We start from the raw sequence: 144,179 nt of genomic DNA on the forward strand, positions 1-144,179 counted from the left end.
CTGATATGCAAAGCCCTTTTGTAAAATGTGCATTGGATTCTGTTTAGTACATCGCCCCCCTTTGCTCCTCATCTCCCTCCAGTACACTATTGACCCTATTAATAATGTACGATATAGTTTTTTCACAAAATGTATATCGTATTTCTCCAATTTCCATAATGTCCTCATTATTTCATTTGTTATTGCCCCATTCCTTGTACCGTTTGCATATGTCTTGTCCATGTCCCTGCCATAGTGAGAACTAATCCCAAGTATTTTAATCTTTTTACCCTTTCCAATTCTTGCCCTCTGAAAGTCCACCTTTCGTCTTTTCCATATACATATCCGTTTTTGAACACCATATTTTTTGTTTTTGTGACATTTACTTGCAGTTTGGATTCTCTGCTGTATTTTTCCAACCCGTCCAGAGCCCTTTGTAGGCCGGCATTTGTCTCTGAGATCAGAACCATATCATCTGCGAACAGGAGCGCCGGTACCCTTGTCGTCCCCACCTTGGAGGTGTCGGCTTGTTCACTCTCTATATACGCCACTATATAATACATATATATATATATAGAGTGAAGAGCAGGATTGACAGAACACATCCTTGCTTTACCCCCGCTTCCGATTTTCGTTTCTCTGTCACGGTATCCACTTGACACCGTACACAGAATTCCACCTTCGAGTATTGTAGGAAACGTGGCAGTACAAATTGATCATGAGTTGTTGGGAAAGTTATTAGGGAATCCAAGATACAGCAAGACTAAGAGAAGGAGATCATTAGGGACAAATAATCTTGCATTATCCCACTCCGACCAGCTGAGAGCTAAAGAGGAGGAGAAAATACGGGAAATTTGGAAAGAACTAATTTGGTGATTTTTGTGTTTACAGGGAACCATGACAAGATTTTAACACATGATTATTTGCATGGGTTGCAAAATTATTAGAATGTTATGGAAATTTCGGAAATGTTGTTGAGAAAATTCTTGTTCTTTCCCTCAGGCATTCCACAGGTGGTTCGATTCGATTTTTTTACGTCCGTTTAAAGATAATCTCCAATGCTTTTATTTTTATTTAAGGAGAATACTATTCCTTGGATTGTAATAACGAAATACTGAGGCTGAAATAGAATAGATTTCAAGTGAAGTAAGGTAACTAAGTTCTGTATAATCGTCGTAGGAGGAAACTTTGTTCCATGATGGGACTCCCCGATGGTACAATGGTATCGTCGTCACCTTGTAATCAAGGGGTCCCGGGTATGATACCCGGTGAAGGCACATAGTGATTTGGATCCCACTTTAAACTGTGGGTCCAGTCCTGATTAGCCTTTCTGTAAATCAGATGAACGAATGTTGTATCTGTTCTTTTTATTTTGTAAATTTAGCGAAGGTTTTGAGCAAAATACATGTAGTATCTACTGTCTACATTTTCACTCGTTACCAAACAAATTGCACAAAGTAGTCCCATCAAACTTTAGAGGGAAGCTGACAGCAATACCAGGGGGGGGGGGGGCAGCTCAGCGCACTCCTGCCTGGTTACGGCCAGGGTGTATTCCGAGACTATTTTTCGCCGCTCATCACTGACAGAGGTTTCGTTTTGAACAATGAACACCGTTGCTTCAGGGGCGAGATTGACCTGCAGTAGCGGGTAAGTGCCATAAATCCAAACCTAGGAATGAAGGATGATGCAAGGGAGGGGCAATAAAAATTCCGTAATTTGCTTTGCTGCCGACAGGAAGTTTTGCAGCAACAATAATACGAGGGATTCTATTCAGCTGCTAGGAAAAGCTGAGAGAAATGGAAAAAGGCAGACTTTGAATGAAAGAAGGACAGTGAACCCCTTGTAAGATAAACAAGTCCTTTGTATTATTCGCCGACACGCAAGCTTCCATTTCGAAGCTGAGGCTATAAACAGGGAAGTTATTAGAGGGTTGGAAGCAGTGACGACGCCAGAAGGGGGGCAGGGGGCGGACGCCCCAAGTCGGACACTTCGCCCCTCCCCGTGACCCCCAACTGAAGTTAATTAAATATCGAATAATAAGAGAGTTCATTTATAAGAGTATGACGATTTTCACCTTTTATGACGATTTTCACCTTTTCAAAGTGGTGTATTCTGCACGATATCACTTTCTTGCTTATAATACCAGCTGGACTAAATTTGTTTTAGTATACGTATATACGAATGTGTGTGTGTGACTTTCGTTTAAGATTCCAGAGCTGACCTGGGCATAGGTGATTTCTCATTCATTTACGTCCTGTAATCGTCGCGATTAACCTAAGTTTTAACCAGTTTTAAGAACTGGGAGAAAGCGTTGAATGCGGATCGTTTTAAAACATCACGAAAATTCTGAGGACCACAAAACATCATCTGTAGTACGAGCACATTATTCTAATCGTGGGTCGTTAGTGACAATGCTAATTAGTAAAAGACATTCAAAGTTGATTCAAGATTTGGCTGGTTGGTTGATTTGGTATTGTAAGTCCACTTTATGCACAGTATGGCTAATCGGGACTGGACTTACAGTTTAAAGTGCCTCCACTGGGTATCGAATCCGGGACCAAAGGTGATCGGAGGAAAACCGACACTACATTTCAGTTGTGGATTCATCGCGGTTTCTTACTATTCAGGGACTTGAATTTCGACATGATGAGCCTGAGGCAAACCTTAACAAAGGGAATTTCTTCGATACTCTTGAAGTTAATTTGAAAATGAGGGAATATTATTAGGATATATATTGAACTTGAACCTTAAAATGCAAATTACACTTAAAATTCGATTCAAAACACATCGCGGGCAGGTTCGTTCTTTCTCGTACATATCAAAGTCGAAGAACTTCTTCCCACGAACTCCATAGGTGCCTGCAATTGTGTAGCACAGACATACGTTGGAGTGGTAGAGCAAGAGTAAGTAATGCCAGGGTCAGAATGTTTCTTTTTCAGATTTTTTATCCTGTGATAACATTTCCCTGAAATGTGAAACACAAATTTTGCCCAAAACTCTTCTGCGTTACGAAGATGGCACTGAAGTACTCCACTTAATGGATTTCTTTGAAATCCTAGGAAAATATAAATTGGCATTTCACAACGTTCACACTCTAGTTGTATTCTCTGTAACAATTTCAGTTTCCAATGCAGCGTGTGAATGTGAAAGAAAATTTTCGTCCTTAAAATCTTTGAAAGGGCTTGCTCGAAACGGGATGCTGGATGCAAACTGCCTCATATGGCTGTCCTTGATATTGAGAAGAAATGTCAAGTCCTGGACGTACCAAAGGTGGGCAATGTGTTCTACAAAACACATAGAGCAGAATTCTCCTACAGGAGAATTGCACTTCATTTTCATTGTTTCTAATAGTTAAGAAGATTAATTTCTTCCAACGTCACGTCTATTTTGCAAGAAAATTAAACTCTTCGAAGCACATTTTTTCGTCATTTATATTATTATCTTCTAACTTGAATATTTATATCATGAAAGACGATGAATTATAAAATTATGAATGTCTTCCAATACTGAAATAGGCCACTAGAGACAACGCAACTTACGAATAAAAAAGAATTAATGCCTTTATTAAATAGAATCATATGGAGATAAACTCGTAATCAAGAAGTAAATTTAGGCAGTAAACGTCCACTCTAAACAAGGGACAAACACAAAACATCATACATGAATATAATAATAATAATTATTATTTCATTCATTCATTCATTGTTTTCTGCCTAATTGGCAGGTTTTTCACTGCAATCTCCAGCTTTCCCTATTCTCTGCCTTACGCTTCGTAATAGCATACGACCCAGTTAATTTAATATCATCCATAAGCTGATATCTCTTTCTTCCACGGACTTTTCTTCCTTCAACCATTCCCTCCAAGGCATCTCTTAGCAGGCAGTTCCTTCTTAGACAGTGTCCTAACCAGTTTCTTTTCCTCTTCTTGATGGTCTCCAGTATAGATCTTTTTTCACCAACTCTTTTCAGTACGGCTTCGTTTCTTACCTTGTCCGTCCATTTTACACGCTCCATTTTTCGCCATGTCCACATTTCAAAAGCTTCGAGTCGTTTCTCTTCATTTCTTCTCAACGTCCAGGTTTCTGCACCATATAGTGCTACACTCCACACAAAACATTTCACTAATCTCTTCCTTAGACCTATGTCCATGGGTCCACAAAAAACATTTTTTCTTCTATTGAAAGCTTCTTTTGCTATTGCGATTCTCATTTTCACTTCTTGGTTGCAGCTCATGTCACTGCTTATAGTGCATCCGAGGTACTTGAAGCTATCCACTTGCTGGATTCTTTCACTGTTTGCTCTCACATTAATATTCCTTGGTTTCCGTCCTATAACCATTGCCTTTGTCTTATTTACATTAATCTTCATCCCATACTGCTCACAGCTGCTGTTTAACTCTTCTAACATACTATTTATGGTTATTTCATCCTCAGCGAATAATGCCATGTCATCAGCAAATCTTATGCAGTTTATTCTTCTTCCTCCCAATTTGACACCTCCTGTGCCCTGGAAACAAGTTTTCACTATATCTTCTAAATAGATATTAAACAAAGTAGGCGTGTATACATATATGTTATATAGGCTATGTAGTGTTTTTGGGAGTTTTAATGTGACTGCCCACCAACAATATTTTGTTGCCCCCTTCCGCCCCCCCCCCGTCATATTTCCCGGGCGCCGTCACTGGTTGGAAGTAAATTTATTAGGACGAGTAAAGTAACATTAGCTGTTGACAGTGTTGCACCAAAGGACGTGATATGTGCTACTGTTTGTATAAATGATAGGAAATTTAAACATAAATTTATAATTGTTGAGACTTGAGAGTCGTTTCCGCCATTTGATCGTAGGAAGAGGTTTTCTGAGACAGAGTGGGGTTATTTTACACATGCATGCGAAAGGGTGGTTGTTTAAAGTTAGAGAAGTATTTTGCACGTTTTTTAAAAGTTCAAATAAAACGAGAATTTAGCCTTACTCTTATGAAAAGAAAGAACGCAGTACAGGGAAAGAATAACTCTTCACATTTCTCGCACCTGGTGGGATGTAACACACATGCAAAAGAATATTGCAGGAAGTCTATGAACGAGGATGAAGAGGGATATCTGAAATTTGATTTACCTGCAGGTGAATTAGTGGATTCTAATATTCTTAACGTTGATATTGTACGTACTTTCTTTAAGTCCACTTGATTTACAAATAGGCTAAATTGCGAACGGACTTTCAGTTTAAAGTGCGATCCGGTCCACTTTGTGTCTCCATTGGGTATCGAACGCGAGGACCCTTAATTACAAGACCTCGGCGTTATTACTACGCCATCGGGGAGGCACCCAATTTACACAAATAGGTTGATTCCAATAACACGTTATATGCATAATCTGATAATGATGCACTTTTGGTAAATCTAAACATTTTTTTTTCAACTGTAGCATGTCTAAAAAAGTCATTGAAGTTTGGATTTTTATAACTTCAGGAGACACGGGTCTGAAAATGTGCGATATAAAATAAATGCAGGTTTGCTTTCCATACGTGGTGGTTTTGTCACGTTTCTTCGTTTCGTGAAACATACACTTTTGCAGGAACGGCTTCTTGCATCCGCCCGGGGTGTTGCTCTAGCTAAACAAAAAATATATTTGTTTAGCATAATCGAGGGTTACTTATTCCTGCCGAACAAAGATTCTATTGCGACCATACGGCTTTGCATGACAGTATCAATGAAGATTTATGTACAGAAATATTAATTAGGAACTTTTTCGTCAACTGCTTCGCAAATATTCAATTCATTACATTTTTTGACATTAATTTCCTTGCCAGGCCAGCTGTTTTTATGCAAATTTTGGCGATCTTAATTACACGTAAGCTAGATATTAGCTAATATTCGTGTGTTATATTACTATTCTTGTAACGTCTTTGTAACATTTCATGTAATAATAATAATAGAATTAATTAATTTGCATATTTAAGTGAATAGATCTATGAATTATATTAATGTATTAATTTAAACATTTTCTTGATTGTTGTCGTTAATGTTATTTTATTTTTTTCTGAAACACTTGGCTCGGACACCCTCCCCCGACATATATTTCTAGATGCGTGCCTGCCGAAGGATGCAAGCGGTGGTGGTGGTGGTGGTACCGGACTTAGAGGCTAAAGGGAAAACAAACAAGTATGTGCGTCAAAAGCTGAACATAAGAAACAGCTCAATATCACAAAGAAACACTTTATGAAACTTATGTCATAGAAGGAGATGTTTAACAATATTAAGAACAATAAATGCTTTCTATTTGTAATATACTAAGTAACTTATTGCAATTTTGAATAGTCTTTTGTGTTCGTACTACACATTTAAAATATTTTTTGTTGCTCCCAGCTACAAGCGTAGAATTTAAAGAAAAAATGTAGTGCACGGAAGTTCGACATGTAGGAAGAAAGAAGGTCCAGGGGAAAACATTTCAAAAGGATAGACAGTTGTATGAAAGCGAGAAAAAACACAAGGTAGATTTCATAAGATACCTAGCAATCAGTAACCAACAAACTGCATTTTTAATATTAATGTCCTCATGATTAACGAACCTTATTTATTCTCACCACGCAATGGGTAAAATATTTGGAGCTTTATCCCACTTTCCGGAAAAATATTTCGTGTTTCTGCTACTTTTGACTTTTGTTGGCATGATATCCCGGATCACTTTTACGAGACGAGACGAGACAAAACGAGACGGGACGAGACGAGACGGGACGAGACGAGACGGGACAGAACCCTTCGAGACGGGACACGAGACGGGACAAACTAATATTTTCGAGACGATACACGAGACGAGACATCATTTTCACGAGACGGGACGAGACAGACCAAAGTCCCGTCTCGTCTCGTCTCGTGGGCAACACTAGTCACAGAGGAGCAATTACCCCCTTCGATTTCAAATTTTATGCAAATAAAAATACATTTTGTAAAATTTTCTTGCTTGCTTTGCTCGCATTATCTGCATTTCTCGTTTTCGTCAAGTTCAGAGCTGTAGCTAGGGGCGGCGGGAGTCGGCCATGGGCGCCGAATGATCTAAAGAAAAAAGTTGTAAAAGAGAAAATGACATGACGTCCAGTGAAATTATTTGCGCCCTATTAAATCAATATTGTTTTCAATTGCAAAAATTGTATCTAAAAATTTTCTTGCTCACTTCGCTCACAATTTGCATGCGTGTTTTCTCTATTGGGATGTATTTAAATAATATGTGTTGTATTATGTATATTTGTATTGAATAAGCTTTGAATACGTACACACTTTAGTGTTAGCTTGTTGGATATGTAGTATTTTCTTATTTTATGTCGCTCCATGTTGCATACGTGTAAAACATATGTTTTACACATATAAAATTTTAAATAGTGTTTTCATGGATGCCAGGAATGCAGGACATGGAAGAAAAATCACTACAAATAGGGTAGCCAGACGTCCTCTTTTATCCGGACATGTCCTCCTTTTTAGGTGTCTGTCCGGCGCCCGGCCGGATTTTTTTAGAAATCGGTAAATGTCCTCCCTTTTTGGAAAACGTATGGCATCGACCATATCAAATGTGCTGCATAGAGAATGCTTCCACATATAACGATCATCATATCACTTGGGGTGCGTTAAGTATTCGAGCAATGCTCACCTAGCATCTGGCAGCAAAACACGATCACTTTCCCGACTGAGTCATTGGTAGGGTGCGGATTTATAGGCAATAAAAATCTCTCAAATAGGCACAAAAATGATGAAAATAGGCACTTAAAAATACACGAAAATAGATACCCTAAAATTTAAAAAAGTAATTAAAATGGGTAATGAATGTGAACTTATTCAATTTTCTTTTTACAATATACAGTTATACTGTATTGGCGCTTCAGTTTATACATAAAAGTGCGCTAACGATTAACAAACTATCAATACTCTTTTGATCAAAATTCACATTTGTGGGGAATCGTCAGTTAAAGTAATTATCACAAAAGAGCTTGTGCTAACGACTGTGCGGATTTGAACAAACGATGAAGGAAACAATTTGCATCATTGTGACAAAAAAATGTAAACAGTGTTCCAATTGAGAGCCTCAAATCTGGCGAATACCAGATAACTACAACAAAGCCTTCTTCAATGTAGGGAAAGCCAAAGGCACGTAATAAAAACCTGAAGTATGCAAAAATTGCAGAATAGCAATTTTTTCGAAATAGGCATTTATAGGCACTATAAAAATGCGTTTTCGGACTAGAAACACCATGAAACGAACTTTAAACATTAAAGCCTATGTTTTACTACAAATAAATAAAATAGGCAAAATTCCATACCCTAGTCATTAGTATTATTCTAGCTCGTTGCTTTGCCCTTTGAGACTGCAGGAATGCACGTAGTCTGTAAAAGTGCTTTGCACCACGCCATGAAGACGTATAGCGGTATGGAGTTATGGCCCCACACTTCCTTGATCGCGGCTGAAGGTGGGGGTGATGTGATCAGCACCAAGCCCCTGGCCGCCTTTACCCCCCAGAGTTTCCTCCAGGTATCCACTTTATACGACGCTGGGTGAGCGTCGGAGCCGCTTGAACAGGTAGAAAAAATCCCGGATCTCCCCCGCCGGAGATCGAACCTCTCTCTCGCATGGTAGTCAGACGCCCTAACGACTGAGTCTGTGCAGTTCCTTTTTGATTGATTGATTTGATTAATTTTACTTCGCTTTTCTGCCACTTTTGGCTAATCGCGAAGATGGGTATGAGCGATGATATGACGATTTTGATGATATGACGATTCTCACTACAAACGCGTAGTGAGAATTTTGATTATTAAGTAATATTTACTCTCATGAAATAACGGAGCGAAAGTGTAAATTCAACAATGTTCGTGCAAGAAAATATCCGGCTTTTAAAAGGATGGAAGAAACGAATATGAGGTGTAAGGTGGCTGTTACTTTCTCCTGCTGTTGAAAGAGTGCTAGAAATGTTCCTGGCATTAAAATCATATTTCTTGAAACAATCTAAACTACCTAAAATTTTTATTCGGTTTTTGGAAATAAGTTAAAATAAATCTTACTTGTTACATTTGCATTCACTTCATTTTAATATCCAAGAATTAGAAAAGGAGTAAAATTATGTGCTTCAAATTGTAGATATTCTTTGTCATTTGTTAAATTACAGATTAGGAGATTGCTTTCTTTGCTTAAAGGTAAGAGGAAGTTGCGTTGGCAAGATTTTTTTAATATTGCTTAAATTGTAAGTAATGGCAAATGTGTTGCCATTTTTTGCGGTGTCCTCTTTTTTATGGCTTTGTCATCCTTTTTCGCCATGCTCTGTCCTCTTTTTTGAATGTACGTGTCTGGTCACCCTAACTACAAAGCCAAACTGGTGTCTTACTACTGGACCACCAGAGCCACTTGGCAATTAGACAATATCTTCACTACCTGAGAAGCGTTTCGGAAGACTTTGAAGTGCTTTTTCTTGAAAATGGCTGGCTAGTGCATGTAAGTACCTTGGTTTATCAGTAGCTATAGTGTGCTCAAACACTACACAAAGTCTCATCCCAAACCAAGTGATCAAATCTACAAATTGTAATACAAGTTACATTCCTCGTTTTATTTTCATTTCATGTATTAAAAAGTTAGAGTAGTATTCAACTACATTTTAAGATGTGTCTTTGTTATAGTAAATGTAAATAAACTAATATTAGTACTTATAAAGGTAAGAACAAAACATTCATGGTTAACCACAGGATGTTTTCAGGTAGGGCCAAGCATTACACTTTTTAAAAAGAGAGGAGGGGAAAGGCATATTCTCTCCATAATAGTGTCACTCCCTGAAAGAAACACTGTCAATTCAAAGTTACCATGTTTCTGCAATATCCTTTTAGTCCAGGAAATTTACACTTTGACCTGGGCAAAATTGCTTCAGAAGGTTTCTAAAGATTTGCTAGCTCAAAAATCATTGCTGAATAACATATCCAAAATCAGAAAAAATCTGACCAAGGGAAAACCCTCAAAAACGGATTTCAAAATGGTGGACTGGCTGTTTTCTACTAAGGGCAAAAATAAAGTAATTTACGCTTTATAGAAAGAAATAATGCCTTTATTTACATTTAATACTACCTAAACTGAAACTATCTTTCAACAACATACCATTTCTTATATACTCGTAATTTTGATATTTAAAGTTATTTATAGAAGTTAGAAATAGAGAAAATAACAATTACTTCAAATAAAATTCTTTATATGTTCTCCTAATATTAAAGTCAATTTATAAGGATGGACAAAGTTTAATTAATCGTATTCATCACTGTAAACACTGGCGTATACATGGGGAGGGGTGCTGATGGGGAGGGCTACAGTCCCTCCAGGAATTTTGAAAAAATCAATTTTTTTAAATGAAAGCATCAAAGAACTTGGGAAATACCAAAGTTCTAGATGCAAATCCCTCTTAAATTAATCTTGAGATTACAATTTTGAGTGAAGGTTCCAAATATACAAAATATTTTATTGTGTATCCATAATCTTTACATACCAACCCCACCCTTCTTCCTCTATCGTTTCTTCTGTATACTTCCAGATTCTTCTTTGAAATCTATGGTACTTTGTGGATGAGTTGGTGGGTGACAAACACTCAGGTGTAACAAACGATGTACCTGCAGATATCTTTTCTATTAACATTCGACGACATAGTTCGTTTGTGGATTCGAACGACTCGCAGTCACACAACAGAAGCATTTCTTTTCTTCCAATATCTGAATGTAGGCAGGAATGTAAACAAAATGGATTTGCAGCTGAACGGAGTTCAGTTATCTGCATCAGTTTGTCTAATGCTGATGATTTCCCAATCGAACACATTCTGAATGTGGTTTTGAGTTTTTGTTTTAGGTCCACTTTATTCACAGATATGATAATCAGGACTGGACATGCAGTTTAAAGTGGGATCCTAGTCACTATGTGCCTCCATCAGGTATCGAACCCTGAGCTCACTTTATGCAAGGTGACTAACGTTACCACTACGCCATCGAGGAGGTCAGAAAAATTCTGAGTGTGGTATTACAGCTCATGAAAACATACAGAAACAGGAACATCTTGCGGATATCAAGACCCAAAAATGATTAAATTCCGAGGATATACAATGCAGTATTGAAAGATGCCTCCCGCCTTATTTCACTGTGATAGTACAACTTGAAACCACTGTCCTTGCCTTGGTACGGAAGCAAGTCTCTATTACTGTTGTACAAATATTTGCATTTTGTGACGAGACTGCAGCATAAACGATGACCACATGAGCATCCTCACCTGCATTTACACAACACACGGGCTTCTTCAACATTTCACCTCTAAGGGAAATAATTACTTGGTTATTGTTTTCATTAGACAGGAAGTGTTCTTTCTTGCCGGCCATAAAATAACATTCCTACTGGTCTTGATGCAGAATCTTCTGAGGGCTATGCCCTTGAAGGCCACTGTAACCATCAGAAATAACACAAGAGATTACAATGTTTTTGTGCGTTTCTGCAACTCAATGTTGTAGAGATTTAACATTGAAAACGCACTGCCTTGTACACTGAACTTCTTCCATTCATAACTTGTTGGAGTATTTGAGTAATGCATGACCTAAGTGAGTCTTGTCGGCTCTCCTCAAAACTTTGTCATTCGAATAATGCATGAGGGCACAAAGTTTGTAACACATGACATCTTCCAGTGTCACCGCCAGTGGCAAAAGTCATCATTCTCTGAAAGAGGAGTGCTGCATCTACTTGTATATCGTATCCGACAGGGTTTCACAACAGGAGTAACAACAGCAAATCCTAGAGTTTTCACTTTGTCAACTTTTTTTTTCTGATTAGTTCAATACTTCCTTCTCAATCATATTGAAGACGACGTTCATGCCGATGTAATGCAATTCATCAACGGGATCTCTTGTAATTATGTTGCAGAAACTTGGACCAAAATGGAATGCAGTTGTGGATTCCAATCCATAGATTCCTTTTTTAAGATCATTACTGTCCCTCGTTTGGCTACGTTCCCACATTTCATTATGTTGTTCACTACTTTTCAACAGGGACGTAGCTAGGTTGTTCAGTTTGGGGGGGCCCAAACGTAAGATTTTTTCTATCAAACTATTATAAATTAACAACCTATTTATACACCATATAGGCCTATGCTGTATACATATATTATATATGTATGTGTGTGTTTATATATATATATATATAGTCTTGGAAAGAAAAGGAGCAATAGCCTTGGTGGCGCGTGGTAGCATCGTCGCCTTGTAATCAAAGGGTTCCGGGTTCGATACCCGGTGGATGCTCATAGCGGTTCGGATCCCACTTTACATTGTAGAACCCGTCCCGATTAGCCTTACTGTGTATAAAATGGACTTAAAAACACCAACTCAATCAATCAATAAATTGTAAAGGAACATCATTTTCTTCTGTAGCCCCCAACAGTCTATGGATATACTCTCGCGAAATTCATAGCCATTATTCGGGAAACTAAATGCAGAATGAACTCATTAGCTTAATGACTGATACACCAAGAACAATGTTATTAGTCTTTAGATTTGTAAATTTGCTGTAAGAAAATTGAGAAGTAGATAAAACCCTTTTCCGTGGTTTTAGATATAAAGTGCTGGAACCAGGTTTACAAGTATTGGCAACAGTGCAAATATGAAATGTGTGCGTAATGAGTTCAAGCTAGGCATCTCATATATACAGTTCATAACGGAATCGAATCCTGTATCTCTTAGTTCAAGGCGACCGCGTTAAGTACTATTCTATAAGGCGGGCCCGAGTCTTCTATGGCATCTGATTGTTCACTTGGTAAATGATGACGATAAGAAATTATAATCACACGTCTAATTTCTTAAAATTAATCTTTATTTGTGTGTGGAAAACTGAATATATGATGGCACTGGATAAAGCAAAGTTCCCACACGCTCAAATGATTACGCTCTCGTCTTTGGTTCGGCAGGTTCAACAAGGGATCCCGGGTTCGATTCCCGATGGAGGCACATAGTTGTTCGGATCTCAGTTTAAGCTGTAGGTTCACTCCCGATTAGCCTTACTGTGCATACAATGGACTTAAAACACCAGTTCAATTAATCAATCAATCGAAAGGTTCAAGGTTCGATCCCTGGTGGTCAGGCAGGTAGACAGAATTTGATTTCGGAAGGGGCTTATCCCTTATCGGCAGCCGCCATCTAAAGACGAAAAGGTTGACGGGAGGAGTAAATGCGCTGAAGATAAATTTCTTGGTATATTGCAACTTACCATATACAAGATGTTTAATCCTGTTAATGAAGAAGATTTAATTACTACTACATATTATTAAAATCAGATATTTGTAGGATTTCGGGAAAGGACTGCAGCCCCCGAGCCCCTTCCCTGGGTAAGTGCCAGCTTGTATTAGTTCCAAAATTTCTGTGCTGTTTCAACATAGTGAGAACAATTTGGGAAGTACTTGAAAGCGATATGGAAGCAAATTCTGCTCTCGAAACTATGGGACTTGATGTGATGACCACGTGCAACCGAATGAAAGAACTCACATACCTTGTCCCTCAATTTTATTGACTAATTGTAAGTTTTTCTCGGCCTCCTCGATGACGCAGTGGTAGCGTCGCCGCCTTGCAATCAAGGGGTTCCGGGTTCGATACCCGGTGGAGGCACATAGTGGTTCGGATCCCCGATTAGCCTTACTTTGCATACAGTGGACTTAAAACACGAACTCTATAATTGGAAGGTTTTAGAAGAAATAAACATGGCTTTTTATGCATAGTACAACTTTGCTTCTTTTCACCCTACTTTTACAGTTTTTCTTCCTAAGAATTCCACTGACGTGAGTATAACACGCTACGAAACCAGAGGTCCAAGGTTCGGACATTGGACAGGTATGGTTATATCATGTCTGTCCCATCGCCATTCCTTCGGCTCATCATTCATCCTCATCGTCGCATTTAACCCAAGAGGTAGAAAAGCGGCGTAATATAGAAATATATAAATTATTAATTTGGTTTATTTTACTTCGCTTTTCTGACACTTTTTGGCTAATCGTGAAGATGAAGATGAAAATGAGTGATGTGAAATTGATGAGAGGACCATCATAAAGAACACACATGCCCAGTCCGGGATTCTTATCCAGGACCCCTGGCATCGTAATGCACCTTCTTAACCACTGCACAACAAATAGAAACAGAAAATGCTTGATAAGTTATTTGCTTCTCCATAACTCATGATTATATTACAATGTATAAGTATAAGTATTATTCGCTGTATGACTAGGGATTAATTATATTTGTATGTCTAGCCAACCTAGTCACCTAAGCAGCAGCAGCTTCCGCATTTGCAGGTGGAGGCTCAGGCCCGTAGACAGAATTGATCTCCAGGGGGGGAGGGGGGGCTCACGGGTTATCAGGGGGGGCTTTGTAAATCAATTCCGTTTTTCAAAAGGTTAACAATGTTAAATGAAGGTAAGTTATGTGTGTGATGGGGGGAGTGGTCATTACGTCACATAAAGTTTAAAAATATCACACAAATGCTACATTTTTCTATATCTTTTAAAATATCACTTCAAGTGTTAATTGGCTGCTATTGAAATCATCCCTTACTACACACTTCATACTACGTTTGATGATACAGATATTTATATAACACAAGAAAAGATGGACAATATTCAATCATAGTGCCTACCGCACATTCCACTTCCCGGCCGAAACAATAAAATTCCCGTTCGTTTCCAAAACTTGGAAGCTGTTAACCTTTGACGCAGATGTGGAGGGAATTTGCATAATGACATCTAAGTCATAGATTTATGTATAAATGGGAGGTCGCAACAGGGGCAACGAAGGTACAGATAAAGAAGCTCCCCAGTCCCCTATAAAAAAACATTTCTGAAGTCTAGAGAAGATACTTGCCGCTACTTACACTTCTTAAAAATAAGATGAACGAATGTAATAGCTGCGGTTCATGCTCCCTGAATTTATCCTCACCAAAGTTCTGAGCAAAATAATATCTGCTGTCTACATTTTCACTTTTCACTGCAAACAAATTTCACAAAATAGTTTTACCTAATGTCAAGGGGGCTGACCTCAGTGCCAGGGGGGCTGACGGTAGTTCCAGGGGGGCTCAGCCCCCCCTGGCCTCTGTCTGGCTACGGGCCTGTGGAGGCTAAATGAAGAATATCACAGAAAGTCAGAAATATATACAAATTTTGTAACATAATACTTATAGAGCATGCAGACGGCTGTAAAAACAATTGCTACATACCTAGTTTCCTTCCTTAATTGAAACGTGGTTTATTCTTCATTATACATGAGATCAACCACCCTGAGATTCGAACCCAGGATCTTGTGTGGTAGTCAGACTCTCTTTTAGAATGCCAATATGTTGGATATTTGGTCGATCAGTCGATCCTGATCCATTGTTTCCAGAATAAGACAATCTGGCAGCTTCTCATTCGACATTTTACTCGCGATGTAGGAAAATGAGATCACAAACACTTCGTGATGCTATCTTCTCGCGTTTACAGAAGTTTACACCCCCCGGACCACAAATCCTACTTCAAAGTATCTGACAGATATCATCTGTCCACCAAATCAACAGATGAACCGACCGCTTCGATGTTTCTCCGAATTTTCAGAAAGTGGCCTTTCCTCTCCTTTGCAGGGCAGGTCATTAGCAGGAGGGTTGAGTGCATGTGAGAAGAACCGCTATGTCATTCATTCCCGCGCCGAAAAAGGGACAAGCAATAGAATTCTGTTCTTGGAATTTGAAACGCATGGGGATATCTTTTCTGAACCATAAAATAATTAACCCAGAAAGTTCTAGCCACCCGTAGGTAAATCTTCCTGTTTGTGTCGTCTTTTCGGCACCCATGGTGCCAGTGCAGGGCCAGATGAAGAGAAAGTGCGGGTTTTGGGGGAATCCTGGATCTGGTGTGCAGCAGGGAGGAAAAGTGCATTTTCAATAGGCCTCAGACTTCCCTGACCGGGGCGGACCACAAAACCATTAACTGCATCCCCTCCCAATACATCTGTTTGTGTTCAAGAAGCAAGAAACAGGGAAGTAGGAAAGAAATACCTTGCTTGGGTTTGTGCTACTGAAAATTGAAGAAGTGTTTCAAACTGCAAGCAAAATTTACTGAAGAATTATTTTGCACTATTTGTCATCGAAGTAAAATTTCCAGCAAATACAGAACAGTTTCCCGGGGCCACGTGGACGTTTGCCGGGGCCAGTGCCCCCGCGTGCCCCCCCCTAACGACGTCCCTGCTTTTCAACAAAACTCTAGTACATACTTGCATTGCTAAGTTGTAAGTGGAGCACAGGTGCATGGAAAACAGCCATGTTGCCTTCTGGATTTCTGTAAATGTGCTTCCTCGTGTCCATCTTCCCATGCTTTGCAGTGAATGCATTAGTACTTGTTCTATTACGAGGTCTGACCATATTCCGATCCAGGGTCCCTGATTCAATACCAGGTAGAGGAACATAGTGTTTCGGATCCCACTTTAAACTGTAGGTCTAGCCTCAATTAGCCTTTCTGTGCATAAAGTGGACTTTAAAAAAAGAAATCAAAACTCAATCCGAGTCTGGCCCATAATCTGTCACTTGTCACAAATTTACCTCCCAGGAACATTTTCTGTACGGTTGGATTTTCAGATGACAAACAACTTTTTCTGTAAGTACAGGTATAGGAGCTCGAAGTAATTGTGATGTCTGGCTGCTGCAATGATGGGGAAAATATTTGCCATAGCCTGTAACTGCATATCGTCCACGAATAGGTTGTATCAAAATTTATCAAGTTACATGTAATGCTGGTCATTCGTACTGATCATATTTTAACTACCTCTTGTTCATTGTCCAATTTTTTCTCACAAATCACGCAGAATTTAGAGATTTCCACTCTTAAAAGGAAAATATAATTTGACACAATGAGAAAACACAAATTATAAGTAATATTAAACAAGATATTAAAAATTATTCACGAATAAACATAGCATGTTAGGAAATTCACAATAGCCAGTCCGCCATTTTGAAATTAATTTCTTGGGGTGTTTCCCATGGTCTGATTTTGGATATGGTATTCAGCAATGGTTCCTGAGCTAGAAATTGTTTAAAAATCTTCTGAAGCAATTTTGCCCCGGTTTGAGGGAAAATTGCTTTAGATTGCCTGGACTATTTTAATAATTAACTCAAATGACTGTGTCTGAATAAAATTATATGGGTGAAGTATGAACTTTTAAGGTGACACCTTTTACATGGGGAAGGCAAGGTCCTCCTTTCCTAAGTTCCTGGCATCCATGAAAACATTATTTAATCATTAACCGGGCAATCAGTGTCTATCAGACACTGTTGCTTATTTCTTTTGTCACATACTTCAAACAATAGTTCCTGCGAACATGATATTTTTTGACTTTGTTTGTCTCTCTCCCTTTTTTCTTATTTCACAATATTTGAATCTGTTTGATAAAGAAGGTCTGGTGTCAAAAAATATTTTCCAGTGTCTGTCGGACACACTGTACAATTGATATGTAAAGAAGTCTACTTGAATATGTATTAACAAATGTTCAATAAAGAATAAAGTATTTAATAAGACCACATAAAATATTATTAACGCTAAAATAGAGAAAATGAAAAATACATGAGCAAATAAACCATTTCCTTACACTACCTTCTGGCCTAACATGTTTCATATACTATGCTGCAAAAATTACAACATGCAATTATGATGATGATGATGAATACGAGCATTATGGACATATCAATGATGATTAGGTTAAATATCATGTTACTCGCTTGTTTCCACAGCAATGAAATATAAAAATCTCGCATTAGAAGGGCAAGATCCATTTAAAACAATGCAGTGTACCACAGACAGTGCTTGCCTGGACACATTACAAACATAGCTTGCCCAGATAATGGTTAAATTTTTATATTCCAAAAATTGCTTCTGTGATATCTAGACTCTTAGAGTTAATTTGAAAACTATAAAATGTGGTAGGCATTTTTAAAAACAAATCAGAGAAGGAATGAAAACACCATCAATTTTATTTCTGTTTAAGTTAGATTATATATATATATATCTAACTTTATTTTAAAAATATTTGAGTTGGTGTTGGAACTTTCCCTTTAAAAAAATCGAAATTCTAGTAAACCTTGTTTTTGGCCCAAAACCAGGTAATATTTTACTAATATACTGGAATATGAATGTCATAAATCTGTCATATTTTTCTCTGAAATCCATATTGTTCGGTTAACGTTGTGAAATCTCAAAACACATTAAAAAATTGAAGAGGGACAGAATTTTTTCTTGTAGGGCAGTGCAGCTCACACTGGAAGCTTTGGTAATGGAATAAAAAAAGGAATAACTAAAAGTTGAAGGGGTTATAATTCAAGGTAGAGACCAAAAAAATCATGTGGTTTCACACCACAATGAAAGATGAAATGTGCTGAGTTTCATTAAAATCGAGGATCATATTTTCTAAAACCCTTTTGTTGGTAGAAACCCTCCAATGGTGGTTGTATGACCATTTTAGAAAAAAAATCATTTCTAGTACATTCAAGAAGCTTTAATTGCTATAATTGAGGAAGAACTTAATGGTGTTTTGGAAGTAACAGTGGGAAGAATATAGCAAAGAGGTACAAGTACAATTTGACAATTTACATTCTGAAAATTTGGTAGTGAATGATCCTTAGTTCAAACACTTTGGGTGCTTCAAAATTTCTCTGTTGACCCAATCATGGGAACAATTGGGGAGCAACTTGAAGTAAATACAGCTCCAGTGTTGAAAGTCCAATAACAATAGTGATGGTGCAGTGTTCATTGATCACATATCATCCAATGAAAAAGCACCTGCCAGGCCTTTGTCCCTCAAAGGGTGACATGGATTTTAGTAAGTAAAATGTAAGCAAACTAGAACAGGGATCTGGTTAAAGCAAAAGCATGGTGATGATTTGTGTGCTGGGCCATGACAGTTATTACACAAATTAAATTAGGTGTCATGGCACAACAGTCCTTTAAGGGCATTATCCTGTGAGTGTTTTTTCCTGGTGCATTCCTAGGGCATTAGGTCTCATTGCTGTTCTTAACTGACTTTCTTGATTGAAAACTAGTGGCCTATTTTCCTATGTTACATGATTTACTGCTGGTAAACCAACTTTTTTCATATCGCAACACAGCTACATCACGTAACGCAATGTTACTTCTGCATTTGGGATCGAACCAAGAACTTTTAGATTGTATTGGGTGATGTAGTTATTCCCCATTCATCTTTCAGATGGTTATCTCTCGCTTGGCCTAAATGTGATAAATGCGAGAGGTTACCTTTAAAGGAATGGTGATAAAAATTAACTTAAGTTAGATTTGGGTTTTTGTACTCTCCATGACTGAACCGATATGGATTGGTTTAGAAGAGGATATTACTTGCCTTACAAATAGATGAAGATTATTCCCGCACTTGTCCTCTCAAATGTCACTTGTCTGACCTCCCTGTCAGACATCAATCTCATCACACACCATTGTCCTAATCGTTCTCCACTTCGCTTCTCTCTTGCAATATGCCGTCCTTACTCTCTCTCATATTCTCGCCAACTGATCTCACTCCCAACACTACAAGCCTCTTCGTCTCCCAAGTCAATCACCTAACGTTTGCCTAATTACTTATTCCGCATTCATTTCTCTGCTTCCTGCTTTATAATTCTTACCCAATACCTTGGGTACAATACATTACACTACCCTCCTAAAGAAAATCTTATGATTTTCACTTAAAGATGAACGATTTAAATTTGTATTCCATATCGATTCCTTCAATGGAGATATTTTTTTTTATTACAAAATATAGTCCAAAATTATTGAATTAACATACCATAAGCAAAAATATGTAATTTGATTAATATAATCCCTGAAAAATGAAAGAGGAAAGGAAAAAATAAAAATAAATAAACAATGCTTGTAAGCGTATGAAAGGTAAACACTGACACGTGAGTTTGTTATGCTGACTCATGCATGCAATGATTGAGAGTCTTTCGCCACACACCTAAGTTTTAGTATGATGTTATGATCGTCCATGCATAAAATATACACCATGTGACACAATTATAAGGTCATTGTTCCATCAATAGTGACCTAGTAAAAAGTTTGTCACAATCACACACTACCAAAGTAGTATCTAATCAATCCTGTAAACACTGACACTGCACAACACTATTAAATATTTTGAAGTTAATATTTAAATCAGCAATGTTTGTAGTACTCATCCAAGTTACACGTGCACATATCATATTTTCGATATAAATTTTACCGTCTCTTACTTTACCGTATCATGTAAATATTGCTATCATTTTTATTTATAATATATGTCATCTATCACTGTAAATATTTAATTAGAAAACTTGAAGCTACTCAAATATATACACTGTATCAGTAACTGTCCTTGAGTAATAATATATGTGCATGAATTGAAAATAAGAATATAATAGCGTTCGATATATGAAATCACAGCACTAACATTTGTCCATAAAATTATCCTTGAGTGATCCTGATTCTCACAAAGAGTTCAAGTAAAATCCCATTATTTTACTCTCGTTAGCATTACATGATAGTTTCTTCCTATATCAATGAATTCCGATCTTCTTGAAACAGATAACGTATATATACATGTTGTATATTAGTTCCTTGTCTGTGTGAAACAGTTGTCACACTTTGATGCATTAACTTTGCAGCTACAAATATTGTCATTGATGAAAAACGTACAATAGAGAACTGCATATCATCGAATTATGAATGGGAAGTATTTAGTTATATATAAATATTTCTTCAAATCGATGCTTGTATATATGTATCAGCATTGAATATTAGGTCTCGCTACCACTTGACTTTAGTAGGAGTTAATTATAACATAATGAATGAGATCCATGTTGGACGATTTGGTGCTTATCAACTGATTTCGCTGTATTGCGTAATTGATACTGATGAAAGAACTAATTGTAATTCTGTTCCCATGTGTCGAAAAGTTAAGAAGAAAAATCTCACAAATAAAATCTTGAGAAATTCTTAAAAGAGTTCATAGGTCCACTAATTCTTCTACGTCCTCCAGGTGTAAATTGTAATGATTTGTTAATTCTCCAAGGTTTTATCTGCTGACCATATGTGAATGTTGACATCTGTGAAAAAGCTGAACTGAGAACTTTCAACATGGTTTCATAATATTGTTAAAATGTTCATTTCACCGTTAAAATTAGAATTATCTGTGAGGCAATTCAGGTAGGTTTTGGAAAGAAAATTTGCATTATATACCGAACAGCCATTTCCTCCTGATCGTTAGTGTAATGTGAGAGAACTTTATATATGTCTGTGTGTAGAGATTTTGTTGAGACAAGGGCGCCTCTAAGTCACCCTTATTTTAAGAAAGTAGTACTTGTAAATATTACAAGTATGAAAAAAATCTTGTAGTTGAGGAAAATGGAATTTGGAAAAGAATACCAATTCAGTCAGGACATTTACTCTTACTATAAATTAACCAAATTTCTAATTGATGCCATCCTTTACACACCAAATATAATTATAATCTCGAGATGAAGAAAAAAATAACTAATAATAATTACTAAAAACAAATTGAACCACCTTGTAGTTGGTGGTGAGGCTTGCCTGCTCTGATGATCCCCTAGGCTATACCGGCGGTAGCATAGCTACTGGCAGGGTCTCCCATGCCGGGCAGGCTAGCGGGTAAAGAGCCAGACTAAGAAGCAACCTAACGGTCAATGGTTCCAAAGGCGGAAGACGATGGATGGTCATCTCAACGGCTGAGGAGGCGGAGGAACCTAGAGGAGTAATACCTCTATAAAAAAACCTTAGTCCATCTTTCTCCGGATGGTAGCACCTTGTAAGGGCCCCTTGCCAGGGTTACGGTGAAGACCTCAACGACATCTGTGGCGGAGAAGGAGACCTTCAGAATGGCAGAGATGGTGGAAGAGGCAACCCACCCTCTTGGGAGAAGAGGGAAACCACTGCCTTGTGGAGAAGGGAACTTCAAAGAATAAGGGAGTAAACCCCGAAAGAAAATCCTGGTCCCCCAGGTTGGGGGTTGGAGTGAGAGACATTAACTCTACCCATAAAACATAGAGCAGAACAGCTAAGCTATGCTCACTGCAAGCCCAGAGGTAGAAAGGAGGCAGCCCGTCCACTGGCTAAAATGCTGTAGGCCAATCACTTGCATTTGAACCTACAATGATTAAAAGAAGAACTAGAGAGCAAGCTGGACAGATAACGATGACAACGAATTGGCAAGGATATGGCTCAGTGAATGTTGGAACATGGAATGTAAGGGGTCTAAATGGGAAAGAATGTGAATTAGTAAGAGAGATGAAGGAAAGAAAAGTGAAATATCTTGCAGTTACAGAAACAAAGAAGAAAGGTTATGGAATTGAAGAACTTGATGAAAACTTTCTTCTATTCTACAGTGGAGTACCAAAACAAGAAAGAGCAAGATCAGGAGTGGCATGTATGATACATAAAGATAGAAAGGAAAATATCAAGGGATGGAAATTTATAAATGAGAGAATAATGACAGTAGACATTTTAGAGCAGAAAGAATTAACTCTAGTGATTGTATATGCCCCTAACGAGAATGAAACTTCAAACAACAAAGATCAGTTTTATGAAATACTACAAAGAACTATTGAAGACATAGATAAAGAAGTTATTATCCTAGGAGATATGAATGCCAGAGTGGGAAATAGAACTGATTGATGGGGAAAAGTAATAGGAAAGTATGGAGAAGAAGTGATAAATAACAATGGAAAAAGACTATTGGAACTCTGTATAATAAATGATCTGATTATCACCAACACTATGTATATACATAAAGACATACACAAATATACTAGAGAAGAACCATGTAGAAATGAAAAATCTATAATAGATTACATCATTGTGTGGAGAGAGATGAAAAAGTTCATAAGAGATGCAAGAGTTGAGAGAGGGCTAGAAGTAAACACTGATCATAAACTTCTCATATTAGATATGCCCATAGGGGTTAAAAGTAAGACATCAAGGATTAATAGAAGGAAGAAAACGATAAATTACAACATAAGAGAGAAGATAAAGGTATACAAGTTGAAAGAGAAAAATGTTCAAGAAGAATTTAGAAACAAAGTGAAAGAAGAACTAGCGAATGAGCAAGTAAAAGAAGCAGAAGAGGACTTAGAAAAACTCTGGAGTAAATGGAAACGGGCAATAATATCTGCAGCTGAACAAGTGTGTGGAACATATAGAGTAGGAAGCAAGAAGAAGATAACAAATTGGTGGAATCCAGAAATAGAATCAGAGGAAAAAGAAAAGAAAGAAAAATGGAAGAAATGCCTGTCAGTGGGTACTCTGGAGGCATTTGAAGAATATAGAAAGCAGAGAGATAAAGTGAAGAAAGTGGTTCAAGAGGCAAAAGAAAGAAATGTGGGAGCAATTTGGAAGAAATATGGAGCAAAATCGTAAAGAAAATAAAAAACTTTTTTACAAAGTTTTGAAGAACATGAGGAAACAAAAAGATTGCCCTTTAAAATTTATATATGATGAAAATAAGAAAATATTAACAAATTCTGAAGAAATAATGAAAAGATGGAAAAACTACTTCCAAAAATGATTAAGTGAAAATGAAAGAAGAAACGTACCAAATGAAGAGGAGGAGGAGGAGGAGGAGGAGGAGGAGAGAAGGCCTGAAGAACCAGATATCCTAGATGTAGAACAAGAAGTAATTACACGGGAAGATTTAAAGAAAGCTATTAGTAGAATGAAACTAGGAAAGGCAGCTGGTCAGTATGGCATTGCACCAGAAATGATCAAGTATATGGGAAAGGAAGGAGAAGATCTGTTGCTCAGAATAATAAATGTGGCATGGAAGGAAAAGAAGATAGTGAAGGATTGGAAAATATCAATACTAATACCAATATATAAGAAAGGAGATAACAGGGAATGCGGAAATCACAGAGGTATTTCACTACTCAGTGTGCCTGGCAAAGTCTGTTCAAGAATTTTGGAAACTAGACTAATGTAGTGTTAGCCGTGCTAGCCGGAGCATGAGATAAGTGAGGTATACAGGTGTGGGTCAGAGGACGTACTGCCCAAGGCACTGGCATAGTGCAGCTTTGATTGCCTAGGTGGCAGCACCTTACACAACATCCTCCTTCTTTATTGAAGCTATATATTTTGTTTGCATATGCCACATAAATTTTACATCTTATTACAAAACATTTTAAACAAAGTTCCTGACTCTTAATTCAAATTGAAGAACAGTAATCTTTTAACCAAAACATGAAAATTGTACATTTAACAACTTTATCCATAACCAGGATACCCATTAACAAAAGAACAAACAATATCTTAACCTACGTAATCCTTTATCCATCCTGGAGGGTTTCTTTCCCTTTGAGGATGAATATACACCAAACTCTCAGCTTCTAACTTATTTTTTTTATTATTATCTCATCCTGGTGAATTTGGAGTTACTCTGGGCTGAGCCCTTTCAAGAAATGTACCTGTTCATTACCTGAGGAGCAGGGATGAGGAGCCATCTGTTTTGACGATAAGTACCTGTATTAGTTTGTATTAAGTATGATCTAATATATTTTGATTTAGTTTTAACTGTACCATATTGTTTTAAATCCTTGACCCAGATCCTCTCATCTACCTTTAGGTCTCTTAAATGTCTAACTCTGTGCTTTTTGTTGTAATTGTCAGCTTGCTTGTTCTTTAAATTCTTATTCTTGTACAAAATTTGGCTACGATTCAACACTTTAGGTAGTAATTTTACAGGTAACATAGGTAAATCTGATCTTAATTTCCTGCTCAGAAATAATTCTGCAGGAGAATACCCATTCGCTAATGGAGTATTTGTATAGGCAAGCAAACTTTTATATCAATCTTCATTAACAAATGTTTAGCAATTTTAACAGTAGCTTCTACTTGTCCTTGAGACTGACTATGATATGGCAAACCTGTCTGGTGAATAAAGTTATACTCCTTAGCAAAACAGCGAAATTTGTACTGAAATTGCGGTCCATTATCAGATCTCATTACATTACAAACACCATATCTAGCAAACATTTGCTTCATTTTTGTGATTATCACATCTTCAGTCATTTGTTTCAATGCAAATATCTCAAAAAAACTTTGAATAGTAATCTGTGGCAATAAGGTACTGTTTAATTTTGTCTAAGTAATAACCTTTCACAGGACAGTGTTGAATAACAAAATTTACAAAAGCATGAACTTCTTCACCTAATTCCTCTATCTCCCAGCTATCAATAGGATTTCTGGACAAAAAATCTGCTAATATAAGTTCACGGCCTGGTACATAATTAACTGTATAGTCATACCTCATTAACCTTATTCTAAATCTATGCAATCTAGGAGTTAATTCATCAATGTTCTTAGAACCCAAAATCTGAATTAATGGTTTACGAGTTTCCAAATTCACTTTTAGACCTGAAACATATTCTGAAAATTTTTACATAGCCCACGTTAAAGCTAAAGCTTCCTTTTCAATCTGTGCATACCTTTGTTCTGTAGGTGTTAATTTTCTAGAATCATAAGCAATGATTTCTCTTTTTGCATCTTTCATTTGAAATAACACAGCACCTATGCCATGTGAAGATGAATCTGCACTAGCAATGCACTGTTTACTAGGATCAAAGTATGCTAATGTTGGGGTTGTAGTTAGAGCTTGCTGTTTCATTTTGTAAATACATTCTTGTTAAGCACCACAAGTAAATTCTACACCATCTTTAAGCAAACCAGTTAAAGGTGCTAAAATATCTGATTTATTTGGAATAAATTTTCCTGCATAGTTAACCATGGTCAAGTATGTTTGAAGCTCTGATTTGCAAGTAGGCCTTTCCATGTTTACAATAGATTTCACCCTATCTGGGTCTATCAAAATATTTTTCTCAGACAGGATATGACCCAAATACTTAACTTTAGTTACACCAAAAATACTTTTGCTTTTGTTAATAGTAATATCTTCTGCTTTCAGTTAATTTAAGACTCTTTTAAGAGCTTCGTCATGTTCTTCTATAGTAGTCCCAAAGCACAATATGTCATCTACATGAAAAATTACATTTTTTTCACCTTGCAATAACATGAAAATTTGTGTTGTGAAACACTCCGAAGAACAAGAAATCCTAAATGGCATGCGCAAAAATTTGAATCTTCCAAATGGACAAATGAAGGTAGTTAACAGTTGACTGTTTTCATCTAATTTTACTTGATAAAATGAAGTATTTATATCAATTTTACAGAAATACCTTGCTTCCTTTAATTGTGCAAGAGTTGATTCTACTTTTGGCATAGGGAAATGTGGCCTTAACACCCACTCATTTAACTTTGTATAATCACAACATAGCCTAACCTCATTACCTTTACGCACACACACACACAATAGGACTCACCCAGTCTGTTACTACTTCTACTGGTTCAATTATTTTCAGTTTTTCAAACGGTTAATCTCTACTTCTAGTTTTTTGAACATTGGTATGGGTACTAGTCTTGGTACAACCTGTACATATGGTTTTGCATTAGGTTTCATAGCAATAGAAACTGTTTTCTTAAATTCTCCAATGTTTTGAAACAATTAAAAATATTCTGGTGAATTAATATCAACTTTTGTGAAAGATCGTAAGTCTTTTTGTAGATTATGTACATTTAGCATTTCTAAAGCAGTGACTGCATTTCGACCAAGCAATGGTTTTTGCAACCCCTCTACTACATATACCCTTGTACAAAATTCCTTGCCTTTAAACCATAATGTAAAATTAGTAGCACCTAACACCTTTAATTGTGTATCATCGGGTCATTTCAGGCCCGATTGCTTTGCATTTAAATTACTCAACCTGTTTGAAAATAACACTCTATCAGGTACACATACACAATCAGCACCTGTATTGATCAAAAAATTAACATTAGCGCCAAGTTCCTTAATGAAAATTGAACGATACCAACTGAATTCTGAATTAGAATTAGATCCTTCAATATTTTCTACAAAATTATCTTCCACACTCGATTTTTCATTAGTGTTTTGTTCATTCACATTACCAAATTCAAAATGATTGATTGTTTTCGTGTTTTTCTTCCTACAATCTCGAATAAATGTCCTACTTTTTTACAGTACCTGCACACCACTGTTCTAGCTGGGCAATCCTTCAAATTCAGGTGAAATGGTCCTCCACAGAAGGGACAATACTTCGGTTTCTCTAAGTTTGTGTTGTACTTACTCCGAGCTGGTGGTCGAGAATTACCTCCTCTGTTCGTTGCACTTCCAGTCCCAGTTCTACTAGCGTAGTTCTTCCCCTTCATCTGTTTGCATCGTCTGGTCACTTGTTGTACCTGTCCTTGGTCAGGTGAATTCTTCTGTTGTTGTTCGTACGGCTTAACCAAATTAACTGCCTCCGCAAGCATCAATTCTTGCTACATCTGTAGTTTGTCGGACACACATTTATCAGCTACGCCAACGAAGATCCGTTCCCGAATCATGTCGTCCTTGAGATTACCAAATTCTCAATGTTCATCCTGTCTATGCAGATCTATGATAAACACATCAGCTGGTATCCACACATTTTGCACTCTGGTATTAAACTTATAACATTCAAAACTTACATTACGATGTGGCAGAAACACAGAATCGAACTTGTTCATCAAGTCACTTACTGAACGTGGTTCCGGGAAACGCAACAAATATTACTCACTTTTTGAACCCATTACGTATAGAAGTAGGTTGATTTTTTTGACCTCAGTTTAGTTAATCAAGCCCGAAACACTTAGATAACGTTCAAACCACTGCCACCACTGCCACCATGTAGTGTTAGCCGTGCTAGCTGAGCAGGAGATAAGCGAGGTATACAGGTGTAGGTCAGAGGACGTACTGCCCCAGGCACCTTACACAACAACTAACACAATAAATAGAGGATAAATTAGAGGAGACACAAAGTTGATTCAGACCAGGTAGAGGTGTCCAAGATCACATATTTACAATAAGGCAAATAATAGAGAAAGTTATAGAATACAATAGAGAATTATACCTATGCTTTATAGACTTGGAAAAGGCTTTCGATAGGGTGCCATGGCAAGACCTATGGAAAGCCCTGAAGAAAAACAATGTAAACAAAAAATTAGTAGAAGCACTACAAAGTTTCTACAAAACAAATAGATGCTATGTCAGAACTAGCAACAACAGATCAGAGGAATTCATAACAACAACAGGAGTAAGACAAGGTGATATTTTATCCCCATACTTGTTTATCATTATGATGGATGATGTTCTGAAAGAAATAAAACCAAAGATAAGAAAATTCAAAGTAGGAAATTGGAAACTGGAAACTGTAACCACATCTGAACTTTTATATGCAGATGATATTGTATTGTTTGCAAATTCTCAAGCAAACCTACAAAGAAATTTAGAAATAATAAATGGTAATATGTCAAAGAAATATATGAAAATAAACAAAGAAAAAACAACTGTGTTAAGGATAGGGAGAATAGAAAAACCCTGCATAATAAGCCTTGAAGATTCAGAGCTAAAACAAGTACAAAATTATATGTACCCAGATGAAGTTGGATCTGGTATTAATGCATCCGTTTCAGAAAAAAAAGGTGTCCTGGGACTTAAATCACCCTGTATATAAGTTACAAAAATAGCTTGCCCGGACAAGAGTTAATTCAACAGATGACGTTAGTATGTCATTTAGACTCTGTATGATATGATTGAACCTGTTAGCTGTACTTATAGTGCAGTAACTTGAGGGCAAAGAAGCAAAATAACTGGACCTCATGCCTGTATTCTGTGTGATTTAATATTGCATATGAAAGTTATTACATACTGTATCTACATGTTATGATATCTCATAATTTGTACTTTACAACAATGTACTTAGTTTAGGATTCAATCAAAAGTCCTGTTTATAATGAAGGAAAGAGAACAACACTGTGTAAGGGGTGAAAACAGTTCATGAGGGAAAATATTTTTTGTTTACTTGTCAGATTTAATTGAAATTTAAAGGCAAAAGTAAATAGAAGAGAAGTTAATGTACATATTTTGATTTGATCCACACTTTTTAAATTATTAGTATTAATTGTAACAATAAGTGCATCACTAAATCAGATTTTCAAGAACCATCTGCAAAATTTTGCCCAGAGGGCCACTCTTCATGTAACAGGTGGGGTATAGCATGGTAGCGTGAGTTGCCTGTGCACCACAAGGCTCACAAGGTAAAGAGACCTGTGAGGCTTCAAGAGGCTTCAGACATACAAATAGCATGACACAAATACAACTCATATGGCAGTTAACGTGTTAAACTACATATAACATTATATTATCAAAATTATCTGCACAAAAATGGAGTACAAAAAATGTGTAGGTAAGCCAATATTAATTTTCAAAATGTTGCCAAAAACTTAATTTTCAGTATGCTGGACCAATGTCAAAACCATGTGTTGGCCATATGTTGGCATCACGGAAAAAAATTCCCTTGTCCAAGGGTAAGAATTTACATTTAGCCAACCACTAGTAGTAGGTTTGGGCTAATCCCATACAGCACACATTTACCAATACATAAGTAATGAAATATTGTAACATTGAAAAACGTTACAGAAAAATAAAAGGAATTCTTGAACAAGGGTTTTTTATAGCATGGTATGTTTCAAGAATTGCTAAAAATTTGATTCACATAAAACATTTTAAAACAAATTATGGCAAATCTTACCCTGTTTGTGTTCCCAAGTGAAGCATCATTTGAGGGAAGTGAGCCAAAAAACCCTTTTGGCACTATTGGATAATTTTTTGCAGAAAACCCGGGAGGTGGTCTTGCAGGGAACCCTGGAGGTGGTCGTGCAGGCCCTTGCCACAGTGTTGCCTTTTTCTGCTCACTCATTGCCTATCGACAAAAGGATTAAGTTTACTATAATTCAAGTACTGGCAATAATCATCTGTGTTAAGTAAGATATTAAATTTAGTAAATTAAACTGAATAATTGGAAAAATTATTCAGCAAAGAGAATCATGTCACAGGTTTTTATATTGAGCAGGGGAGAGTTCAAATTGAACCTCAAATCTTTTGTGCCAAAGAAAATTGAAAGCTTAAAAGGATGGTCACTCTAGTTGCAATAGAAAAGATCATATGTAGAGCTCACGTTCTGTGTACTAGATGATTAAGTAACTCTACTTTAAGCTAGATAGGCTAATCAGAACTGAACCTAGTTTAAACTGGGTTCTCGACCATTGTCTAATGTGCTTCCACCAGGGATCAAGGTAATAGCATTATCACTTCATCATTACAACACAGAAACTTAACATAAATAATCTTTGAAACTTGTATCTACAAACAGTAAATTTACTTTTGAGGGAAAATCTCCACAAAGTAAGTTTTAAAAATTTTATGGCTTGCAAGTTTCAATTCTAGTCACCTTATCTCTGTTAGATAATTGTGCTGTAGTATTTTGAATGTAAATCTTAACATTATGCAAAGGCCACAACAAATATTAGTGCATGGCACACAGGCATCTCATTTTAGACAATTAGTGAAATTCTCAACTTTAACACATTGACTGCCACAATAGAAAAAAATTCTTGTGGATGTAAAAAAAAAAGGTGAAGTGCTCCCCTGTGCATAGCACCATGCCATGAAGGCGTATAGGGGGTGTGGGGGTAACCTCCCCACACTTTCTTGATCCGGTCGTGAGTGGGGGTGATGTGATCAGCATCACGCCCCTGACCGCCTTTACCCCCCAGGGTTTCCCCCAGGTACCCATGTTATTCGACGCTGGGTGGGAACCGGGGCCGCTTCCATCGTTAGAAAAGTTCCCAGATTTGAACCGGCTGGGGATCGAACCCGGGACCTTTAGCATGGTAGTCAGACGCGTTACCGACTGAGCCATTGAAAGAATTACATTTCAGATGATTAGATGAAAACTTGTTATTTTTAATTATTTTATGTGTAACTTGCGCAGTGCTAGAATCAATTATTATGCTGCATGCCATGTGAGATATATTTGGCTCACTGCATATTAATTTATTTATATGTTTTCTTCTGAGCATTGTTATTGAATTTTTTGAGCATTTTATTGTTTTATTTCTGAGCATTGTTATTCATTTTACTGAGCATTGTGTCTTTTATTATTTGCAACAGGACTCTGCCATATACTATCATAATGACATCATTTGAGGAGCTGGCCAGCAAAAATTCTCAAGGGCACACACACACACACAATCGAAAAAAAAACAACAACTTGAAAACAGTTCATGAGGGAAAATATTTTTTGTTTACTTGTCAGATTTAATTGAAATTTAAAGGAAAAAATAAATAGAAAAGAAGTTAATGTACATATTTTGATTTGATCCACACTTCTTAAATTGTTAGTATTAATTGTAACAATAAGTGCATCACTAAATCAGATTTTCAAGAACCATCTGTAAAATTTTGCCCACAGGGCCACTCTTCATGTAACAGGTGGGGTATAGCATGGTAGCGTGAGTTCCCTGTGCACCACAAGGCTCCCAAGGTAAAGAGACCTGTGAGGCTTCAAGAGGCTTCAGACATACAAATAGCATGACACAAATACAACTCATATGGCACTTATCATGTTAAACTACACATAACATTGTATTATCAAAATTATCTGCACAAAAATGAAGTACAAAAAATGTGTAGGTAAGCCAATATTAATTTTCAAAATGTTGCCAAAAACTTAATTTTCAGAATCCTGGACCAATGTCAAAACCATGTGTTGGCCATATGTTGGCAACACAGAAAAATTTTCCCTTGTCCAAGGGTAAGATTTTACATTTAGCCAACCACTAGTAGTAGGTTTGGCCTAATCCCATACAGCACACAACATGGTTTGAGATGCGTTAACAATACATAAGTAATGAAATATTGTAACATTCAAAAACGTCACAGAAAAATAAAAGGAATTCTTGAACAAGGGTTTTTTATAGCATGGTATGTTTCAAGAATTGTTAAAACATTTGATTCACATAAAACATTTTAAAACAAATTATGGCAAATCTTACTCTGTTTGTGTTCCCAAGAGAAGCATCATTTGAGGGAAGTGAGCCAAAAAATCCTGGTGGCACTATTGGATAATTTTTTACAGAAAACCCGGGAGGTGGTCTTGCAGGGAACCCAGGAGGTGGTCGTGCAGGCCCTTGCCACAGTGTTGCCTTTTTCTGCTCACTCATTGCCTATCGACAAAAGAAGTAAGTTTACTATAATTCAAGTACTGGCAATAATCATCTGTGTTAAGTAAGATATTAAATTTAGTAAATTAAACTGAATAATTGGAAAAATTATTCAGCAAAGAGAATCATGTCACAGGTTTTTATATTGAGCAGGGGAGGGTTCAAATTGAACCTCAAATCTTTTGTGCCAAAGAAAATTGAAAGCTTAAAAGGATGGTCACTCTAGTTGCAATAGAAAAGATCACATGTAGAGCTCACGTTCTGTGTACTAGATGATTAAGTAACTCTACTTTAAGCTAGATAGGCTAATCAGAACTGAACCTAGTTTAAACTGGGTTCTCGACCATTGTCTAATGTGCTTCCACCAGGGATCAAGGTAATAGCATTATCACTTCATCATTACAACACAGAAACTTAACATAAATAATCTTTGAAACTTGTATCTACAAACAGTAAATTTACTTTTGAGGGAAAATCTCCACAAAGTAAGTTTTAAAAATTTTATGGCTTGCAAGTTTCAATTCTAGTCACCTTATCTCTGTTAGATAATTGTGCTGTAGTATTTTGAATGTAAATCTTAACATTATGCAAAGGCCACAACAAATATTAGTGCATGGCACACAGGCATCTCATTTTAGACAATTAGTGAAATTCTCAACTTTAACACATTGACTGCCACAATAGAAAAAAATTCTTGTGGATGTAAAAAAAAAAGGTAAAGTGCTCCCCTGTGCATAGCACCATGCCATGAAGGCGTATAGGGGGTGTGGGGGTAACCTCCCCACACTTTCTTGATCCGGTCGTGAGTGGGGGTGATGTGATCAGCATCACGCCCCTGACCGCCTTTACCCCCCAGGGTTTCCCCCAGGTACCCATGTTATTCGACGCTGGGTGGGAACCGGGGCCGCTTCCATCGTTAGAAAAGTTCCCAGATTTGAACCGGCTGGGGATCGAACCCGGGACCTTTAGCATGGTAGTCAGACGCGTTACCGACTGAGCCATTGAAAGAATTACATTTCAGATGATTAGATGAAAACTTGTTATTTTTAATTATTTTATGTGTAACTTGCGCAGTGCTAGAATCAATTATTATGCTGCATGCCATGTGAGATATATTTGGCTCACTGCATATTAATTTATTTATATGTTTTCTTCTGAGCATTGTTATTGAATTTTTTTGAGCATTTTATTGTTTTATTTCTGAGCATTGTTATTCATTTTACTGAGCATTGTGTCTTTTATTATTTGCAACAGGACTCTGCCATATACTATCATAATGACATCATTTGAGGAGCTGGCCAGCAAAAATTCTCAAGGGCACACACACACACACAATCGAAAAAAAAACAACAACTTGAAAACAGTTCATGAGGGAAAATATTTTTTGTTTACTTGTCAGATTTAATTGAAATTTAAAGGAAAAAATAAATAGAAAAGAAGTTAATGTACATATTTTGATTTGATCCACACTTCTTAAATTGTTAGTATTAATTGTAACAATAAGTGCATCACTAAATCAGATTTTCAAGAACCATCTGTAAAATTTTGCCCACAGGGCCACTCTTCATGTAACAGGTGGGGTATAGCATGGTAGCGTGAGTTCCCTGTGCACCACAAGGCTCCCAAGGTAAAGAGACCTGTGAGGCTTCAAGAGGCTTCAGACATACAAATAGCATGACACAAATACAACTCATATGGCACTTATCATGTTAAACTACACATAACATTGTATTATCAAAATTATCTGCACAAAAATGAAGTACAAAAAATGTGTAGGTAAGCCAATATTAATTTTCAAAATGTTGCCAAAAACTTAATTTTCAGAATCCTGGACCAATGTCAAAACCATGTGTTGGCCATATGTTGGCAACACAGAAAAATTTTCCCTTGTCCAAGGGTAAGATTTTACATTTAGCCAACCACTAGTAGTAGGTTTGGCCTAATCCCATACAGCACACAACATGGTTTGAGATGCGTTAACAATACATAAGTAATGAAATATTGTAACATTCAAAAACGTCACAGAAAAATAAAAGGAATTCTTGAACAAGGGTTTTTTATAGCATGGTATGTTTCAAGAATTGTTAAAACATTTGATTCACATAAAACATTTTAAAACAAATTATGGCAAATCTTACTCTGTTTGTGTTCCCAAGAGAAGCATCATTTGAGGGAAGTGAGCCAAAAAATCCTGGTGGCACTATTGGATAATTTTTTACAGAAAACCCGGGAGGTGGTCTTGCAGGGAACCCAGGAGGTGGTCGTGCAGGCCCTTGCCACAGTGTTGCCTTTTTCTGCTCACTCATTGCCTATCGACAAAAGAAGTAAGTTTACTATAATTCAAGTACTGGCAATAATCATCTGTGTTAAGTAAGATATTAAATTTAGTAAATTAAACTGAATAATTGGAAAAATTATTCAGCAAAGAGAATCATGTCACAGGTTTTTATATTGAGCAGGGGAGGGTTCAAATTGAACCTCAAATCTTTTGTGCCAAAGAAAATTGAAAGCTTAAAAGGATGGTCACTCTAGTTGCAATAGAAAAGATCACATGTAGAGCTCACGTTCTGTGTACTAGATGATTAAGTAACTCTACTTTAAGCTAGATAGGCTAATCAGAACTGAACCTAGTTTAAACTGGGTTCTCGACCATTGTCTAATGTGCTTCCACCAGGGATCAAGGTAATAGCATTATCACTTCATCATTACAACACAGAAACTTAACATAAATAATCTTTGAAACTTGTATCTACAAACAGTAAATTTACTTTTGAGGGAAAATCTCCACAAAGTAAGTTTTAAAAATTTTATGGCTTGCAAGTTTCAATTCTAGTCACCTTATCTCTGTTAGATAATTGTGCTGTAGTATTTTGAATGTAAATCTTAACATTATGCAAAGGCCACAACAAATATTAGTGCATGGCACACAGGCATCTCATTTTAGACAATTAGTGAAATTCTCAACTTTAACACATTGACTGCCACAATAGAAAAAAATTCTTGTGGATGTAAAAAAAAAAGGTAAAGTGCTCCCCTGTGCATAGCACCATGCCATGAAGGCGTATAGGGGGTGTGGGGGTAACCTCCCCACACTTTCTTGATCCGGTCGTGAGTGGGGGTGATGTGATCAGCATCACGCCCCTGACCGCCTTTACCCCCCAGGGTTTCCCCCAGGTACCCATGTTATTCGACGCTGGGTGGGAACCGGGGCCGCTTCCATCGTTAGAAAAGTTCCCAGATTTGAACCGGCTGGGGATCGAACCCGGGACCTTTAGCATGGTAGTCAGACGCGTTACCGACTGAGCCATTGAAAGAATTACATTTCAGATGATTAGATGAAAACTTGTTATTTTTAATTATTTTATGTGTAACTTGCGCAGTGCTAGAATCAATTATTATGCTGCATGCCATGTGAGATATATTTGGCTCACTGCATATTAATTTATTTATATGTTTTCTTCTGAGCATTGTTATTGAATTTTTTTGAGCATTTTATTGTTTTATTTCTGAGCATTGTTATTCATTTTACTGAGCATTGTGTCTTTTATTATTTGCAACAGGACTCTGCCATATACTATCATAATGACATCATTTGAGGAGCTGGCCAGCAAAAATTCTCAAGGGCACACACACACACAATCGAAAAAAAAACAACAACTTGAAAACAGTTCATGAGGGAAAATATTTTTTGTTTACTTGTCAGATTTAATTGAAATTTAAAGGAAAAAATAAATAGAAAAGAAGTTAATGTACATATTTTGATTTGATCCACACTTCTTAAATTGTTAGTATTAATTGTAACAATAAGTGCATCACTAAATCAGATTTTCAAGAACCATCTGTAAAATTTTGCCCACAGGGCCACTCTTCATGTAACAGGTGGGGTATAGCATGGTAGCGTGAGTTCCCTGTGCACCACAAGGCTCCCAAGGTAAAGAGACCTGTGAGGCTTCAAGAGGCTTCAGACATACAAATAGCATGACACAAATACAACTCATATGGCACTTAACATGTTAAACTACACATAACATTGTATTATCAAAATTATCTGCACAAAAATGAAGTACAAAAAATGTGTAGGTAAGCCAATATTAATTTTCAAAATGTTGCCAAAAACTTAATTTTCAGAATCCTGGACCAATGTCAAAACCATGTGTTGGCCATATGTTGGCAACACAGAAAAATTTTCCCTTGTCCAAGGGTAAGATTTTACATTTAGCCAACCACTAGTAGTAGGTTTGGCCTAATCCCATACAGCACACAACATGGTTTGAGATGCGTTAACAATACATAAGTAATGAAATATTGTAACATTCAAAAACGTCACAGAAAAATAAAAGGAATTCTTGAACAAGGGTTTTTTATAGCATGGTATGTTTCAAGAATTGTTAAAACATTTGATTCACATAAAACATTTTAAAACAAATTATGGCAAATCTTACTCTGTTTGTGTTCCCAAGAGAAGCATCATTTGAGGGAAGTGAGCCAAAAAATCCTGGTGGCACTATTGGATAATTTTTTACAGAAAACCCGGGAGGTGGTCTTGCAGGGAACCCAGGAGGTGGTCGTGCAGGCCCTTGCCACAGTGTTGCCTTTTTCTGCTCACTCATTGCCTATCGACAAAAGAAGTAAGTTTACCATAATTTAAGTACTGGCAATGATCATCTGAGTTAAGTATAATATTAAATATAGTAAATTAAACTGAATAATTGGAAAAATGGTAACAGTATCATACATCGGAGACACATTTCTTCAATTTTACACAAGAAACTACTTACGGAAATCAGTTTCTCCAAGATTTACAACATTCGTTGAGGTATTTTCTTTCATCGTGAAATATATTTGACCAGGAAATCATGTATTTTTCAAGAGAAATATCTCACCAACGCACAATTGCCATTGCTATCATTTGCTTGCCCTACGACAACCGGATGCTACGTACGTTTGATGACGTAAGCCCCTGTCAGTGTTTTAAACCCCCCTTTTTTTTTACTGAGATTGCCTAACGTAACCAAACCTAACCTAACCTTATCGAAAATGGTTCGTGGGGCTATCCATGAATGCTTGATGAGGCTAATGGTCAGCTACCATGCATAATGGTTCGTGGGGCTATCCGTCAGCTACCCATGCATAATGTATAATTTTCACCGGTAACGAACACGATAGTAGGTATTTTTTGGAAAAGAAGGTTGAAACTCTGCAAACCCACAACGTGAGTCAAGATGTGCCCGCCATATTGTGTGTTCCGGAAGCAAAGAAAGGAGGGGAAAAAAATAGCACTCAGAGTGTGAAAAATTACGTTAGTTTTCATGTAAAAAGCATAACGGCACCTTGAACTATGTTTCGCAATACACAATTGGTAAAGATGAACTATGCGAAACACAAAATATGCGATTTTAATGTGTCTCATATCTATGACACTGGTACCGGAAAAATTATTCAGCACAGATCATCTTGTCACAGGTTTTTATATTGAGCAGGGGAGGGTTTAAAATTGAACCTCAAATATTTTGTGCCAAAGAAAATTGAAAGCTTAAAAGGATGGTCACTCTAGTTGCAATAGAAAAGATCACATGTAGAGCCCAAGTTCTGTGTGTTACATGATTAATTAAATCTTCTTTAAGCTCAGATATGCTAATCAGAACTGAACATACAGTTTAAAGTGGGTTCTCAACCATTGTCTAATGTGCTTTCACCAGGGATCAAGGTAATAGCTTTATCACTTCATCACTATAACACAGAAACTTAACATAAATAATCTTTGAAATTTGTATCTACAAACAGTAAATTTACTTTTGAGGGAATATCTCCACAAAGTAGGTTTTTAGAAATTTTATTGCTTGATTTTAATTAAGCCTACCCGATGGCTTGGTGGTAGCGTCGTTGCCTTGTTATCAAGGGGTCCTGGGTTTGATACCTGGTGGAGCACACAGTGGTTCGGATAACACTTTAAACATTAGGTCCAGTCCCGATTAGCCTATCTGTTCATAAAGTGGGCTTAAAACATCAATTCAAAATCAATTCAAACAAAGAAAACATGTTTTAAGTAGTGTTACTATGAATGTGACTACATGGATAATCTACAATCACCAGCAAACTTTAAACATTGCATAATGAAAACCAAACTTGATTTTTGATTCCTGCCATTTCTCTCGATTTCTGTGTGTTGTATAAATCTGTGTGAATGAAAACCATGTCCTTCATCTGTATGAATGAAGTTGTTGTGTTCTGACATCAGGCGAGGAAAGCCTACGTTGTTAGATTAGGTCTGTTAGGTTTGGTTCTATTAGCATAAATACACTACAAATTTATTATTTACGCTAAGCTAGCCTAACCTAACAACTTAACCTTGTATTAATACGAACAGCAGTCTAACACTCATAGCACTAGCTCCATCATATGTTTGTGAATTACGTGCATCTATATAATTCTTGGAGAGAAGTTCTTTGATATATGCAAAGAGGAAACTCGCTTCTAATGAATGAAGAGTGGCGAATCCTAAAAAGAGTTTATACCTGTCCGCCATACAAATATAGGACAACTGACACCTGTTCCTTCCTCACAATTTCTTTAGTTTCATCTGCCATTTGTGTGAATACTTTTGCCTCTTCCACTTCGTTGCTTATTTTGTTGAGAATAAGTGTGGATATTAGGCACATTAATTTGTTTTTAATGGAATTGTGAGTATAATTTGCTTTTAAAGGTCCAAGTTCAATACATTTCCAAATAATATCGACACATTGTAAAATTAGCATTATGAGTTGCAAGAAGTTTCGTCTGTAAAGACTTACCACAAACTCATCTCGAAAATTATCTTCCTAAATAGTAAGATACCGTGATGCATCATGTTTAAAGCTAAGTGCCAATTGTTGTGAGAAAGAGAAACAAGAACATCATTGAGATTTTACCATGGGGTCTACTCGATACTTAGAAATCGCAAGTTATGTTAAGTCAAGATTCTACATTGGTTTTGATAATGAAAAGCAGATTTCATGTCACTCAATATGTGTTTATCCTCTTAGAAACAAGAGGGCCTCCCCCATGGCGCAGTGGTAGCGTCATTGCCTTGTAATCAAGGGGTCCCGGGTTCGATACCCGGTGGAGGCACAAGTGGTTCGGATCCCACTTTAAACTGTAGGTCCAGTCCCGATTAGCCTTACTGTGCATAAAGTGGACTTAAAACACCAAATCAAACCAATCTTAGAAACAAGAGCTTTGCATGCTTTACAATGCTGGATAGGAAATAGCAGACACTCGGAAGAAGTTCAATCTTGATGGCGTCAGAGAAACCTGCAATGGTTGTAAACATGGGGGTTGGAAAAAAAGGCCTTGGGGAGGGGGAAGTAGCAGTCGACAGACCTTGGTGTAGGGGTGTCTTCTGAGATCAGTCGAATGTTACCAAACAATAGAGATTCGCACAATTATGTGATGAGCTGGCCCACCTGACACCATTGCACCAAACAGGAAATGTAGCAGGGTGGTTGGGCACTTGGAGAAGAACTGGGCTCTTATTTCGATGTGCTAAACTTACCGAATCTCTTGCATATTTCTAGCTGTTTCATGTGTCACTTGACTCATTTTGCATAAATATGCAAATATTCTGACTAATTTTTTACTTCTTCTCTAAAATATTATTATTATTTTGCTTTCGTCATCGCCACATCTCCCAATGACTGGACTCTGGTTCTAGTGTTGTTCCTCTTGTGATGTCTTCTATGTATTGTGAATGTGTTCAACAATAGATTAGTGGCAAATTAACAAGAAAAAGAAAAATATAAGTCTACTGTTTTCAGTTCTTTCAGTGCCCCATTCTTTCACCCCTCTCCCACATCTTTCAGCCCCTTTGGCATGAACCTATACACCTGCTGCTCCAGCATTAACTAGTGTGTTTTAAATTGTATTTTAAGTCCAGTTTATGCACAGTAAGGCTAATCGGGACTGACCTACAGATTAAAGTGGGATCCGAAACACTATGTGCCTCTACCAGCAATAGAACCTGGGACCCCTTGATCACAAGGAGACAACATTACCACTACACCATTGGGGAGGCCCGGAGTCTGTTGTAAAATGTCACAATATATTTCACTCCAATTGCACATATCATTTATCAGTATCTGAGAAAATAAAATAAGGTTATTGCGGATGGAATAGTCTGACCATACAATCCTCATGTGAAAGTGGTCTCTCGTACAGGATATGAATCTGCCCTTGCAACATGGCTCTTCACCACAAGTTATTCACAAAACTTCTTGGGGAATTATTATAATAACAACTTTTGTAAGATGATCAACAGTGCTGAAAGTGAGGGGGATATAGGGGGGTATCCCCAGCTATCAAAATTTTCACAAAGCATCCCCCCAGTTTTCTCATTGTCACCATGTTAGGCCATATGAGTATCTCTCTAGCTAACTTTAAGACTATACCAAAAAAAACAAAAAAACATCTAATATTTTCCATTCTAAACATTGATGATGAATAAAATATTAACAATGTCAGAAATTCACACTTTCCTTACAGTTGCACCAAATTATCATGAACTTTTGCAAAGGATCTCAGGGCTGTGTAGTGAATTTATTGAAATACTACTGTTCAACTCTCTTACATACATTGTTGTGTACTTTGAGGAAATATCACTCCCCTAGGTATTGCTTTCAGTCATATCTAGAAAATTATACAACTTTTGTGTAGAGTTGAACAATATACTATGATTAGTATGTTAATATGCTGCTTAATATGTGCTACCATGCTACACCATGTTACTTAATTTGCTAAACTGAAAAGAAAGAAAAGAACAAATTTCGTATATTTAAAAAGTTCAATAAAGTACTGAAGTGAAATGAAACTTCTCACTTTAAGAGATTTAAAAATTTTGCAGCACGCTATGAATTTTCTGCATTCTGTTAAGCTACAGTGAATATCGGGCTTGGCTTCATAAAATGTTTTCGCCACCTTGCAGCATGTAATAATACACCCACATCATGACCCTCAGTTCTTATGGAGGAGGTAGGGTCTCAACTCAGAAATACTGGAAGCGTGCTATACACAACCACAGCACAATAAGATATGTCATCTCCATATAAGAGGAAAGTCTGCATCAACCTTCTCGTCTCTGTCAGAATAACATCTTAAAATGTCATTCCCATGCTTTTCGTGGATTATTGTTGAACATTTGTGTAATGTTTGTAATGTGTAATATATATTAGCACCAGCTTTAAAGAGTTGGAACATGAATTGACAATTCTGCTCAGCCTGTAATCTATTTTGGTGATAAGTTGTATAGATTGCAACTATAAACTCCAAGCATTTCTGGCTTCCAAAAGTGCAATCTGCTACATAAAATGCATGTTTGAATATTTTAATTTGATATTTGAACTAAATCACCCCTTTTAAATGCTAGAAACTTATTCTCTAATGGTTTTGCAGCACTTCAGTGGCTAGGATGAAACAAAACGTTGGGGTCTCACTAATCGCATGATTCTCAAACACCGTTTTGGTCAATCCCTGCCCTTCATATTATGACATAAGCAGAAGACATGCATTGTTCCAACTGGCTTCAGATTCAGATGCAAGGGTGTCTGAAGAGGGGAGCCGAGGGGGGAGGGGTACTTTCCCCTCCCGAGATATCTGGAAAGATTTCATGTAATTCGAATGAAGAAATTGTAGAGTGAAAATGTGGATGAAGAGTGCAATGAAATACAGCAGATTAAGTATTTATGCAAATTATCCTAGAGGTGGGGTTACTTTATAAGAATTTTCTTAACTGAGGTAAGCATCATTTTAAGTTTTATGTTACCCCCACACCCCCTATACACTTTCATGGCATTGTCCTAAGCACAGAGGAGCACTTTTTTTTTTTTTTCACTTTACCAGTTTGAGCACTGCTGCACCCCCTGATAAAAAATCCTGCAGGCGGTCTTGCCTAGATCTGAATATTTTTCGCATGGTTCATAGGCAGACGTGTGGCATATGAAACAGTCATTGTGAAGGATCAGTTGAGTTTCGTTGATCCATGCACTGGTGTCTAAAAAAAATCCTGTGTACGGTTCCAAGTGAGTGTTTATGTGTGTGTGTTGTAAATGCATGGGAGAATATCACCTGTAGCAAGCATCTTTGAAAAGTCATGAACTGCTGCTGCCTATGTAGTATCATATGATTTTATGTCACCCTGAATGATCAGCCATTTCTTCAAAATGGAAGACTAGGTCCATTAAGTTTGACCACCATAGCAAAATCTGTTATGCATAAGCTAGTCTAGAGATTGATTGATGTTTGCATTAGTATTTCCACATTATTTTTGGTCACAATTTCAGGTTATGTAACCATTCTCCCAAGTTGAACAGGAGAATAAGCAATGCTGAAAAATAGTGGGAAAATAAGTTTAAAAGAGAAGTTAAGTAATGCATTTGAAAGTCACAGTGAGTCCTAACTAGGATAAATTAAATACACTGAGTGTAAAAAGAATTTGATTGCCTGGAATTTTCTATCCAAAGTAGTTTTTGTACAGAAATTTCAGTCATCATGTTAAAGGACACCATAAAATACAATAAATGCACAAACAATTGAGCTATTATGTCATTTATATGCACTTCTGAAAATTACGTACATGCGAAACATAAATCCCCGATGGCACAGTGGTAGCATCATCGCCTTGTAATCAAGGGGTCTCAGGTTCAGTACCTGGTGGAGGCACATGGTCATTCATTTTCCACTTTAAACTGTATCTCCAGTCCCGATTAGCCTTACTTAGCATAAAGTGGACTTAAAACACCAACTCAATCAATCAATCAATGAGAAACATAAACAATTTACAAAAATAGAGCTTAAACAAAGCTATTTTTACACTCTATATTTACCTATGGTAAGGAGCCACCTTGGTAACATAGTTCCTGGGTTTTGATTGATTGAATTGCTTTATATTACTTCACTTCTTGTGCCACTTTTGGCTATTTTGCGAAGATTAGGATGAGTGATGAAATGATGAAATTGATGAATGGACACTCACAAACATCGATGCCCAGGCCAGAATTCAAACCTGGGAGCCCTGGCATTATAGCGTAATGTGCCAACCACTCTGCCACGGAGGCTGGCGAGTTCCTGCATTTGAGTCTGGATCTGGGCACAGGTCTTCTTTCTGAGAATCCCTTCCCTAATTTCATCTAATCATCATTCATAATAATAATAAAAATAATCATAATTCCTTTATTTAGCGGGCGAGGTTCAGCCATAGGCTGCTCTACCACCTAACCCTTGTCATGAGCTACATAAGAATATATAAGTATATAGTATAATATGATAATATATGAAAACAGATGAAAAGCTTGATTACACTGAAGAGAAATAAAGAATTTCACATTACCTACAATCATGAATATACTCATTACAGTAATATTAGTCATCCATAAGATAATATATATGTGAAAGAACAAAATGAAATAAAAATAATAATAATTAAAAAATAAAAGAATACAAATGTAAAAATAAAAAAAATATATAAATGTGAATGTTAACATAAGGTAGCCTTTAAGTAAATAATAATGATAATAATAATAATAATAATTTGAAGATAGTAATAAAATTCCAATAGTTACAGTTATATTAGGTTAGTCAAAAAGTAAATGCAATGTTTTTCTTTTCTTCCATAGGTTGGTTGTACAGCTTTCTGCACTCGCAAGCCGATAGATACCACTGTGAAGTGTTTACCAGTGGATTGAAAAGTTCAAAGAGGTCAAACAAGTGTGAAGGACGAGGAAAGAGCAGTACGACATTGAGCAAGTCCGAGAGCTGGTTCTGAATAACCGACGAGTGACTATTGATGAAGTGGCAAACCATATGCATGTTAGTCATGATTCTGCATACGAAATTATCCATAACAGGCTCAACTTTCATAAAGTCTGTGTGAGATGGGTCCCTAAAGAACTCACTGACGAGAACAAGCGAAATCGTGTGAGAATCTGTCAGCAATTATTGGACAGACATGCTAACGAAGGTGAAGCCTTTTTGAAACGAATCATCCCTGGAGATGAAACATGGATCCATCACTTCGAACCTGAGAGGAAGCACCAGAGCATGAAATGGAAACACCATGAATCTCCAGTGAAAGAAAAAGTCAAGCGTCAACACTCTGCAGGAAAAGTGATGCTCACACTTCTTTGAGACTCAGAAGGGGTAATTATGGAACATTATGTGGAAATGGGGACAACAATAAATAGTGAACGATACAGTGATATGCTTTGAACAAGTTGAAGCCTGCAATTGGAAGCAAACGACGAGGTCGATTGTCAGAAGGCATTCTTTTGTTGCATGACAACACGCATCCCCATACCGCCGCCAACACCGCTCAAACTCTTCAGAATCTGGGCTTCGAGGTGCTAGAGCATCCTGCATACAGTCCCGATCTCTCCCCGTCAGATTACCATCTGTTCGGTTAAATTAAAGGTGCTTTAAGAGGCCGTCAATTCGACACAGATCATCAGGTGAAGGAAGCGGTGCATACGTGGCTTGCTGCTCAACCGAAAACCTTCATTTCTCAGGGTATTGGAAAGCTTGTGGAACGTTGGACCAAGTGTATTGAAGTGCAGGGGGACTATGTTGGAAAATGATATCATTGTAAGTTTTCTATTGTTAATGTGCAAAATAAAAAAAAAATGATTGCATTTACTTTTTGACTGACCTAGTAGAATATGAGTGTTTTGTTGCTTTTTGAGTGCCAGTTTAATTCTAGTATGTGCTACTACTCTGCTGCTGTTCCTGTAGAAGCATTTCTTTCAATTTAATTTTGAATCTCTTATTGAGTCGTGATTAGCCAAAAATGGTAGAAAAGTGATGTTGAATGATAAACATTCAAATTCATTAATGGAGAAATCTGGTCAAGTTTGTCTTGAAATGTCTCAAAATACATGCATCAAAGTTGCACTTATTGTAAAATTTATTTTCAAAATGATGACAGACATGGTAAAATTTAAATTTTATTCAATTAGTGCATCATATTATTCACTTAGGCCAATTGCGTGAAGAGGCACAGTCGTTTTCGAGTGTTAAGCAGCAAAGTCTGACATGTAGTGTCTATCTTTGAAATTATAGATCTGTCGAAATTTAAATTTTGCACACTTCCAGTTCTTTAGAAATTATCAGTGTTTTTTTTTTAACATCAAAGTAGAATACAAATAACATTTAGATTTCCAATAGAAGTATTAGTATTGCAACCTTATAGACTATCCTGGTAAGTAAAGATGAAACACAGTAGTTGATTGTAAAAATAATGGTCTTGCATTGGTTCTTAATTCATGTTTGCAGCGTAAAAATTAATTTTTGTCTTAATTCAAGATGTTACCTTAGACCTCATCAACGAAAATTACCCAATTCTGGAAGACAATATATACTTTTTAAATAATAAATACCTGGCTCATCCTGGTACTCATTCTAATAAGCCAATTATATGGTAGTCATAAAATTTCTTAGTGTACATTAGTCGATTTTGTTTATCAATTCTTAAGCTTTTCCCCTATCACTCGAACGCAGGTCACTGATATCATTTTACTATGGAGTAGGGATAGTGTTTCCCTTGTTTCAGTGAGAGGGGTGACATGTCCAGTACGTGGACTGCATTTTGTAGTAGTAGTTGTGCAAAACGACAAATTCAGAATTGTAATTTGCAACATGAACTTCATAAAAGTTTTGTCTTAGTGTAGATAGAGCAATAATTTTCCTCAAATCATACTCAAAATTAGCACCAACCCCAGCTATAAATATTGTTAGCCCAGATAATAATAAGAGCACCCTACCATGAACAGTAAATATTAATATATCCCCAAAACGAATTAATAGCAGTAACTAAAGTAGAAGAGTGAACTAATGCAGAAACTGGGGTTGGTGCAGCCATAGTTGCTGGTAATCATGCAGAAAATGGGATTTGTGCACATTGGTTAGCACATCGTGCTATGATCCCAGGGTTCCCAGGTTCGAATCCTGGCCTGGGCATAAATGCTTGTGAGTGTCCATTTATAAATTTTATCATATCATCACTCATCCCTATCTTCACTGATGAGCCAAAATATGGCACAAAAAAGGAAGGAAATAAAAAAAGCAAATCAATCAAACGATCAATCAATGAAAGTTTTGATACTATGACAATTCACATTGCAAGTGGGGTACAAGGATGTGAGTTTGGAATGTAGTAATGTATTCAAGTGGTTTACTGAGTTTTGAGGAGGTTGGGTAAGCATGGCAGATCTTGCATGACCTAGGCAGGTGCCTGTAATCACTCGGTAAACAACTGAAGCTGTGGACATGTTGGTAAAAGAAAAAATCTCCACATAAACATACATGAGCTTGCAAAAGCTGTCAACATCAGCATCGTTCACAAAGAGCTGGAAAGTGTGTGTCCAAAGGGTACCCTGGCACCTCATAGACTAACAGAAACTCTTAGGTATGCAACATCTCACCCAATACAAAGAGCAGGAACAACATTTCTTTGAGCTGGTGATGAAACCTGGTGCCACTATTTAGAGTCGGCAATGAAGGGGATGCGTCAGGAATGGAGACATCCAGTCATCCAGGCCATAGAAGATGCACTCATCCATATTGGTTGGCAAGATCATGTTGATAGTATTATTTGATGTGAATGGGCCTCTGCTGTTGGAGTGACTGCTGGACAGTGCCATGATCAATGCTGCACGTTATTGTGACACCCTACAGAAAATCCACACCGCCATGGAAAACAGACAGTTAGGAAAACTGTGATGCAGTATGCTAATGCTCCATGTCATTGTATGATGGCATGTGGCACACACAACAATGAACATACTGCACCAGAGATTATGGACCTCCTGCCTTACAGCCCAGATATCTCTCCTTGTGACAAACATGTCTTCAGTCTGTTTAAGAAGGCCCTGAAGGGTAGACCTTTGAGCTCCAATCGAAAGATATGTGATGCTGTGGAAGAGTATTTCCTCCAGCAACTGGCATCTTTCTTTGCAGAGGGCATACAGAAACTTGTCAGGAATTGTAACCACTGCATAAACAGTGGAAGTGCCTATGTTTAGGCTCGTGGGAACTGTTCTCAGTATGCTGCCACTAGAATATACTGTATGCATATTTCTGTACAAGAAAAAAATGTGTGATGAAATGTCATTCAAGTTCAGCATGCTGTGATGTGGTACACTATATTGGACACCTGTAGGAATGTGCTTAACTGGAGCTGGTCGGGGTGTCATATGGGGTAGGTCCGCCATACTCTGAAATCACAGGTTCAAGGAAGACTTTCCACCAGGTTGAAGTAAAGGTCTGCTGGCAGCCATTTCCATTGCTCTTGCAAAATAGCAAAGAGCTTGTGGTGGTGTTTGAGCAGTTTGGCCTGGATCACAACCACCACTTTAACTTATCCAGTGGCCAGTCGAGTTCATTCACTCACATGTCATCAAACCACTTGTTTATGCTACCACCTCTCACCAAATGCTATGAGTACAGGCGTCACATTCCAATGACATTCAAAAGTCTGTGGCCACAGTTTCCAATGAAGCCTGCTGGTTATACTTCAGCACACATCAGAGCACTTGCGGATGGATCCCTATGGGTTACTTTTTTTTTTTTTTTTTTTTTTTTTTTTAAGCTTCTTGGGTAGCAGTTTAGGTTTTATCACACCCTCACATTTCCATTTCAGTGGCCTTGTTGTCACTCTGGAAATGAAAAGGCCACTTCCAAACCCTTGCCACGAGGTAGAGAGCATGGATCTTCTAATATTGCACAATAGACATCAGCATTCATGGTTCCAGGCACCATATCAAGAAAAACAGCCCCATACCATGATTCCAACTCTGCCGAATTTCAAGGTGGGGACAATATACACTGGTAAGAACTGCTCCCTGCACATTCATTATTCCATGCATGTCCATCGGATCCCCAAAACATGTTACAATTCGTCTCTACAGGATGTTTTCCCATTCTTGTAGGGACCACTGGTGACACTCCTTGCACCACCATAATCGATGTGCCGCATTCCAGGTAGTAACCATTGTCTTATGTGCTGCAGCTCTCTCATGCAATCCCAGTGCTACCACCTCTCACCAAATGCTATGAGTACAGGCGTCACATTCCAATGACATTCAAAAGTCTGTGGCCACAGTTTCCAATGAAGCCTGCTGGTTATACTTCAGCACATGTCAGAGCACTTGCGGATCCCTATGGGTTACTTTTTTTTTTTTTTTTTTTAAGCTTCTTGGGTAGCAGTTTAGGTTTTATCACACCCTCACATTTCCATTTCACCACTACATCACTGATTCTTGCAGGTGGTATCTGGAATCTGTCCAATATCTCAGAGATGGAATGCACGAATCAGTAGGCATGCAGATCATTATGGGTTACTTTTCTTTTTTTAAGCTTCCAAGGTAGCAGTTTATGTTTTATCACACCCTCACATTTCCATTTCACCACTACATCACTGATTCTTGCGGGTGGTATCTGAAATCTGTCGAAAATCTCACAGATGGAATGCACGAATCAGTAGGCGCTAAACCTGTTGAGCCTCACTCAGCTCAGGTCATCCATTCATTTTGACTGCTGGAAGCGGTATATACATCTACAGGGACTCACTGTTTTTCATGAGTCATTCTAGTGGCTCATGATGTGTACTAATGATGTATGTGTGACCCTTCTTTCAGTTCAGGGGGTGTCCAGTTATTATTGACAATATACAATGTACATCGGCTTCTTTTAAGTTTCAGTAAACTGGTATATAACACTATATTTCCTTGAACTAAAGATGCAAATTTTTTGTGAGTGCTTTGGATGTTGAAAATTTAGGTGCACCTTGGATTTGACAGTATAATTGATCTGAGAACATATGTATAAATATACCACGTGTTAGTGCAATATGAAATAGAGTATTTTCCCATTTCAATAATAAAGATTGCCCACATGGCACGATCCAGCACCGTTTACAGATAGACTTGAATTTGCAGTGTCGTACTGTTGCTAAGAAGCCACTACTCACCACCCGCATGAAGAAAGACTGTCTTGCTTTTTCAAAGAAATATGCACACTGGAGGAAAGTCATGTTTTCTGATGAATGTTCTGAATGGGAGCTGCTAAGGTTCGAGGTCCATCATCTTCAGATTGATACGACACAAAGTATACGGTTCCGACCATTAAACACTCCCAGTCTGTAATGGTGTGGGGGCGTTTTTCAGGTGAAAAGGGTAGGGCAGTTTTATGTTTCTTACCCCAAAATGTGACAATGAACGCAGACCAATATATCAAAATTCTTAAGGACCATTTGGTGGATATGCTTCAGTTCCACGAGTGTGATCTATCCATGCATGATAAGCTCCTTGTCACACGGTTAAGAAGGTAAAGAAATGGCTTGAGGAACAACAGAATAGCCCCGATCTCAACCCAATTGAAAATTGTTTGCATCCTATGAAGCAATTCCTGGGAAAGAAGAAGATTCAGAACCTACAGACCCTCCAAACAGAACTGAAAAAAAAAGTGGTGCATTGACATGGACTTAAAATTACTTCCGAAATCTTGGTGATTCCATGCCCAAGCGCATCCAAATGGTTCTCAAAAGTAATGGCAACATGACTCTGTATTAATGTATGCATGTTTTGCTGTATCTAATAGCTTAATAACAGCTTTTCACATGAATTTTCTGTATTTTTTGTGCTTTTGTTATGAGGTCCGAAGTCATTTTGCGGCGGGTGTAGGTTAAATCTTATGATAACATTTACACAGAATTTAGAAACACATTCGAAGGAAACCAAACTCATACACAAAGAGAGCTATCAAACTAGTAACACTGAAAACTTGACAAAATTTGTATTGCCAAGTTCAAACTTAATGCCTAACCTACAAAGAAGTTTCTAGTAAACACTTAAATACATGTATAATATCAGCACAATGCCATGACTGCCTAGTGTGCCACCCTCGGGGGACATCAAACTGGGGGTGCCCAAATTGAATAGTGCCAAAACATAATTTCTGATTACATAATCATGGCCATTTCTTCATTAAATGAATACATGCCTACAATAAAAGTGTTCTTTAACAGCAAAATTTGAAGCATTTTAGAAATAAAGCAAATTTTTTTGGCATTAAAATAGGAGGACCAGGGTAGAAAGTAGGGTGTGCCAAAAAGCCACATATGAGCATGGGTGCCTGTGCAATCTATTTATTAACACATAATTTATCACATAATAGTAATTTGTGTAACTTTGATCTGCACTATTTACTCCCTCTAAGTTTCTATCTTACTTCGACAATTGTTTCTAGTATTATGAAAAACTTCCTAGTGCTCCTATAAAACTTGTGAAATTCATTACACAATCAGAACTATTGCCCACATGGTTACGTTTCCCACATTACATAATGATGTCAAATTTCGAAATTATATGCATTACTCATTCCTAACTAAAATAACTTGCACAACACCATAACATTTTTGGTTAATGGTCATTAATTAGAGTAAGTAAACCTCACTGTCTAATCTACTCACCACAGCAATTTGCCATAACATGTTTTTAGAGAGAGAATTAATGTAACTAACTGCCTAACCTAACAACTAGTTAAAAAAAACAAGAAAAGTGTATTTTAAGAGTTAGCGTTGTACAAAAATAACAGTACACAGTCAGAAAGTCATAAAATGAGGAAGAAAAGCTAACATAGCCACTGCTACAGAACGCTTAATACAAAATGCTATGACCATGGAGCTGTATCCAAAGTGGAATTTTGCAGGTAGGCACTTACATATGTTCCGGAATTTTTGTGTAACATAGTTTTAAGAGCACATAAATCAGTTATTCTGTAATGCTCTTTTCCGATTAAAATTTCTAATTTCAGAATGTATGCCCTTGGTCACCATATGCACAGTTTTTAATTAGTGGCTGTGGCTAACTTCCAAATCGTGGTCTCACATGGCAACAGTTTCTGTAATCTGCAAGAACGCTTTCTACATCTATTCCTTGTTAACACCAGCAATTCATTGCCCTTGTAATAATGCATAAAAGGCTTGATCACTAATAAAATAATGCATTTTTATTAACAATATCAACAGGATGACATTACCAAAAAAGTGAGTTCTCAGGATAATCAAACGTTCTTTAACTCAACGACATTCGATATGAAGGTTATGTCATTAGTCACTCATTACACAGAAATATTTGTAGTACACCTGTTAACGTTTTGGTTTGCTTATGTCACTTACTGTATGTGTAATAAACTGACGAATCTCGGGTTGACTTTTAAATTTAATTTTGTTCCCGTTCTTCCTCGCACAGCAGACACGAGTGACGTTTCACCTGTCAGAGCTGCCAACCTCTTTATGCGGGTCGGGTCTCCCTTATCGCACAACGCTAGAGACACCTTGCGTTGTGACGTCACCGGCTAACGCTTTTATTGTTAGGCTAAATTCCTAAGTTGTTAGGTTAGGCTAGCTAGGTTTAGTTCTCTTAGCATAAATAATAAATTTGCACTGTGTTTATGATAATAGAACCAAACCTAACAGACCAAATCTTACAACTAAGCCAGGCACGTGTCCAGGAATTCCTTTCGGGGGGGGGGGGGGGGGGCTGAACACCATTTTTTAAGGGGTATATAAATTGTTTGTATGTTTAAGGCCAGTGGTGGAAATTTGGTTTCAAAATGGTAGGGGGCGGTGCAAGATAGTTTACTTTCTCTTTGTAGACAAGGCTTATCATTAAGAGGTCGTAGTGTGATAATGTGAAGGCAAAAAAATGGGGAGCAACTCTCCCCTAAATCGTCGCCATTGTTTAAGGCAGTCATTTTAATCAGAACGTGAAATCGGAACATTTTTTACCACTCGACTCTTCTGTTTATATTAACTTTGTCTGCCGGAACCATCTTAGTATGTATGTTCGTCCATTTCTTCTCATCAGGCATCAAAACATCTGTGTACCCAGTGGCGCAGCCACAGGTGGACATTGCCCCCCCCCCAACCTTGGACGGAAATGAGTTCAAGGGGGCAAACAATGACGGCCAAGTGTACCTGCAGAAGGTAATTACTGCCCACACCTTCAAATTTTATGAAAATAAAAATAATTTTCCTAAAATTTTCTTGATCGCTTCGCTCGCAATGCCTCTTGTTTTTCTTAGTCTTATTAACTTCAGAACCATACCTAGGTGCAGCGGAAGTCGGCCCTGAGCGCCGAACGTTCTAGAAGAAAATAAGTTGTAAAATTAATTGATTGGTGTGTGCTTTTAAGTCCCCTTTACGCACAGAAAGGCTAATCGGGACTGGACCTAACAGTTTAGAGTGGGATCGGAACCACTGTGCCTCCATCGGGTATCGAACCGGGAACCCTTGATCACAAGGTGACGATGTTACCACCACACCATCGGGCAGGCCCAAAAGTTGTAAATGAGAGAATGCATTTGCGTCCCGTGAAACTATTTGAGCCCTATTAAATCAATATTGATTTCAACGTGCAAAAAAACTGGATCAAAAAATGTTCTTGCTCGCTTCGCTCGCTATTTTTCATTCTTCTCTGTAGTGCATTGTAAATTACCAGACAGAGAAATAAGAGTTGTCTTAATTGATTTTGTTTTAAATGCATGAATAATTGTTTTGAGGAAAGCAAGCTTGCACATTTGAGAGACAATTTATGTAATTTTTGCTGTTGGTTTATTGTTAGATCGATGAATTGGTTGTGTAATGTACTTAAATAATATACGTTGTATATAATATATATTAAAGAAACATTGAATACTTACGCAATTTAGTGTCCACTTCGCTCCATGTTGCATATATGCGAAACATATATGTGCATGAAATTGATTGATTGATTGATTTGTTGTTTTAAGTCCACTTTATGCACAGTAAGGCTAATCGGGACTGGACCTACAGTTTAAAGTGGGATCCGAACCACTTGTGCCTCCACCGGGTATCGAACCCGGGACCCCTTGATTACAAGGCAACGACGCTACCACTGCACCATCGGGGAGGCTTATGTGCATGAAAGTTATACATGTTAATGTAAAAATAATTATATTTGAAATGCATTTATCAAGCGTTTTCTGTCTTTCATAAACAGTTTGTGTGCTAGTTTTCCATTATTAATGTGAAATTGAACGTGTTGAAAAAATAATTCAAATTGTTTGTCCGAACACAAATGCTTTAGCACCAACTTCTACCCACTTTTTGCATAATTTACGAGGGTAATAACGTTTTTGATACTACTACCAACTACTACTACTAATAATAATGTGGGTTCCGGGTTTGAATCCCGTGTGTGTGTGTGTGTGTGCGTGTGTGTATGTGTGTGTGTGTGTGTGTGTGTGTGTGTGTGTGTGTGTGTGCGTGTGTGTATGTGTGTGTGTGTGTGTGTGTGTGTATATATATATATATATATACATATATATATATATATATATATATATATATATATATATATATATATATATATATATGGTCTTACATTTATACCTGCCCTCGCGCTGCGACGCCAAGGGTCCCGGGTTCGAATCCCGCTCGGGCTTGGTTTTTTGTGAATGTCCATTCATCAATTTCATCATTTCATCACTCATCCTCATTTTCGCAAATTAGCCAAGAGGCACAAAATGCGAAGTAAAATAAACTAAATCAATAAATAAATAAATTTATACCTGCCCACCCTAATCTATCAATATACAGCTTCTGCCCACCCGGTCGAAAATTTCTGGCGCTGTCCCCGGAAAACCGAAAACTTTCGGGGGGCTCGAGCCCCCTAAGCCACCCCTTGGGGTACGTGCCAGCATCCATACCTTGATTTAATTACTTTACTTGCGTGTGAATACTACATTGCGTTTAACAGAATGATACTAATTTTGTTTTCTTTAAGTGATACCTAATTTTCTCCGTCGCATTGATATTTGATGCCTTGTAGAACCAAATAGTTCTACACAGATTGTGTTCAGGCACTTTATGTTTTCTAGCCACGTGACCAAGTGTCAAGATGAAAGGTTAGGGTCAAGAACTTGATTCACTTGGAATGTTTACTTTTATATATGTATGCCTATGCCAAATTTGACATTCGAACAAAAACTGCTGGCTGCTAGTGCATTACACAATGACTCTGCCATGGTGGTTGCAATTACATTCGCAGGAAAACATGCCTTTACTGCAGAAATGAACTTTTCTTGTCAGTATATTCGTTCTTGATTTTTCTAACTATTGTTCAAAGAGCCAAAATAATTCGTTAAGAGCAGAGAACTAACAGACTTCATAAATTCAGTTTTCTTACATTGTTCTACTTACGTTAAGTTCAATGCACCAATAGGTGTAGTGGTGCAGTACCTGCTCCCATTTCAGAAAAATCTGAACTACGAAGACGAATGATCCAGTGACATATTTCTCCAGGCCGGAGCTCTTATCAGGAAAGTTCGATAGAGAGATCATGTGTCGATCACTAAACGTACTCGATCACCAAGGCGGCTCAATGGACTTGTGCTGTTCTCAAAATTGTTTTTTCATCATTGTGCAATACGAGTGCCCTTTACAGTTCAGCGCTTGATATAAGTATGCATTTCTTGGCTTTGGTTTTAATAAGCACTAGTTTTAATGTGTGAATTTATTCATGTCTAAACGACGTTTTTCATTAAATTAAAATCCGGCCCCCGTGGGTAAGTGGTTAGAACATCGCGCTACTATGCCAGGGGACTTGGGTTCGAATCCAGGCTTGGGCATGGATGTTTGTGAGTGTCCATTCATCAGATTACGTGCGTGCGTGTACCAAGCAGACCTCGTCATGCATAAAAGTGCTCCTTAAAAATCGACAAAATGTGTGGTAATTAGTGAGTGTTAGTGTAAGTGAGGGCACTGCGGTAGTGTAAGGTGTGCCTTAGGTCGCAGGACACCCCCACAATCTGTTCCGGTAAGTACTTTCTCAAACACTGCCAAAATAGTGATCGTGTGCAATCTCCATATATTTCTTGTGGAGAATACTGTTTCCCGCAGATGAACACAAAAGACACCCCCTGCAGCTCACCCAAGGAGTAATTTGCTTTGCTCACCCCCAAACGCTCACGTAAGAAGGACCAATCTTTATCTGAAAATAAAATAAAAGCGAATTCACCCCTAAGCAAAATAACTGTTGTGAAACAAACATCCCCATGCTATCCTTACGGAGCCACGTCAGTTAAGCCTAATGGATGTCAGTGGTATAAATAACAACCAGACACAGACAACCCGAACTGAGTTAGCTTTGTTAATAAACATGGTAGTTTTATGAGAAGTCTGATTGACATTCTGAGACCCCCAGAACCGAATTCAATACAGTAGTTCCAGTTTTATTTGACAAATACAACTCCCACGACACGGCGTAATTCTCGGCTAGAGGGGTCTGTGCATTGCCGGGGCGCGACGTCATTCTCAGTCACTAAGCTGTTACAAAGGACATTCACATAGCGTGACGTCACTCGAGAGTATGAAGTCCATTCCAATACTATACAATACGCGTCAGCAACCTGTGTTTGCGACCGTGCTATTGCAGTTAACGGCCGCTCTCCGTCAATTGGTTTCTTTAATCCAGAATTCATCAGTACGTACAACTTGGACTACTGTTGGTGTTCCTCATGGCTCCCACCGGTGGCGCCACATCCAAAAACAAAACTTCTACCCCAAAGCAAAACACCCACTTTGGTTTCGGACAGGGAGGCCCTGTCCGTCATTCCCCCCCTCACCTTCACCTCTGACAAAAAGGAAGCCAGATTCGCCCCTACAACAGCCCCAGGACCACTGGAAAAAGTCATTCAACCCGTCATCTGCAAACCCCTTCAGCCCCTCAGCCACCCTTCCTCCCAGACACCAGGCACCAACGTTCAGACATCAAACTCCAATACGACTGGCGTATCTTCAATAGACAGTGTTCCCGTTTCTCAGACTATCAAGTTAGAGATGCACAGAAAACTGGTATTAGAAATTACTACCCTCGTCGCTAAAGATAAAAACATATCAGAAGAATGAAAATCCATCCTCCTAGAACTGATGAGCAAATTAGAACAAGTACAAGAAGAAACAATGTCGGAGAACAAATCACTCAACGCCGTAAATAAAATCCTTCAAGAAAGAAATCACCATGTCCAATCTGCAACCCCTAGAGAAGACGTATTATACTCCCAGGTTTTATCAACAAAAAAACCTGACAAACAACAACAAATACAGAAAGCCACATCTACCGTAAAGCACACTGTCTTTATGTCCGACAAAGATAGGAAAATGAGTGCTAAGAAGATACAGGAAATTTTGACCACCACAGTAAATCTAGTGAGGGAAAATATCAAAATCAAAAGCATAAGAACCACAAATAAAATGGTGATAGTGGAAACAGCTTCCAGAGAAGAAGCCGAGAAATTAAATAATAATCAAGATCTTCCTAAACATAACATCCAAGTAGAAAACTCTCGAAAAAAGGATCCACTTCTGATCATATATGACGTTCCGGCCAATAAAGACCCAGAGGAATTTTACACAGAATTTTACAGCCTTAATCTCCAAGAATCTATTCCATATGAAGAATACACAAATTATTTCAATGTGAGATTTAAAACAGGACCCCGTAACAGGAACACAGTACATCTAGTGGTACAAACCACAAGTAAAATTAGAAAAATCCTTCTTCGCACAGAAAATGTATATTTACCGTTCCTATCTCTTTTTATCAAAGATTATATCGTAGTTGCACGTTGCCTGAAATGTGGAGATCTGGGCCACGTAGCAAAATACTGCAAAAACAAACCCTTGTGCACCCATTGTGGGAATGAGAATCATGAACGCCAAAACTGTGATAAAAAAGCCAACCGAAATCATGCATTCCATGTAAAAACAGGAACAAAACATGCAATAGCAAGGACAACAAAGACTGCCCAACATACACCTTCATGTGGCAAATACTAGTGGACAAGACAGACTATGGAGAACACCCCTCAAACAAAAAGGAAAAGAAATCCACCAATTAGAAGAAAAAGAAACGCCAAAAGAGCGGCAGCATACCGACTAAAAAAACAATCGATTTAGTAAACTCTTCCACGCTAAACCCAGAAGCTCCCCCTTCATGTACCCATATAGCACATACTTCAATCCGCCAATCCTTCTCGACCTCTCTGCTGAACCGTCCAACCCATCGGAGAATATAAAATCCACTTCAAACACCCATTCCATCCTCAACGACCCTTTTCCAACTCCTTCTGCTCACATTCAAAAACATTGAACTCACTGCAGAAGACACACTTGACTTATATGACACCGATCTCGATACTGACTCGGAACCTCCATCACCCTCATCAGAACATTCATCCCATCCCTCTGATCCGTACTTAATATATAGAAACTTCGAACACAACTTGAAACTTTCACGCCTACAAGAGAGAGACATTCTCATTACCTCACTGAGACTACTAGTCAGGAAGAAGCATCTCAAGGGCAAAACTATTACCTTTCCCATACCAGAAGCAGTGGACAGGATAACGTTAAAAACTTACAACCTTCCTACCGACACAGAGGAGCTGTTCTGGCTAACCGAGACAGTTTTCGGACGTCGCGGAGAATCACTGGTACTTGACGATCTTCACGCGGACTTTGTAAGGGCACACGGGAGGATGGAGTTTATAGCAACAAACGAATGGCCCCGATGCCACCAATTAGTACGGCACTCATAGAAAACGACAAGATACGAGTTGCACATATCAACACCAGAAGAAGCAAGCTTGCAACACTTGAAACAATCAATTACTGCAAAGACCAATACAGTGACATAATTCTCATGCAAGAACCATACACATCCAAAAACAAAATTCCCTACATACCACTCAACGTTCACACAATTCAGGACCGCAATCAAACCATGGCTGCAATAATTAACCTAAACAGAAATCTAACAGTCACCAAAATAACACAATTTTGTGACACGCACATAAATTGCGCTCAAATATATTCCGACCATGGTTCTTGGATCCTAATAAATAGCTATTTTCAATTCAGCCATGACATAGACCCATATCTGGAAAAAATCGATCTGATATGCAATGCGTACAAAAACTACAAGATCATAATCACAGCTGACATGAACTCCTCCTCTCCATGGTGATACAGCCAAGAGACCGACACCAAGGGAGTAGCCATGGAGGAATTCATTTCAAAGCACAACTTACAAGTCGAAAAGTCCTCCAGGGGAAGGGCGTGCACCTCAAGCAACATTGATCTAACACTCACGAATGCAAGGGCCTTGGGCGATGTCCAAAACTGGAAAGTTATAGATCTCGCCACAACAAGCGATCACAACTTAATACTATTCGACTTAATCTACAGGCAACATCAGCTTGAACAGACAGACCAGGAGAACCTATTGAACTAGAGAAAAATCGATCATCAAAAATTCCTAGAAAAATTCATTATCACTGAACAATTGGACCAACAAAAATCACTCAACACGCTCGCAGAGGAACTCTCTGCAAACATCAGACAAGCAATTCAAAATTCAACACCCAGAAATAACCAAAGGAAAATGAAGAGGAAGCCATGGCCAAAGAAACTAACCAACCTTAAGAAACAAATGCAAAAAGCCAGGAAACTATATAAAAAATCCATCATCGCACAATACAGAACTGCCAACCTCCAGATTTAACGTACCAAAAAAAAGCAATACGAAACTGAGCTACTAAATTATAAGACACAACAATGGAATATCTTCATCGAAAAACGTCTGGAAATAAATAAATGGGGCACCCCGTACAAAATCGCTACCGGCAAAATAAAAAAACCGCAAACCATTTCCACCTTAATTAATGACGAGAACAACACTAATATGACAAAAGACTTGGAAGAAACCATCAACTTCCTAATGAAGAGTCTCATACCGGACGACAAACCTGAAAACGACAGCGATGAAAATAAGGATACAAGAAAAATCTATCACCAGCCATATCCAGAATCACCAATATTACCTTTCACTACCCAGGAAGTAGAAAACGAAATAAGCAGCTTGAAAATGAAGAAGTCCCCGGGACCAGACGGAATTCCTGTGGAAAATAATACAAGAAATCACCCCAGTACTTACGCCTTACATTACTCAACTATTTAATGAGTGCCTTATTCAGAAGACATTCCCAGAAACCTGGAAGGAAGCAAACTTAATAATCCAAATAAAGATGAAACCAGGGTCAATTCATACAGACCAATATGCCCGACCCTGTGGCCGAGTGGTTAGCACATCGCGCTGCGACGCCAAGGGTCCCGGGTTCGAATCCCGGTCGGGCTTGGTTGTTTGTGAATGTCCATTCATCAATTTCATAATTTCATCACTCATCCCCATCTTCGCAAATTAGCCAAGAGGCACAAAACGCGAAGTAAAATAAACTAAATCAATCAATCAATCAATCATACAGACCAATATGCCTTCTCAACGTTTTGGGTAAACTCTTCGAGAAACTTATCCTAAAAAGACTCAAAGAATTTCGCCTGCCCAAGCCCATATCAGGGATACAATTTGGGTTCATGAAAGGTAAATGCACTAACGATGCATTCATTACGCCTGCTATCGTCTACAACACAAAACACTCCAAACAAGTACATGGTGGAAATTATGGTGCACATCGCCGGGGCATTTGACAACTTGTGGTGGCCCAGCCTTTTTCATACACTCAAAAACATGAACTGCCCAGGTACACTCTTCCTACTTCTGAAAAGTTATTTCTCTAACAGAAAAGTTAGCATCAAATATCCAAATCTACAAATGAGTAAGATTACGTTAAAAGGTTGTTCTCAGGGTTCCATTCTGGGACCGAGTTTTGGAATACTAACTTGGAGCCTGCGCTTATGAAACTACAAGACCATCCAGACATAGACCAGATCATAGCTTATGTGGATGACATTATCATGTTCACTTCCGGTAACTCAAGAAAGGAAATCGAAGATATAGCATCTACTGCAATCCATATGCTATTTGATTGGTGTGATCATGCTAAACTCAAAATAGCTGCGGAAAAGACGCTTTATATTATCCTTAAGGGGAAGTTACAAAGAAACCCTCAAATCAAGCTCAGAGGGAAAAAAACTTAAAAAGAGTAAAAGAAGCTAAATACCTTGGTATTACTCTTCAAGAGAAGATGTTTTTTTTTAGCAGACACATAGCCCTGGCAACAACCCAGGCCGAAACAACTATAAACAGTCTAGCCACATTGAGTTCAGCAAACTACAACCTTCCACTATCACACATAAAAACATATCTCATTACCATATATAATGCTATTATTTCCTAAGGCTCGCCCCTGTGGGCCATGGAAACCAGTAAACTGTACATTAAAAACAGACTGAGATCTTCGCAACGCAAAGTGATACTTCGCCTTACGGGTGCATTCAGAACAACCTCAACCCTGGCTATTCTCATGATTGCGGGCCTACAGCCTATTGAAATCGTTATTAAAACTACAGCATCAAAATATTACTTTAGAAATGGACAAGAGGACGAAATCTATAAACTAATTGGAATACGGCCTGCCACGGTACCAGAAATTTACCACCACTTCTTTAGCTTCTGGCAACAGGAATGGACACAAGCTACGAAAGGAAGAAGACTTCACAGCTTCCTTCCAATACATAAAAGAGCGACTTTCGATGGACCATTTCCATCCCACGAGAGGTCTCATACATTTCCTAACGGGACACGGTCCCTACGGTCAACACCTAAATAAGCACAACCTCAGACAGACTGATAAATGCCTGAAATGTACAACCGAGACGAACACACCGGAACATAAAACCTTCTTTTGCCACACATCGAACAAACAAATCGAAGATTTAAAACAAAAGCTACCAAACTTCAACGCGTACCAGTTAATAAGAAATCCCGAGCACTTTACGTTACTAAACGACTTAACAAACCTGGTGTCGAAAGAGGAACTTTCCCTCTTCAAATCCGGCATCACTCACCTCCCCATTCAACCCCTACCTCCGGAATGTAATATACCCCTCAGAAGATCACAAAGAATCCACCTTCGACAAACTCAACAACAGGACATCCCTCCTTCGGACTAAGATCACCAAGAGGATAATGAAGCAGAACCTATCACAGGAACATCAAGGAGACACTAATACACAAGACAGTGATACGCCAGAATGAAAAAAGGTTACGCCTCCCCGGATAAAAGCAAAGGATAACACTGCAAGGATTCGACCCAGGAACCAACCGAATTTAACCCAGATTTTTCTATTTCGTTTCTTTCTTAAACTGTAATCTTACACCCCTTCTTTATTCTCGTTACTAAACACTCTGCAAATTTCTCTCACTGATTCTTGACAATTCTCCATATTTCCACTAGCGAACGTACTAATTTACCCGATACTTCCCAGGAAATCCCTCCCTACTTCTTTCCTTCCTGATGATGTCCCAGGTACCAACCGTCGTACCAATGTTCATCCCAGTCCGACCAACTCTTGCTGGTCTCCCGCAAGTCTCCTTGCATCAGGCACCACTCATTCTTTCATATCCCTTCCTAGTATTAATACTTATATCTCAAAGCCAATAATACTCTCACTATCTCAAACATAACATACTAGAACATAGACCCTGCTTAACATTCATAGAATCGTGTTAATGTCTATCCCTCATCTCATCCATCAACACTAATGCACACGACACACAATAAAACTTATGCTAACAAAACATTACCCACCCAATTACACGCTTATGTAATTTCGTATCTGTGATCATAAATAATATTAATGTTAAACACTAACACATACTTACTTCCTACTATTACTAACCTTTATCTTAATCTTCTTACCTTGTAGAATGATGTAAAACCAACTTTGTTTAGGAAAACCGAACAAATTTGGTTCTTCACTCTGGGGCATTCTTGCCAATGTCACAGTGAATTATTGTAATGGAAAATGGAAAATAAAGGATGAATCAAAGAAGAGCGGGGGAATCCGTAAAAAATTCGCTGAACTACGCCCTGGGTTAATTTTCAGGTACCAGGGCATAAGCGAATACCTCCGAAAGTAGTTTAACTACTTTTTTTTTTTGATCCAGCCGTATACATAAAAATAATAATCATTCTATGTAACCATATCTTGGGTACTGTTTAGGAAAATAAAATTCTTGTATGTCCATTCATCAATTTCATCATGTCATCATTCATTCCCATCTCCGCATATTAGCCAAAAGTAGCACAAAAAGCGAAGTAAAACAAAGCAAATCAATCAATCAATCATTAAATTAAATGAATCTTGCAATTATTTCCTTATGAGACGAACACAATTAGCAATAACGCTAGCACAGATAGGAATAATTTTCAAATACATTGAAATAACATTACAGTCTGCGTGTTCGAAACCTGGCAGCAAACACATCATGTTTACATTTGTTCGTTCGTGGATTTCCCCTATCTCACGTGTCCCTTGCAATTGTTGATATTGCATGACACACGAAACATTCCGTGTTAATTTGGTTAGCACAGCTCGCTACGACGCCAGGTGTTTCGGGTTTAAATCCTGGCCTAGACATTGGTGTTATTTGTTATTTCATCATGTCATCCTCATCTTCGGGATTAGCCAAAGGTCGCAGAAAAGCGAATTAAAAATCAATCAATCAATTATGGAGATATTTTAGTATGAGCAATCTTAAATTTCAGTCTGCCCATTATTTGTCTTGATCAGTTTATAAAAACTATCAATGCTTCTTACAACATCGCAAGTATCATTAATGTTTTGTATTTTGCTCAGGCAAGACTCCCAAGTTGATGTTTTCAAGTCGTCTCTCTTAACGAGGAACGTTAGTGGCAACCCTGCCATGCGCCCTTGTACCCATACAGCACAATCCTCCCAGGGATATTCATTGGATATCCACAATGTCCAGATCAGATCCATGGATATTATAGATATCCATTGGATGTTCATTAGATATCCAATTCTGCATATCCATTGGACGTCTATAGGATATCCAGAACTGGACATCTAAAACTCGACAAATTCTCGATATCTAATACACTGCCTAAACGTGTGTAGAACTGGTTGTAAGAAACATTGTCGAATTCCGAATATCCAATAAGTCGTCAGATATCTTCCAAAACTGAATATCCAAAACACATCCAATTCTGGATATCCAAAACATATCCAGATCTTGTCCAAAACTGGATATCCAAAATACATACAATTAGGGATATCTAATACATGTCTAGAACTGATCCAGAACTTGTTATCCAACAATGAACATAAATAGGATATATTTCGAATATTAGAAAATGGTAGGGGTGTGCGGGATCCCGAAATGTCGGGACCGGGATCGGGAAAAACATTTCCCGTCCCGATCCCGACTTAGGGAAATGAATTCCAGATTTTTCGGGATCCCGAGCAGTCAGGAAATACCGAATGGTCATTTTTAAGTATAGACGTTTTCTGCATTGTAAATGTCTGAAACTAATCGAAAATTGTTCGTTCTTGTACCAGAAATGCGAAAACAATCACTTAAAGTGAAAATGACGTGTAGAATTTGAGATTTCCAGAGCGTAATTAGAGATCGGATAGTTCATTGAACTCTCCAGCCTAATTATTGCTTATTTTTGTGGGAGCAGGAAAAGGTTTATTATCCATTTTGCCTTGACTCATCTCACTCAACAGGTTGCTAGGTGCCGTAGCTTGCCGCGAGTTGATAGCTTCCTGGAGATAAGGCCTTGCTGGAAAGAAAAGGTTTATTATCCGGTGAAGAAAGCTCCGCCCCCTCGACAGGAAAATCGCCAGCCGCCCCTAGCACCGCTGACGTCTCCACAACACCTTCACGACGTGCTCCAAATGCTTTCGTAGCTAGTGTTGCCCACGAGACGAGACGAGACGAGACTTTGGTCTGTCCCGTCCCGTCTCGTGTCTCGTCTCGAAAATATTCGTTTGTCCCGTCTCGTGTCCCGTCTCGAAGGGTTCTGTCTCGTCTCGTCTCGTCCCGTCTCGTTTTGTCCCGTCTCGTCTCGTAAAAGTGATCCGGGATATCATGCCAACAAAAGTCAAAAGTAGCAGAAACACGAAATATTTTTCCGGAAAGTGAGATAAAGCTCCAAATATTTTACCCATTGCGTGGTGAGAATAAATAAGGTTCGTTAATCATGAGGACATTAACATTAAAAATGCAGTTTGTTGGTTACTGATTGCTAGGTATCTTATGAAATCTACCTTGTGGTTTTTCTCGCTTCATACAACTGTCTATCCATCGTACATTTATACCAAGTTTGTTAGAACCTGTCCCGTTTCCCGCGCTAGCGATCGCTCGACAGTATTGGTGCCAATGAGAAACGAGAAAAAAGTCGTCTGCTGGGCAGCGAGGAGCGAATGGAAGCCAGAAGAGAGGAGCTTATGTAGACGTTGTTGCCACGTTACGTATTTTAATTTGCTGCCTGGCTTTAGCTTTCACCAGCACGGAGTTCAGGCGGTCTTCAGCAGCAACACCGCTTGGTTTATGCTAGAAAAGCCAGCGATCAGCTACTGCGGGAAGCCGGACAGGTTGTAACAAACACGGTATAAGTGAGTGCTCTTTTTCATTACTGCTATACCTTTTGGAAGTCTTGAAATGTTTTTCAATAGACCTTCTTTCTTTCTGAATGTCGAACTTCCGTGCACTATGAAAATTTACATTTTTTCTTTAAATTCTAAGCTTGGCGCTGGGGAGCAACAAAAAAGTTCTTAAATGTGTAGTACGAACACAAAAGACTATTTAAAATTTCAATATTTAGTATATTACAAATAGAAAGCATTTATTGTTCTTAATTTGTTAAACATCTTCTATGACATAAGTTTTAACAAGTGTTTCTTTGTGATATTGTGCTGTTTCTTATGCTCAGCTTATGACGCACATACTTCTTTGTTTTCCCTTTAGCCTCTAAGTCCGGTACCACCACCGCTTGATCTAATTTATCCTTCGGCAGGCACGCATCTAGAAATATATGTCGGGGGAGGGTGTCTGAGCCAAGTGTTTCAGAAAAAATGATAATAATAACATTATCGACAACAATTAAGCAAATGTTTAAATTAATACATTAATATAATTCATAGGTCTATTCACTTGAATATGTAAATTAATCAATTCTATTATTGTTATTGCATGACATGTTACAAAGATGGTAGAAGAATAGTAATATAACAGCAGAAATATTAGCTAATATCTAGCTTACGTGTAGTTAAGATTGTCAAAATCTGCATAAAAACAGCTGTCGTGGCAAGAAAATTAATGTCAAAAAAGGTGATGAATTGAATATTTGCTGAATAACAAAAAAAGATGTTACATCCAGTTGACGAAAAATAAAGTTCTTGATTAATATTTTATGCTCATTATTATAAGTAGTAGCGTACATAAAACTTCATTGATACTGTCATTCAAAGCAGTATGATCCCAATAGAATCCTTGTTTTCTAGTAAGTTCGGCAGGAATATGTAACCCTCGATTATGCTAAACAAATATATTTTTTGTTTAGCTAGAGCAAGGCCCCAGGAGGATGCAAGAAGCCTTTCCTGAAAAAGTCTATGTTTTACGAAGCGAAGAAACGTGACAATACCACCACGTATGGAAGGCAAACCTGCATTCATTTTATATCGCACGTTTACAGAGCCGTGCCTCCTGAAGTTATAAAAATCCCAACTTCAATGATTGTTTTAGACATGCTATAGTTGAAAAAAATATGTTTAGATGCACCAAAGTGAATCATTATCAGATTATGCATATAACGTGTTATTGGAATCAACATATTTGTTTAAATTGGGTGCCTCCCCGCTGGCGTAGTAATAACGTCGAGGTCTTGTAATGAAGGGTCCTCGCGTCGATACTCAATGGAGGCACAAAGTGGATCTGATCGCACTTTAAACTGTAGATCGGTTCGCGATTTAGCCTATTTGCGAATCAAGTGGACTTAAAAAAAAAACAATATCAACCTTAAGAATATTAGAATAAACTAATTCACCCGCAGGTAAGTCAAATTTCACATATCCTTCTTCATCTTCGTTCATAGACTTCCTGCAATACTCTTGTGTTGCATCCCACCAGGTGCGAAAAATGTGAAGTTATTATTTCCCCGTACTACGTTATTTCGTTTCATAACAGTAAGGCTAAATTCTCGTTTTATCTGAACTTTTAAAAAATGTGCAAAATACGTCTCTATCTTTAAACAACCACCCTTTCCCATGTATGTGTAAAATAATCCCACTCTGTCTCAGAAAACCTCTTCCTAAGATCAAATGAAGGAAACAACTCCTATCATTTATACAAACAGTAGCACATATCACGTCCTTTGGTGCAACACTGTCAAGAGCTAATGTTACTTTCCTCGTCCTAATAAATTTACTTCCAACCAGTGACGGCGCCAGGGAAATTTGACTGGAGGGGGGGGGGGAAGGCTGGCAACAAAATATTGTAAGGGGGCAGTCACATTAAAACGCCCGAAAACACCACATATATACTTATATAATAATAATTATAATAATAATTATTATTATTATAATAATTATTATTATATTCATGTATGGTGTTTTGTGTGTGTCTTTTATTTAGAGTGGACGTTTACTGCCTAAATTTACTTCTTGATTACGAGTTTATCTCTACATAATTCGTTTTAATAAAGACATTAATTCTTTTTTATTGGTAAGTTGCGTTGTCTCTAGTGGCCTATTTCAGTATTGAAAGACATTCATAATTTTTTATTCATCGTCTTTCTTGAGATGAAACTTCTGATATAAATATTTAAGTTATAAGATAATAATATAAATGATGAAAATAATGCTTCTAAGAGTTTAATTTTCTTGCAAAATAAACGTGACGTTGGAAGAAATGAATCTTCTTAAGTATTAAAAACAATGTGAGGCACTTAGTGAAGTGCAATTCTGCTGTAGTAGAAATCTGCGCTATGTGCTTTGGAGAACACATTGCGCTCCTTTGGTACGTCCTGGACTTGACATTTCTTCTCAATGGCAAGAACAGCCAAATGAAGCAGTTTGCATCCAGCATCCTGTCTCGAGCAAGCCTTTTCAAAGATTTGAAGGACAACCATCTTCGTAACGCTGAAGAGTTTTGGGCAAAATTTGTGTTTCACCTTTCAGGGAAATGTTATCACAGGATAAAAAATCAGACAAAGGTTTCAGTTATCTCATAATTCAAGAAATATTCTGACCCTGGCATTACTTACTCTTGCTCTACCACTCCAACGTATGTCTGTGCTACCCAATTACAGGCACATATGGAGTTTGTGGGAAGAAGTTCTTCGATTTTGATATGTACGAGAAAGAGCGAACCTGCATCTAATGATTGAAGAGTGGCAAATCCTAATAAGCGTTCTTTTACCTGCCCGCGATATGTTTTGAATCGAGTTTTAAGTGTAAATTGTATTTTAAGGTTCACGTTCAATACATTTCCAAATAATATCCCCTCATTAGCTTCAAGAGTATCGAAGAAATCCCCTTTGTTAAGGTTTCCTCTGACTCATCATCTCGAAATTCAAGTCCCTGAATAGTAAGAAACCGCGATGAATCCGCAACAACTGACATGTAGTGACGGGTTTTCTTCGATCACCTTTGGTCCTGGGTTCGATACCCAGTGGAGGCACTTTAAACTATAAGTCCAGTCCCGATTAGCCTTACTGTGCATAAAGTGGACTTCAAATGCCAAATCAACCAACCAACCAAATCTTGAATCAACTTTGAATGTCTTTTAATAAGTAGCGTTGTCACTAACGACCACGATTAGAATAATTTGCCCGTACTACAGATGATGTCTTGTGGTCCTGAAAATATTCGTGATGTTTTAAAATCATCCACATTCAACACTTTCTCCCAGTTCTTAAGACTGGTTAAAACTTAGGTTAATCTCGGCTATCACAGGACATAAATGAATGAGAAATCACCTATGCCCAGGTCGGCGCTCGAATCTTGGACGAAGCAAATTAATATTTGTTAATCAAGTTGGTATTATAAGCAGGAAAGTGATATCATGAAGAATACACCACTTTGAAAAGGTGAAAATCGTCATACTTTTATAAATAAACTCTCTTATTATTCGATATTTAATTAACTTCAACGGGGGGGCGGGTGGGGGGCGAAGTGTCTGACATGGGGCGTCCCCCTGCCCCCTCTGGCGTCGTCACTGCTTCCAACCCTCTAATAACTTCGCTGCTGATAGCCTCACCTTCGAAATGGAAGCTTGTGTGTCGGCGAATAATACAAAGAACTTGCGTTCACTGTCCCTTTCATTCAAAGTCTGCCGTTTTCCTTTTCAGCTTTTTCTGCAAAACTTCCTGTCAGCAAGCAAACCAAATTGCAGAATTTTTATTGCGCCTCCCTTGCATCAACTTTCATTCCTACTTTAGGCCTGGATTTATGGCACGTACCCGCTACTGCAGGTCAACCTCGGCCTATGTTTGGTGTTTGCCCCCTGAAGCAACGGTGTCCATTGTTCAAAGCGAAACCTTTGTCAGTGGGGAACGGCGAAAAATAGTCTCGGAATACACCCTGGTCGTAAACAAGCTCCCGCCACCCTAACATTGATGTCAGCTTCCCTCTGAAGTTCATAAAACTACTTTGTGAAATGTGTTTAATAACGAGTGAAAATGTAAACAGTAGATACTACATGTATAACCCATAGCGCGACAGCCCGTGAGAGCCTTGGCTTACCTACCGACTGCTGGTCTCCCTCCCACAGTGTTCCTCCGTCACCTGTTAGAGCGTGGAGATCTTAGACCAGTATTGGGGTGACGGGTGGTCAGCCCGACGAACCCCCAGCCGTTGTAGGTCTTCTCGACCGGGTTACCGCTCACTCATTCGGAGCTCCCCAATTTCCTCACGATGGTGGGTTGCCACCGGCCCTATACGTAGGCCGAATAAATTCCGACCAGAGCCGGATTCGAACCTACGCCGTCCCGCATCTCAAGACGAGTGAACGCCTTAACCCGCTCGGCTACGGAGGAGGACAGATACTACATGTATTTTGCTCATAAACTTGAAGGCTAAATTTACAGAATAAAAAGAACAGCTACAACATTCCTTCATCTGATTTACAGAAAGGCTAATCGGGACTGGACCCACAGTTTAAAGTGGGGTTCAAATCACAATGTGCCTTCACCGGGTATCGAACCCAGGACCCCTTGATTACAAGGTGACGATGCTACCACTGTACCGTCGGGGAATCCCCTCATAGAACAAAGTTTCCTTCTACGACGATTATACAGAACTTAGTGCATTTCCTTCATTTGAAATCTATTCTATATCAGCCTCAGTATTTCGTTATTACAATTCAAGGAATAGTATTCTCCTTAAATAAAAAATAAAGAAATAAAAAAAAAAAACATTGGAAATAATCTTCAAATGGACGTAAAAAAATCGAATCCAACCACCTGCAGAATGCCTGAGGGAAACAACAAGAACTTTCTCAACAAAGACATATCCGAAATTTCCATAACATTCTAATAATTTCGCAACCCGTGCAAATAATCATGTGGTAAAATCTTGTCGTGGTTCCCTGTAAACACTAAAATCACCAAATTACTTCTTTCCATATTTTCTCCTCCTCTTTAGCTCTCAGCTGTTCGGAGTGGGATATGCAAGATTATTTGTCCCTAATTATCTCTTTCTCTTAGTCTTGTTTATATCTTGGACTCCTTAATAACTTTCCCAACAACTCCTTATCAATTTGTACTGCCATGTTTCCTACAATGCTTTTCCTACTTCCTAATAACAATCACTTCTGTACACCCTTTGATGTAAAAATTAATTAATAAAAATAAACCATATCCGTCGGTCCGTTTATCTTTCCAACCTATAGAGCTGAGACTATGCAATCCCTGTGCTATCCCCTCTCCATTCTCTTGAACAGATGTTTTTCGGAAGGCGTCTTTCCTCACGCTTGGAAACAAGCTAACATCACACCGATTCACAAAAGTGGTAACAAAAATTTTGTTTCATCTTACAGACCAATCTCCTTACTCTCTCCTCTGTCCATCATCTGTGAAAAAGTAATCAAAGACAGACTGTACAAATTTGTTTCTCCGTACTTAAGCTCTAAGCAACATGGTTTTCTTCCTGGTAGCTCCTGTCTTACAAACCTGTCTGTTTTACTCTCACATGCTATGGAATGCATTTCAAATAATTCACAATTAGATGTAATATACTTTGATCTGGCCAAAGCCTTTGATACTATTAGTCATCGTCTTCTGATTCACAAATTATGCAATACATTCAACATTCATGGCAAATTTCTCACCCTTCTCACAGACTACCTTAGCGATCGCCAACAACGTGTTGTTCTTCCTGGAACTGTTTCTAACTTTCTTCCTGTCCTCTCTGGAGTTCCACAGGGTAGTGTTCTAGGACCTCTCTTGTTCATATTATTCGTCGATGACCTTGCCGACCATTTCACAGCTCCCTCTAGCAATTACCTTCTTTTCGCAGATGACTGTAAAATTTTCAGGGAAATCTCCGCTTCCGACGATACTCATCTTCTTCAGAATGACATAGCAACATTTACTTCCTGGTGCCTGACATGGGGCCTTACATTACATCCTGACAAGTGTACTACTCTCACTATCTCTCTCAAGAAGAATCTGTTAAAGTCATCTTACTCCATCTCTGGCAATAACATCAAAGCAGTATCCTCTCACAAGGACCTAGGCATTGTTTTCGACCAAAAGCTCACACTTGAGGAACATATTTTATGCACCACAAAAAAAGCCATGCGTCTCTTAGGTTTACTCTACCGTTTCACTGAAATTAGTGACATCTCAGCCCTCACTTTGTACTTCAAATCATTCATCTCCCCAATAATAGAATACTGCTCTCCCGTCTGGTCCATGGCATGTCCCACTCACCTCTCCAGATTCGATTCAGTCTTTAACTTCTTCCTAGCTATAGTCCGTCACAGGGTTCCCTCATTACGCAATTTTTCATCTCCGCATCTCTTGTCTTTTCTAAACTTACAAACTGCTTATCAGCGACGTTTGCAGAATGATTTCAGTTACTTATACAAAATTGTGAATGGCAAAATCCGCTGCAACACACTCCTTGAGGAATTCCACTTTAGAGTACCTATGCGCACAACTCGCAATACAAGGTTATTTTATACTAAAAAACCTAGACTAGAAATTCGAAAAAGATCTCTCTTTTATAGACTTGCAGCACAATACAATGATCTCCCCTCAAGTATTGATATATTTTCCTCCTAGTTTGCCTTTCGGTCTTCTATCAGAAGAAATACTTGTAATTAATATCACGTAGTGCCATCTCTTACTTATTTTTTTGTTCATTTGCTATTCACTTTTATGTTGTTTTGTTACTTTTAATTATTTCTTATTTATTTTTATTTATTTATTTTATTTTATTTTATTTTTTTATTTTTATGCTTATTATAATTATTGCTTTCTCATTGTTGACAATTTCAGTGTAAAATGGCCACCTGTGCTGTATCTGAAATTTTCTCAAATAAATAAATAAATAAACCTCGGACGCAGACATTCCACGATATTTTGGTCCCTCCTTCCACATTCTCTACCTGCCCTTTTACTTGATGTTATTCAGAATTGTATTAGTATCTGGAGTACTATCGTAACATAAAGTTATTAACCTGGAATATTTTTTTAAAACAATGGGGAGTAACGCTGTGTTTCGAAAGAGTATAGGAAATAAGTTTAGGTATTCATTCATGCCTCTCTCTAGAATAGTCTTCTTATTTTGACTTAATACACGCTTATCAACGTTTTTAATTGAAATACTTTATTCCAAGCAAACAAGTATTTGCAACTGATTAAAAATGTTGCTTTTATTTTTTCGAGACATTCGAGACGAGACGAGACTTTTCAAAAGCCGTCCCGTCCCGTCTCGTGTCTCGTCTCGAAAACGAGACGAGAAAGGCATTCCATCTCGTCCCGTCTCGAATTTCAAAAGGCACGAGACGAGACGGGACATGTCCCGTCCCGTGAGCAACACTATTCATAGCTCGACGTCCTTCCGGCACTTATAGTACTATTACAAGGATTAAACACCATGAGGCAGGCACCTTACCTCGACCAGCGGCAAGAAGCCATTGCGGCTCTTGCCTCCCAAACTTGATGTAATAAATGTTTGTGATGTCTGTTTTGTCTAGGCACAACTCATGACTATGTCACGGCATGCGACAGTAGCTGCCGCCCCCTCTACTTCATGTTTATAAAAATTGTTATGTATGTGATTTATCACAAACAAGTGCCTATTAATGTTAATAAATATAAATGCATTAAAGTACTTATCCTGACTTCGAAGAAAAATGGTGAAGAAAAACTTACACACTCAGAAGTTCTGTCGTTCATACCTGCTCATTACCAGTGCGTAGTTACAGATCGGTCAGTTCATTGAACTATCCAACTTGACTAGTGCAAGGGGGAGCATGAAAATTAACAAGAAACAATGGTGGTTGACTGTTCCTTCATATCGAAATAATATCAAGATGAGATCCATAATTAGTCCAAAAATTGTACTTTTCGTGTCCATGCAATATCCAAAGTACGTACAAAAAGTCTAAATCAAACATATTGTCCAAATTACGTCCCACTTGATGTTCATAACATGTCCAAAAGTGATCAGAAAATGTCCAAAACATATCCACTTCTGGATATCTTTTGGATATCACGTATGCGGACAAATGGATATCCACTGGATGTCTTTTGGACATTCCTGGATATCTATTGGATATCCAGAACTTCCGACACAAATATCCAAAAGATATTGGATATCTTTTGGACATTTATGTGCTGTGTTGGTAGTGGAGTCGAAACGACGGAAAATATTTCAGTTCCAGCGGAGAACGTGCCCTTTGGGGGCGGACACTACATTATTTAAAGAACCTAAAACGGCTAGACCCCAAGTTTTTAAGCCCTCGTTTGTCTGTAATGGCGTCTTCAAAATGGCTGTCATGACGACTGTAATGGCGTCTTCAAAATGGCGGTCATGACGAAGATTCTATACCTGAAACCTTTTAGTTTATTGCAGTTATTTATTATTCATCACATCTTATTTTCACCTAATTTACAGTTTATGACTGTATTATGGTAATACGAAATTAAAAAGACCCACTTTATCAAATAATATTAGACGTGGCTGCCAATATGGTAGCGAAAAGTCTAAAAATAGCCCTTTCAGCTATTTCATCTTAATGTTATCCGAAATAGAGGTTGTTCATTAGGGCACAGTGATATGAACAAAGGTTAAAATTTCGAAACGAAAAGGGTCTTAATATTTTCCCTTCTAATCAGGGTAGATCACCGCTAAAATATATTTGCGCTCAGACATCATCTTATGTTGGCGCAAATCTTAAATGCCAACAATAATGACCATTAAGGGGGTAGCGGTTCACGCAGACTTCGCCATCGGTGCCCTAGGTTAGGCGTATCGAGTAAGTTGTGTGGTCTCAATGAGTAAGGAAAGACATGTGGTATCGTTCATCAAAAGGAAGGAAGCAGTGGAGTGGACCAAAACCAGCAGAAGAAAATATTAAAAATGGAATTGTTCGTGTGTTACGGGGAAAGGTGTTCACCTTCCAGAGGGGGACACTCGTGAGGGCAGACCTCACTCTCACCCTCACCCTCCGGTAGACTTGTGAGGGTGAGGACGGTTGAGGGCGACTGTAATCTCGGAGGGTGAGGGCGGTGGAGGCGACTGCATATTTTAGACTTTACTTGACGTTCTGGCATATAAAGGGGTAAAATTACTGCCTGTGATATTTTGTTGATGCCTACTATTGTGGAGTATTGCCTGTGTGACATCATACATCCAAGAAGGCTTCCTCTGCAGACAATAACAAAGAAAATTGACCCTATCTCCTTAACTGCTGTAGGAGTAATTTTGACCATTTGTAAGTTTGTTGGGTTGTTACACGAAGGGAAGACATGCGTATGGAGAATGCTTTCAGTTGGAGGCATGTAATCATGTATTACTACAGGCGTTTTGCTGGATAATGTAGCAGAGACCATACATGACTTCCCAAAACCAAGATGGCCGCCTTGGAGGTTCTGCACATGAAACACTGTCCATAACCTGATTAGAGTTCATTTATCAGATTTTTCCAGAGGCATTTTCTGTTAATAAATAACAAGTTAAAAATATTAATTATTATTATTATCATTATCATTTCTATTATTATAAATATTACAGTAAAGGAGTAATAATAACATTGCCTGTGAATTCCGCATTGTCTTTTGAAATTTAAGCAGCTCAGCTGTCATCAAGATTGGGAGTGGTTGTAATCATTTGGGAAATATCATGTCGTCAATACAGTCACTTTATTCAAATTCCTCATCACTCTGATCTGAGTCTCTGTTCTGTAAGTCATTGTTTTCACACTTTTCTTCATCTCCACTACGAAGACACAGTTCAATATGTCAGGAACTGATCTCGGCATATGCATGAACATTTCCTCTTTCGCAACCACACGTCAACTGTAATCTTCTCTGAAATTCTAGGTAGTGTGAATATGACAAGAATGATCTTTTTGTCATCCTCATTTTCTTCTTTCTCTATTCAACAGCCTATTGGGCTGGGTAGATTTAGATGTTTCTCTTTTGCTTTTATTTCACTCCAATACTTGGAAATAACTCCTCCTGGTGAAATGTGTGAGAGTCACTTTGGCGGCAGCGTTCACACTATCTATTAATGGTATCCCAGTTTGTGTTTGTACCTGAAAAGAAGGCAAAAAAATGGTTGTTGAACGCATTTGATGGCACAGAAGATGATGTGGTTCAATCTCTTGCAAATCTTGGTTCTCCTGGATTCGATGAACAAGATGACAGAATGAAAGAATGAATTGATTTATTTTACTTCTCGTTTCTGCTACTTTTGGCTAATTTCAAAGATGAAAATGAATTATAAGATCAAAAAGATGAAAGGACAATCACAAACTCATATTGGCAGCATACAACTCAAGTCCCATGGGTCCAGATACCAGAGCATTGATTGATTGATTGAGTTGGTGTTTTATTTAAGTCCACTTTATGCACAGTAACGCTAATTGGAACTGAACCTACAATTTAAAGTGAGATCTGAACCACTATATATGCCTCCACCGGGTAATGAACTCGGGACCCCTTGATTACAAGGCGACGACGATACCACTGTGGCATCGGGGAGGCCCTAGACGTCAGAGCAATGTTAGTCTGCAAAATGCATTCCAGGGTGTACTCGTGGAAGTGATGTTGATATTTGGGTGTCTCTTACACCCCGAATATGATGACAGGATTTTGCATGACACCAAAATCAAATATTTTGGCAAATTACGATGGTATCTGTTCGCGAAGAGGGATGTTCAAGGCTCACGTCTTGCTCCAACCAAAATTCCCATCGCACTTTTTTATCAGAAGGAGTTATTTCCAAGTATTGGAGTCAAAAGCAGAAAAGGATCATCCAAATCTACGCATCTTCATAGGCTGTTGATGGGAAAAGAGAAAATGAGGATGACAAGAAGATCATTCCTGTCATATTGACACTGACTAGAGCTCCAGAGAATGTTGAATGAGGAAGTCACAGGCGACCTCATTACTCCTTTACCATAATAAGGTAGTGTACAAAAAGTAGAAAAATGGAAGGAGGAGACCTGCACGATCACCATAAATAATCATCAAGGAGTGTAACTTAACTTACGCGCATAAGCAGCAGTACTGCTAGTGTCAGATAGGCCCATGATTGAAAGGTAAACAAAACACAACATATCAGAACAAGAGTGCCTCATTCTGTATTGAATGCCCATTGTGATCAGAGGACAATCTCTTGGTAAGGTGTTCAATGTACAGTAAGAACATAGCACAAAGACGTCAGCGTAGAATCATCGGACATTTGGAAGCAGGTCAAACACAGACTGAAGTCACGCCAGCGTTGAATGTGCCACATTCATTTCCAGGGTTTGGCGACGGTTCATGGTAGGCCAGAACAAGGTTGTCAACGAGTAGCAACGCCACAACAGAGCCGATATCTGGCTTTAACTGCACGACGAAACCGGACGATCCCTGCAAGACAACTGTACTCAAAGCTTGCAGCCACCTCAGAGGTTATAGTTTCTCTCGCCAAACTGTGTACCGGAGACTCAGGACAGCTGGTCTCTATGTGTGTCCCGCTTGATCCAGTGCACAGAAGGGTCCGCTTACAGTGGAGTCAGTATCATCGAAATTGAGCCCTGAACTAATTATTTCACAGATCAGTTCAGATTCAGTTTGCAAAATGATTCCCGTCGCACATTAATCTGGAGAGAACCTAGATCATGATTTAATCCAAGGAATATCATGGAAAGGAATCAGTTTGATCGAGATTGAATACTGGTATGGGAAGACATCATGCTTAATTGACGTACAGAGCTCCACTTCTCTGCTGGAGGTATTCTTACTGTCCAGAGGCACAGAAACGAGGTACTCCAACAACATGTACGACTTCTCAGAGGCGCAGTCGGCTCAGACTACAACTTCAAGAATGAAAAGATGATAATACATGTGCGCATGGAACCAAATTGGTGGATGACTTTCTTGAAGGTGAATAAATCCACCGCACTGACTGGCCACCAAGGTCCCCAGACATAAATCCTGTAGTGTCTTAAGGAGACGAGTTAGCTCGCGATCCTCCACCAAAGACATTTCCAGAGGTCCGCACTCCTCTTCAAGGAACCAGCTGCCTGTAGAACTCTTGAACCACCTTGTAAATAGAGTGCTACGTCGTTGCAAGGTTGTGTAGCTGTTAGGGGTAACTTCACCCTATACAAACCTCTTTTTTTCGTCAACGAAGTATCTTCTATTTTATAATTTTTTGCGTGTGTCTTTGCACTAAAAAACAATTGTTAATTTTATGCATTCTACTCTATTGTATACCATATAACGTTTTGATTAATTTTCGCTATGTTTTATTCAGTTCTGTCATTTTATTAATAAAACATATCTTCGTTATGCTTAACTTTTGGACACTACTGTAGTTATAGAAATTATAATAATATTTTTCACTTTTTAATTATAAACAGAAAATGCCTGTGGAAAAATCTGATAATCGAACTCTTAAATCAGGAGATGAACTCTATATCATGTGCAGAACCTCCAAGGTGGCCATCTTGGATTTCAGACGTCAGTATGGTTTCTGATACATTGTAATACATGATTGCATGCCTCCAAATGAAAGCATCCTCCATACACATGTCTTGCCTTCGTGCAAAAACCCAACAAAATTACAAATGGTCAAAATTACTCCTAAAGCATTTAAGCAGATAGAGTCGATTTTGTTTGTTAATGTCTGCAGAGGCAGCCATCTTGGATGTATGTCACACAAGCAATACGCCACAATAGTAGGCATCAACGAAATATCACAGGCAGTAATTTCCTCCTTTATATACCAGAATGTAAGAAAATTGTAAAATATGCATAGAATCCTTCCAGAAAAGGGCACGAAATAGTTTCACTCGATATATCTCCATAACAGTGCGAGATATGACAAAATCAATAAGACTCAATTTTGTTCGCTTTTCAATTCTGAACAGAACATGTATGTATAATTTTATTTCCAAAACCACTATTAAAGGAATTATGATGGAATTTCTTAGTGCTTGAAGCGGTAGCCATCTTGGATTTATAACGTCACACAGGCCTTCTGCCACAATTGCGGGCAAAACACCCGGTAGTACGTTATTGTGTACCACACAAGCAATATATTACCGGTAGTCATATATTCCCTTCATTCAAAAACCCATGGACTATAGAAATATTGATTATATTGAACCATGAAGAATGTTCTGGATGATTCATACGAAAGCTTCCGCGGAAAGGGAAGAGTGGAAGACTGCTGATTCTTTATTTTCCAGCAGATATTTACACTTGACTACTGTAGAAGAGCTTTACTTTTACACAGAAAGAACAATCAAATATATTTAAAGCAGTTTTTTTTTTAAATAATGTTAAAAGGGTAGTAATATTCGGAGATATGCGAATCCATATGTAACGTGAAACCACACACAAGTACCAACTAACTTCTAGCCATGCTTTTGAAACAACATTTTTCGTTTCATTATCTTTTGTTCAAATTTGTTTAATCTTTCGAAATCCGTGTTTTAAATGTGCTTTAGTGCTTAGAAATCTGTGTCCCTTCTGAGTAAATTTGTAAGGATTATCGGTCATTTCATGTCAATTCAGCCAGACCATGGTACACGTGATCTCACATTTTGATGAAAATCGACACATTTAATCCTTCCATGATATGAGAAACTAATTTTTTTTTTTCACTTGCCTGGTTCCATATTTATAGCCCCTCGAACTATCAGTGATTCATCCTTTCTTCCATTCACATAGCTTCTAAGTATGAGCTGGGCCTCCCCGATGGCGCAGTGGTAGCGTCGTCACATTGTAATCAAGGAGTCCCGGTTTCGATACCCGGTGGCGACACATGGCACAGTGGTTCGGAGCCCTCTTTAAACCGTAGGTCCAGTCCCGATTAGCCGTACGGTGCGTAAAGTGCACTTAAAACACCAACCCAACTCAACCCAAGTATGAGCTGCGCTGTTTTGGAGAAATAATTTTATCCCTCTTATAAATTTTTCAATCTTTTATATACTTCACAACAATTTTAACCAAACAATAAGGATTCCAGAAAAAAAAGATATTTCAACATTTCACAATTATGTTTTAGTACACTAATAAATTAATAAAATAGTATTTTATAATATTTTTTTTACCGAAAACATGGTTTACTAAAATTTCCATTATCATTGAATGGGAAATGGTGCAACACCAACACAAGTATTTTTATAATGAACTTATATTATCTAACTTACCTAGAAATAAAATTGATGGCCTTTTCATTTCTTCTGAAAATATGACAACTTATTTCTGATTTTTTAAAAAAATGGCTACCGCATTTTATATTTTTCAAACTAACTTAAAATCTAAGGATCTATCTTCAAAATATCATTGAAGCCAATTTATAGAGTATAAAATTTCAAATAATGAGGGGCAAAGGAAAGTGTGTCCCTTTTCTTGGTTTGATTGATGATTGATTTGGTGTTATAAGTCCACTTTATGCACAGTAAGGCTAATCGGGACTGGACCTACAGTTTAAAGTGGGATCTTTTAGTTTCTAATGCACATCGCTGTTCGTGCGATAAATTATACAATGCAGTGGCCATTAAGAAGCGGTATATTTGAGATTGGTAAAGTTACGTCAGTCAATATTGCGTATTGTAGCATCACATAGTACGAGTTGCATGAGCGCGAAGAACCAGGTAGGAATTCTACCGCTGTCGTCTGCTTCAGAAGGCAGGAAGGGTCACATGAACCAATCACAGTAGACCTCTGCTGCTCCTTACGCTGGCGTACGAGAGAGCATTTACGCGCGTGCTGTAGAGATCGAAGCTTTCCCTCCAGAAAGGCAGCAAGGAATATAGAGTTCTTTACGCTGAACCTGCTCGGCGTCCGGCCAGGAAAGGCATTGAAAAAAGATGCTAGAACGAGTGCTGAGAGTGGAGCGTTGGAAGCGGATCGCGAAAATAGCTATTATAATGCCATGAAGGTCAAACATATATACGAAATTAGTGAAGTTTTACTTTATATTCACAGCATTTACACATTTCTTTTTAAATTTTAAATCTGGGAACGCCGGGCGTACGGGCGTACTATAACGCTACGCCACTGCGAAAAATAGCTTCGATGCACACAAAAATGACTCAAAAACTCAAACCTTTCATTGATACTGCACATTGTTGAATCACAAACGTCCAGAGGTGCCAAACTATTATTGTCATGTTCAAAGCATAGGCGTAACTATCGGGGGGGGGCGGGGGATCGGAGGGTACGGTCCCTCCTTGGCCTACACCCGACCCCGTAGGGAAAGGTTCGGATCTTCCTACATTGAAAGGTGAATTGATTGGGAATCGAATTCGTCGCTACTTCGAAAGACGTAGAAATCTGGAGAATGACTTGTTACCTCAATCTTTATATGTGAGTTTCGCCTCGAAGTATAATTCTCCTTTATAGGGCCAATACATTCAATGCCGTTGGGCCAAAACAACGAATTCGCATGTCATCTGTGGTTATTCGGGAACAAAGCAGTTCCGAGGAGTAACAAATTCTCTCGAGGGAAGAGGAAGTCTATTTCGTTCCTTATTTTTTTTTCTTAGGTGTCAGAGGGAGGTGTCGGCATTTATTCTTATGTTCATTGAGATTTTTGTGAGCTGAAGAGGAGTGATCGACTGATAGTTGAAAGATATGTAAATTTGCGAGGAGTGAAGAATGTCGTTGTACAGCTTCTGGTGCAACATAATTTTCCAGTTTCTCCAGTTTCATCAACGATAATATCGTTAATTTTCCATGTGTAAAAATTTAGAAAATTGTGTAAATACGTGCTCTATAACAAGGAGAGAGAAGTATGTTTGGGAATGACGCCTAAGTGTAGCAACCAGACAGAAATAAGCATAACTGAAATTGCATTCCCTGGCCGACTTGCATGGCGGAGCGGTTAGCATACCACGTTACGACGCCAGGGGCCCAGGATTAGACTCCCGGTCTAAGGATGGGTGTTCATTGCAAGTGTCCCTTCACCATGTTATTATTACTCATCCTCATTGTCGCGATTAGTCAAAAGTGATAGAAAAGTGACGTAAAATAACTTAATTCAATAAACCAATCAATTAACATCGAATTCCCGTTAAAAGTTACATCTTTTACGGAAATCTACGCTATTCGCTGTATGAAGTTGTTTGTATAACTGATTTACTTTTCTAGTTTCATTTTTGCTTGCTCTAAAGACGGTCTTAGTCTTATGTAGCTAACAGTACCATGCGATTATTTGTACATGCAATTTCGTTTTCTCATAAGGGTAAAGGCACATGTGGTTCACAACAAATTTCCTGGGACTATACGTAGAGTCTCACGTTCGTTCATTCATCTCTTCACAGCGCAAGGTGCATTTTCCAAAGTCATGTTAAGCTAGGTTATTATACAGGGTGCCTACCAGTCAAGAAAGTCAAGAAAAAGAAATGAATTCAACTATACCCTATCCCAGCTAATTGTGAAGCATGGACGCGCATATCGGCAGAGAAGCGAAGCAGGGAAAGCGCTTAACTCCAGTCGCTTTTCCCCCTCTCATTACACAACCCGTTCCTCTCACTGTTCATTGGTGAAGCTGTCTCGCGTCACTAATTGCGCAGAGACTTGTTCTCGTTCGCCTGCTCCACAGATAGCTGGGACAGAATATAGTAGATCGAGAGGTCAATAACAAGTCAATAAATTAACCTTGTAGTCAAGAATTTTTGCTCTAACAATGACTGATTGATTGATTAAGTTTATTTTACTTTACTTTTTTGCTCCTTTGGCTAATCACGAAGATGAGGATGATTGTTAGTAAGATAAGATGGATGAAGGGAAAATCACAAATATATAGGGACAACTACACGAGTCCCAACCAAGAATCTAGATCAGGCCCGTACCCAATCGGGGGGGGGGGGCAAGAGGGCCATGTCCCCCCACTCGAACTATGAAATATTTTAATTCGAACCTAAAAAAAAACCTACAAAAACAACATGGACGATTTTTCAGATTTTGCAAGAATTTCGATTTTCTTCTTGCATAAATGAATGGGTTGTTTCTGGAGAGAGGCAGACTCTAGAAGTCTGCAGTCAGTAGCTAAATACAAAGGAGTTTTATCATCGGTACCTTTAGCATTAACGTCAATTCAGGGTATTCTTTAATAATTAATAGATTTTCAGCGTTCCCTTTTTCGGCTGTTTTACTAATTTTGGTTTCTTAACCATTGATGCAAGGCTACCAGTTCATTATTTTTAATCCTGTCCTGACTTTTTCGAACTGCAGTCTTGATTAGAAAATATCCTCTTTTTTGTGTTAGTTCACATTCTGACAAGTTCTTCATTATAATGATCGTTCCTAATATGTATATTTAACTTATAAATATATTATAAATAAAATATTTCTAAACATAGATTATCATTATTATAAATGAAATGAAATGAAATCAAATCAAATCATGGCTGTTCAGTGATGCTGATATAAGACAATTAAAGGAAAATTTAAAACATTGTTAATTTGGGAATACTGTACTATTCGAATACTTTTGAGAATTGAATGTCAGCAATAAGCACCAAGCTGTAAGCATGATCTCTGTAAGCAACTGTACTGTTGGTCGGGTCAGGGAGAGGAAAGGTAGTGGGGGCTATCGTCTTGTTGAATTTTTTCCCGTTACTTTGGACCATAATTTTGCAACTGTACGTCTGCTGGTCACATGCAGGGTATCATATCCCATGGGGAAGGGGAGGATCTCCCACCTTCCCACCAACGATCGTGTTCTAAAATTTTCACGGCAACAAAATTTCCCGATTGGAAGAGTCTGTGTTATAATAACAAAGATTAGCATTTAGTTCTAACTTCAAACGTACTTTACTAAGAATAATATGAGAAAAACATGCAAAGAAGGAAGAATAAAGAATCATGTCTGTCTGAGTGTGAATGCTGCATAAATATTTTGTTCTCTCTCTCTCTCTCTCTCTCTCTCTCTCTCTCTCTCTCTCGAACTGGTAACAACATGGAGTTATATTACAGGGTGATTCTTACAGAACCGGTACGACAAAATGAGCTGTAATATGAAATATACCATACAGATATTAACGTAATTTATACATGGCATACCTTGGATAGTGTACAGTTGATTGTTGATTGTGATCAGAGCATGTATTGAAAGTGCCGCCGTTTTCAAGAAGGCACGCCTCCACCCGCATTTGCATATTCACCGTGACTCTCCGCAGTGTCTCTTCGGTGATGTTCCTGATTTCAGTGGAAATGTTGTCCTTTAAAGCTTGTAACGTAAGCGGATTGTTTGCATACACCCTGTCCTTCAGTAAACCCCACAAGAAAAAATCCAGGCTGGTAGGGTCGGGGGGGGGGGGGGGGTTCTTGGGAGCCTGACGCCTGGACACAGCAAACACATTCGTACGTGCACCACTGTGTATCCTTTAACCTTGCACCATAAATGCCGCCACCTGTCAGATCATCTGCACACCATTCGACTAGGTACAGACCACGGATTATTATGTCGTGATTGTGAACGGTTATATGCATCACCTGTAGCATTATTAGTAAATTCATCTGTCCGGTTCTATAAGAATCACCCTGTACTACGTACTACTACAGTCATAGATAAGGTTTTACAATTATATCAAATTGGACTAGTAAAGAACGGAGCTGTAGCTGAGAGGGGGATTGCCACCCTAGGCGCTGAGACAAAGACCAATGTACAAGATAAGGAAATTAAAATCCCTGGAACACAGAAAATAGACCGACATGTTATTTTTTCCATTTTTCAACTTCTTTCGTCGGCTACGGCAAAGTATATAAAAATATAAATAAAACATAGCACTTCCATTGACAGATTAACACCATTATATAAACATATACAAGAAAAGTATGACATTTTATTGAGCATTATCAACAGTGACACGCCAGCCTAAAATAAGTGGGGGGCTACAGATTTCGGAGTCAAATTCTCGGGGGCTAATTTATACCGGCTAAAAGATAATTACGTAATCCTTTAATATGATATAATTTTACCGGTGACATATTTTTCAGTTAGGTCCGAAGCAGAGGCGATTTCTCTGGGTGTGTAAGTCGTGTGTCAACGCCCAAAGGAAAATGAAATAAAGAAGAAAGTATCTGTACTTTTATAAATTACGATTTTGAGCGTTTTTCTTTAATTGTCAGTTTCAAGCTCCCGGTAGTTTTCGAACGTGGGTTGTCAGCGCGCAAGGGTTGTCAGACAGACAGATCGGTCCGGGACGGGCAGGACGTTGGCGAGGAAATCCAACGTCTTACCACTGCCAAAACATAGAATGGCCGCGCATGCGCACCCTGCCACCCACCACCATTGTTAGCTTCTCAAGGAGTTGTATTTGTTCCCAACGATTTGGCTTTCATTCACCCCACGTTGTTTTGCTCGTGATTGTTGTGCATATATTTTTAACGTGTGATGTGAAGTGATGTGATTATTTTAAGATGGAGAATAGTGAAAGTGTTGTGCAAAAGTATTTACATAATTCCTTTTCTTCGCTTTCCTATTCAGAGAGGAAGCAAGTGATTGACAATGGTCGAATATATCCGAATCTCACGATGTCAACATGCGTTAAAGGAAAAAGTGGTGCTGGAAAAGGTTCTGAGAGATGTTTTGGAAAAGAACTCTATGAAATTTCAGACTGGCGTTGCGGGTGTGATGTGATGAATAAATTTTACTGTTGGACACATTTAATATTCTCGACTAAAAAAAGTGTTTGGAATTATCAAGGGTATGTGGATTTGAATCATCTCAATACTGTAGTGAAAAAACACAGTGAGTCTGAATTGCATCTTTCTATGAGTTTCTTTAAATTTAGTAGTTTTGTTGCCACCCCTACTAGAATTACCGTTCTTTTGGATATTCAACGAAAAGCTGAAATAGAGCTACACAATGAAAAAGTAAGAAAGAAAAGGGAAATATTAAAGAGGTTGATTAACGCCGTCTGCTATTTAGCAAAGCAAGAACTGCCATTCCGAGGCCATGAGGAAAATGCAGCATCTCTAAATAAGGGCAATTACATGGAACTCCTTATTGCAAGTGCCGAGTTAGATCCCTCATTAAAAGAACATTTATTAAATTCTACATTTTTTCGCGGTACTTCGTCCAGGCATTCAAAATGGTTTAATAAATTCAGTTTTGGATGTTCTTAAAGATGAAATTTAAAAGGAAATTCCAATCACAGCTATCATGGCTATCATGTTCCAGGAAACATCAGACATTAGCAATAAATCTCACGTGTCAACCATGTTACGTTCTTTTTCGACCTCACAGAAAAAAGTCATTGAAAGATTTCTTGGATTTCATGACATGAGCGCCGAGAAAACTGCAGGAGCTCTTTGTGACGTGACTGAAATACTGGATAAATATATGTGTGGGGATAAATTAATTGCCCAGACATACGATGGATCTTTGGTAATGAGTGGCCATTTGAATGACCTTCAAAGCAAAGTTTTGGAAAAGTATCCGATAGTTCTTTTTACGCATTGTTATGCTCATGTCATGAACTTGGTGCTGCAACAATCGTTAGAATGTAACAAAGAACTTACGGTGTTCTTATGTGGTCTTAAATTACTGCCTACATTTCTCTCTCATTCTCGAAAGAGGTTACACGAATTTTCTGGTCTCATGTCTAGAAAGCTCTCGTCATTAGCTCCTACCAGATGGAATTTTACCTCTAGGTTAGTGTGGACAGACAGTCAATGGCAACAGAGAAGCACTGCTTATGTCTTTTGAACATGTTAGCGAAAGTGGGGACTTCGATCATTTGACTGCAATGACTTCAAGAGGATTTTATAGCTTCCTGAAGGATTTCGAAAATATATTTTTAATAAAGGCTTTATCCAACTTGCTTGCCTTTTCAGACGTATTATTCAGTATATTGCAGTCTAAAAATGTTGATATTTTGTATTGCAGTAATAAAATAACTGAATTTAAACAACAGCTGCAAAAGGAAAGGGGGAATTTTCAAACACTATGGAATTATCTAACTGGTGCAGTAGAAGATGAAGAGATTGTTGAAAAGGAGGCGACTGAACAACGAATCACAGAAAGACCACTGCCGGAGGCTTTACTTTGAAATCATTGATAATATCAGCAACCAGATAACAATTACATTCGCATCATTTGAAAAATTGCAATATTTTTATTTATTAAATCCCACAAATAAAAGAGAAAACTTTCCTTCTCTTACATAAATTGCAGGAAATTTATGGCAGTCTGTATAATTTAACTAAACTACAGAATTAACTTTATGTTTGGTATGCATCCACTGAAGGATCGGAGAAATCACTAATTGAGGTTGTAAATTATCTACTGGACACGAATCTAGTGAGTGAGTTTACGGATTAAAATGCAAGTCTTATCGCCATCGAGAAAGAATTACTTTCTAAGCTGCGAGAAGGGGATAAATCCAAATTTTATGAGGTGCATTTCTCTCTAAAGAAAGAAGAATAGAGCTGGAATTCAAGTTACTGTATGTAATGAGCAGTTGATTTTTTTTTTCAAAATTTACTTTTTGGAAGGATAAATGAAGTGTAAGGGGAAAAACCGGGAATGTGCATGTGCATTTTAGCAATTTTGCAATGAACGGGTCATTCTTATGTCCAGGGTGGTTTTTGTAGGGGGTGATGGGAGTTCCACCAACCCCTCTGGTTGCAAACTCGTGCTTTAAAAATTACTTGTATGGCAAAGTATTGAACATTAATTTTCTCCTTTAAACTGTTCTTTGGCAGTCTTTGCTTCTCCTTACCCTTCAAATATATTAATATTTTAAATGAAGTATTTACTTCATTTAAAATAATTTATGTAATTTCATGTTTTTCTAAATATTTCTAAATTTACACCAAAAATGTTCGGAGAAAATTTGTTCACAGAATAAGAGGGGGAGGGGTTAATATTTCTTCTTTGCAAACGCCTTAAGTTCAGGGACAGGAGACGTCACTGCTCCACAGATAAATCACGGACATGTTATGTTGCATTTTATTCCATAGGCACGAATCTTTTATATCAAATAAAACACAATAATTGTATTGTTTTCTTTTCCTAAGTCATTATCTAGAGGAATAATATCACATACTTACTACGTCAAATGAATAGTAAACAAAATACACGTCGGCAGCCATTGCGGAATGTTTAACACATCGCACTACGACGCCAGGGGTAGTTTACACTACATAAAATGAGTTTTTTGTCATCTTGAATAATGTGACGATAATTTAATGAAAGAAGTATTTATCAAGGCAAGACAGAGAATGTTCTATAACCCTGTTGTTGATAATATTGCACGTAAACTTTTCTTGCGCTTTCGGTGTTGTCGCAGCTAACTTGTGCACTATGTAAAGACATGTCAGCATTTGGAAGCTGCACAACACCATTTTTGATGACCAAAACATTGCAGAAGTTAGCTGAAAAGGAAGCAACCAATTTTCCGAACACATCCAAAGTTTTGCAACGAGATTGTTATGTTGACGACCTCCTCACTGGAACCAACAGTCTTGAACAAGCTAAACAATTACAAAGAGAACTAATCTATTTACTGAATTGCGCAGGATCCACTTTGAAGAAATGGTGTTCTAATCATCGAGAACTTCTTGAAGCAGTACCAGCTACTCATAGAGAAATGCAACTACCATTTTAGTTTAACAAGGGAGCAAGCGTTACAGCTTTAGGCCTCACGTGGGAACCAACTACAGATAAGAAGGATCATTCTTATTCGTCTTGAATTGTGCGCTGCTTTGTTGTTGGTGAAACTAACACACAAAGTGTTACAACTACTACAATTAGAAGTCAGTAGAATCAATCTATGCACCGATTCGAAGATCGTACTGGCATGGCTTGCATCTCCTGCAACACGCTGGAAAGCCTTTGTACAGAATAGAGTTTCACAAATTCAAGAGTGTACTAAGCTCCAGTACTGGAAGCATGTAGTGTCAGCACAGAACCCTGCAGATTTAATTAGCAGATGAACAAATGTAGACTCACTACACACCTCTCAAATGTGATTTTATGGACCTGATTGGCTATCACTTCCAAAAACAACGTGGCTTTCGAGTCCAACACCGTCAACCGATGATTACTTTGAACTCGTCGAACTTGAAGAACAAAGAGCAACTACAGTAAGTCTAGTTACAAATGCACCAACAATAGAATTCATCAGCAAATTCTCGTCATTATTGAGACTTCAAAGAGTGATTGCATAATATTTTCTAATATATAATTTATTTTACAAAGGTAAGAACTCTTAAGAGACACAAAAATGGTCACATACATCAACTATAGACGTGAATGAATCACTTAAGTTCTTCATAAAATACTTTCCGTTTTATATCGAATACTTGGTCAGTAAATTTTATATATTGGTACTTATGAATATCCGTTGGAAGAAATTGTACCTACATATAGTGTCACTGCTTTTCTACTCACCACTTTCGGTTTCTTTCTGTCTGGTTTCATTTTCTCTATCTTCTTCAGCCAAGTTTCAGACATTGTTACGCTAAGCAGAACGACAAGACACGAACTGAGATGCTACACTGAGATTGACCTAAGGCCTAAGGCATTTGACTGTTCTCTTCTCTACCACTCCAAAATCATCCATCTCGCCCAAGTTACAGAAAATAGTGTTGCTAACCATAGTAACACAATTCACTACAAGGTGTCAAACCTGTATCTTTGAATTTCTTCCCTTACTTTTATCGTACATTTTTGACATAAACTAATCGAAAGGAAAATGCAACGAAATGTAAATTTATTTGACTCAGGAGTTGAATTTACAAATCTGTAAATTATTTAAGAAATATTTATTTAGATAGTCACACGCTGAACTGTCAACTCTGTGTGCGGCATGTCTCCCTGGAAGGAGGGCGAGAGATCAGTTTGATATTTTCTAGATGGCAGTATCACTTTTTAGAACTGACCAAAGCATTGTCAAGGAAGCTGGTGTTTCCAGGAAATGACCATGCTGGACATTCCACTCTCCTTCTTTGACACTTTGGTTGAAGTTGATCGAAAGGTCCATTGGACTTCGCTTCTTGTAGAGCTACAAATGGTTCCTTTATGTTAAAGTATTGTCATTCTATTGTTCATATAAAAATCTATATTTACAGCCCCCCTGTAGGGGGTGTTCCATTTTTCTGCTTGGGGAGTGTTCGTCAAAATTTGGGAGGGTGTTGGGGGTGTGATAAATCACTGAATAGTCAACTTTCAGACCTACATCCTTTCCTCGATGACAAACAAGTACTCAGAGTTGGAGGAAGACTTAGACACTCACAGCTACCATATGATAGCAAACATCAAGTAAAATTGCCACCGAAGCATCATTTAACTGAACTTATTATTATTTCAGAAGATCACAGGCTATTACACGCAGGACCATAACTCCTTATATCTTCATTACGACAGGAGTACTGGATACCAAGAGCCAGACAAGCGATCAGAGCTATTTTGCACAAGTGCCTCATTTGTTTCAAATTAAGAGCAACTATTTCCAACCAACTCATGGGACAATTACCACTATCCAGAATACAGTCCACTAGGCCATTTTTAAACACTGGAGTTGATTACGCTGGACCAATTATGATCAAACCGTCAATCACTAGAAGCAAATCAAGGCTGAAAGCATATGTAGCAGTATTTGTATGCTTTGCCACAAAGGCCAAACACGTAGAATTGGTCGGAGATCTCAGCACCAAGTCATTCATTTGCAGATTTGCGAAAATTTACGACACGCAGAGGAAAATGTTTGAACTTGTACAGCTACAACGGAAGGAATTTCGTCGGTGCCAATCGTGAATTGCAAGACTTGAACAATTTACTCAAATCATCAGACTTCAGCAAGTCTATAGAAGACCATGCAGCTCAGAAAGGATTTAAATTACATTTTCTACCACCCAAGAGCCCAAATATGGCTGGACTTTGTGAAGCAGGAGATAAGTCCATGAAACATCACCTGAGAAGAATCGTAGGGAACTCTGCTCTTACTTTCAAAGAACTTGAAACACTCTTAGTTCAAATCGAAGCCTGTCTTAACTCCAGGCCCCTCACATTAGCATCACATGACCCTACAGATCCAAGTTTTAGAACCCCTGGCCATTTCCTTATTGGTGCACCTCTAACTAGCTTTCCTGAACCTGGTTTAACTAACATCAAAGAGTCCAATTTATCCAGATAGCAGATGTTGCAGCAGATGTACCAACAACTATGGGACCGTTGGTCAAAGGACTACTTGCATTCCCTGCAGCAGAGGACCAAGTGGAACACCCAAAAGAAGAATTGGAACCAGGAAGAGTGGTCTTGGTGAAGGAAGATCACCTACCTCCACTCACTTGGAAGCTTGCAATAGTTAAACAAGTGCATCCTGGTGCGGATGGACTAGTGCGTGTTCCAACTGTGTTCCTGGCACTCTTGCATTTTTTTTGGAAACCATGGACAACAGCTAGAGTTAAAATATGTGCTGAACAATGTACAAAATTTGCTTCTGGACACTTCTCTGAAATAATCTATCTGCCCCCTTAATTCTCCCACCCATTACATCAGCACCATCATATCCTTTATCAACCATTTTTTCCTAAATCCACAACCAAACCAGAGAGAGTAGAAGTAATAGCTGAAGCGTGGCTGAAGCTAACTCAGAAGCAGTTACATCTCAAATAGGGACAAATCGCAAAGAAAATTTCCCATTCCGATGTAGACTTTGGGAAATTATTTATCGACCTTCGAGATTATCAAACGGTTGGAAAATTTCAAATTGTCAAAAAATTAGACCCTGAGGAAGGCTTAATTCTTGAATGGTAGCTCACCATATCGGGAACTTGAAATGAAATGGGAATATTCGCACTATAAGTTCACAAACAGTTGTTTCGGGCAGAAATTACATGTGGCATTCTAGAATTTGCGAAACAACATGAAGTTCCTGAGCATTTTCCACAGAAATTCCGAAACTATCAGGAAATTGCAGACATTTGGTCTGCATTCCCGTCTGATGTGTGGAATTTTTTCCCCCCCATCTGTGCCCCGTGCTATATGCCTCTAATTTAGGAGAACAAAATAAGTCTGACATTTCTTTTACGAACAAGTCTCTTCTCATAGCGGATTGAAGAGGTAATCTGGTAATTTTAATTAACCAAAGGGGGGTTGGGGGTTGAGGCCGTTGAACCCCCTTAAATACGCCTATGGAGAGGAGTATTCCCACCAGTTGAGAGGACATTTTACTTCTGTAGTCAACACGAGCTGCTGCTTCGAAGTGACGAAGACAGTGGCCTACTAAGGGAGATTTCACACCGTATGGCCTGGGGATCTCGCAAGTTGAACGTAGGTTTGTGCGGCCCTTTGTGTCGCTACGGTGTGAAACTTTGCATTTGATTGACTCGTTCCAAACGACGTCTATCTCGTGTCCCTTCGGTCTGAAACCTTCCTAAGTCTTCAAGATCCAAGTCACAAGGATGTAAAATTAGGTCTTTTTTAAGGTTAGGTGCGAAGGAAGGCGATAGCACCCTAAAGAATAATATCCAAACCTGCAGGAAGAACGCATCTAACTTAAGTCTCCAAAAGGAAATGATGAAAACTTCTGGTGAGTTGATTTTTAAAAAAATGTGTCCGAGATGAAGAGTGGCGTGCACAGGATTTTCAGAAGGGAGAGGGGTTATGCATACTATTTGTGGTGGTCAATCCTCATTTTGCCATCTTTTCCTGTTCTTTTCTTAAGGAATACTTGGTCAAATGGGTTTATGATCCCACCAATTCTCCCTTTGGCACGTCCCTGGAGATAAATGAGTAAGCATATGATCATATTGGGAGACGAAACATTAGATGTGTTGGGAACGGAAGGGTTTTCATTGTTCATGAGTTGTTTCGTGATCGAGCTGTATTCGAGAAGACTTCCTTTGTTTCGTGCCTATACATGACAAGACTACTGTGACACAATTTTGAACACTTGCGAGTGCTTATCCCTGAAACAATTTGGTGGGTTTCAGCTTTTATAAGAACTGCAAACATGGGAGGACAAGACACATTAGTGGTTTTCAGGCTCAAATCGGAGAGAAATATTCGAAAATGTCTGCATCCAATTCGCGGCCCACAGTTTGAATCTCGCGTTATTGAGTTGATTGTCCATCCCTTGTATGTGTAACAGCTTCGTAAAAACACTCAAATACACCGTAGACGTTTTAATGCCTGATGAGAAGAAATGGACAAACACACATACTGAGACTGTTCCGGCACACAATGTTAATGAATGGAAACAGAGGAGTGGAGTGGTAAGAAAACGTTCCGATTAAAATGGCAGACTTAAATAGTGGCGAAGATTTAGAGATAGTTGCTCCCATTTTTTTTTGCCTCCACACTTTGGCCTCTTAATGCTAAGCCTTGTCTACCAAGAGAGAGTAAACTTTTCATCAACCCCCCCTTCCTCATTTTGGAACCAAATCGCCACCACTGGCCTTAAACATACAATTGTGAGGTTCCATCTATACCCCTAACAAGATGGTATTCAGCCCCCACCCCCGAAAGAAATTCCTGGATACGTGCCTGCTACAAGTAACACTTTTTCTATGTAAAGAGTGATAGTACTTTTTTGTTCAAATAAGAAAATAGCCGTAGCAAGAAACTACGATAAGATATTTCTGTTCTTATATACAGCTACAACCTTGATGAAAATATTCTCTCGGCAACCTTGCTTAAATCCAAAGATTTTGCAAGCTCTTTCTCAAAGGACAGAATAGACAGAGCACTCAAACTCTCGTTACCAATTTGATTATGAAAGATAACACTTGGTGTACCTCAAGCTACCGTTGATGGGGGTATGCACGCAGTGGCGCAGGAACGTTTTTCATTTGGTGGGGTACAACATTCAGGCTCACATATATATAAACACGCATACTACTGCACCTAGAAATACATTTCGGAGGGGGGTCCAACCAAGTGTTGCAATAATAATAATAATATATAAATATATTTAATTAAATTAAAATATTAATTAAATATGTAAATTAATTAATATTGTATTGTTGTTATTACATGAATAGATGAAATTGATTGATTGATTGATTTACTTTATTTTACTTCGATTTTTGTGCCACTTTTGGCTAATTTGCGAATGTGGGGATGAGTGATGATATGAGCAAATTGATGAATAGACACTCACAAACATCCTTCCTATGCCGGGATTTGAACCCGGGATCCCTGGCGTCGTAGCGCGATGTGCTAACCACTTCGCCACGAGGCCGGCTGATGAATAGGTAAAATATATTAAAAGAATAGAGATATAACAGCACGTATTCATTACCTAGCTTACGTGTAGTTAAGATCGCAAAGATTTGCATAAAAACAACTGCCCTGGAAAGGAATTTAATGCCAAATAGAAAAAGAACTGAATATTTATTAAATAGCAAACAAGGAGTTAGATCCAATTAACGAAAAGTCAAGTTCCTGATATGGATATTACGAGGGGCTTATCATAAAGAATTACACTTTATTGTATTCGATACATACAGACATAGATACATGTAATCGGCTATATGCACTTTCTCAACATAGTCCGCCTGGAGCTGTAGACACTTACGCCAGCGGTGTGGAAGTCGTTCGAGACCATTTTGAAACCAGTTCTTTGCAGTTGTGTGCACCCATCGCTGAATAGCCTCATGGAGTTCCTCACAATTGTTGAAATGGTGACCACGCAGGGGCTTCTTCATGGCGCCAAACAAGTGAAAATCGTACGGTGCCAAATCGGGAGAGTATGCTGGATGTGGTAACACCTTGAAACCCAGTCGGTCAATAGCAGCTGTTGTTTCACGACTGGTGTGCGGTCGAGCATTGTCATGTTGGAGAAGCACACCTTTGCCCCATTTGCCTTGCCTCTTCTTTTGAATTGCACGACGCAACCGCGTCAGTGTTGCCACGTAGACTGCACTGTTAACGGTGGTTCCCCTCGGTAGCCAATCAATGAGGATGATGCCAGCAGTATCCCAAAACACAGTGGCCATTTGTTTCCCAGCCGTGGGCGCTGTTTTTTGAATTTCTTGGGTGGGGGGCTACCCTTATGTTTCCACTGCATGGATTGGGATTTGGTTTCCGGTTCGTGGTAATGCAGCCACACTTCATCACCTGTCACAAGCTTCCCCATGAAATCAGCTGGATTCTGGTCGTAAAGTTCCAAAAGCTCCCTGGAAATGTCTACGTGTTGTTGTTTGTGGCATGCGTTAAGACATTTCGGTACCCACCGAGCTGACACTTTACCCATTTTCAAGTCACTGTGCACAATGCGTTGCAGGGTTCGTCTGCTTAATCCCGTAATCCTCTCCAGTTCCGTAAACGCGACACGCCTGTTCTCCAGTATGACATTTTCCACACGCGCGATGTTTACGTTTGTTTTCACACTCACATGTCGCCCTGGACTCTTTCCCTTCTCCGTCGACGTTTGACCGTTTTTCCAGCCAGTTACCCAATTATACACCGTTTTCCGTGACACTGCATACTCGCCACACACAGCCACTAACCGTCTATGGATACGTGCCGTTGTTTCCCCTTCCTTCCACATAAACCAACTCGTCCATCGTTGACCACGTTCATCTTGTTCCATGTTGTCCGCAACAGCACTCGTCACCACTCGTGACGTTGTGCTTCGACGGCTGCACAGGCCACAGACTACGCACTGTCACACGGTGCTGCCACCTGGCGGTAGACAAGGTACCTAAGCGCCCATCCTGCGCAGTGCGTGGAATTACGCCATTTCATTTTGCATTAAAACAATAAAGTGTAATTCTTTATGATACGCCCCTCGTATCATTAGTTGTGTGCATAAATCTTTGGAACCCTTCAAAGCCGTACGAGCTAAATGCTTCGCCTTCAAATAAGTTCAGCGGAAATTACCATCGATTGTACTATAGCAAATGCTAACCAATTATATTTTGATCATTTACTTTTACTACTTAGTAAGTCTTTTGAGAGGTGGGGGTTCGAACCCCCTGGATCCCCCTAAATACGTCCTTAATACCTAGGTATAATGTGAAGCCATGGAAAATATTATATTTTAGAACTGCACACACGAATGTCCTCTTATTTAATGCAAAATTTGCATAACTATTTTTTCTTTTTCTTAGAATTTATGTATTTTTAAACAGATTTTCAAACCAGATAACAATTCTGAAACATAAAAGCTCTGGACTTCGTTCTGGCCTTAATTGAATTTAACGGAAGGAAAATCAGGAGTTCGAAATGTGAAAATTGCGAACAAAGATACATCTATTCATTTTAATGCAGGTTGAGATTAAAGGGGGTGTGCAGGATCTTGAGCCACCCCAACCAGGAATAATCATCTCCCACCCACTGAATATAGAAACCACATTATGAATATATCATACTTATAGAGTTCCACTTCAGTTCAGTTCATTCTAATTTTTAAGTCCCATAGCTACGCATAAAAATTCCTTTAAACAATTTATGGCAGATGTGTACCACATCCAATTTTTTTTTTGAAACCATGTATTTGGAACTAAGACATCTGTAAGGCGGCGTTGTATTAAGAAAGAAAAAGACTGCGTTGAGATGGTTTCCGATCTACTCGTAAGAAGTCCAACTTTGAAATATTTGTGAAACATTTGGCAAAGCATTTATTTGTTGTATAATTAACTGTAACTAATGACACTCTTCAAGCATTGAAAGTACTATCATTACATATCGTACATTACATTCTATTCATCCTAATTCATCAGATAGACAGGTAATTATCCTAACACCCACCCATGATTCAGGTTCAAAGGTTCACAAAACCCAACGAGTGACCATTGTCTTTTCTGCAGTTTAGTTCCTTAATGTATTTGTACCTTTCGCATTGCCAAGAGTTAACTCACCATGCCAATGACCTTTGCCCGTTGCTCGATGAGATTTTTTCGTCCGCTATCCCGACGGAACCCTAACTGTACCCGAAGTCGCCGGAACACGGCAGCGAGCCTGCAAGCTTTCTCGCTGTCGCTGTAGAGAAAGCTCAGTTAAGTCCAGCCACCACAAAATGCAACATTGCAAAAACTTTGAATATCTGATGTCAACATATTCTTTTCTCCGCGTTGACGCCTTCCAGAGCACGCTAGTAGCTCAGAAAGAATTAGCATGGAAACTACAACAAAAACTTTAGACTCTGCATATTTTTTTTCGAACCAGTGGCGTTTGCTCATTAAATTTTCATGGGACCAGTTTAGTTAAGGATATAGCCATCAGAATTTGATTTTCACTATAAAATTTCATATCAACAATGTTAAAGATATTTTGTTCTATATAGATAAATTTTGCCATAAAACGTCGCATTTATGCACTTAAGATTAATCATGACCAATAATTTTAACAAAGGAACAACAAGACGAGATTTTTTTTGAGTTGTTCTTGCAAAATTTTCTCGTTTCTCAGGGAGATATTTATAGTAAGTAATTTTTTTGGGAAATCGACTTGCATTTGATTAGAATCAGGATTAAGCCAAACGAAATTTCGATAGAAATCAGGGAAATTTTTATAAAAGGGCAATTTTAGCATTTTAGGCACATAGATTAATCAAAATTTCTCAGCAACATGCGCGGGCTAAGCCTCGGTGATTAGCACAGGCATGTGCAGCAAAAGTCGACACGGCACCGTTAGCCTTTCCAAATTTTAACAGTATGGTTTACCACAAACGTTATAATTTGAGAATTTATTATTATTATTAGCATTAATATTTATTATTAGGAAATTCAGTTCATTTACCCAATTTGCACCTTATTTGACGATGCAGCAATGAAATTCATTACTTCTTACTGATTAACTTCGTGTTAATTTTAGTACAGTAGGTAATAACTAGTAACTTGTATTATTTTAATATATTGCATAACTATTCTCGATCTATTTTGTTTGGACAAACCTAAGGGATTGACATACCATTCTTATATAAGTTCAAGTATATTTTTTCCGCGGCGGGTCTGTCTATAAGACCAAGTGATTTGAAGTATACGGCGAACTCGAGAAGTTTTGAGTGGTTAAATTTCTTTTGTTTAAAGAAAATTTGGAATTGAGAAAGTTTTTATTATCCTTATTGTGTTTAAAATTTGAATTTCACCTTTTAATTCCCTGATGCTATGTTTGTTACCACCTGGAGTTTTAACGAAAGTCCGAAGTAGCATTTACTGAATTTTTTGTTTTACATTGCATATTAATGAACCACGGCAAAATTGCACCGGCCTCTCAGTTATTAGGAGGCCATTAGAGGCTTGCCAAAGCAACCTCTTAGGACACTAATAGCTTGCTTTGCGCAACTCGAATTTTATATATATATTTTTTTAGGGTTCACAACATAATAATTTATTTTATAATTTTAAACAGAATTTAGAACATGCTTGCAAGACTTACTTTTGTTTAATAATTTTAAATTTTGTAAATTTTGAAGTGAAATCTATTACTGACAATAAATTATTTCAGTTTATCAGTACACGTAATGGTATTTTAATATCAGGCTCAGGTCAATTTATTGTTATTCAGAATTTGAATAATAATTTGAACACCCACAGATCAATTCAGATTAACGAGGGGGAATCTATATTTTTTAATTATCAGGATTTTTCTCAGATTATTGTGGATCAACAAATTTTACATACCAGAATTTTAGCTTTTGAACAAGTAAAAATGAAGGAAGTTGAATTACCACTTAATATTCCCAAGAATTTATCTGATTTCACTATTCCCCAATGGACTCCGCTTGAACTTGCCTTAAAGCAACTTAGGGTAAGGACGGGGCAAACGGACACCCTAAGCACAATTTTCAAAATAACTGTGAAACATTTTATTGAAAAATGAAAATAACTATTGGCATAAAAGGTGTGAACCTTCAGTTAACACATGATAGCACATAGTATGCAAGCAAATCAACATCTGTCTCAAAATAGTCTGATCAATCCCGGGATGCGGCAGTGTCCGTTTACCCCGCACGTTCGAGGCAGACGGACATTTGATCGGGGCAGATAGACAAGTGATGATTTATGAACTATCATCACTCTTACAATAACAACACACATAATATGGGTTATTTCCCTTTGCAACACAATTTACATGGAACCAGAGAGAACACTCTAAGCACTGCACCCAATTTTGACCCTGGTTGTACACATCTTTGCATTTACGGCACTCATCACTTGTGGTGCGTTTAAACTTCTTTGATATTTTGCTGCAGCTTTCAGTCTTTTGTACTTGAGGCAAGCGATGAAGGAAGGATCCCTCAATATATGTGATTGCCCAGTTTTGCGTATCCTGCTGCAGGTCCCAGAAGTTGATGGCAAAGGGTTTAGCTCCTCAAAACTTCCACGAGATGACACATCCTCTTATCTTGCTGTAGGCTCTGATGATCGCTCATCTTGAACATGGACAGTTGCAGGAACAAAGACATGCCCAGGCAGTCGTTGTGGATTAACGGGATATATTCCATAAGCATTGAACCCATTTACAGCATTGTTCGTTCTCGATGTCTCACCATTCTGTAACAAGGGCACATTGTATTAGAAACACAACCATTTGAAGGGTACAAAATGCATTCTATACAATTTACACTTGCCATTTCCATTACTGAGTCAAATATACATTAGAATGGCTTATTGCAGAAAGGGACCTGAGTCACTTTTGCACAATTCTGAGAAAAACAATGAAAAATCGTATAATATTAATAGTGTAAGAAAGAAATGTGCCGTTGTTGGCTCAAATATTCAACATAATGAATAGTTAATTTTGCAACCCTCAATGCACCCCCCTGCAGTATGCTGCTAGACACAGTGGAGATGAAAAAATTAACTCCGATACCTCAAAAATGTGACTCAGGTCAATTTCTGCAATAAGCCATTCATTAGTATCTCAATCAAAAAGTACCTAACAATAGTTAAATTTAATACAATTCATCTATGTCCGTTTGCCCCAACGGCAACCTGTCCATCTGCCCCACTTGTAGCCTTTGACTTTACATTCCGAAATAGTCCACCAGATGAGAGCACAATGTTGTCAACACCACACTTCAAATCACAACTTCGGCGTTACCATAGTAACCTATGCAATCCTTGTGTTCGCAACACATTTTTTTTAGTATTCATGGTCTTGCACGTACATTTTCTGCTTACCTGGTCAGGTTTTTATGCTGGATTCGCGTTTCTTCTTTACGATTTCTTCCGATGGTCAACACAACTGCTCGCAAACATTCAGGTTAGTACACAACTCAAACTGCTGCACTGTTGCTAACTTCAAACCGAAAATATTCGTACTTTTCTTAGGGGATGTCCGTTTGCCCCAGTGTCCGTTTGCCCCGTCCTTACCCTAACCAATCTGTTAGTAAGGGCATTTCATTTCAGGAATTAGTTTTAAACCCTTTGCCCATGTCTATATTAGTTTTTATTATTTGGAATTTATTATTAACTACAGCACTTGCGTACTATTTTTATAAGCACCGTCAGTAGTGTAAACTGGTTGTTTCAAAGTAGCACTTAGTAGGTATCCTCTTTTTTTATCAATTGAATATCAGTTTTTGACATATTTTGACATTTTTTTTGTCGATGTTTTAGCGTTTAGCGATGTTTTAGTACAATTTTCAATGCAACAATTTTTTTTCCCACCTCGCACTTTGTAGGTATGCATTTGTATCCTCTTTTTTTATCGATTGAATATCAGTTTTTGACATATTTTGACAATTTTTTGTCGATGTTTTAGCGTTTAGCGATGTTTTAGTAAAATTTCCCTTTTTTCCCACTCACACTTGGTAGTTATATCACGCAAGATCGTGATATAACTTAACCTATCCTTTTATTACGTGCTAAACTACACGAGAGCCTCTACGTGCTTTGACCTACTTTTGTAGTAGTACAATAAGCCTGCTTGACAGTCATTAATTGAGGTTCAGTGTTGCCAACCCACCCCAAGAAAATTTCACCATGGTGATATTTTACAGGCGAAGCTAACCTACCAATAGGAGTGGGCAACACTGACTAGTTGCTTCACAAAAAACCTCTTGTTTTTTTAAACATATGATATTTCACAGGCGAGGCTAACCTACAAGTTACAAGTTGACGGCGTAATCTTCTATAAGATGATAACTATGCAGTAAGATGAAGAAGACGTCAGCTGGCAATAGCGGCGTTAATGCTTCCTCCTCTCTACCCCCCCTCCCTGCTACGACCTAAACGGGACACCTTTCCTACGATGTTCTTGGGCCCCCTGCTACGATGTTTTTTTTCCTCCTCATGATGCAAAAAATGGTATTGTAGCGGTATTTGAAATCGACTGTGCCGCGTGAAGGGCATGTTCAGTGAACAATAGGAGAGTGGGAGAGTACAAGCAAGCGCCGCCCCCTCAATTTTTTTTTCAAGAAATTCGATTTGATCCTAAAAAACTCTGCAACTCTATTGGAGTGCTTTGGGTGTTTTTTTTTAGATTAAAAATTTTGTAATGGGGGTTGTAGAAAAGCTATTCTTGCTTGTTGGCGATATATTGAAAACTGTTCCGTCACCCTCTCGTTCTTCACGTCGTGGATGAAGGACTTCTCTGCGACCAGGATGACGCTGCAGACGGTGTCCTCGGGCAGGGCGTCGTGAAACTCGCAGACGACCTTGATGTTGGTGCGATCGTTGACCACCACCTGCTTCCGCTTCGTGGTGTTGATGACGGACATGGGTCTGTGGGTTTTGAATTCGCTGGGCGTGTAGTACATGTCCACGCTTCCCTCGGTCACGCGTTTGTAAGCCGTGTAAGCTTCGTAAAGTTTTAGGTAATAGTCTTTGGTCATGTCGAGGTTGTAATTCTCGCGCGGGAAGACTTAATTCCTTCCATTCTTGAGATAAACGTTCTTGATCTTGCAGTCGTCGAATTTGCTGGAATCTTTTTCCTGATTGTTGTCCCTCCCGGTCTGAAAGAGCACTACGACGAAATCTGGCATGTCGAACTGTATGTTGTTGAACTGAGTCGTCACGTCGAATTCCATGTGACTTCCGGACGCTAATTTCTGCACGCACTGGTAACCGTGAAAGTGAATCGGCACCTGCGGACTCTTCAAGATCTCCGCTTTGTACTTGAGGGCGTAGTTCGTTTCGTATTCCACGATCGGCATTCTCAACTCCATGCTCCGGATGACGCACTTGGCAGCTTCGGGTAATGTGTTGGGCAGCGGCGTGGTGCCGTCCGGACCCAAAGTAGCGTATCGCATCAGTGCATCGTTGTCGTTGGCCGCTCTTCGAAATGTGATTCTCAGTCCTCCCTTCCACATGATCTCCTTGTAGTCCGAGAAGAATCCCGGAAGCAGACGCATGGGAAAGAGCACCGTGTGACTTCTCGTCGATATTTTCGTCCCCGCTTCGAACCCCCAGGCCTGATAGTATGCTGCGTCCGTTTTGGATAATTTCAATGTTCCCATTGCCGTCGACGTGATGCCTGGATAATCGATTCTGTCGATGACGGTGTTGTGTTTCCTCACCTCCACCTGCGAGAACAGGTGAGGCACGAAATTGTCCACGAGTATCAAATTTGCTGCTGCGGGGAACGCGTCTCCGCTTTCTTTCTTCACCACGTCGAATTGAAGGTAGAGGTCCGCTCTGTGAGGATGAACGAACCCGTCCCCTACGTCCACGTCGTATTCGATCTCCCTGTTCGCTTCGTTCAAATTTGCGAACGTGCGACGGTTGGGAGGGAAAGATTGCAATTCGTAACTTTCGATTTGTTCCATTTTCACTATGTGTGTTATTTATTATACGTTGATCTCCACGATGGCCGTCGTAGTGGCACCTGCGAAATCCACCACGTCTCCTTTCTCGTTCGTCACCACCAACTCTATGTTGTCTATGCGGTTGCGACATACTGGAAAATAGATCGGCGAAGAAGGTGTGTAGATGATCGGTTCCATGAATTCGGAACTGGGTTTGAAAGTGGCTATGATTCCCGTCTGCTTGTGACTTCCCAGCAACCCGCCGTCGGATTTCGTGATCATGCCTTCCGCCACGTTGCAGTGAACGTTCAGAGTCTCTATGGCTAGAAATTTAGGAATGTTGGTTGCTACGTGCTTGATGCCAGCTTCGAGTTTCGGGTGATTGTTCTCGAAACCTAAAAGTTCTCCTATGGTGCCCAGGTCCACGGTCTCCGTCGCCGACACGATTTCCACTCTGTGCGTGACCGAATTTTGAGAAAGGTACGTGCCTTTGGGTAATTGAGCTTGCAAAGTGGAAAGATTGTATTGGCCTGGCGTGACGACGATATGTTCGCTTCCGACGCTAATTTTGTTGTTGTGCTGCGTGACGTTAGGTATGAGGTACATGCTGTAGAATGCACGCAGAGCTACGGATTTAGGATAGACGATGTCGTCGTGCAGCGTGAGTTTCAAGATCGAAGATTCGCTCGTGAGATGGAACACGCCCATCGTGGTGCAGTTTGAGGTTCCACAATGCTTTCTGGAAATCTTCGATCGTAGGGTTATTTATTTTAGAGAGAAACGCGAGCATGGAGAGACAGAGATGACCGCAGTTCACGTCTCCGAAATTTTGAATGCGTTCGTCGTTGTAGTATATAGAGGTTTTGTTCGTTTTCAGATAACGAACTAAATTTGTAGGTGGAACACCTCCGAAAGAATCGAAAACGAATGCTTTGTTATCATTTTTGTGGTAACATATCCAATGCGTGCCTGGATTTTCTTGACTGTCCAAGTTGACTACTCCACATTCTCTTTTTTTAACGGTTGAAGGTAACGAGTCGGACATGAAAACGCCTCTGAAGTGTTTGATTTGTAACGGTTTGATCAGAGATTCAATGTCTCGGTTGGTGAGTGCTGTTTCTTTTTTTTAAACTTCCTCATGACCCCCTTCCCCTTCTTCTCCATGGCCAGGTTGTGACGTTTCTGTTCTTCCAATTCCGCCTTGTTCTTCTTCGAGTCGATGACGGTTTTCGCGATGGCGGCGCTACCCCCGGCCAAACTTCCAACGGCCCCCAATGCTACCAGGATGGCCGGGATGCTGAATATGAAACCTCCGATCATTTGCTGTTTCCGCGAACGCTGCAATCTTTTCAATTGAGGTGTGCTGAGAAGTAATTTCATTCCGTGTCCTTTCGTCAAGCAAGAACGTTTCTTCTCGCGTTGTTTCTTGGTGAGTAACCCATCGAGGGCACCCAGAGTTTTCAGATTCGAATATGGTATCTGGTACACGACACCCTTGGGCTTCATGGTTTTTTTTACAGTACGTTATTTATATATATGTTCTGAGATTTTTTTTTGTTTCGTGTAATTTTTTTTCAAGGTATGTTATTTTATATATACTCCGCGCAGTCGTTACACAAATTCTATTACGTGCTTTGTTTTCTTACCAAGAAGTTCCTTTGTCCCCTTGTACACGATTTGAGTTTTGTTCTCGATTAAAATAGATAGCTTCTCATCGGATAACATGTTAGCGTATCGATCTGGTAAAAATAGACTGTATTGTCCGTTGAGCAACAGACGCACCTTGGGACCATACTGGGTAGAAACAATTGAACCGGAAGTTATCGTGTAAGGTTTGTTTACTTCCAATTCCTGAATTTTTACATATTCGACTGACAAATTTAGCATTTGTTTTAATGCTTGGAGATCAGTCATTTTTTCAGTCATATCGAAGGAGAAATTCAGAGTGTTAGAGAAATTTAATTTTTTTTTCACGATGTGTGTTATTTATATATACTTTTTTTTCACGAGATTTGTATCGAAGATTTTTTTGTGTGTGTTAGAGGAAGAAAGTCCGTGCTTCGGAAAACGCGATGATGTGCGTGATGATTTCTTCGGTCTCCTGTTTAGACTTGCGCCAATCATCCGTGTATCGTCTTCTCCCCTGCCTCGCCTCGTGCAATTCATCCAACCTATCGTTTAATTTTTCCCCTGCAGCCGAAAGAAGAGTGTCGAGATCACCGCACATCATTCCACTGATCTCCCGAAGATAATCCTTGACAGCCATTTCACAAGGGATGCGAAATTCCGGCGTTGATCTCGCTATGATTAAAAGTTTATTAACATCTCCGTTTACTGCGTGTTTGAATATTTTACATAGCAGTTCGGGCGGTAAATTGGTTATACAAGACATGTTGTTTTTTTTTACTGTATGTTATTTATTTATACACCCCATCCAAATTTTTGTTTCGTGTTCATGGCGATGGTGGTGCCCAGTGCTGCAACTCTTTCTCCCAACGATGCGTCTCTGCTGACGAATCTTTCGAAAGCTGCGTGCTCTAACTTTCTGTCTGCTTCGTGACGTGCATCCAGATCGGTGCGAGTGGTGTTGTAAGCGATGTCGTGATCTTTGCATGCCGCGTCCAACGGATTCACACCCTTGTCTCCTCTCTCCAATCTTTTCTCGAGTTTGGTACCCGGTCCGCAGTACTGGTAGCCAGGTAAATGCATCTCGAAAGGTAACTTGTTGATGATGTCGTTCACGAGTCCCTTTCCTTCGGCCACGTTCCAGAATCTCGGAGGCAGCGTGTTGATGATTTTAATGAGGTAACCTATGCCCTTGTCGTCGTTCACGATGAAGTTGGAAAGTTTCGTGCTGATCATGTCCACGATGCCAACCTTCTCGTTGTAGAAATTACGATTGCCTGCATTCTCTTCGCCGGCTATCACCAACAATCGGTCCACGAGCTTCCTCACGTCGTCCACCCAAACGAATTCTTTGGGTAACGTGTTGTAGCGTTTGACGCCGCTTCCACTCTTCACCTCGTTCCAAATCGGTTTGATGAGGTTCCTGTACTTCTCACCGCTGCTCGATTTCACCCTATTCTGCGAGGCATCGTTGTTCTGGTACATGGTATCCGTCATGATTAAAATTTCCCTGTAACTCTGGTAATCTTCGTAGGTGTAATCTTTCGGCTGCTTTTTGGCAACGAGTTCCCACAGTCCCACCGTACCCGGATACCTGGTCCAACTATCCTTCTCGCCTAAATTAACTTTAATGTCGTTGCCTTCGAAGGTCACCTTCGATTTCCCAATCTTCCAAACCACACCGCCTTCGTTGGTTTCCATGCTCGGATACAATCCGAAGTCTCGTGCCAAAGGTCCCAACTCGATTTTATCCGAAGACGTGCTACCTATGGCTCGACGTCGTGGTACTTCCTTCAGTTCGAACGGCGTCGAAGGAATGCTCGAAATGGGCGTGGGTACAGTGTAACTTTTAGCTGCAAGTGGTACGAGTTCGTTGATCAAATTTTTATTTTGTTCCGTGACACTTTTAATTTCTTTACCTAGACCGCTGATGGCATCGATCACAGGTTGATCTTGACGTTTCTTCTCTTCGTAGGATCCGCGATTCTCGGATTTCCAACCTTTGAATCGCTTCACTAGATATTCCCGCAACTTGAGATTGTCCTCTTCTTGAAATTGACGTTTTGACATTTTTCTATATACGTTGAAACGTTTCTGAAACGTCGAATTCTCAGCCTATACGTTCGGTTCTCGTAGTTTTCTTGCCGTCACCCGCTTGAGACTATCCACTTTTTCTAACACTCACTTTTTGTTGTAATGGTTATTTTATATATGCTTGTCAGACGTTTGAAAAAAAGAACGTTTTTTCAAATTTTATTTTTTAGATTCTCACGACCTTTGATTTTTTTTGGATTTTTTTCTTCTTGTTGCAAATCTGAAATTGTCCTCTTGTTAGCCTTTGAGACGTCTAGATAAACGTTTATTTTATTCCTATATTTTCCATGGTTTGCTTTTCGAGTCATGTCAATGGTCACGAATCCGAAATCGTCACTGTTCCAACAGTGGGAGCAGAATTTAGAAAATAGATTGTAATTTATGTCAGCCCCTACGTAATCATCGTGTGCGTGTTTTAAATTGGTGTGGTCTTGTCGAAACAAGCAAATAAAATAAGCATTATCGCGTAGCAGTTGTTTCGGAACCTTGGAAAAAGTTTGTGCCAGGTAGAAACAATCCAATCCTTTGTGACATCCTGGAGTGAAAAAATTACGAATCTCGTTTTGATTTTCCAAGATCATGTCGTCGAACACCACAACGGAATTCTCGAGACAATCGTCCAGTGGAATGATTTCAGATGCGAAAGTTGCAATGCCCAGTCCCTCGTACAGTTTCATAAGTTGCTGGTATTTCGGTTGTTCGAGACTTTTCGAAAATACGTAGAGGTGTCTGTTTTCCCAGTCTAACCAATTGGGTGCGAGGATAAAATTATCAATGAGCAGTGTCGTCTTCCCGCACCCCGAAGGTCCTACGATCAGACATCGTATGCTGTCGGGGAGCAATTCGCCGTTCCTTTTCTTCGTTTGACTTTCAGAATCAGGTAGACGTTTCACAACATTCCACGTACTCATAGAATCACTTCGTTGGAATCGATCCAACTTGTTTCCGGAAGTCCCAGCCATTTCACCAAACGTTTGTCACCTCTCTTACGCAAAACTTTTTCGTAAAGGTACGTGTCGGGGTATTTAGTTTTAGAGAGTTCCTCCTCGTAGAAGCGACCCAATAAAATTTCACCGCCACTGTCCTTTATTATATACGTGTGACGGTTCCCGGGTAGAACTCGAACCACCGTAAAAAGTTCCGTGCTCCAGTTTCGTGTGAAACCCCTGTCGAACGTTCGCTTCAATTTACTGATCCTCACCTGGTCTCCAATTTTGTATTTAGGTCTTTTTGTCGTGGGCGTGTACTTTGGACAGTAAACGGTAGAAATTAATCGCTGCTCGTCGGACTTGGTAACGTCAGCTGGCTTCATGACTATCGTTCTGTGCCGTGTGTGATTATAGTCGTTAACGAGTTCCGGAAGAATGGTGACCCACTTGTAGCTTCCCTGAAGCGTAAAGCGTGACCACATGCGCGATTTCAGAGTGCGATTGAATCTTTCCACGATGCTGGCCTTGACGTCACTGAAGGTCGAGTAATGTTGAACGTCGTGTTTCCGAATAAACTTTTGGAATACGGCGTTGTAAAATTCTTTCCCCTTTTCCGTGTGCAGAAACCGAGGTCGTCTGCCGCCGCTTTCGCGAAAAATTAATTTGAATGCTTCCGTGACGCATGTTCCTGTTTTCGCCTTCAAAGGTAGAGCCCATGCGAATTTCGAAAATGTGTCTATGACGGTGAGGAGGTACTTGTTGCCCTTGTTCAATTTATGTACGTTTTTTAGATTGCCGCTACTCATCTCGACGAGGTCGCTTTCCCAGAGGTCATCGATGCCCTTGGTTACCACAGCTAAACGTTCGTAGTTGCGGCGTGCAGGTTTATGCAATTCTTGGACGATGGCTTGCCTAGACATTTTTTTAGAGATTACGTTTGAAGAGAAGCACGAGCGTGATGGGATTCAAAGAGGGTGGCACCTCGCTCGTGTTTTGAATGATCAGCTTATCGCCGGCACTCACGTCGAAAACGGTAAGATCTTTGTCTTCGTGTATTTCATATATGTTGCGCGTTTCGTTCCAACGTGCCAGAGGAATGTTTCCTGCTTTCTGGACACCACGATTCGATATCAACGTCATGGTGGGGACGCTAGCTTTTCTGCCGTGAGACCAGCACGAAAATTCGTTTATCTGAATCGTGCCATCGAGGAGAAACTTGTAGTACGGATGATAAGGATGTAACATGTACAGTTTGTTACCTTCGACGAACGTGGAGATTCTCTGTTGATTGGGTACGCTGTTGATTTCGATGGCTTGCAAGGTGAACAATTTGGCGAATTTAGTGTCGACGCCGAGCAGATTACTGTGAACGTGTCCAAGTTTATTTTCGTTGGGCAGCAAATGCTCGACTATGGTATCCGTTACGGCAGAAAATGATTTTCACTTCCACGTTCAACTGCTTGTAGTTTTCGTTGAGTTCTTGCAACTTGGCACCGAAAGAGGCCAGCGTCGATTCCTGCGTGGATTCCAGCACTCCAATTTGATCTCTGATGTTGACGACAATGTTCTGAAGGTTCTCGACTTGATTCAATTTCGAGCTTTTCTCGGTAAGATCGTTCACGATGCTTCGCATCTCTATAACTTGCGTGTGTAGATCCGCGACGCTCTGCGAAGTGGGCAGCGTCGACACCAGCGAACTAATTTCATCTCGAATCTGTTCCACGTTTGCCGTTTCCGTTTCTAGTCGTTTCAGCATTCGAGATATGTTCCTTTTCAAAGCGTGAATTCTTTGGAGGTGGGGAGATTGGCCACCGTACTTTCGAGATCGCTCAATGAACTTTTGATGTCGCTCGATTCGGATAGTGCCGTCACCGCCGTTTTCAATTTTTCCAAATCTTCACTCGAAGGTACACTCGTCCGTAACGATTCCAAGTCACCCTGTATGTTGTCCAGTACGTGATGAAAATGAGCAAGGTTCGATTCGACGTTCAAATTTTCCAAATATTCGATCTTCTGCTGAACCGTGCTTAACGTGTCTTGAATGCTCGTCAACGCACTTGCTTTAACGTGAATATTTTTAATTTCTTCGTTGATCAACTCCAGAGACGCCTGAAGCGTAGCGATGGTGGTTTGAATGTGTTCGAAATCTTGATAAGCCTCCAATTCAATTTTTATGTTCGCGACGCTTTTACCGATGACCAGCAGTTCGTCTGACGATGGTAGGTTCGTCATGGTATCTTCCAAAGTCTGCAACTTGGATTTAATTTCTTCCAACGTGCCGGTGAATTCTTCTTGTAATTTGGAAACGACGACGTGCAAGCGTTCTACATCAATATCATTCACGACGGTTTGAAGTTCAGAGAAATTCTTTTCGATTGCGGAAGTTCGTTCTTCGATTTCGAGTTTCAATTTTTCCAAATCTTCATTTTTCGATTGAAATTGCAGTAATTTGGCCAAATCATTTTGAAGCGAATCCACGCTCAACTGTATATTTTGAACGTTGTCGTAAGAAGGTACGTCAACATAATTTTTTATGAGCGTTTTCAGTTCGGAATCGATTTTCAGAATAGGATCGAGACATTGCGTTTGGAGCGTAGCGATCTCCGACTCTAAACTTTTGTTTAAGGTCTCCTGCAAAGCGATCAAATCGCTCCTCAACTTTTTAATTCGGACATCCAACATGAGAATCTCTTCTGCGTGGTCTACACGCTTGGTGTTGCCGAAAATGTCGTTAGGCATTTTTTTGTTAACGGTTATTTATTATAGGATAGACGATTCGTAATTCTACGAAGAGAGGAACGAGTTTGTCGTAATCTCCGAGGAGTTCCACGTATAGGCAATCTCCTGCTGAAACATCGTACGCCATGTTAGAAAGCACCTTGTCGTGCTTCATTCGAAAAATGTTCTTGCCGGTAGAAACTTTAATATTTCGCCCTTCGTTCTCCGGATTCACTGTGATCCGAAGTTTCCCGTCGATCGGAATTTCGTAGAAATGTAAATTGTTATTGAAGACGTAAAACATCTTGCCCACGTCGTCATCCAATTTCGTCCAAATACTGTTGAGGTGAACGATCAGTAGACCGTTGAGTTTAGCTAACACGGAAGGTAGATCTGTCGTGCGGTGTACAGTCTCCATTGTTTGCTTTCGGAAACCAAAGAGATTCATTGTCCTTGCTATTTATTGTGTATGTGAGACAGTTAAAGTTTTTTTTCATTTGCATTGCCTACAATTTTTACTAATTTCTAAACGATGGTGCCCCGAAGGCAACGTGTGGATTCCACAAGACAAAATACATCTTTTATCGTCATCCGGATCTAATGCTACTTTTCTAACTTTGTTTGTGGTAAGCACGTGGTCTACACTTTGGATTCTTTGTTCTATACTTAGTATCGTCGATTGTGAGTAAAGGCAATCGTAATCGTGGAAGGTGAGTTTGTTCTCCACCGTATTCTTGCCCACACCTTTTGCTTTCTTCGTGACGCTACTCTCTGTTCTCATGGCATACATCTTCGAACGCAAACCCGCGAACTCGACAATAATATCACCGTTACATTCATCTTTCAGTTTACCTAGGACTTTTTTGTTACGAGATGGAATCCCAAATCTGTTGGGTTGAGGATATGCAGAAGTATCGAAATACTCAAGCATGGAAGGATTTTTTATGTCTTCGTATAGGTAAGGTGTTTGTATGCTGTAAATGAAGCTGTCGGTGTCCGTGTACAAAAGTGATATCTTATCATTGTAGAAGGGTTTCATCACGTCATAATGAAATTCGAACATGTAAAGTTTCGACAAGTCGAGAACCGTTGCGCCAACGTAAATTGGTTTTCTGAATTTCATCAATTTTATATCTAGATTGAAAAGTGCCAAATTCTCGTTGTAAATTTTTCTCGACTTGAATCTAGGATCGGCTATCCACTTCCGACATTTATTCTTATCGGAAATTAATTTCACGTCTACGTGCTTTCTAACATTCTCCATGGTCTTTCCGTACACCGCATTGTTCATTAATTTAAAGAAGTCCTTGTCTAAATCGGAAGTGGCAGCTGTTCTATGTTGTGTTTTAGTTTCTATGTAAGGTCTTAACCACGTGGAATGTTTAAACTTTAGTATTCTTCTAACATTTACTATCTGAACACCCTTCCCAATCAAAAACCGGAGACTCTTGTAGTGGACGACGTATCTCTGTTTATGGTCCAATGTTAACAAAAGCTTGTCTTGAACCGAGTCGGGTGGACATTTGATTTCGGGAGTCGGAGGCAAATCCGAAAACGTGTCGTGCAGGTGGTCGGAGAATTGGAGATGTACCTCTGCGAAGAAACTACACTCGCTATCGTCGAAATGAATAATGTCTATCGAAGTGGGATCTAACCATTCGAATCCCCCGTAAGCAAGTTTCTGAACCATGGCATGTCAGTAGAGATTATTAACGTCGGCGTAGAAGATGTAATTCGATGCTCGATTTGAATCGTAATCTTCTTTCATGTGTACGTTATTAGCTTTTGCATGTCTCTGTACGCATTGCACCATTCCACCTCGTATCCCTCTTTCGATAAATAGCAACATGTCCACGTCCGATATCAGTTCCAGCTTGACTTTTGTCTGGAATAACATTGCCGACCACGCTAATCCCGGTAGGCTGTAGAAATACGCTGGATCTAATTTATAAATATTCGTTGCCGTTTTCCTGAACGCTTGGAAAACATCCGCGAGTATCGTTACGTCTAATTTTAAGTAGGCATCGTGGTAGTCTCCGAGTGTCCTACATTCTAATTTCTCCCACATGAGTTGCGCGTGTTGGTATTCTTCGTCCGTAATTCCTTTCTCTCTGAGTCTGCTGTAAAATTCTCTTGGAAGTGGAAGAGCGTCGTCATTAAATTTAGAATTATCACTAACGTATTCGTAAGGATAAATCCCTTTAATTCTAACGAGTTCTATGTCTACGTTGGGAAAACTAGCTTTTGTAATTTTGAATTGTTCGTCTAAAAGTTTGCTGGCAAGAGCGTCCAAGCTGGCAGAGAGAAATCTGTATGAATGCAGAAACCTCATCTCGATGGTATTTTTAGTCTCAGGAATCATAACTTTCTTACTTATAGAGATGTATCGTTCTTCGTTTTGAGCAAGAATATCTATTTTTTGTGTGTCGTATCCGAGTTTCCTGATTAAGGGATGAAAGTCGTAATTAGAACCATTGTGAAAGAATACGGGGACGAATTTTGGTTTTTGGATTTTGAGGTTGCATGCATTACAGATTCCGCTTATGAAGCGACCGTCCGTATGCGAATGGTGAAACACTTTACGATGGTCGTCTGTGAAGTGGTTATCGCACACAGGACACTTGACAGTGTCATAGTAATTTTGAAATTCGATAGCAGATAACGGAAGCATCGGTTTCGATGTTTGCAGCATGCATCCAATTTTCCCAACCTCCTCGATCAACTTTTCGAAGAACCGTTCGATTGCATCGGGTCCTCGGTATACGTACGGTTCATCTATTTTATCCTGTCGCACGACAACGTAACCGAAACTCTTTGGTTCGTGAAGCTGGTAAGGTGTGGTGGAAGAAACTTCGGGATCCGGATCGCAGTACGAGAGTGGTTTGAGGAACGCCTCGAAATCAGCAACGATGATTGCGGGATGTTCCAACAACGCCTTGTGCATCCTAAATTCTTCCACTTCGTTCTTTTCGGGCATCAACATTCGAACCGGTCTGTTGTTGCCGCAATATATTTTATGTTCGGCAAGTTTATCGATAGCAATGTGACGTCCGGTGTATTTTCGATAATTGGATTATTTTCGATCGTCGAACGTGGTTAGGCATCTCGGGCAAACTTCGATGTGGTTTGCATGCTTGGTTGATTGACTTCTGACCAAGCGTGATAGTGAACGAATAAGACAGTAATGGTGAACACTGTCGTTTGAAATTAGAAGAAGATTTATCACACGAGCATCATCATCGTCGACATCGCTTATCCTGACGGGATGCACGACATGTTTATCCAACGTGTAGGAATACACGTTGATGAATAAGCGTTTTCCTTCTGCATCTCGTGCTCGTGTTTCGAATTTTGATATATCAGAAATGGTCACCGGGTATTCGATGCCAGCCATTGAATTTTCCAGTTCAGGTTCATGCTGCTTGTAATGATAAACCTGTTCTGGATTATTTGACCAATAAATCGGGTGAAGTTCCGCCAACAAACACCAAAGGAAACACTTGTTATCGCTGTTCTGTATATTTAACACAGCCCTCTTGTGTTGAATGTTCGGTGGAAGAGGAACGTAGCTGGAAGCGCGAAGAGGCGAGAATCGGTTCACGTAAACGGTTAACGTGTGAGGACTTCCACACAGAGACCATCCCGACCCTTTTGCCTCGAAATCGTCGTGTTTCTTAACCAGTTCATTTGAAAGATCAGAATAAAATTCGTCCAAATTATCGACGTCCGCCAAATGAAGAGCCTGGTTTTTTGTTCGATGATAAAAGACTCTTGTTGTACCATCGACTTTTTCGTATTCGGAAAATAGATCAACGTATACTTTTATGGAATTATTTTCCAATTTATTTTTTAGAATATTTATCAGGAATGTTTTCGTTTCACGCAAGAAACTAAGAATGTCGCAGCCTGGTTCCGAAGTAAAAGAGAAATCCTGAATATGACGGTTAAATGCAGATCTCATTGGTTTTCGTTCATCCGATAATTTAACTTGCTTGGAAGTGGAAGTTTCGGTTCCTGGATCATCGATTTTTCTTTTCAATGTTCCTTGTTCGGTCGATGTTTTGCAAATTTTCAGGTGTTTACTTAAATTTGCAATGCTGATCATCTTTCCGCATCGAGCACAAGGCTTAGAAGGTAAGAAACGATTAATTCTGGAACCTGTTTCGTTACATCTTGCCCTGTGCTTGCTAATATTAGTTTTAGATATTAATTTTTCGCAAGTAACACATTCGATCAAACTGGTGGATTCCATTATGCTTTCTCAGATCACACAAACCAAAAAAATAATTTCCAGGTATGTTATTTTATATAGAATTTCTTGGAGTAATTACAAAACTCAAAAATTCAATCTACTGTAAATAGAATTTCAGGTATGTTATTTATATAGAATTTCTTGTGTGCGAATACAAAAACTCAAGAATTCAATCTACTGTGAATACAATTTTCAGGTATGTTATTTTATATAGAATTTCTTGAGGTGATTACAAATCTCAAAAAAATCAATCTACTGTGAATATAATTTTCAGGTATGTTATTTTATACAGAATTTTCTCAGGGCGAATACAAAACTCAAAAATCCGAGACAGTTCAGTTTTAACGTGTTCATATTTGAAAAAAAAAATGCAAAATACGCCTTGGAGATTTCAACCAATCCACTTTACTAGATTGCGGAAACTCTAACTATTGTTATTTGGAACCTTTAACCTTTTTTGGTGACGTAGAGTACGCGTAGAGAGGTTGGGTTTAGTGTGTCGGTCGAGTCTCGGTGTCCTCTGTCCTCCCATACCAAAATAAACATAGGTCGTCATGGAACAAAAAAAAAGTCCAGCGTTAAAAAATCTTAAATTGCAAATATCTCGAAAATGGTAAGAGTTATCGAAAAAAATATATCGAAAAACAGCCCCATACGGCATCGTTAGATGCCCCCTGTCGATTTTGGAGGTGTAGAATACGTATACCAAGTTTTGGTGGTCCTGGGGTCAAGGGGTAAGAAGTTAGCCCACCCCCTCCAAAAACTTTGATCACTCGTAACTTTTGAACGAATAGTCGTAGAGAGGTCGGGTTTAGTGCGTCGGTCGAGTCTCGGTGTCCTCTGTCCACCCATACCAAAATAAACATAGGTCGTCATGGAACCATTTTTTATTTCATCAATCGAAATTTTTTTCCAAGTCCTGCGTTAAAAAAAATCTTAGGACAAAAAAAAACCCTACAAAGACAGAGACATGGACATAGACATTACATATAGACATAGACATTACACATAGACATAAACATTAGACAACTTAACCTAACTTAACCGGGAACACGAGCCCGGGGACAGGGATAGGACCCCTGGGACAGGGGTCCAGGGACAGGGGGGGACCCCCGGGGACAGGGGGTGGTCACTCCACCGCAGCAGTGGTTGAACGCAGCTAATGATCGAATATTGTTTCCAATGTGCTTTGGATACATACATGAACACCATATATATATATATATATATATCAAGAACAACAACATTAAACAACCCCGTTCAGAATCCGTAGACTCAACACAGCGAAGTAAATATACACACTGTTAAAAACTCCTAGACACGCTGAAAAACTTTCGACCACGACCGGGTTCGAACCTATAGGCCACACGTAGAACGAACAATGACAAGAACGAGTGAACGCCTTAACACGCACGGCTACGGAGGAGAACCGAGAGAGGTCGTGTATAATTGTTCTTATATACCCAACAAAACTCAGAAACTGTCATACGCGAGAGCTAATATTTTGCAACAACTATAATTACCCAACACTAGCAACAAGAACAAAAAAAAATATATCAATTACTTGTATAATATTAATTAGTAACTTTAGATAATATTAATCATTAGTTTTCAGTTGTAATTAATTTTAAAAAACAATTAATAACATGTTAGGTGATGATAACCAAGTGCAAAAAGCATTGCATTTTTTTTACACACAAACAAAGCACCACTTAGTTCACAAAACCTCTAACAGATGGCAGATAGTTACATGGTTCTAGTTAGGATGATGATTTTTGGGTTGTTGGATTGGGGTTGAAGAAGACTATTTGTTGTAGTGACCACAGTATTGTTTTTTTTTGTTTTTTTTGTTTTCTGTTCTCTTACGAGAATTAATATTGGTTGTCATAGAACCCTCCAATTCATGACTTAGGAAAAATCTGTTTGGTGATTCATCATGTACACCTATATGTGAGAAAAAGTATGAATAGAACCTATGATCGGAAATCCAAAATGGCGACCGGAAGTGGGGTTATCTTGGAAACGGTAAGACTTAGGAAAAATCTGTTTGGTGATTCATCATGTACACCTATATGTGAGAAAAAGTATGAATAGAACCTATGATCGGAAATCCAAAATGGCGACCGGAAGTGGGGTTATCTTGGAAACGGTAAAACTTAGGAAAAATCTGTTTGGTGATTCATCATGTACACCTATATGTGAGAAAAAGTATGAATAGAACCTATGATCGGAAATCCAAAATGGCGACCGGAAGTGGGGTTATCTTGGAAACGGTAAAACTTAGGAAAAATCTGTTTGCGAATTCGACGACTCCAAGATCAAAAATGTTTATCTCAAGAATGGAAGGAACGAAGTGCTCCCTCGCGAGAATTACAACCTCGACATGACCAAAGATGATTATCTAAAACTTTACGAAGCTTACACCGCTTACAAGCGCGTGACCGAGGGAAACGTGGACATGTACTACACGCCCAGCGAATTCAAAGCACGCAGGCCGATGTTCGTCATCAACACGACGAAGAGAAAGCAGGTGGTGGTCAACGATCGCACCAACATCAAGGTCGTCTCCGAGTTCCACGACGCGCTGCCCGATGATACCGTGTGTAGCGTCGTCCTGATTGCAGAGAAGTCTTTCGCGTACGACGTGAAGAACGAGAGGGTGACGGAGCAGTTTTAAAAAATAATTCGTAAAAAAAAATAATTGCCACATACTAAAAAAATCAACACATTTTTTAGGTTATATAAAATACAATGTAAGTTAGTTCGGTGCGCAAATAAAAAAAATAACTCATGAAACTCTACAGAGGCATGGCTTTGATAGCCGTGACCATTAGAACTGGTGTTGGGCACCACGCACCCCTCTCTGGCGGGATATTTTTTTCTATTTTGAGGGCCTTAACAAAAATAATTTTGATTATCACACACACACACACACACACACACACACACACACACACACACACACACACACACACACAAACACACACCGCAGAAGATCACACATGAGTTTTTTTTAAAAAAAAAACATCGTAGCAGATTACGCTGAGAGCAAGGTCGTAGTAGATTACACTGAGGGACCTTACAGTAAGAGGAGACAGACTTATAGGAAAATGTCGTAAGTTATTTCAAAAGTAGGTCAAAGGGCGAGAGCAAAATTTGCAGGAGGTAAAAAATAGCTTAAAAAGTTATGCCAGAGCTTTTTCTGTCCACTTTTCTCTCATTGTAGGTTAGTTTAGTCCGTAAAACGTCGTAAAATAAAAAGTAGGTCAAAGGGCTGTTCCAGAACGTTGGGTTCATACTACTCTCTAAACTAGGTCAAAGCACGTAGAGGCTCTCGTGTAGTTTAGCACAAAAAATGAATAGGTTAAGTTATATCACGTAAGATCGTGGCATTCGTACCAAGTATGAGTGGCAAAAAAATTAGATGCAGTGAAAATTGCAGTGAAAAGTCGTCAAACGCTATAAAATCAACAAAAAAATCGTCAAAATATGCTACCACTGAGGTTAAATCCATAAAAAAAGAGCTCGTACCAAGTATGACTTAGAAACAATAAGTTTACACTACTACCGTCAACTTGCAAGACAGGTTCATTCAGAGCAGCACAGTAATAATTTATAATTTAAGGCAACACATCAATCATGGACATTAATATTTTAACAACGGTTGTATATTTTATTTAAATTTTCCTTATTTATTTTCAAAGAGTTATGGCAGTTATTTAATCAATTTATTTTAATCATATTTTATCTTGATGAGGCAATTTAATTTAATTTATTTTAAGAAAAGCAATGGAATGAGTTTGGTCTTGTGTGCATACCAGAATTAAATACACATATCTTAAGCAGTTTCCTTTTATTATTCTAATTTTCCTCTTATTTAACCTAACTTGTCTATACGAAACCACGTGGACGAGCAATGCCTACATCAATTATGGGCATTTTTTATGAAGGACCTCCGCAGAAGTAGGCAACTACCATACGGAGAGACTCATCACCAACAACTTGAGGGAGGCATGCAGACATTCCTAAGTAATACTACAAGAGGACTACATTTTTACCAGGGAAGACTGTATTCAACCATGAATTTCCCAGTCCAGTGGATTACAGACTATTAAAGACACCTAGTGAAGGAACCAGATAACATTTCCCTCCACACTGTTTGCAGTTGGGACAACTTTTTCCCCATCTCCCAAGTTCTACGGGTAATTTATTACACATTTTACATTGCCCCAAACTAAGTCAAGAAGACAAGCAATACAAAGAAGAAAAGAAGCAGAGAGAACATATATCCCACAAGCAGCAGTTTTCTTGGTTACAACAATAATTACGAGGTTGTTGTTCAAATTGTGCTACAGTGGTTCCCCACACATACACATGCATGCTCATACCATGTGTATTTATGTGGATATTTACCATGAATACTTTTCCATAGCCCTTCTTCACATGTTCAGTTCCGTACCATGCATGCTAGCCAGTTTTAACATGCATTATAGTTCACATCATACTACAAGGAGGCGACAAGTGCCAGTTGTGCCAATTAACCAGCGCTAGCAACAACTAGTGTATATTTTTTTAAGAAGAAATTTTCACAATGGATAACCAAACGAACATGCAAGCAATAGCAAAACATTCCTGCAGCACTTTGGAACATCTCAGGAAGTATGCTTTAGTATGCCAATGTTTTATGCATATGTTTCTTCCAAGCAGTTATTTTTGTTTCACCAACATGGAACATAGAAAGCAACACATTTGTACACAGGACATTTTTCTGATGTTTACAATCAGAGCAGACAGTTGGTGGACACTTGCAAGATATTTTTTTTGTGCAGTAATACATCAGTATTTACAAGGCTATATAAATACAAAGCTATATATATAATGTGTACATAATAACACAGTCAAGGACATCCTTCAGATGTCAGAGGAAGCAAGGAAAGGCATACGCTCAAAATTTCTTTTTTCTTTTCAATCTTTGGTGGACAATATGAAGAGCAGGCCAAGGTTTCTTTTCGCATGTAGTAGTATTTAATGCGTATTTTAGGGTGACATGTTCATTTCTTGTTTATGTGAAAAAGTTAAACTTTAATGTAAGCAAAAGCATGTGCGCGTCACAGTTAAAGATTTTCGCATCTACAAAGAAAATCCAAAACACATTCCTACCTCGCCGGCCACCGTGGCGGAGGGGTTAGCATTGCGCGGTACGACGCCAGAGGTCCCAGGTAGGGCATGTTAGTGTTCATCAATTTCATAATATCATCACCCATCCTCATCTTCACGATTAGCCAAAAGTGGCAGAAATGCGAAGTAAAATAAACCAAATCAATCAATCATTCCCATCTCAGTTCAAAGACCTTGTGAATCCAATCCAAAATCTACCAATAGAACCTGCAGTAAGTTTCATTTATCTCGTGCATTCTCTGACTAATGTAATTTTCTTACAGATTGACTTTAGGGTATAACTGAAAATGGTGTTGTGTATATGTTGCATTCGATACCAAAATTAGATTTTAAGCAATTAATGTCCAATACATAGGTAAAAATAATTACCTCCTCCTCTGATAATATCGCAAATTGCACCTTGTTCAAATGTCTCGGAAAAATGTCATTTCACCTAGGAATGATATCGCGATGCGATGAGTCGAGAATTGTCACAGCCTCATCTTGTCTCCTGTGTGGCGAGGTCCTTCTCGTTCTTGTTTGTGCTTATTTTTTGTTCGGTTTCCACTCTGAAGTATTAAAACTTATTCTAGATTCACTTCATGCTCAGATAGGCTAATCGGGAATCTATTTTCAAAATCTCTTAATATATGTATAGGTTTAAGTGTAGTTTTCCGAACACCCTCTTACAAAGTTATGAAATATATGGGTGAGGTACAGGAGTACATTGTAGCCCCCAAGTTTGTCTGTCGTGTCTCGTCTCGTTCTTGTAAGTATTTCGTTTTGGAAAATTCCATTTCAAGTATTCAAAAGAAAATGAGGTCAGTCATATACTCTTGTGATGAAGATTTGTATCTTATCTTCGAATTGACGCGACCACTTCTTTAGAAAACTATACTCCCCCCCCCGCCCTTTGGCAGAGGAGCTATCGTCTGCAGCGTGATTTTCTGAGAGCAAATCTTATTTCATCGTTCCACACACATTTTAAACAATTTCCATCTCCTTAGAGAGGTTTCCAAACCTCCAACACAGGTCAGTGAACTAACTAGTAGCAACCACAATGTAGTAGAATAATTTGGAATGGTTTGACTTTCGGTGGTAAGGAAGATAATGTTTATAATTTATAAACAATATACACTTTTTATTGGGCGAACTGAAAATAGGTTCTTTTAACAGTAGCACCTTGAGTCCCTGCTGTCAAATTACCAAGGGGGGGTACAACTCGATTTACGGATTTAGGGGGTACAGTACCCCCCTTCAAAAATTTGGGGGGTACAATGTACCCCTGTACCCCCCGTTCCTGCGCCACTGTATGCACGTTTCAATATCACGAAGCTTTATAAGGTTCGTAAAAGACAATTTTTGATATTTCAACCATTGCAAGCAGTTGCTGAAGGGTCTTCACTTTGAGTTCCATTCTGCCTCAGTGTGCCGTAACTCTCTAAACTGTCCAAATCACAATAGTAGAAAGCGGCGAAATATTGTAGGTTTTCGTGCTTCAGAAAAGTGGAACTAACTTAATAAAGTAGATAAATAAAATAAACAATACCATCCTTGAATAGAAAGTGTTTATTTCTCTGCCATGATGAACTATCTTACTTTTTCTTCTTCAACGACTGGAATTCAGAACTTCGGGCTAAAAATGGGGAGGAAGAGAGTTAAATACCGTCCACTTAGGAGGTGCCACTCTCAAGGAACAAACATATTTTCACTACGAATTCAATTTCGCTAGGAGACAAATACATTGACAGAAAAATTGCAATATATAGTTGCAACTCTTGCACTGGGTATTTTGATTGGGGAAAATAACTGCTGAAAATTTTAATTTTATTTCAGAATATATTATGCATAAATACAGAACAGAATTGGATAAATAGTAGTAGAAGTGCTTCAATGATTGATTCGTCTACACGGAATCAAGTTTGGCCACTATGGTGGTACTGTAGAAATTGTTTCCTAACCTCACAAATTATAATTAATTAACATGTAAGACTAGGACTGCGAGCAAGAAAATTGCCCAAGCCTGCTGATATTCGCACCGTATTTCAATGATTACTTGATTGAATTTGTGTTAAGGTCTATTATATGCACAGATGATAATCAGATCGAGAGCTACAGTTTCTAGTGGGATTGAATTGAATAGTACTTTGAAGTCCACTTTATTCACAGATAGGTTAATCGGGAATGGACCTACAGTTTAAAGTGGGATCCGAACCACTATGAAATCACTAGCTATGAATCTGAAAATATACATGTCAATTTCACAACTTCCCTATCAAATTAAAACGTTTTAAAAATTTAATTAAAACGTTTTAAAAATTTGCATGCTTTTCATCGATCTAATTGGACCAAAGCACTGTCGTTTCTTCAACGGCTAATTTGAATTTTCTTCACTTTCGTGCAGTTTCACGAAGATTGCCTATCGCATTTTTGTCACTTGTATCGGCTTCTCTTACATGTTCAAAACATTTCAGCAAATTACTTTTTTTTTCTTAATAAACATTAACTGCGGGATGCTGAAAATACCACCTTGTAGGTGGGACACTACAAATCTTCTTTTGAGCATATTCTATCAAATAATCTATTCTTCTCGGAGATCTTGAAAAAAATGTCCTCATTCGTTGTAAATCCTGCAAAAAATATTTTATTGTGCGAGGAAGATGATGTCACACTTTGAAGAACGAGGTTTCCTTGATGTGTGTAAAGGTGAATGTAGTTTGTGTTAGGATGGTACAGTAAATGACCCAGACACCATCTAGCAGTTGAGAATTTAACTATACTCTGTCCCAGGTACAGGGGCGGCCCCATAGGGGCGCGAGGGGGTGCTTGCTCACCCCCTAAATTTCTTCCACACCCACTATTCAAAATCTATGTTGAAAACATTAATTCTTGCAGTGTCTTATGTCGTAGTTACATTGAGCTCGTGAATGTTAGTTATTTTAGTGAGATCACTGCCGTTATTGTATACAACATTCAAGCATTGAAAGAGAAGCCGCATATATTTTCCTGTACTGTCGGCAATCTATAAAGATCAGAGGCCGTTGTCCTTTCTTTCGTCAGTATTGTTGTTAAGAATTGTTTCTTCTTTTGTTTTAAGCGGCCTTTGTGTTTTTGATATATGCACACAGCTCAGTGAGTTCTTTTTTGGCATTGTTGTTAAACGGTTTTATTGTCCGCCTACTTGTTGTTCCTCTTTTCTCCAAGTCGCACTGGAATAAAAATTTCAGATGCTTTTAAGATATCATCACTCATCAGGTCGTGCTCGGGAAACTATTTAACGCGAGTTATATAGTTCTATATGTTCTATATGTCAGAGGCGAAGATATAGTACAAGCAATGCAAGCACTGCTTGCATAATTCGAATATCATTTAATGTACTTAATGTTCTAACCGTATTTAGTTCCCATCGCACTCGATTTCGCGAAAAAATGCGGCCGCAAACTCCCCCAGCAGCTCTGTAGCAAGCACCAGCCTCAATGCTTGCAGCCGTTCTGCGGGAAAATAAGACCTCCGAAGGAGTCACATGGCGAAGCGTGAAATTCTGGTGGAACCCGTCCACAAAGCTTCTACAAAAAGCTGTGCTTTCCGAGCTTGCGTGATTCCCGAAAATAGCCGAGTTCAACCGAAAGCAGAAGGATTCATCTATGGGTACGTTGCCAGCAAAAACTAGTAACGAATATTTGTCTTCATGAACACGTAAACAAGATCGCAAATATAATAATAATTGTTAGTCATAAAATAACTAAAAAAAGTTATTATCACTGTTCTAAATTCCATATATATATCATATTATATTACAAATTATTTTAGATTTCGCGAAATGTAAAACGCGTAAAAAAAGTTGACATTGGGAGTTGGGGCAGTGGAATTTCTGCACCCCCGTGAAGAGTTTTCTCAGGGAGGGAGGGAAGATTGGACGGACCTTGGTCCTGCACCCTGCTTCCTGGTCGGTCCAGCTCAAATTACGCCAGAAGTGTTGACCGCTACCAGTGTTTGCAACTGCCAAATTATTTACGCAGTAATTCAAGTGAGCTCTTTCACAAATTTTACAATCAATAAATTGACTGCTTTTGAATACAACTTGGGGTGAAAATAAAGCTATCTGAGAAAGAACTATCTACTGATATTTGTACATGGCATAGAAGTAAATCGTATACATTCTGCATATTATGAGCACAAGAAAATGTTTTAATTATTGATTGATTGATTTGTTGTTTTAAGTCCACTTTATGCACAGTAAGGCTAATCGGGACTGGACCTACAGTTTAAAATTGGATCTGAGTAGTGTGTTTCATGCTACCACCATTTCGAGAAAGTATGAACCCCCCTCATGCAGATTTGGCTACACTTAAAACAAGCTCAACATGCCCATTTGAGCTTTTTGCTCAAGTGTGGCACCCCGTCTAATCCAAGATTTTTGTAAAAATACCCTCGGGAATTTCCTGAGAAAGTATGACCCCCCTCAGATTGATTTGCCTACACTTATAAAAGGCACTTCTGTGAGATTGTTGTCCATAAACCTGTCAAAAATATGCCCCTCTTGATATTTTTTTGGCCACACCTAAAACTACGCCAAACGTATTAACACACACACACACACACATACATATTTATTTCCGGTCCACTTCTGGCCATTTCCGGTCCATTTCTGCCCATTTCTGCCCACTTCCGGTCCACTTCCGGTCTATTTTCGGCCATTTTTACCCATTTCTGCCCAATTCCGGTCAACTTCCGGTCTATTTTCGGCCATTTCTACCATTTCTGCCCACTTCCGGTCCACTTCCGGTCTATTTTCGGCCATTTCTACCCATTTCTGCCCACTTCCGGTCCACTTCCGGTCCACTTCTGGCCTATTTCTGGTTTATTTATATTGCATCATGTTTTGCAACAAATTATTACCCAATATTAAGCAACAAATTATTAGACATGTGTTGTTTTCTGATTGGTTGCTTATGACATAATGTAATGATGTGTTATATTCTGATTGACCTATTGTTTCAGATGTTTTCAATGCGGTCTGTGCTTAGGCTATATAAAGAGATTTTGCATTGCATATCAGCCAGTATTGTGAGAGTTGTTGAAGAGTAAGGGTGTGTTGTTGCAGTGCTGCTCATATTTTTTTAAACACAAAAATATTGCAAATTTATATAAATTGAATTACAAATCTATTTGATTTAATATACAGAATTTTTGACAACCTGTCATAGGTTTATTAAGTATAGAGTTTTGATTTGAGCCCCAAGAAATTTTATATAAATACCAAAGCCAAAAATATTAACACACATACATACATACACAAATACACTAAATATACAAATCACACTGCTGAACCCAACTGATATTTTTTATTAAGCATAGAATTTTGATTTGGACCCCAGGAAATTGTATATAATAAACAACAACAAAAATGCCTAATCAAAAATATTGTAATCAATGCAATAAGAATATATCCAGCCCCAATTGTGCTAAGCACCAAAAGATTTGTAATCCAGACAAAAGCAGAACTCCCACAAAAATATGCCCAAAATGCCATAGAGAATATAGTATGCAATACTTCACATATACACATAAAGGTACTTGCTCTGTACAGTCATCAACATTGCCCCCACAACCATCTACATCTGGTCTGAAAAGGAAGCATGAAACACCTGTTAATGCTTCACCGGCAAAGCAGCCACGCTATGAACCCATCCATAGCAGTTTTAATGGCCAATTAAGGGATCACCGGTTTGTATCAGAGCCAAGATGTGGTATTAAGAATTTTTTGAACAGTGTAAATCCTAATGTGCAGGCAATTCTAAATGCACAAAATGGCTCTTATAAGCTGTCCCTCAAATTGTTTACACAATATAAGAAGCCAAATGGCACAAAATTTACACAGCCCCACATAACAGAAACTGTACCGGTATATTCAAATGCAAATTCAGACAAAATAATAAACAGTTTGATAGATCAATTGAATATTAAACACTCTGAATTTGCTGCAAAAGAGTCTGGATGGAGCCTCTGCGGATCTCCACACAAGTTATATGTTAATATTTCTGAATTCAACCCATTACAAGGATCTACATATCTGCCATTACCTGCCAATATCAAAAACAAAACAGCCGTGGTTAATATAAAAAATTATGACCAGAAATGCTTTTTGTGGTGTATTTTAGCTGCTTTGTATCCAGTTTCAAGGAATCCTGAGAGAATAACTTATTATAAGCAACATGAACATGATTTTGACGAGGCAATGGAGGGTTTAGAATATCCAATGTCTGTCCAGAATATTGATAAATTTGAAAAAAAAGGCCAGGAATATCAATGGGAAACAATTATCTATTAATGTATTTATTTGTTCCACTGGCCGTGACAATTGCTTGATAGATCCTCTCAGAATCAGTACACTTGATGATGAATCTGCTGTTCCGATTGATCTGCTCTTAATTAAAGGGGATGGCACAAATCATTACACTCTGATACATAATCTTGAAGCTTTAGTCAGAACACAACTAGACAAAACTCATAGAATATTCAAGTTGTGCAGAAGATGTTTGTCTGTATTTGATGGTCAAAAAATGGTGAATGGTGTTTGTGAAGTGAATGCAGAAATTGCTAAAAACAAGTTAATTGAGCATCTGAAATACTGTGGGAATCATAAACCTGTTCATATGCTTATGCCTAAGCCAAGTGAAAATGCAAAATTCAAAACATTTGAAGCCTTGTTGGAACACCCAGCATATATAGTCTGTGATTTTGAATCAAATCTCAAACCTCTTGCATTCTGTAGCCCAGATCCTGATGAATCTTCAAGTACGTCATACCAGTTACATGAACCTTCTAGTTTTTATTATGTGGTTGTACAGGATGGTGTTGTTAGTAAAGAAGATTTATACATGGGACCAGATGCCATCAAAGAATTTGCACATAGAATAGAAAATGAGTGCCATGACATAGCATCTAATATTTTATTAAAATCAAAGCCCATGTTGCCTTTAACAGAGGATGAGATTGAAGATTTCAACAATGCAGAAAAATGCCTGGTATGTGATTCTGAATTTTCAGATGCAAATATCAAGATTCATTACCATTCTCATACAGATGGTAAATTCTTAATGGCCCTGTGTAATAGCTGCAATATTCAGATCCAGAGACCAAAATTTGTCCCCATATTTTGCCATGGTGCATCCAATTATGATTTTCATCATTTGATCAGGTACGAGGGGTTTAACAAGCAGAATTTAAATATTTTAGCTGAAAATGATGAGAAATATATTGCCATTAACAAAATAATTAAAGTTAATGGTGTTTCTATTCACTTAAGATTTCTTGATTCATACAGAATTCTGTCTGCTAGCCTGGCTACACTGGCCACTCAATTATCTGATGATCAATTCAAAATCACATGTGCTTTGTTCCCAAATCAGGACCTGAAATTAATTAGGCGGAAGGGTGTATATCCATATGATTATGTTACAGATTTTTCTAAATTTGATGAGTGTTCTCTGCCACCACAACAAGAGTTTTACAGCAAAATCAGAGCATCTGGAATCACTGATGATGATTATCACCATGCCCAGTTGATGTGGAACAATTTAAAATGCCAGACATTTGGTGATTATCACAAGGCTTATTTAAAACTTGATGTGACCCTCTTAGCTGATATACTGCAGGCATTCAGAAAATCTTCCATGCAAAATTATGAGCTGGATCCAATGTATTTTTACAGTGCTCCGGGCCTAGCATGGTCTGCAATGTTTTTAAACACTAAAATGCAATTGGATCTGATCCAGGATCAGGACATGTATCTGTTTATGGAGCAATGTATAAGAGGAGGCATGGTGCAATGTTCTCAGAGATATGCCAGAGCAAATAACAAATATATTCCTGATTATGATCCAGCACTGCCATCAAATTATATACTGTATGTAGATGCAAACAGCCTCTATGGTTATGCTATGATGGATAAACTGCCATATGCAGGGCTTGAGTGGGTTGAAGATTTCAATATTGAAGATCTTCATGATTTTGATGACAGTAACTATGGCCTGTTCTTAGAGGTTGATCTGACAATTCCAGATAATTTACACAGCACATTTTCTGATCTGCCCCCAATTCCTGAGGTTAAGTGCTCACCTGGCTCTAAACAGAAGAAATTGATGATGACTCTGGAGCCGAAACAGGATTATGTTATATATTACAAAAACCTCCAGTTCCTGATGAATCATGGTGTTCAAGTGACCAAAGTTGGAAAAGTTTTGAGGTTCAGGCACTCAAGATGGTTGAAACCATATATTGATACAAACACAGAGCTTCGAACATCTGCATTGAGCCAATTTGATAAGACCTTGTTTAAATTGATGGTCAATTCAGTGTATGGCAAAACAATTGAAAATGTCAGAAAACATATTGATGTTAAAATAATTACTGACCCCTGCCGGAGCAAAAAATTGCCCAACTTCAATTACAGAAGAATTTATGATGAGAATATGGCACTTTTCAACATGAAAAAAACAAAGATTAAGTTTGATAAGCCTATTTATGTAGGGGCTGTGATATTGGAATTGGCCAAATTACACATGTTAAAATTGTATTATGATGTGTTGAAGCCTTTTTATAAGGATCGTGTAAAACTGATGTACTTGGACACAGATAGTTTTGTTCTTGATATTCAAACAGAAGATGTTTATCAAGATATAGCACAGCCTGAATTGTTTCAATACTTTGATACCAGTGAACATACAAAGATTCAACCCCACAACAAAAAGGTGCCTGGCAAGTTAAAAGATGAGACACTTGAAATTTTACAACAATCAACACCCACTCAGGCAGATATAGCCCTGGTCCAAGATGCTATGCAAAGTGTGGCTGATGCTTCTGAATTAAATAATGTGAAATTGGCACTTGAATCTTTGCAAAATACTGTATCAAATCTGCCTACATCACGGGAACTTAAAAATATTAAGAGGGCAGTGAATCGCATATTGAAATCAGAAGATATCAAGAATATCCAGTCAGAGATCAAACAACTCACTCAGACAGTGGCTACTCTACCAACTAATCAACATATTAATGAACTGCATGCTCTGTTTGAGGATATCAGAAGACAGGTCCATGATCTTACTGCTCAAATTTCAAAATTGGCAGTTATTGAAAATTTGCAACAAATTGTAGCTAATATCAAGCAACAGCTAGGGACCATGGAATCCAATCAAGCAAATGCTTTGTCTGTTTTTGCCACCCAGCTACAAGAAATTGTGCAACAATACAAGAAACTTGTTGTGGACATAAAAATCAAGCCAGGCCATGACGATGTTGTTAGGACCATCAATGAGCATCTTGAATCTGTAACAAGCAGATTGCTTACAGCAGAAAAAGAAAAAACAGGCATAATCGAGAATCCAAAACATACAGTAATTCTTGAATTGTACAGCATCCCCAACAAAGAATATGATTCACCATTTACACCAGGTGGCAAAATATATATGCTGTCCCCTGCACAATTTTATTACCAGTTTTTTGTTGGGGGCACACTGAGACCAATCAAAATCAAATATTGGCTACAACCACAGGCACACCACTACCCTACCTTATCAATAACAAATGCTGATAACAAAGCAAAAATCACCAGTGTAGAGTTAGAGGATTTTACAGACTCCAATGCATTAGAAACAGCCTATGCTGAAGATGATGGCTCTCTGGAATTTAAAATACAAATAGGGGACAAATTATATTTAGAAAATCCTGTAGTATCAGCTGCTGAACACCCCATAGTTGCAATATTCTTGTTTACATATTATGTCTAGACAAATTATTGTTGATGAATTACACAGACAAGCCAGACATAATTATAAGAGACTGCCAGTAGTCACAAAAGGCATAGATGATTTATGGCAGAGCGACTTGATTGAGATGGCAAGTGGACAGCTGAAAAACTTAGACCAAATCAACAAGGGCTACAAGTATCTACTCACTGTAATAGACACATTTTCAAAATTTGCATGGGCTGTGCCACTCAAATCCAAGACTGGAAAATGTGTTACAGAAGCCATCAGGACAATCATCAATCAGAGTGGAAGATCACCGCGCTATTTGCAAACAGATAATGGCAAAGAATTTTATAATTCTGTGTTCCAACAATTTATTAAAAGCCAGTCAATAAAACATTATTCGAGTTACAGTGATCTCAAAGCCTCAATTGTAGAGAGATTCAACAAAACCCTAAAAAATCTTATGTATAAACAATTTACACTTCAAGGTAATTATAAATGGATTAATATTCTTCCAGAACTTCTACATAAATATAACAACTCGGTCCATTCCACAATCAACATGAAACCCTCTGAAGTAACTTCATCTGATGAGCAAAAATTGATCAGGACTGTTTATTATCCTAGATACCAGCCAACAACAAGAAAGGCCAAATACAGGGTGGGTGATCAAGTAAGAATCAGCAAATATAAGCACTTATTCAGAAGAGGCTTTACAAGAAACTGGAGCACTGAATTATTTACAGTGGTTCAAATTAAACCTGGGACCCTTAACACATATATAATAAAAGACCACCGAGGAGAAATTCTCAAAGGCAGATTCTATGAAGAAGAACTCAACAAAACTAAACAGCCTGACACATATCTCATAGAAAAAATCATCCGCAGAAAAAACAACAAGTTATTTGTCAAATGGCTAGGACTTCCAGAACACAGCTGGATCGATGCAGACAAAATGATAATATGAGCACCTGGGATGTTATAAAAAGGCTGCCTGAACCTGAACAGCAGATTAAGAGAAATGGCAAGTTGCTGCCTGAAAATATTAGATGTCTTATTGTTGGGCCATCGGCTTGTGGTAAAACTACACTAATGATTGATAATTTTTTATTGGCACCCAACTGGTTAGACTGGAAAAACAGGCACTTGTATGTTTTCTCTAAGAGCTTGGAACAATTAAAATATCAGCAGTTGATGAAGCTATATGATGGATTGGATATTGCCACTTTTGAACCAGATGTTAAGCCACTTCATGAATGTCTCGATAATTCTGTTGTTGTGTTTGATGACATTATACTGGATAATCAAAACAAGGTTAGAAATTTCTTTACACAGGGCCGACACAAAAACATTGATTGTTTCTACCTTGCACAGACTTTTTCTAAAATTCCGAAGCAGCTGATCCGAGACAACAGCAATTTTATATGTGTGTTTCATCAAGATCATACCAACCTCAAACACATACATGATGAATATGTAGGTGGGGACGTGAGCTACAATGATTTTTCCAAGTTTTGCAGTAGGTGCTGGAATCAAGGCAGTTATGGGTTTGTCACAATTGATATGACAAGAAAACCCAATAGTGGCAAATACAGAAAAAAAATCAACAATTTTCTAGACATTGAAACATATATAAATAACCATGAAAAGGCCAATTATTGATGATCTTAAATTAAGAGATTATCTTGTAAAAAGATTTAAGGGATGGAAATCACAGAACCGAGGAATTTATGAACAACACAAACAAACAGAACAGCCTATTATAGATGCTATTAGTGAATTAGGTAAAAATATCAAACCTGTTACAGAGCAAAATCAAAATTTGATCACAGAGCTTGTACCTGTAGCTGCAAGGATCATATTAGATTATCCAATCACCCCACTTTCCAGTATTCATACACCTAGTCCTGTTGCTCCTCGAAGAATTGAAGCTACTCTGGATCCTATTGAATTGGGTCTTCTTGCTCAAAAATATTTAAGCACACCTAAAGACAACAAAGATGAGGTCTTTGGCTTATATGCCGACACAGAGCGTGATGGTAGCATCATACATAGAATTGGCAATTTCAGAGTAACATTTATGGGAGATGATATAATTGTATATTCAGAATCTCATCTTGGAGAAAGAGGTGCTTTTGTTAAGTATCTTGGCACACCTGGATTGTGGAAACTGATGACTAGGAAAAGGCCTGGCAGCTATACAGATCAAGATTATGAACATTACAAAGAAATATTAATAAAATCAGATGCTCTATACCAGAACAATGATCCCACACAAAAAAGAGTCAAGTCTAGCAGTGGAGCAAAATACAACAATTTAATCAAGCCCATATGGTCACAGATTAAGACAGGCAGTGGAATCAAACAATACAACACCCTGCCCAAAGAATTTGTGTGGGTTGATGATGTCAGGAAACTTGTAGATAGGTTATTGGTGATAGCTGGGGAGGAAAATGCTGGCAACCACAATTTTTACAATGAAAAGGTTGGAATTATGGACATGATAAGCACCAAATTGTCTAATTTTATAGTGAATGACACTAAGGGGATTGGATATCTTATAAAAATTATTAATACTATACCACCTAAATTTTGGAATATTTCTGAGGGTCGGGGGTTGGTTAATGACATTATAAACAAACTGCCATTTGAACTACACATTCCAGGCTATCAATATTGTGGTCCAGGCACAAAATTGGACCATAGATTAAACAGAGGTGATCCTGGTATTAATCCCCGAGATGCTGCTTGTAGAGACCATGACATAGCATACAACACACATTCTGATCTAGACAAGAGACATATTGCAGACAAGAAATTAGAAGAGGCTGCATTTGGTAGATTTGTAAGCAAAGATGCTTCTTTGAGTGAAAAAATAGCAGCATTGGGAACCACCATAGCTATGAACACCAAACAAAAACTGGGGTGGGGGCTGTGAATATGTATATAATAAACCTACAATGAAGGCCAAGGGATGTTATGTATCAAATACCTTATGCAGGTCTTAAATCTCTTAAAACTATTGATAGTCTTTTAACCAAAAAGCAGCGCAAGAAAAAAATTATTGTATTGCCAAGGGCCATGGTATGAAATTGTTGCTTAGTACCCCCCAATTAAAAAAATTACAACAATCTAGAAAAAAATCACATGTGGGGGGTTTCATATTTACTATCCCTGCCATCTTAGCAGCACTTGGGGCTGTTGGGAGCTTGGCTGGGGGATCAGCTGCCATAGCAAAAACAGTAATAGATGCCAAGAAAAATAAGGCAGAATTAGATGAATTGAAGCGCCATAACCTGGCCATGGAAAAACAAGGCAAAGGTGTTAAGAGAGCCATGAATAAGTTTAAAAAAACAAGAGCCGCTTACAAACCAAGATATTGAAGCTTTAATCAAGCCACTGGGCATCAAAAATTTTAGAGGTGTGTACATGTCTGATTCTTTGCCAGAGCAACCACTCAACAAAGAGTGTGGCATTGTTAATTTGGATAAGTACAAAAATCAGGGCACTCACTGGATTTGCTATCTTAAATATTTAAAAAATGAGGCATTTGTGTTTGTTTCATTTGGAGGTGTTCCACCTGAAAATTTAATAAAATATCTAAATTCAGCTAATCTTTATTACAATAATGCCCGTGTTCAAAACTTCAAAGATGTTAATTGCGGACATTTGTGTTTATCTGTTCTTAGATATATGTCTCAAATAAATAAACCATCAATTGAAAATTTTCAAAAAGCCCTGTGGTATCTGAAACATCATGGGGGTATTCCATCTCACCAGCCAAAATTCAATATTGAAACTCAAATTACATAATGATATAGTGTATCCCAAAACAATAGCTCTCAGAGCATTTTATGGCATGTACTTGATCCCTAATATTACACACCACAACAACAAAATTGCAGTAGGGGATCAAAAAATTGTCATCACTCCAGGGCAGTATAATCTGTCCACTCTAAATGCTCAATTACCCAGAGGTATAGTATTAACTCAAAATTCTGTCACTCACAGAGTAGAGATTGTATCTGCTACAGAAACAGTGGAGCTGGGTACTATAGGAGAGCTGTTAGGCTTTGAGAACAACACAAAACTTGAACCAGCCATCAAACACACTGCTATTAATATACCTAAATTCTTAGCCATAGAGACTCTAAATATGAGGGTATGAGGGTATGATCACCAAATCAAATGGCATAGGCACTCACAAACAAACTGGCATCATTGCAACATTCAAACCTAATTCTGAATTTATGGAGCCAATCATCTACACTCCATCCCCAACATTATATTTTCCTGTGTGCCATAATAGAATAGATAACATTGAATTGATGGTCACTAATGAAAAAGAAGAATTAGTTGATTTTGCTGGAGCCACAACAACTGCTATCATAGAAATTAATATTTAAATAAAAATACATACAAAAAAAATGGAAAATATTGAGAGTTATGAGCTACAATCATTCCCTCCAAACAGGAGGACATTTGCAAATTTAAATCAACCCAACAGAGATTGAGGTTGATCTTGATGTAGGGGATGACTTTATACACCCCCACAGAGCAGATCTATACATCAAATTTGATGTTGTAAAGCTCGATGGAACAGATTATACGGCAAATTCAAATATAAGATTGGTAGATAATTTTGTGCTGCATCTGTTCTCTGAAATTGAGATCAGAAAACATGGTGTTGTTATAAACAGAGTGGATTATCCCGGCATTACCTCCACAGCTTTGGCCACACTAAAATTATCCAAAACCGAGGCTTCTTACTACAAAATAGGTGGATTTGAGGCTGGTGATAAGATATTATCTAAGAGCCACACAGTGCTGTTCCCTATGCGCCTGTTGCCAGGATTCTTCTCAGATTACAAAGATATTATGTGGAAGGGTGGTTTAAGAATCATATTTAGAAGAGCTGCCAATGATAATAATGCTTTGATGAGGTACAGCACATTAAACTCTACAGGGGAAGCTTTGCCCAATACACTACCTGATGAAGGCAAATGCATTATTCAGACTATGGAGCTAAGAATCCCAGTTGTTGAATATGAAGCCAGTTATGCTCTTAAATACAAAGCAGATATAATAAAAAATCCACAGATTCCTTTACAATTTTATACATATCAATGTGTACAGAAGCCTGCCGCTGGTACTTATTATGAGTTTGATGCTACAAATTCATTCTCCAGTATACAATATGACATGCCGGATTTTGTGGTGGTATTGTTTCAGACTGGAAGACACAATAATCAGGAAAAAAATTCAAGTAGATTTGATAACTGCAACATCAATAACATATATCTTAAAAATGGCAGAAATGAGGTATTTCCCAGAGAAAATTATAATTTAGACATGTCCAAGGATGATTTCCTTAAATTATATGAAGCATTTACAGCATACAAAAGGGTCACTACTGGCAATACTGACATGTATTACACACCAGATGAATTCAAAGCACAGAGACCTATGTTTGTAATCAACACTTCAAAAAGAAAACAAGTTGTGGTTAATGACAGGACAAACATTAAAATTATCTGTGAATTCCATGAGGCATTACCTGATGACACCATATGTAGTGTTATTCTCATAGGGGAAAAATCATATGTTTATGATGTAAGAAATGAGAGAGTCACAGAACAATTCTAGAAGAATTACATTGTTTTAGTACTAGATATGCAAGTTGAGCCTGGTGCCCAATTGAACTTAAACCGGAAGTAAATATGTGTGGGTGTGGGTGGGTGTGTGGCTCTTATGAGCATCTTGGCGTAGTTTTAGGTGTGGCCAAAAAAAATATCAAAAGGGGCATATTTTTGACAGGTTTATGGACAACAATCTCACAAAAGTGCCTTTTGTAAGTGTAGACAAATCAATCTGAGGGGGGTCATACTTTCTCAGGAAATTCCCGAGGGCATTTTTACAAAAATCTTGGATTAGACGGGGTTCCACACTTGAGCAAAAAACTCATATGGGCATGTTGAGCAAGTTTTAAGTGTAGCCAAATCTGCATGAGGGGGGTTCATACTTTCTCGAAATGGTGGTAGCATGAAACACACTACTGATCTGAAACACTTGTGCCTCCACCGGGTATCGAACCCGGAACCCCTTGATTACAAGGCGACGACACTACCACTGCGCCATCGGGGAGGCCCGAATATGTTTTAAGTTCTATTATTATGACCCAAGTGGTGTTCCCAGGGTCTCTTTACGGTCCCCATTTTGTCATCTTTTCCTTCCTTTGACGTTTTTTCTTGGATATACTGGGCCAAAAGGGGGTTATGTCTACCATCCACCCCCCCCTCGCCCCGGGCACGCCATTGAATGACACTTTATTACTTAAATATTAATATACATACTCGTTCTGCTGAAATGATTCTGATTCCTCCGCGTAATTTTTATCTCCAAACTGATATATCTTTCCTTTGTGACGGATAAAATTAAGGAAATAGGTTGGTATCACTTTCTGTTGTTTCAGAGATTTTCAAAGTGATCTTGTGTGGATGCTTGCATTTGCAGTTGTGGAAAGCGCGTGGGATAGTGTGAGTGTTTGTTGCTTCGTGTTTTGTGCTGTGAATTTATCGGAATGAACGCGTATTTAGGAACGGTTGATGTGAAGTACGGGTGTATTATTGAGCAATTGAAAATTGCTTCGTTTAGCTCGAGAGAGATAAGTGTTAAAATGAAAATCGTGGAAGGGGGTCGACCAACACCGCATTTACCGGAGCGAGTGAAAGTCGTTGAGGACGGACATGTTTTGTTGAGCTCCGCTGGTTGAAGTGTCCGGGGACAATGGGTGTGTGCACCGTTCAGTGGCGCCTGGCTACAGAAGGTTGTTCGGGATCTCTGGTGACGATTTTGAAAGCCGCTGGCGGCGCTGTTATCAACGTCAGTCCGTCCAAACGGTGCATGCTGAGTCACGTCAGTACTGAGAAAGCGTGTGCAGAGTGTTGTGCCATTTACCTACAACGATGCCGAAGAAAATTGAACCATACTGGGAGGGCTACATAACAGCCCTTTCCGATGCTATATATAGGAATTCGGCAATGAAAGGAATGTGCAAGAAGCGTGGTTTTGTGATATCGAAGAACGGGATCGGTGCGGTATTGAACAAAAAAGGCAAAGGCCGACTGGGCCTAATTCCACAGGGGAAGAAACAGGCAAATCCACGAGCAGCTACGAGTCGTACACCGGACATAGTGAGAAAAGTGAAGGCCCTTGTGTCAGGTGGTAACCCTGCCCCCCAAAGGAGTATCGCACGTAAGTTGGGAATGTCTGTGTCAACAGTGAACACCATAAACAAGAAGGACCTGCAACTAGAAATGCGGCATAAGCGGCGAGTTCACAAGCTGTTGCCTCGTCACATTGCGGAACGTCGCACGAACGCTAGAAAGCTCTACGAGACCTATCTTGCAGGGGAGAGATGGAAAAATGTGGTGACATTAGACGAAGCATATGTCTACCTTAGTGACTGTCACAAACCCCGCGCGATTTACTACCGCCCTCGCGACAAAAACAATCATCAAACATTGTATCGAGAATGCCAGGAAAGTTTTCCACGGGGTTTCATGATCATCGCTGGATACTGCTATAATGGCAAGCTAGCAATTCGCCGTGTAGCTAATAATGTGAAGGTGAACTCCACGTACTATCAGGATGAGGTTTTAACACCCATTTATAACATAGATATCCCGGCACTGTATGGGGGGGCCAAAAACCAGGTCTGGGTGCACCAAGATAAAGCATCCAGCCATACCTCCCGTTCGACTCGTCTGTTCTTACAGCGAATGGAGGTGGGAACTGGCATCCGTGCAATTCCTTACAGCGACATTCCGGTCAAGGCCCCAGATGGGTCACCCATGGACTTCTGTGCATTTGGACTCCTAAAACGGGCCTTAGGAAAGAGACGTCCACACACTCTCAATGGCCTCTGGAAAGCCTGTCAGGAGGAGTGGGAAAAGTTGGACATGATAACTCTTCGGAAAAGTCTGTTGCAATGGAAATTACGTTGTCGGGCTATACCGTGGAATGCTGGTTTTCCAATTGAGCATGATCGTTGGTGGCGACATGGGTTTTCATGAACTTATCACCCTTCCAACATTGTCCTCAGAGATCCCGAACGACCTTCTGTATAGGCACGTATTTCACCCGAGCGCGCCCGAAAGTGTCGAAAGCAAAACAGAACTGCGGTCTTCAGAAAGTGTATCTTGCGTATGGTGTTGTGGTGCTAACCCTACTCATTGTGGGAGGTGTCGAGCAAAATCCAGGGCCTGGAGATGATCTACAAGAGCTCAAAGGTTTGATTCAGGATCTTAAGTCTGAATTTCAAGAGAGCAACAAGAGTTTGAGCAACGAAGTTCGCCAACTTGGGGACACTTTAAATAAGATATTGCTGAGGGTGGACAACATGCAAAACCGTGTGAATGTTCTAGAAAAGCGTGTGAACGACCTGAGCGATTACACAAGTTGGTTGGAACACAGAATCGACGATCAGGAGAACAGAGGACGGAGAGAGAACCTCGTGTTTTTTGGTGTGGAGGAAGATGCCGGAGAGGACTGGAACGCTTCGGAACGTAAGGTGAAAGATATCGTCGAAAGCAAACTCAAAGTGACCCTACATGATGATGATATCCAGAGAGCGCATCGTGTGAACGTTCAGCGATCACGTGGCCCCCGTCCCATAGCGTGTCGTTTTTTACGATACAAGAAGAAAGAGGAAATAATCAGAAATAGGTCAACCTTGAAAGGAACTAAAATATTTATTGACAATGATTACTCTTCGTCGGTTCGGCGGGAAAGAGAAAAGTTGCTGCCGTACATGCACGACGCACGGAGACAAGGACACAGGGCACATCTGAGCTTTCGCCATTTAGTAGTGAACAACAAGAAGTACGCCTTACGCGATCTGGAGGACAATTCACCTGCTCCCCCCCAAGAACCAAATGGGCCATCCCCAAGTGCATCCGCTGAAGGTCATCGGCCTTCTTTCCACCCCCTTTCTCCGTGGAACACCCGCCAGAACCATGGAACTTCGCAGAATTCGGAGACCTCCCCCTCCACCCGCTGAGATGGTCAACGTAGCCATGCCCAGGAGGTACAACCCGGTAAGTTATTATCAGTGAGTGACAGTTCAGAACCTCGATTCAACTCCTGTGTCAAAAATAAACCGAACAGAAATATACACTCTCTAAACCCTGTTGACGGCCAGAATAATGACACACGTCGTGAAAAACACTTGTTGGATATTGTCTACCAGAACGTTCGTGGCTTACGTACTAAAATTAAAGATTTTTACGTGGCTATAAACGCCAATAACTATGATGTATTCATTTGTACCGAAACGTGGGTGAATTCAACACATAACAGTTCTGAACTTTTTGATGACCGGTACAATGTATTCAGAGCCGATCGTAAATCGTTGCAAACTAACAAAAACCTGGGAGGGGGTGTAATGATTGGAATCAAAAGCGAACTTATTGCATTTCAAGTAGAATGTTTAATAGATGATCCAAATATTGATATTATAATAGTTAAAGTTCGAACAATTCCTGGTAGTTATAAGTAGTGGCAGTGGGTTCGTACCACACCCGAAAATGAGGCTCGGTGAGGCTCGCCTTAATGGATTTGTCTCGTAAGGCATGAGCCTCATTTGATGGCAGTGTTGCCAGCTGCTTACTCGAAAAAATCACCAAGGTTTTTTTTGGGGGTAAACATAGCCTCAAGCAAGGAGCTGGCAATCTTGCTTGAGGCTTGCTTTAATAGATTTTTCTCGTAAGGCATAAGCTTTATTTTCTTGCAGTGTTGCTAATATTTTACTTGAAAAAAATTACCAAGGTTTTTTTGGTCTAACGTAGCCTAAAGCAAGGAGCTGGCAACTTTGCTTGAGGCTTGTGTTACAGGGGGCATAAAGCAAGGTTGCCAACCTGGTGGTTTTGCCATAGCTTTTTACAAAAAAGAGAGAGAGGAGAGAGAGAGACAGAGGGAAGAGTTAAACAACTGACAGTTTACCTACAACTTTTCTTGGTTGTATAATATGTAGCATTATTAACTAGAGTGTGTTGGCAATTTACTTACAACTAAAAAAAAATAGAGATGCCAATTTTGCTGTAAGATGAAGAGAGAGAGAGATGTATGGCCGGCAACAATGGTGAGCGAATGCATCTTATCGTAATTTTCCAAGTCCCCGGGGGACCAAATGTTTATATATTGTGATTTTTGTAAACTTCTCTTGGGGGAATGATGTGCCACACACGCGCGTGCCTCTTATTATTTTTGTATTGTGACGCAAACCAAACAAATAACATGCTATTCATCATCAATTTAGCTGTGTTCTGTTTGGCGTCTATTTCGAGCAGTTTGCCCGGCGGTAAAATCTTATTGTAACAATCGGAGGTGTATATTGGCTGCACTGCATTCTGTTTATTGCAAAAATAATCCACAGTGGGTTGGATATTACAAACAATACGAGTTTGAGTTTTAAAAATGTAATGTCTGGCATCGAATACCTGGTGACTATTTCTGATACATTAAAATTTGAAATATGAGCACGAGATGCAGAAGGAAAACGCTTAATCATCAACGTGTATTCCTATACGTTGGATAAACATGTCGTGCATCCCGTCAGGATAAGCGATGTCGACGATGATGATGCTCGTGTGATTAATCTTCTTCTAATTTCAAACGACAGTGTTCACCATTACTGTCTCAGGAATGTTATGTTTTTTTTCTCTATAAAAAAAAGAGATTTGTGTTGATTGTTTGGTTAAAAAGAATTTCCTAATTATTTGTTTTTTTTGTCACAAGAATTGTTTGAATTTCAAACATTCCTAAGTGTTTGCTTAAAGATTGATGCATTAACCTGTTAAGAATGTCATATTAATAATACCGGCTCGGAAATGTTATGTTTTCTTCCTCTATAGAAGGTCATATAAATGTGCTAATTGGTTGGTTGGGGGGGGGGGGGATTTTTTGATTAGTAAATTGAGGTTATAAATACGTACGTATAAAGGTTTTGCTAATATGGAATGCTAAAGCTTAGTACTTGGCTTTCTCAGAGATTCGAATTCTATTAGGTTAAACAGCATAGAAATTTCACAGCAAGAATTGGCGTATACAATGTATATATTTTGAGAGGGGGGTTATAGCTTTTTATGCTGTACGAATACTGGAAGCTTGACAGTGACAACCAACAGAGTAGGTAAACCTACATCCAGGAACTGGCAACACTAGTTTCTGACAGTGAATTTGAAATAAAATATTAAACAAAATACATGAGTAAGCACTGTGATTACAAATAGTACCAGTGTTATGCCCCCCCAACTCCAACTGGACAACTGGGGAAAATAATTGTACAACAACTTGTACCTAATTGTACAACATATACACAGACATAAAAGAGAGAGCCTTCCCGTAACTTACTTCATGTACAATTTATATGATTTTACAACTGTGAAAAAAAAGCATATGTGTTCTGTATGCACACATTTATTCTTATTTTTCGAAGTTGAATGAAAGCACATGTTTTTACGCTCTCGTAATACTAATCTTGCTCCACTGATTTTAAATTGCTTCCATCCGTTTTTTTTTCTGTGTTATTTCCGCATGCACGCAACATTCGCTTTCAATAGACAGAAGGAGTGTTAGTATAGCAGGCTCCGAGTTTACAATTTATTAAATTAAACAATAATTTATGTAAGAATATACTTGTACTTACCGAACACAAAATAATAAAAGCACATGAGAATGTTTGCGTGTGTTCATCTTATATGACGACTGAGTAAAAAAATAATGTTGACTCCTCGAAAGATAAAGTACTCCACGTCACCAAAAAAAATATCTCCTCTTGTCGATAAGTTGTCACGTTGTAATCAAAGGGTCCCGGGTTCGATACCTACTGGATTCCGATTTTATTTTAAACTGTATGCCCAGTCCTCCGATTAATCTATCTGTGCATAGAGTAAACTTAAAAAATCGGTTAATTATTGTTGCGATTAAGGATTAAAAAAAAAGAGGGGTGGGTGAAGTCAGATTCAAAAAGAATGCCACGTGATTATTTTGATTCAATAGCTTCGTCTAGTTTGCTGCATTTTTTGACTGCACTCACGCGTTTAGTTGGTTACACGGTGCAACCTACCTTGTTGATTTTGGGTGTCATGTAGTGTATTTGGTGTCTGCACCACGTCTTGGAGAGGTGTAATATGTGGTGTGGTGTATGACCACGTGGTGAGTGGTTAACTAATCAAATGAATGTTTAAAGCAGCAGACAGGCATTTGTTGAATCTTCTGAACTTGAATACCGCTATTCGTCTACTTGGTTGAATGTTATTTTTTTTTCACCAGCCTGACACCGGGATACACCTGCACTGCATCTAATGTCAAAGAAGTGCAGCGTACTAGACGAGGATATTAAATTGCATACTGATCTATTGCATGCTAACCAAACTTCTTGGGAGGTGGGCCACGGGTCCTCCACATGTATGTATGTATGAAATGCGATTTGGGGGAGGCCGAATTTTAAATTTACAGCTTAATTAATCTGCATGCATGCTTAATGTTTGATTTTTTTGTTTCTAGTTCAACATGAGATACACACAATTTTATTTTTTGAAGTACAGTTAATATTACCTAGGTTAATCTGTGACATACAACTAGCGATCGACACGACCACCTGACACACAGACACAGAGAGAGTGAGCAAATTTAAAGTGTGATCTATCGTGAATTAAACTAAGCTCCCTCACCCACCCACATATAGCCTTACAGGTGACTCAAAAGCAGAAATTGGTCATAGCGTGACAGGTCGATCTATCGTGAACTAAACTAACCTCCCCCACTCATACATACACACTATGTCTTACAATAAGTAAGGCTGCTATATCACATGTAAGGGCTGACGGTTGCCAACACACACAAGATCTATTGCAAACTTTATTAACCTACGACATAAGCCATGGACACACACACACCAAGCCTTCCAGATAGGCTATAAGCAACTCACCTCTTGCAATTGTATAACGGGGAAAATTAACCTACAGCTAGCAACACTGTTTGAGCTGCTTTCGACGAGTAGTGTTACCAAACTTATTTTTTTTGCAAATAGGCTCTACAGCTAGAGGCTTGAAACATATACCCTACCAGAGTATGCCAACTTACCTCATGTAAAAATATTACCTAGTACGGGTTAAGCTGTGACATACAACTAGCGAACGACACGACCACCTGACACACAGACAGCTTATACGCAGTTTTTCCTACACACGTACTGGGTTTAAAAGGTAACTTGCAACAACCATTTCACTCACCTCCTATCATATAATAAAATTACCACAGGTTTTTGATACTTGCTGCCAGAACATGGTGGTTTTAGACTGGAAATTCAGCCCGATTATTCTATTTGTGCAAGAGAAAAATGATGATGCCTGCATTTGGAATATATAATTCTTCTTACGGTATTTTGCGTGCCCCCAGTAACCTTGTTTTCGATTCACGGAAGCTATGACGTGTATTTCCTGTTTCGCGAACATACGAGAATTTTTCACAATGTCGCATCAGATAATATATTGCAAGAGCGAGTTGGTTGTGTATATAAATCTAGTCTTGGGGAATGGACATGAATATAATGTCAAAATTATTGCATAACTTAAAAAGAATATTTATTGCACTGCGCTTTCTAGCAAAGGTAAATGTGGAATGCCCCGGCCCCTCAGAGATTCGAATACTGTTAGTTAAACAGCAAGCATTGTCATATGGACTGACGATTATTATTTTTTTAAAAAAAAACAGACCTCGTAGTAAGTTATAACCTGAGCTGTCTTGCAAGTCTCTCGAGTTTGATATCTGGTGAAGGAATATGATGCCACTATAAACTGTACACAAGATATACCCAGTCCCTGGCATGAGATGGACGAGGACCTATACAGTTGTACAATGGTTGTTTTTTTTATTAAAGCATAGCGCTTATTTACATGTCAGCGCAACATGCATGCAAAGAAGGGAGGGAGACCATAACGGATAATTCTTATTTCGATTTCAATATTTTTGCTAGTCACGCTATCTAGACGAACACTGGAAGATGGGCAAAAGCGAGGGAAAAAAAGAAATGTTATTTTTTGCCCCCTCTGCCTGTGTGTGATATACTAGTTTTACATGCATACGGCTGTATCGTGAAGCGAGGCTGAAAATAATTTTTGAAAGCAGTCTCGAGCATCTTCGCGTTCAGCCAACAAGAGAAATAAAACATTACACATGGGTGTGGGGCGCAACAGCCACAGTACGGTAATGTGCATGGATGTTAAAATTTTTGGGTTTTTCTGAATAGACATACATATCAGTTTTGCAGTCTCCAGATGGGACCGGAGCTTATTTTTTATTTGGACAAGGGGGTTTAGATCAACTATAATTTTTGTTCACATCAAAATGAAACAAAGGATTTTACTCTACTGCTTACTTATTCAATATTTTTATTATTGTAAAGAATGGGGCGGTGTGTCTTATTGTATATAGTCTTAGTAGTGTATATTGGTTGTTTCAACGCAGTACTTTGTAGGTATCCTCTTTTTTTATCAATTGAATATCACTTTTTGACATACTTTGACAATTTTGTGTCGATGTTTTAGCGTTTAGCGATGTTTTAGTACAAATTTTCACTATACTCATTTTTTTTCCACTCATACTTGGTAGGTATATTATGATCTTACGTGATACAACTTAACCTATCCTTTTTTTACGATTATTTAATTTTTTTTACGATCCTAAGTGATATAACTTAACCTATCATTTTTTTTATTTATGCACTGTTTGAACGTCATCATTTGAGGATCATATTTTGTAGGTATTTTTTTTTTATCAATCGAATATAAGTTTTTGACATATTTTGACAATTTTTTGTCGATGTTATAGCGTTTAGCGATGTTTTAGTACAAATTTTCACTGCACTCATTTTTTCCATTTATACTTGGTAGGTATATCACGATCTTACGTGATACAACTTAACCTATCTTTTTTTTTTACGATTTTTTAATTTTTTTTTACGATCCTAAGTGATATAACTTAACCTATCATTTTTTTATTTACGCACCAAACTAACCTACAAGGGACTCTGTTTGTTTTAATATTTCAGTATTATAAGGTTTTCACAAATTTTATATAACCTAAAATGTGTTGGATGTTGATTTTTAGTATGTGGCAATTTTTTATGAATTTTAAAACTGTTCCGTCACCCTCTCGTTCTTCACGTCGTGGACGAAGGACTTCTCTGCAATCAGGATGACGCTGCATAGAGTATCGGCAGGCAGCGCGTCGTGGAACTCGCAAACACCCACTCTACAAAAATTCTACTATATGATCTTTCACTGGCTAAGCTAACCTACAAATAGGAATTGGCAGCACTGACTTATAAACCCACTGGGTCTTCTTGGCATGTTTTTTCATGATGTGTTGCCAGGCTATTGGGCATCTTGGCGTATACAATGTATATATTTTGAGAGGGGGGTTATAGCTTTTTATGCTGTACGAATACTAAAAACTTGACAGTGAGAACCAACAGAGTAAATAAACCTACATGCAGAAACTAACAACACTAGTTTCTGACAGTGAATTTGAAATAAAATATTAAACAAAATACATGAGTAAGCACTGTGATTACAAATAATACCAGTGTTATGCCCCCCCAACTCCAACTGGACAACTGGGGAAAATAATTGTACAACAATTTGTACCTAATTGTACAATACTTGTACCTAATTGTACAACATATACACAGACATAAAAGAGAGAGCCTTCCCGCAACTTACTTCATGCACAATTTATATGATTTTACAACTGTGAAAAGAAAGCATATGTGTTCTGTATGCACATATTCATTCTTATTTTTCGAAGTTGAATGGAAGCACGTGTTTTTACGCTCTCGTAATACTGACCTTGCTCCACTGATTTTAAATTGCTTCCATCCGCTTTTTTTTTTCTGTGTTATTTCCGCATGCACGCAACATTCGCTTTCAATAGACAGAAGGAGTGTTAGTATAGCAGGCTCCGAGTTTACAATTTATTAAATTAAACAATAATTTATGTAAGAATATACTTGTACTTACCGAACACAAAATAATAAAAGCACATGTGAATTTTTGCGTGTGTTCATGTTATATGACGACTGAGTAAAAAAATAACGTTGACTCCCCGAAAGATAAAAGTTCCCGGTTCGATATCAGATGCATGCAAATTTTATGTTTTGCTCTCCAAAATCTTGATTTTTATGTTTGTGCTATTTGTCATACAGCAGAGGAGAAGAG

The sequence above is a fragment of the Lepisma saccharinum genome, chromosome 2, assembly GCF_977018435.1.
Source record: "Lepisma saccharinum chromosome 2, izLepSacc3.1, whole genome shotgun sequence".
NCBI lineage: Eukaryota > Metazoa > Arthropoda > Insecta > Zygentoma > Lepismatidae > Lepisma > Lepisma saccharinum.